Source organism: Manis javanica, chromosome 2 (genome assembly GCF_040802235.1).
Source record: "Manis javanica isolate MJ-LG chromosome 2, MJ_LKY, whole genome shotgun sequence".
Taxonomy (NCBI): domain Eukaryota; kingdom Metazoa; phylum Chordata; class Mammalia; order Pholidota; family Manidae; genus Manis; species Manis javanica.
The window spans coordinates 177,934,313-178,078,491 of NC_133157.1; the positions used below are offsets into that span (position 1 = coordinate 177,934,313).

General features: G+C 34.5%; 1 protein-coding gene and 1 non-coding gene across 3 annotated transcripts; one reads left to right on the forward strand and one right to left on the reverse strand.

Moving 5' to 3' along the window:
- Window positions 1-25,135: 25,135 nt before the first annotated feature.
- On the reverse strand, window positions 25,136-110,884 carry TRIQK (triple QxxK/R motif containing). Of its 2 annotated transcripts, XM_073229813.1 has the most exons (5): window positions 110,753-110,884; window positions 88,657-88,816; window positions 54,324-54,405; window positions 32,788-32,873; window positions 25,136-28,245 (listed from the first exon to the last, which is right to left on the reverse strand). In XM_073229813.1, exons 3-5 carry the CDS (start codon window positions 54,382-54,384, stop codon window positions 28,132-28,134), a joined length of 261 nt encoding a protein of 86 aa, XP_073085914.1. In that variant the 5' UTR covers window positions 54,385-54,405; window positions 88,657-88,816; window positions 110,753-110,884; the 3' UTR covers window positions 25,136-28,131. The 2 variants fall into 2 exon arrangements, with proteins under 2 accessions (XP_073085914.1, XP_036851614.1); XM_036995719.2 differs by lacking the exon at window positions 110,753-110,884 and having other exon boundaries at window positions 54,324-54,402.
- LOC118967898 (U6 spliceosomal RNA) lies at window positions 54,072-54,178 on the forward strand. The gene has a single exon (XR_005055230.2). It is a non-coding gene; the product is annotated as a U6 spliceosomal RNA (small nuclear RNA).
- Window positions 110,885-144,179: the final 33,295 nt, after the last annotated feature.

A 144,179-nucleotide genomic window follows, 5' to 3' on the forward strand; every position in this document is an offset into this window, starting at 1 on the left:
ACTTAATTTTTCCAAAATTCTTATGGAAGTAGGAAGGATATGAACCTTTATTTGTAAAGTAGTATTTGAGACCTAAAGAGTTTTTAGAAAATTAGTCCTGAAAGTCTGTTCTTTACTTAAAATGAATTTCTAGCATTCTGTAAACCTCAATTCCAATTTCAAGCATACTTAATTTATTTCTACAGAGTAAAGCCCTTCTGTTTTAGTTTATTCACATTTTAAACATTCTTCATGAAATAAACATACTTTAACCAGAGTTCTGTGCTTTCTGTCTTCATAAAATATTGCCTGTAAGATTAGAATCATGAAAAAAGCCACATCAAAAATTGGCTACTTTCAGAATATAAACCCAACATGACCACATACACCATGTTTAAATTGAATACCAAAATAGTTGTTTATGTTTTTAAAATTACTGTTAATATAGGTACCTTTTTTCAGATACAACTCATAGTAAATAGTTCAGTGATTTATGTTGCTATCTTAACTAAAACCAATTTTACAGGAAAAATGACTTAATCATGTGTTATATACAAGGATTTTCCAGATTAAATTTCATAATAGACTCCTAACTTCAGACACTGTGTTAGAAGTCAGTCTACAGTTGAAATGAGCATCTGCATAGGATAGCAGAGGTTCTATAAAAAATTCCTACTTAACATTGTGTTGCTAGAGTGGATACTGGAGCAATGAACCATGGTAGGAACTACTTTTCTAAGCATCTGTGGGCAGTAAAAGCATCTGTCCCACTCAGTGCAGTGCATTCACTGCCCTAAACACAGCTGAACATACATAAACCACTTAATAGATATTTACTAAAGAAATGAGTGAATAAAGATTATGCAACAAAAGTTATATTTTTCCACTTCACTCTTTTTTTCCAAGGTCAGATCAACCCAGGAAGGTATGAAACAAACTTTGTAAGATTATTGCTATCAGTTGCTACCTGAAGGGCTTGGCATTATGTTGGCCACCTAGACCTGAGTACACATGTCAGTCACAATGTAGACACCACATTGCTATTGTATCATCTAAGTTTTCTTGATTGACATCCAAAGGGCTCCCAGTATCCCAGCAACCATGCCTGAGTTCTCAGGACTAGCAACCACAGACATTTCATCTGCCTCAGTTAACTGAATCAGCATCTGCTGTATTTGCGTCTTCCTTATCTGCCTGTTAATAGAGTATCTCTGTTCTCCTGGGGAGAACCTGGCTCTCCTCCCTACAGATCCAGTATTCCCTTCCTTAGGGAGCGGCTCCTCCTCTAGCTATAACTATGTGCCCTAGTGGAACTTGCCAATCATGTTATTCATTCATCTTCTCTCTAGACGATTCAATTTCCAGTTGATTGTGAGGTTGCAACAATAAGAATCTGTCTGTAGGACTTTTGAAATGAAAAGGAGAAATAGCCTTTTCTGTGTAAATTTGTGAAATAAGAAGAATGAATTTGTTGACAATCAAATTGTTTTATATTTGTAAATGGAAGTGTTTTGAGAAAACAAAGACAGATGCCAAGAAAAGCAGAAGAAACAGAGAGGATAAGATGAAGGAGAGGAAAAAGAGAGAAAAGAGAAAGAGAAAAGAGAAGAGATGGTGGGATTGGAGTTCAAGTTTCCAATTTTTCCCAGGAGATTTAACTATACCCTGAACCATTCCTCAATTTTCTGAGGAAATAAATGGTTGTTTTTGCCCAATATGAATTTCTTTTTGTCACTTTCAACCAAGAGTCCTAACTAATAGTAACCTAGTAGCCCAAGCTCCACTACCACTGGACAGAGCTGCTATATAATCAATCTCTAGCCAGCCAAGCGGCTCCACCAGCTCTGCTAACCCCGCAGCTGGCTGGTGTCTTCATCCTGACTCCTCACATGCCTTCGGACACTGGGCCTTGTCTTTAACTGTTGGCTTTGGCTATCCTATTCACCCCAGTCCAGCACCTTCACTCAGCTCAGCACTATCAGGCCCCAGGCTCCCACGATCCCTCAACGATGTTCACAGAAGCTGCATAAAGTCTTTTTTGCTTCTTCCTATGCTCCTATAATTTTCTCTTTAGCAAAGTTTTCAAAGCAAGGCAATACAGTTATCACTTCCATGCTTCTAAAAGATTAGCTTGCAACTATGTGAAGAGTAAGTGATGGAGGATGCGCTGGAGCAGGGTGATACCTGTGGGTAAGGAGACAAGAAGAGGATGAGGAACAGAGGAAGAGGCAGTGAGGATATGAGGGAGGGAAATCTACTAAAGAACACTGAAGAGAGTGCAGCACCCAACTTACTGAGTTATCAGTGAAATTCTAGATTTCTTCATTTGGATAATTATTCAAAGGAGTATAAGCAAACAGCACCCTTTAAAAAAATGAGCAAAAAAAAAAATCCAAGATTTAGCAAGCCCAAAATGCTGTTTGAATAAACGGGAAATGGTGATGGATAGACTGCAGAGTGAATAGTTTTGGCTATAGCTACTGTCATAAGGGAAAAATTATCATTGGCAGGGCTGGGGTGAAAGGTCAGGTAGAGAGTGGTGGGAGAGCTGGTGTGGGGTGAGAAGGCTTCCAGTTGGAACCGAGTTGGAAGCAACTTTTCTTACACTGAAAACAAAACAAAACAACAAAAACTACATGGGGAGAATTAAGTATACCATCATCAGCAAAGGTGGGTGCTCCTCTCTGGAAAATTACTGGGTCCTCCACCAAGAGTAGTCGTGATGCTGCTGGAGAGCTCAGCCCATAAAGGGAAGCTGAGAAGCTTGGGCTTCAGAGATGAACGTCAAGTTCTGATCTTGACCTCCCACTCCTTCTGTCTTTGGACTTCCCCTCCACATCTATGATTGATTATGCTTTATGCACTGATACATAATATTCATAATATTTGTGGCCAGTTATATCTATTACTGTCTTGAGGATCTAGTATTTCAGACTCATGCCTGTTCCACATAGCAGACCAAATGAGAGATTTAGAAGAGAAAGAACTACAAGAAGAAAATGCTTTAATTAATGGTCTAGGAGAGCTCAAGCAAAAGATGTGTCTGACATTAATAAAGAGGGACACTTCCTTACAATAATGTCTTTGGCTACAATACAGAATGAAGGAAGAGAAGCAAACAATTCCAGCTGTGTTGTCAAGATAATATAAGACTTTTGAGGAGACTTATATCACATCATTCTTCTGGTACTATCTTCCATTTCTCCATATCAAACAAGGTTTCAAAAAAAGTGTTAATTTTCAATATTTGGTTATCTTTGAATTTCTAGTAACAGTGAGTAGATGTTTTTTTCTCATTGTACAGGCCAGAGATTACTTTGATGTGGATTTGAGATACAGTAAATACATTTGGGGATATGATGGTAACCCAATATCTATTGGTACTCTTACACATCTCTTTTATTCTTTCCTAGAGCAAAGAACAAAAACAGCTGCTTTTAGCACAAATTTGGCAATTTCCCCAGAAGATGTTCATCAGCAAAGGTGATTTTCTCTGCTGGGTTGTTGCTTTCCAAAGAGCAATTTCAGCTGATTCAGGTTATGAGTGGTAGGGACTGTCAGGTCTTACCTAGGAGTTCACTGTATCAGTAAGATTGACTCTCTTTTGGGGTGTCTAAGACAGTGGGTGCAGCACAGATTTCCCACCCTTTCCCATGAGGAAGAACATCACAGTCAACATTCTAGATCTCCCTTGTTTCATATCTCATGGTCCTCAGAGATCTGGGGATTCAAATGTAAGTTTTGTCCTGCACATTGAAAGTAGAAACCCAACACAATGAACACAAGCTGATTCTTTCCTGAAAAAGATACCATACTTTTTTATCAAGACAGTGAAAATAAAGATCTAAGTAATAGAAAAATAAATAAATCTGTGTGTAGGCTATAATCTAGATACAAATTGACATAAATTTATGTGGCCTACAGATTTTTAAGTAAGACTGACCAGGAGGCAGTAAGCATCTGAAACATCCTAAAGAAGTCAAACTGTAACTATGTCCAGAAGATAGACACTAGTTATGTTACTAGAACTTCACCTTCTTTGTTTCAATAATGTAGCCAACTCTGTCATCACCCCTGAACCCTGATGGCTACTTACTGGTCTTTGCCCAGGGGCTTTCTCTGACAAGAGCATGCTGATATCATGGACAGGGGTGGCTTGAGGTGCTGGGGAATGAGGGATAACTTTTGGGGGATTAATACCCCCACTTTCTCAACTCTTGGGTGGCATAACACTGAGCAGTGCTATGCAGTTTTCCAGATGTCCCGAGCAGGACTGAGTCCCAACTGACCACAGTGGTAATGTGTTCATGAATAGTCTATGTGGGCATCATTTCTTGCTGTTTCATTTCTCTAACCCCTACAGGGGTTACCAGTGGTCACCTCCCAAATAAAATACTTGTGCTCAAATCATTTTTCAGAGTTTATGGCTGGGAAAGGCAACCAAGGAGAAATAGGAATATGTTGCTACTGTTTCTGATCATAAAAATAACACTTACCCACTGCAGGTAATTTGGAAAATACAAAGGTACAAAGAAGAAAATAAAAACTACAAGGACATAAATGTAGTAGATATAAATATTATTAAAAATCTTTGACTTAAATTTGGGGTACCATAAAACTTACTATCCGGCTGGGCCATTTTTGTCCAAGATAAAGGCTAAAAACAATGGAATGCCTAGACAACAAGTGAAAACCAGGATCTGTCTAGGCACATCAGTAGGTTATTCAGTCACCTGCATATAATCCAATTTCCATAGTGCAAAGAGCCTATCTTTGGGATGGAAAATCCAAATATTGCACAGAGTCTGTCATTTGCTGCTGGTACCTAAAAATATGATCCCTATATTCCCCAATTGTAGGATAAATAAGGGCTAACACTATGTTTTCTGATTTTGTATTAAATACATTATTTCATATTTAGTGGACTGTATTTGTCAGAAGGAGTTGCTGTCTAGGTTTCTCTTCTATGCATAACAAGTAGTATAATGGATAAGAATAAAGAATAGTTTGTCAGCAGGTTATAATTTAATTTCTGTGTCTGGAGGGTGAGGTGTGATGCAGTGGAGAACCATAAATAAGCATCTAGGAGAGTTAGATTATTTGGATTTTTATGCTGGCACCATCACCAACTGGCTGTGTGATCACAGGGAAATTACTACACTCTACTGTGTTGCACAGTTCCACCAGCTGCAAAATGAGAAAAATGCCACCTGCCCTAAGTCCCTCAGAGACTGGTAATAAGATCAAATGAGATGTCAGAGAAAGTGCTTTGAAAAAGGATGACAAAAGAACACTTATTTTTAGTAAAGGATGGAGCCTCACTTCTTAAACAGAAAGCACCCGTATCTCCTTTTAAGCTACCAAATAGAATTGAAAGAGACAATGTATAATTACAATAAAGCTCAAAAGATCTAGTCTCATGGGCCTCATCTTCCTTGGCCTCCCATTGTTGCTGCAGATGATTAATCATCAGGTTCTTGACTTCCCTCTTTGCTGATGGGCCACCCCAGGGTCATAGCCACTTTTCAAATTCGTCTTTGGGCTTTGCAGCTAAGCAGGGCAAAAAGCCTTCCCTGGTGTTAGGGCATGCCAAAGCTGAACCCAGAACCCCCATTAGCCTAATTGACAGCATGACTTCCCCTGGGGAGAGAGTGATGATCTAGCTATTTATCTTGTCTGTAGGTTTATCACTGCTGAGCTCAGGCAGAGATGTTTAAATATAAAAATGAGGTAAGGAACATTCTTGCCAGACTCTGTGCCATTAAAGCCAGGTTGGGGGTCAGCAGCATGAAAGGTGAGCATCTGGGATTGTGGTCCTCTCTTTGCTGCCTAATGTCTCCAGTGGCCTTGGAGTGAGGGGCCGCTCATAAGGGCACTGAAGGACATCTCTTTGTGACTGGGAGTTGTGTGGCCACTGCTACCCACAGGGCTGCTGCCTGAAAGCGCTGGACTGCTGCTTCTCTGCAAGGCAAGAGAGGCCCATTAGAAACATGAAGGGGTGGTTTAATTCTGCAACAAGATGTGTACAAATGTATGCCTCCTATTGAAACCCATGCAACAGCTTCCAAAGTTAATTAAAAGCTAATTTTCTAATGAGGTGGCAACACTGGCAACAGCATGCTGTCAGTATGAGAGCTGCAGCCAGCAGCCGGTGAGGGAACAGGCAACCTCCCTCTTCCAGGATAGAACATCCTACCTGCATCCATTAATTAGTCTCCAGCTGTATTGCTTTAATACTAGACACCAGTATAGACGGTCATAACAATCATAAATTGCTTTGGCATTGCCAAGATATTGTTGATACTTATTATACAGCAGGACCCTTTCCAGGCATAACATCAAAGGCAATGAAATCCACTCCTGGAAATACTAAATCCCGGGGTCCAGTGCTATGGACACTCTGTTATGTCAAGCAACATGGCATTTTAATCCTTTGGGCAATTGCTAATTGTAAGCCAGACTTGCAATTAACTTTAATAAATAGAGAGAAAGTGCCTTAAATTAACTACACTTATGTTGGTTTTGCTTCTTGTTTTGATTCCAAACACATAGCCAAGCCGGATGACTCATGGTTATTATCCTAATGACATGGGTCTCCTGGCCATAGTCAGAATGTGCCAGACACCTGTGGCCATTCCTTGGCATTCTTCAGAGAGAGCATATAATGATGTCGTGAAAAGAGATGAGAGAATCACCAAATAAAAATAATGACATTGCTATAGAAACGCCAGGATTCTGGATATTTAAAATGTAGCTTTCTTATTAAATTTCATCAATAAAAAACTTGAAGACATACTTAGGGTCTATAAGATAATCTAAGAAATTGAATAAAAGTCTTTACATAGTCTTTTAATGTTAAGAAGTAGGTAGAAAAATTCACTTTGAATGTACTGTTTCTGCAGGAAGCATCCTGCTGTGAGCTCAATAGGAGAGTAATTTTTATTTGTCTATCCTCTTAGAAAATAGTAGAGTTAGATCTTTTCAGTTAACTGATCTTTATGTGCACTCTTCTAATTCTTACTCAGATTCATTTTCTCTCTTTAATAGTCTCTTAGCTTCTGTCTCTCTCATTCTCTCATTCATTTCTTATTCTCTCATCTCCTGTACTTTCTCGTTGTTACTCATAGTTTCTTATATACTTACATTCTGGTGCTCTCGAGAGCTCTCTGAAGCTTGTCATAAGGCGTTATGTTTATGTTGTTACCAGTTTGTGGAAATTTCAAGAAATGCCCCTAACATCTCACTGGCCAACATTGAGTCACATGTCCATACTTAAACCAATCACAAGAAAAGGGAATGAGACCATATGATTGGATTAAATTAATGGGGATTCATTCCCTGGGTTCGAGGCCTACCTGACCTCCCCTGTGTGAATAAGTGCAGATACCTGAACAAAACTTGGACTCTGTTATGAGAGATAAACATGAAACAACTGCTGTGCCAGCAGCCAACAGAGTCTGCTACAAGGCTCCTATGCAATATTAGAGCATGGCAAACAGAGAACATGATCTGAATAATAGCTCTCAGGATTGTTCCCAGAGTAACAGGATGACTAAAGTTGGACCCCCTGGAGAGAAAGCAGAGTTCCATGTTCTCTGAGACTAGGATCTACACGTGTGAGCAGGTGTGAGGAAAGCCTTACCTACTTCTAGGAGGAATAAGAGTTATGCATTAATCATTTCTTCTTTAACAAATATTTGTTGAGTGCTTACATGCTCCTGTCATTTCAGATGACTTGAGGTGATGTCAACTGAAAAAGACAAAGTCCTTACACTGTCATAAAACTTACTTTTTAACAGGAGAAAGAGAGGATGAGCAAGTTAAACATACAAATAAATATTAGACTGTGAAGAGACAGAAACTATGCAAAATAGTAGTGCCTTGCTTAGGAAAGGAGCCTGGAACCTTGGCCCGTGTGTCAGGAAGGCATCTCCCAGGAAGAAGAAATAAACATGTATTGGAAATTTACCATGAGCTGAACTGAACACCTGCTACAAGTGACACACAGCTAAAAGGCGTGTTCCAAAGAATTCTCCACTTGCCTGGTCAATACTTTCATTTCTGAAACACTATTGTAACAATTGTTACTTAAAAATCATACTAAAGATGTACCATCTGCTTAGAATTTTTTGTTCTTTACTGACTCGTTAAACAAATATTCATTAAGCACCTACTATGTGCCAGGCAGTGTTCTAAACAAGGGGTAAGGAACAGCAATGAACAAAACTAATGACATTTCTGCCACCGGGGAGCTGACATTCCCTCCTATCAAAAAAAACCAACAAACAATGAAGTAGATTCTAATCACCTTCAGCAGATGGGAATACCGTAGCTTTAAATATTAAATACCTTGATTGACTTTATATTCCAAAGCCTTAACTTTTGCTATTATACACACTGCCTTAAATGAACCAGTACTGCAAAACAGTTGTGATAGAAAATGCAGGTGGCAACCCAATCTTATGAAGGCAGTCTTCAAAATATTTAGGGTAAAGACAGGTATGAGCCTCTGATATGAGACTCTAATATAAGTATTGTTAAAATTAGATTATTTATATTAAAGTTGTAATTGCCTTAGTGCAATTGTGATAATCTTAATGAAGATGAAAATGAGAATTTTTAATAATGGCGATTTTGATCAGGATTTTCTCCATCAGGGTCCATGGATGAAAGTCATTGGTTTATAAACTCCTTGAACTTAGAATGAAATTCGAATGTGTAAGTGCATTATTCAGAGGAGCAGTGTCCAGAACTTTCATCAGATTCCCAAAGTTTGTTCTTTCAAAATGATCTAGAACTATCACTTTAGAAGTTACATACATGCCCAAAGGGAGTTTTCCAATAGATTTTAATGTAAAAGGGTGTATTAAAGAAGAATATATACTAAAAAAGTAGCAGAGACTTCTAAGGAGTACCATCATGAAATCAGCCCTTAAATAAATCCAAGTGAGTGAAAATCTTTCTGGACAAATACAGAAAATTTTAACTTACTTTAACTTACTTAGATCCCAAATAGGAGCAGAGAGGTTTGCCTGTGGCTCAGGTTGGACTGTATAAAACTGACAGATGACAAGTAGACAACAGACCTGATAAGGTCTGATGATTTTTTTCTGCCTCAATTGTCAAGAGTGATCTTCAGACAGTAAAGTAGGACAAATGCTGGTAAGAGGAAATGGGAGCCTGAAATCCATAAGAAGACTGTAAAAATTTGTACTTGTCTCAAATGGATTTGTCTCTTAGCTTTCAAATATTATTTATTTATAACTTTAAGGAAGCTTAGTATCAATTCATCAGCCTAGCTTGGATATCCTTAAAGAATCATAAAGATTTGAAATATTGGAAGTCTGGAGGTGGGCAAACTTAGCTCTGATGTTCCAAAACAGGTTAGAGAACTTGACTCAAGTTGAGTCAATAATGGATCGTTTAACATGTATTTTGTAAGTACTTAAAATGAAGTCACCCTATCACAGGCTCATTCTCTTTTAAGCTGGTGTTTCTCAAATAAAGATGATGGAAATGCAGTAAGCAAACTGCATACCATGATGTGTTTAATAACTTCCCTATTTGAGAATGTGTGGGTTTTTTCTAGAGCAAAGTACAACATGGTCTTACAGATGTTAAATACGAAAACTGGCAAACTAAATGGTATCTGCTGCTCAAACATATGTCTTACTGAAAGCAAAGAGATTGGGGAGCTAAATAATCATGGGTAAAAGACTCAGTGTGGAATCAAATATTCTCATTTTGGAAGCCTAAGTCCATTACTTCTATATTATCATTTCACCTTTCTAAGCCTCAGTTTCAATGTAAAATGGGGATGACAATATTCTCTCTCTCCCAGGGTTCTGTGAGGATCAAAGAAAATGCTACCCATAAATAGTGCTTACAGTAGACCTAGGCTGGCAAAGCCCTTAATAAATGATACCTTTCGTTGCCATGATTATTCCTAGCTAATTAAATGCAGTGGTTTTGTAGTTGTAAGCCCAAGCAATGCTCAAGGAAAAGGGGCAATATAACGGCATAATAAATTTTAAAACTGTTAAAGAAATTATCATATGAGGAATATTAGTAATAAGTGTAATAAGCCCTAATCATCTCACATGTTAATATAATGCTCCATTAAAATGTTATTAATAATCATTAATGTTAATTTTATTTCAGAGTGAGCTCTGCCAAGGTACTCAGAGAACTGTGAAGTCATACATAATAAATGTCTAAAACATAAAAACTTGTGAAATAACAGTATTGACATACATGTAAATGGTTCATTGAAAGAAGCTGGAGAAAAGATAACCACTATAATTTGCATATTTGTAAACGTGTTTCTATATTTTAGTGTCCAGTTATTCAGAATTTTGAAAAGGCTATCTAGGTCTCAGGGTGTCTGTGCCATACCCATCGCTCACTGAGAGGCTTTGTCAAGCACAGTGTTTTCAACAGGACAGGGATTAGTTTGCTCAGCCCTTAATTTGACAATATGGTAGACAATTCTAGTTGCTAACTAAATGGCATTGGCTGAGTGACTATACTGTCATTGCAATATTAGGACACTCCTGTTTATATATTCTTTCTTCAAGCCATTTATTGAGTTTCAGCTGTCCAAGGCCATTGTAGGAAGGATGAATTAGAAAGGGAGCCAGTCCGCAGTGGGATAATAGGCTACATAAATAATTCTAATGTTTGATGAGCTGAGGTAAATGCCTTATGAAAGGTACAGCTGAAGTGCTCTGGGAGGAAGAGAAAATGCCATTTCAGATATATCTTGAAGCACCAGTGTTATGGGTCTGTGAGCTGGCTAGTGCTAAAAGTAGAAAAGAACTAGGAAGTAGGGACTGTGTAATCAGAGCTGAGAAAGAAAGAATTAGTGAGCAATTGGGAAACGAACAAGTTTAAATTAGATTTAATTAAACTGGAACAAGGCATTCTTATAAAGACTGAGGAGTGCTAAAAGGACATACAGTGAACCCTGAAGAACCCAAAAATTTGGGGTGAGAGAGAGTAAAAGGAAGCCATAGATAAGGCTGCAAAGAACTGGGGAGAGAAGAGGAAAGGTAGGATAACATGGTATGATGGTGCCATGAGAAAAAAGGGTGTTAAACAGCTTTCAACAGTGTCAAATGCCATGGACAGGCAAAGTAAGAAAGGAAAAGCATACACTGAATTGGAGAGTTAGGTGATATTTGACATAAGTCAAAGTAGAATAGGTGAGGAATGCAAGCAGACAAAAGGGAGAATTACTGAATGTACATGAACCTTAAAAGAGACGGCTTTCTGGAAGATGACTGGTTAGCCAGAGACGGGTAAGATTCCTCAAGGGAGGAACAACCTAAGACAGGCACAGTCACAGGGGGGTCATCAGGTGAGAATTTGGGGATCAACAGAGGTGAGGCTCAGAACCTCACCCCCCCTGCTTTGAGAGAAATCTTCTGCATCTGTGGATGTCTTGCTGCCCTTGTCTAGCCTGGATTAATACTTAGTCCATAGGCACACACCTGATCATCTGATCATCTACATTTGCCCTCTTACAGCACTAAACTATGTTTTCTACCTTTATCTTGCATCTACCTACCACTTCAGCATTTTATTAAAAATAAAAATAAAAATAATAATAGGAGAAATGTGGGATCAACATATAAATCAAGTACAAAAATCAAACGAATATTCATATTTGACCTGATGGTTTATAGGTCATAATGCATGATCAAAACCGAAAGTTTCTGTGATGAATGCCCTTGTACTGTTCACCATGTAAGAATTTATTCACTATGTAAGAATTCGTTCACCATGTAAGAACTTGTTCGTTATGCTTCAGAAGATTGGAGACTGATGAGAATTAGGCTTGAGATGGATTAATGATTGTACATTGAGCGTTGACCCCCCTATACTGAATTTTATTGTTGTTAACAACCATTTGATCAATAAATATGAGAGATGCCCTCTCAAAAAAAAAAAACAAAATAAAAATAAAAAAATAAAAAATAAAAGTAATAATAATAATAATAATAATAATAATAATAATAATAAGGGAGAAATGTGGGATTCACATATAAATCAAGTATAAAAATCAAACGAATATTCATATTTGACCTGATTGTCTGTAGTTCATAATGCGTGATCAAAACCGAAAGTTTCTGTAATGACTGCCCTTGTACTGTTCACCATGTAAGAACTTATTCACTATGTAAGAATTTGTTCACCATGTAAGAACTTGTTTGTTATGTTTCAGAAGATTGGAGACTGTTGAGAATTAGGTTTGGAGTGGATTAATGATTGTGCATTGAGTCCCCTATACAGAATTTTATTGTTGTTAACAACCATTTGATCAATAAATATGAGAGATGCCCTCTCAAAAAAAAAAAAAAAAAAAAAAGAGACGGCTTTGATGACACTTGGTTATGAAGAGAAGACAGAAGGGGTAGTATAAGGGCCTGAAAGACGTTGCCCACATTAAGGAAGGAGAGGACAGGAGGTGAGAGAGAACAGAGAGGTCAAGTTGGCTGTGTGTGAAGCCACCACCACTGGTCTCTTGGCTGGAAGAGAGAGAAGTGGACTCCTGTAGGACTGCAAGGCTTCTACAGAGAGATGTGCCATTGGTAAGAGTGGAAAATGTTGGAGCAGGAAGCAAACTGAGAAAGCAGATGATTAATTCTTCTTTGTAAATCTCAATCTGAGGTCTTTTGAGTCTTATTTTGTAGAGTAACAATCTTTGAAGTGGAGTTTGTGTATCTTGAGACATCCAAGATGTTTGCTGTTCATTTACTGTGCCACACTGTTTATGCACATGTATTGCATGTGGCTAATTTTATAAAAATTATAATCTTTATAATACTTTGTAATGTGATTGACTTGACAGTAAAACTCATTTACTACTCAGAAATACTTGCAGTATAGTACTTAAAAGAGTGATAAGATTAAAGAGATGTTTCATATTTATCTTTTACAAAAAGACAAATATTCCAAATCTGCTGACCTTTTGTTCACTGTAACAATGTCTTTGCTGGGATCATAGGAGGCCACTGGTTTTCCTCCTACTTTACTGCCCACTTCTTCTTCTAGTTGATTTCTTAACACTAACATGCATAAGGATTTTCCCCAAGTTCCTGTCCTCTTTTTACTCATTCCCTAGGAATCTCTTCAAATTTTATGACTTAAAATCTCACTCTGTAGGATTCCCAGATTTGCATCTCTAGCCTGGACTTCTCACCTAAAATGCAAGACTTAGATATTCAACAATTCCACTTCAATGATCCCACAAATATTTTTAAAACACCTATTGTGTGCCAGACACGAATTTCAGTACTTAGACCAGGCATAAACCTCTGCCCTTACAGACCTTACATTACAGTGGAGGGAGACTGAAAATAGATAATACGCAGAATAACTGGAAAATATGCAGAAGGTTCACAAACAAAAAGTGTTCTTTAATGAAGAAATAAGACTATGGTAAGCGGCTTCGTAGTGTTGGGGCAGGGCAGGCAGCATTAGGGCAGGTTGCACTTTTAAACAGGTTAGTTAGGGTAGGCCTCATTGAGAAGGGAACATTTGAGCAAAGATTAGAAAGAAATGAAAAAGTCATATGGGAAGAATAGTCAGTACAAAGGCCCTCAGGCTGAAGTATGCCTGGTGAAATCAAGAACCCTCTGAGTTGTGGCAGTGGTAGAGCAAGTGGGGCAAATGAGGACTCATTCTTTGCCTTCCCCACCCTGCCTTCTTTCTCCCTACAGCATTTCTCATCACATGGCAAACGCATGTTTTCATCTGTTTACTTCATACCTCTGCTTACCTATTCCTCCAGAATGTGAGCTCTGTGTGGACCGAGGTTTTCTTAGTTTTAGTTCACTGCTGTATTTCCAATTACTAAGAAGTGCCTTGCATTTAGTAGAAATGTAGTAAATATTCATTGAGTACATGAATAAGTTAAGAAAGAATATGGCAATATGGTAGGCCTATATCTGCCTACATTTATGCATCTTATGATTAAGATGGCAAAAACCTGTATCACTGTAGTCACAGGCTATTGAGAGCAAATAGAGTATATATTTTTTATAGAATATGAATGTACCATAAAATCTAGAAGTTTAAAAGCAAAATAAACAATATATAAATATTATTAGGGGATATTTCTGGATAATATGATTTGGGCTTTTTTTAGTTTTTGTATTTTTTATTTAATGAACATATAATTATATACTGGAGAATGAAACAACATACATACATTTATTTAAAATATATATGTATATCTTATGTATATATGCATATGTATATCCTAAACCTGTGATATTTGCTGATTTGATTTGAACTTTTGAAATAGAGAGTTACTAAAGCCTTGCTTTGGGATCTTACTATAATTTTTGGTGCAGTAGACTATAATTGTGGTATACCTCCACAAGCCACAATTTAATGAACCTGGACCCTCATTTCTAGGACCAAAGAGGAGTGGGAAACCTGGAGCTCAATAATGCTGTTTTGTTTCATTAAATGTTCTCACTGCCTGTGTGGAAATAAATCTGACTTGTCCCTGACAGTTGATAAAAGACAGCAGACATCATTAGTGTCCATCACATGACTCCCGACACCTACTGGAGAGAGGGCCTCTGTTTGCTCATGATCAGAGGTAAAATCTTTCTACAGATTGATTTGAAATTGCTTCTTAACTTCAGTGTTCAGATCCAACCATGAAGCCAAGAGTGGCTTCCTATTCTAACTTTAAAAACCTTTTGAGGTTTTAAATTATTTCAGCTCCGTATTTCAGAATGTTTTAAGGGGTAGCTACGTTCACAAAGGAAGAGGGCTCCATGGAATGCTTTATTAGAATTTCAAAAAAGTGCCATCTCTCGAACTGCTCATTACCAGGAACAACCTGATGCCAAGCAATTTATGATTATTAAAACATATCATTTGCATGTAAATTAAATGAATTAATAAATAGCAGAGATTAAAATAATGTGTTGTATTCCCTTATTGTTTGCTGCTTTAATTTTTACACATGCTAAAATAAAGCACAGAATTTATGGGATTTCATTTGTTTTTTACAGAGAAGGTATTGAGAAAAATATGAATTTCAGGAATTACTTAGTCTCTATTATTTTCCATATTTTCATGAGAATGTGTTCTCAAATGAGTGTTTCCTTTAAAACATGGCTTCTTTTTAAGAAAGTGGACTACATTTTAATTGTTTTGGAAAATATTTCTCAACATTTATCTATGTACAAAATATTTTTTAAAGACATGAATAGGTCAAATATTTTGCTTACAATTCTATATATAAAAGCTTTCTTACAACCATAATTGATAGTCTTAATAACTATATAGTTGATGTTTATTGAGAAACTATTATGCACAATTTATTATACTATGGTGAAAGTTAAAACTACAAGATTCTGTCCCTCAAATTATGGAGTCCAGTTAGGGATATACAACTTAAAGAAACAAAAACATTTAAAAATTCAAAACATAATACAACCTATAGAAGAAAAATCCCAAGTGACTTTATATGTTTAGCTAAAAAAAAGTGCTTAATTTCAAACCTCTATTTCCAAGGAAATTGTGGGACTGGAGATAACGATGTCCTCCTAAAACTGAAATCACTCCTCAAGTCCTCCTTGAAAATGATAATACCAAAAAAAGAGTGCAAATAAGTTCACAAATGACTCAGTCAGTAGCCTTACTAGGCAGTAGAAAATACCATGATCAAGTTACCTATAAATAGAGATTTAAACACCATATTCCACCAGACCTCCTTAGACTACCATAAGCCTGTGGGTGCCAAAAGTAGGAAAGGGGAAGCTTAAGACACACCATTAAAAAATGGATATGTAGACAAACCATGGACCCCAGAAAACGAAAGCACAACACTAAGTGTCAAAATTCAGGGTCTCATATTTGGTAGTTTATAGTACCAGCTACGGGAAAGAGGTTTGAAAGTGAGTGTTACAGAAGAAGTCTGCAATTTCAAAAAGCACTGCTTTCTGGAAAGAATCACAAAAGTTGAGAAAAGATTATGCCCTTGAAGATAGAACAGAAGTGAGAAAGAAGGTAAGAAGAGAAAATTGAGGATCTTTTAGAAGATAAAGAAGCAGGCCAATGCTTTGTCTTTTTCCTGCCGCTGAGCATTCAGTGAAAAGATAGGCTTTACTATGCTGACAGAAGGGAGCACTCCTGATCTAGGGACTTTACCTAAAAAATGACTAGAAATGGAGAAAATAATCAAGCCAACTCAATATAAAGCTAATGGAAGAAGAAAACAGAAAATTCAAATCCAAGCCTCCAGCTGAAGAAATACCTCCTACCAAAAAAGAAAAAAAAACCCCAGAAAAGAGAAGACTAACACGTTTTAATAACAATTAAAGAAATTTAATTAACATAAATGAATAAAATTTAAAAGCCTCAAACAAACATTTGGAGATAAGATGTACATATGCAGATATACATATAGATGTAGATACAGAATCAAAACTAAGAGCATAAGTGGGCAAAAGAAGGAATGTAGTAAGAGTTGACTGGTCTCAGTAAAAAAACAAGTCCAACTCAGAAATAAAGAATGTATTAAAAGGTGTCTAAAGTATAATAGATTATAATGAAATTTAATAAGAGACTTGGAAGAAAATTAGTAAAACAACCAAGAAAATAAAAATGAGATAAAGTAACAAACAAAAGGGTTAAAGAGAAAGTGGTTGAAATGGAAGATATGCAGAGTTCAACATACATATAATTGAAATATATGAAGAAGGAAAACAAAACATACTATAACTGATATGTAAAACTACAAAGAAAACTTTTCAAAACTAAGCAAAAAAAACTATTTACATAATCAAAAGGCTCACTGTGCGCCCAAAACTCAAAAATAATAAATTCTGAGACAAAGCCTACACAAACAATGAGAATTTAAAGACAAAGAAAAACATTCAGAGTATATAGGCAGTAAGATCAAATTACTTACAAAGGGTAAAAAAAAAATAGGCTGGCATCAAACTTCTCCAGGGCAACATATAAAATAAAGTAACAGTGGAGGAACACTGTAAAGAAATTCAAGGAAAGAAATCATACACCAATTATTTTATAACTAGCCAACTGTCCCTCAAGTGTCAAGGCAAAAAACCACTTAAAAGGATCACCAATCCAGGGAATATTTTATACATGAGCATGTCCTTGGTTGGATGAGCTTCATGCAACTAGGAAATAACCTGAAATTTTTGGCAAAAGAACTGATAATGAACATTTCATATATTTAATTTTATAATTAAATTGAGAATTAAATACCTAAAAGAAGGATAGTGACATGAGTGGAAGAACAATGTGTGCATGTTATGTGTTACATACGATATGCTCTGGCAAAGTAGAAAGAAAACAACTAGAAATGGATTATGGGCAAAGTAATGAGGAGAATAAAAGGTTATTTATGAAAAATTATATTATGGGAACTAAAAAGGTATAAATATGAGGGAAAGCTCTAAATAAAAATATCAAAATCATTTTTTTTAAAAAGCAGAGATACACCAAATAAACACAGTATATGGAACAAAATACATATGGCAACTTTAACATAAAATTATATCCAGAATTGATACCAGTATATCATCCACATCAAAAACTGAAAGGGCTTATCTATTATAAGAAAATCATTTCTACTTGGCTCATAAAGCAAATCTCAACTCTCTGGTTCCATGGACACATCTAACACACAGTGATTCAAAAGGTTGAAATTTTAGGTATAGGAAAAGATGTATCAGGAAAACAAAACTGTAAGACTGCAGGAGTTGTGATATTGAGATAAGGTAAGTAGAATTCAGGCCAAAAAGCATCGAGGATATTCCATAATGCTAAGAGCCAAAACTCACGATAAATATGTAAGAGCTATGAATATCAATACACCAAATAACAGAGCAACACAAAAACTACAGAGATGCGAGGAGAAATAAAAACATAATAATAAAGGACCTTAACATACCAATTTCAGTACATGGCAAGTCAAGTGGTTGAAAAATAAGTAAGAATATAGAAGAGCTACACAGCAAAATAAGGTGTATTTTTGTGTACCAATATTGATCATTATACCTGATAATAGTATACCACCCTTTTAAGTGTGCCTGAAACATTCACAAAAACTAGTAATATATTAGGCCAAAGGAGAACATCATCAAGTTCCATAAAACAGAGATATTATAAACAAAATTGATTATGGTGCAGTAAAATTTGAACTTAAAAATTCAAATTTAAATAATAGGCCCTTCTACCAGTAAACATACATGTATTTTAAATTTTTATTAAATAACACTTAGATTAAAAGGAAAATCCAAACAATATGGACTGGAAAAAACAACTTAAATTATGTCTATTTATAGATGACAAGATTAGATACTGATAACCTTTAAAGAATCACTAGTAAAACTAAGTGAATCAAGACAATCAGGAAAACGAAAATTTTAAATGCAAAATCTTTATATACTCTTCAAAATGGTAAAAATTAGACTAGCCAGACAATATCAAATGTCAGTAAGCTGGGCATTAGTTACATGGGTATTCATTTTATACCATTCTTTCAACAACATGCATGTATACATATAATAAAAGCTTTTTAAAATATATATGTAATTTAAGATTGAAAAATACAGAGAGAAAGTGGGGATCTGATACTGCATCCATGAAAATGAATTTACACATTAATGTCTCAGAAAGCTAAGAATTAAGTATATGTTTTTAAGACTGATTACTTTGCTACCTATGTATAAAATTTCTCTGGCTACACTGAATATGTTTCATTAATTAAAAAATATTAAAATTCAGGTGGGCCACACTATTTTAAAAAATCCTTTCTGCTTTAGGAGTTTTGTCTAGAGTTCGTCTAAAATATTTTGAAAAAACGCAAGCTTATTTGATAACATCAACATCTTAAAGTCTTTCTTTTCAGAAAAGAAATAAGTTTGCAGTAACATCAGGAAATTTGAGCAGCAGATGGGTCAAGTTCAAACAATTCTCTTCTTTACCTGTGACCCTCCCCATGCCCAGCCCCCACTCTCTACTAGGCACCAGAGTTAGTATAGAAATTGAGTCAATAATTAGTATAGGATTAGGAGTACTTGGACTTAAAAAAATTAAAAGCCTCTGATAAAAGGCTTGAAGTAACTCCAAGAGTCCCATCCCACTCGTCCTTATGTTCACATTTTACTTACTGGAATTGCGATTTTCGTAGTTCTAGGGCAGTGGCTGGCTCTCTCAATGGTATAGATGGGAGTGGTTCTGACCCGAGGGAATACTTGGCAATGTCTGGAGACATGTTTGGTCCTAATAATGTGTGGAGACTGTTGGTCTGAAACCCCAGGTGTCTAGCTGGTGAAATCGGAAACTGGCCTTGTACATAGAGAGCAAGGAGAGCCCAGAAAACGGGGCCGGCCAGTTCAGACTGGTTGGCGGCAGATCTAATAAGCAAGGGAACTAGGCCCGCAGCGCAGCTAAGCCGCGGCCTGGGAGGGCCTGTCCTCTTTCCACCGCCAGCCGGCGCTCCGAGGCTCCGCGCTCAGTGACCCCGAGGACTTCGGAATGCCCCCGGCCTCCTGCGGGGCAGCCGTCTCCGAGCTGAGGCCCCGTGCGCCGAAAAGCCAGCTCCAAAGGCCCCCCGAGAGGGGTCTCCAAAAGCAAGTACCGTGAGTGACTCTGGAAAGGGTAACACTTGATATCCTACAATAGAGGCAACCTCAGAAAACCAGCCTCTGAACTTCTTCCCCACGGGACCCTCAAAAAATAAAATGAAATAAGCAAGGGAACTTTAACGAGGCTTGCCTTGGGCCGCTGCAGTACGCGTCGATCTCTGCACTGGCACGCCAGAATCTTAAAAGTTTATGTGGAGGCCTTCACGGAGTTCAGACACGCGTGCAGTCCAGCCGATCTCCACACACGTTGCCCTCTCAAGGCTGTGGGAACACCTGCTGCTGCGGGAACTGAGGGAAGACATTCCAAGGACAGGGGACCAGATGAGGGGCTTCCAGTGGCCTCAATCCAGAGCCAGGGTCACCCAGCAGTCATGTCCTCCGGAGGACCTCCTCCAACAGTAACTCGGGCAGTGTGGGGGGAGGAGCTACTGGCCGCACAGATCTAGTTGCCCACTAGTGACTAAGCACGCTGCAATGCATAGGACAGGTCCCCACGGCAAAGAATGACCTGGCCCAAGTTGTCAGTACTGCTTAACACTGAGAAGCCCTGGAACAGGGAATTGAGGTGTAGTGCTTATCCATTCAAAAATATTTACTGGGTATATACCATGGGTCTAGAAAGCATGGGTCACGGCATTTGAGGTAATAGCAATGAATGCAGAATTCCTTCCTTAAAGACCTCAGAGTCCAGTTGGGGAATCAGACACATAAATTGACAACCATGGAATACTTTATATTAAAGAGAAGAATCACCTAATTTAGCCTTGAATGGAGGGTTTGGGGGCTTGACTGGAGAAATCCAAGGAAACTCTGGGAATAGATAAATCTTGAAGAATAGGTATATAGGCATTTTCCAGATTAAATAAAGAGAAAATTGTTTTAGACAGAAGGGAAGAAATTGACAATGAGCACAAAGGGACATTAACAAACAACCTTCCCACCCCACTACACCACACACTGTATTCCCGACACCAGCTGGAATGGGGCCAAGCACTAATATGTCTTTATACTCTCTCTTGGGGTTTTAAGTTGGAATCGTTTTTTCACACTTTTTTCCTGTTTGATGAAACTATCATCATCTCAGGGTCATTTGTCATGAGAGAGATTATTTTCTGTTTGTTTTCAAGTGCCACAGAGCACAAATCACAGTTGGGCATTCAGCAAATGCCCAATAAATATTTTTTTGGATAAATAATGAGTAAACTCAAATATTCCTTTCTGAAGCATTCTTCCATTTTTCTCATTGAAAAAAGAACCACCTTTGTCCATACTACATATATATAGACATTTAATGGTTATTAAATGAATGAAAAATAGAAGAATATAATGGAAAAAACATACATTCATACCACGTGTCTGGACTCATGAGGTAGCTCAGTAAAGAATTTGCCTTCTAGTTCTCTCTGAAGAGTGGAGACTAAAGCATTTACTCAACATAAAGAAATAAAAATCACATATAAGCCAAAACCGAAAGATAAATACTCTTTACTCCTTGCTAAATATTCTTCTAACACACCCTTACAGAAATGCATGTATACGCACACGGACATGTATATTCAAGCAAATAAAATCACATCACATGCATTCTTTTATAACTGCTTTGTCACCTGTCTTCATGTCAGCAAGTATAAAGATATATATTATTTTAATGAATTCCTCACAGTTTATACATGTAACATGATTCATTTAAAAAGGCTCCTATGTTGGACTTCTGCATTTCTTTCAGATTGTTTTGATGTTATGACCAATGCTATGGTTAACATATTTTATGCATTTTTGTACATTATAGGCATTGTTATCTTGAAATAAATTTCTAAAGTATATATGAAATTTAAGACTCAAAGTACTGTGCAGAAGTGACATCCAGAAAGTATGTGAGATTACCATTCCCTAAGCACTTAATGAAAGAGACTTGTTTCTTCACATCTTTAATCAACAGTGGGTATTAGGCTGCTTGTTAGATTTTAATTTAATGTGTTATAATCCAACAGTATTTCCTTTATGATTGCTGGCTCATGAATCAATGCCTAGAAATAATCTCCCTACAAAAAGATTCTAAAAATGTCTACAATTTCTTCTAATATGTTTTATGGTTTTATTTTTTTAATATGGAAATCCTAAGTTCCATCAGACAATAAGCTTGTTTTAAGTCACAGTATAGGCATCTTTTAATTTCCAAATGGTACTCAATTGTTTTAGTACATTTAATAAAGGCATTTTTTGATCTTCATGATTTACATGAACATTAAATTAATACTGATATTTGGATATATTTCTAGACACTATACTTTTTCCATTGTTTTGCCTACTTTTCCTTGACTATTATTTTAATTACTACAACTTTATATTATTTGATTTTTAAAAAGTACTATAACTTTATACTACACTTTAATATCTGATGGATTAAGGTTCTCTTTTCTGTTTCCACATTAGAAAAATATTTATATTTATATAATATTGGGTCATCTTATCCATGGAGAGGGTTGGTCTCTTTTTTATTAAGTTTTATTATGTTACCCTATAGAATTCTTCTTTCCAATGAACATTTCATATTTCTTGTTAATTTTTTTCTTGACAGTTCACAATTTTGATTCTGACTATAAAATATATTTTTGTTAGGATATTTAGCTAATTATTATATAGATAGATAGCTGATAGACAAAGCTATTGATTTTCACCTGATTATTTTTTAATAGAGCATGTTATGTAAATCTTACTTAATATTTTCTTAGTTTCCAGTCAATCATATAACCTGAAAATTTTGGAAGGAATCAGGTTACTAGCAAATGAACCTACGGATGAACTTCAGCATCACCATAAATGAGACAGCCAAGTATTTTGTATCTCATTAAGTACTATGAAATGCTGTTGCCTTAAAAACAAATAATAACAACAAAACTGTCTAGATCTAATTTAGTTTAATATCTAATTCCTAGTTTATAGAAAATAGGAAAAGTAGAGGAATAAAATGAGTAACAAAATGAAAAAGGCCATATCTAGAATGTTAGACATTCAAAAGGACAAATAACTTGAGTTTCTTCAATAAATCAATAGCATCAAAGAAAAAGAGGTTTGTTACAGAATAAAAGAAATTTAAGAGACATAAAACCAAATGCAGTACAGACATTGATTCAAAACCTATTACAAACAGACATCTTTGAGACAGAGACATTTCAATATGAACTTGGTATTAAAAGATATTAAGATAACTATTTAGTTTTATTAGTTATAATAATAACTTCTTGGTAATATAAGACAAAAACAAATGAACAAATAAAAAAACAAAGGTCTGTCAGATATGTATACGGAGATATTTACAGGTAAAATGTCACCATATCTGAGGTTTGCTTTAATATACTCCAAGTTACAAGAAATGGGGAAAATACATAAAAGAGTTGCAAAACATTGTTAATTGTTGAAACTCGCTGATGAGCAGATTGAGTTTCATTATACTATCCTTTTTGTGTAAAGCATGTGGTGAGTGAAAGATAAAAAAGAAGGCAGGTAAAAAGTAAGAATAGTAGGAAATATAGGTGAGGACCAACGATTCTAAAAAGGATTAGAGGGAGTTAGTGTTAATATAGGAAGTACTTAGCAAAATATGTCTTAAAGTACAAGTGAGGTTCATACAAACAGAGAGAGGGAATGTTTGAGATTGTCTAGAATTTAGAATTGAGACAGACAGGGGAGAAGTTGAAGGGTGGTAAAGGGAGCAAGAACACTCAAAGATGATGCCTAGAAGGGCACTTGCTATCTGGATCACAAATGTTTAGGAGCTAGTGAAATAAATAATTTTTATGTCTGAATTATTTCTCTTTGACCTATCAACTTCTCCCATGCATCTGCTTCATGTAAAGTACCCTAATGCTAAGACTATGACCTCCCTCTCAAGGACATTAACGCAAGACTTATATCTGGACACTGATAATTTATAAAATTTTCTTTGAAAAAACTAACTGCTACAATTTAGGAGACTTAAAATGTCTTTAACTTCACTTCAGAAATATGAAAAAAAAAAAACCTCTGAGTTTTTAATGTTATCCTAGGATGTACAGAGAAGGCAATTCATTGAAGACCTGCCTTGTCACATTCAATAGAGCAACTGCAGAAGCAATTTGTTACAAGCAGATGGGTAGTTGAGCACTAAAAAGGATAATAAACTAGAACGAATTTAGATATTGAAATCAATTTCTTTTAGGCTTTCCATGAAACTTCAGATTTACACAAACAATTATATTTGAAGAATTCAGAAAAAAATATGTCATACAAAAATGGGTGCCCATGAAAACAGAACTTTACACATGATATAGCCTTTATAGCCACCATTTACTTGGTTGGTTCAAATATTTATAGTTCATTGTTATGACTGCCAAAACTGGCAACCACAAGGATTGTTGTCTCAATTAGGACAGTAAACAGATTGTCTCTTTTTTTAATGAAAAAATCTAAAATGTAATACTTCACAGTTTAACATGTTTATTCATCTAAACGAGCTAAAAAATAATGGTGCGACATCTGTTAGAGAGGCATTGGTACCTCAAATTTTGGCTGCTTCCCCACCAATTTGGTTGTTGTTTTAAAAAATGAAGAATAGGAGGGAGCACTGTCATCGAAAAATCTTCTGGCATGTAAAGTATCTTATTTTTCTTGAAATAAGGATCTCATGTCTGTTGCTAGGGATAAAAAAAAAATTATTTAACAAGGAGGCACTATGCTGAATAGGGCAGCAGTTCAATTGTTTTGAATGGATTAACTATCCCACTACGGATATTCTCACATGGGTATAGTTATTTAAGTGACTCTCTGAGTTCTTTCTGTACTTACCTGTATACCTAAAACTTGTACGAAATAGCAAGAATGTTTCTATAGATGTGTCTTCATCTGTAACAGTTTTTTACTATGGGTTGCACTGATTCTAGATATAGTGTTCATGGAACAAAATCTAGCAAACATCATTTCATCCAGGCTGCATTGGAGCGATTCTAATAAAAGAAGGCAATGCTGCTAAGAGAGATGGTGTAGGAATCTCCTCAGAGAAGCCTCAGGTAAGTGTAAAGACGCCCAATTGTTGGTAAGGAGAAAATAAAAACTTTTATTGGAGAGTCTCTGGTTCAACAACCTTATGTTATGGATGAAATACATGAAAACTGTGTAAGTTTAATTTCCTGAAGTTTGTTTCTGAAGCTCTTCTAAAGCATAATTCACTCTACTGAATTATCATTGACTATATAATTGGAATTTGGAAAATGTAGTGCTTTAGTATTCACATAAAAATATTGTAGTGAAAATTTGGTGCCATTTACATTGGGAGTAAAGATATATACTAAATTAAATTAAAAACATTTGAGTATAGCTTTTAACATAAGATAAAAATGGCATATTTGATTCCTATAAAAAAGCAATTGTTTCTGTTCTACAGAGAATTTAATTCTAGTTGTCTCAATCTCAAAGAAAACACATGAAACATATATAGTGTCCCAATAAAACAAATGACCATGAAGGCTAAATGCTAACAGATCAATATTGTGATTTTTAAGTTTTATTTATTAAATACAAACAATTTTTGACCATCTATTATATGCAAAAACTGTGCCAGACTCTGAGAGGATTAAAAGAGATTAACTCAAATTTTCACATGCATTTATTAAATATGTGCAGATCATTACTCTATTGGAATTACAAAAAGAATAAGAACATATTCTCAGGATCTTGCAGTCATTGGGGTGGAAGTGTTTCCACCATCTTCGTGAAAAATTGAAAAGATAGAAAATCTTCACATATTTGCCACCTTAAAACAACAAACCCTTACTGCGATAGGCTTTTTATTTGTTTTAAAAGAAATTCTAGATGAGATTATATTTTTACAACATCTCTCAAATAAATTTATATATTCTTTATTTTGCATGCAAAATAAGAACCAGCCACTCCTCAAGCTTCATGTGCAGTATTCCATAGGCTATATATTAAGTCGGCTGCATTAGTTGGTTTATTCTGCAGAGTGTGTTAACAAATAGATTCTAACATTCTGAAAAGTCATTATAATTTTTCTGTTTTTGACTTCTGAATTACTCCAAGCAGTGAATTATTGGAGGGGAAAAACCCACACATAAGATTTGTGTCTGGTGCCAGTCTCAGATTTATGCTAAACACCATTCACTATTCTAAACTGTAGTCCCCTGAACCTGTAGGCCAGTTATCACCTGTCTTCAAAGATTCAAACCAGACTACAATCTGGGATTCCTCTATAGAGGATTGGCCTCTTCTCAGTTAATGTGGGTTCAAAAAATTTGCATTTCATAAAAACAGTGTTATGTAAACACATATTGTCTTACTTGGCCTGATATTTATTAAAACCAGAGTTTAGCCTTTGGGACTTCTGGTTCTCTGTTGCTAGTGAGTCGGTCATACAAATGGACTAGCCACAGACTCAGGGTGTCAATAAAACTAGGTAATAAGACTTGCCTATAATTACACTATGTTTAGACTATTATTTATTATTGCCAGGAACATTTTCCCCCAAAAGAATACTTCAATAATAGAACAGGATAGTAAAGTTTTTTAAAGGTAATGAATTTTCAAACATATCCAGGAGTATAATGACCTATTTTAAATACTGTAAATTCAGTTATATCTCAAATAGGTATCTACAATTATTACACATCTTTTCATTTAAATTACCACTGAAATTAGAAATAATCTTTATTTAATGTGACTGTTTTAACACCATATGGGAGGGGAAATAACTAAATGAAATTGTTCACGTAAATGTGATAGGAGTGGGGGAAAGCAGTATTTCTTGACATGTGGCATGTCACTCAGGAAAGTAAAAGGCCCATCATATCCAAAATGCCAGCTTGGATATTCCCTTGCCACCCACTTCACGAACAGACATACCACATGGCATTAAATGCTGCAACCTTTCCTAAAAATGCCACTTGGATTGGTCTGCTGTGGTGAGTGATAAGAACTCTTGGTCTGTCTCTTGAATTTATGATTTCAAGGGGAAGAATCCAGTAAATAACATTGGCTAAATTTTGCCCTCAGATGTTTGGCATAAATAATCTGTGAGGGTATTGGAACTTTTCGCTGTTTTCACAATGATGAAAGAAATTATGCTACTTGAAAAAATTCTATAGAACATAGTACTACATAGTCATATTCAGCTATTTGCAAAAGTCTCAAAGAATATCTAGGGTATTTATCAAAGCTTTCTTCTTTTGGCAAGTATGTAAACAATCTTAACATTTTATTTAGTTCTCACAAATACAATGTATAAACTGTAAAACACTTTGTGCACATTTCAAACTATTCATTTTTTTATATATCTTTATATAAGGTAGTAGCTAACAACTCTGATATGAACACATATTTTACCATTTTATAAGCCTTATGTATTCATGAGTTCTAAAAATATAAAAAATTTCCCCTACTAGTACAAATATTGAATACATTGGTCATTATACTTCAACAAATGCAAGCTACCTTGAAAAATTCTATAAACAGAAAAACAGCATAAGTGTGTGAAACTTCATATATTTTCTTCTATTATTTATTTTTCATGGAAACTAATTTTTTAACTCTCAGGAGACAAAATGTGATTTTGTACAACAACTTTGTATTGTTCAGATTTAAGACAACCCATGATAATTATTCTGAGTAGGTAGGACTTACTGTTGTGTGGAAAAGACTGCACAATGAAATGGCAGATTTTCACATTATCTCCCTAACAAGAGGAGAAAACTGATACTGCAAGCAGCCAGAAACATAATTAAAATAGAATTCCAAGTTTATATTAATTGAGTAATAAGTTAATTAAAATCAAGATCAACTGAACTTTCTATTTACACCAGTTCAGACAGCCCAAGAGGAAAGGAACTCTATTTTAGAGACATATGTGACTCTCTGAGCTTCTGTCATCCAGGTGCCATTTCTGATGGAGCACATGTGCACTGAACAGTTGGCAAAGAAGGAAAAACATTACTGTAGAGGTATGTGCAGATAGTTTCTCAGCAATATAAAATACGTCTGGAAAGAAAGCAGGCTTCTTTGTAAAATGAAAAATTTCCCATGACTTTTCATTCCTTCTTGGTCCTGAATGTGATTTGAGAATGTTTCTGTAAATGAGGATATATACTTATACTTAATGATGTACATGGAACAAAATTAGATTTAGTAATCTGTAGTGATGGACTTATACACATAAATTGGCTAAGACATCTGAAGAATTTAGGATCTGTTTTCCATTTTATCTAAATGCACCATGAATAGGTTGCCTGACAAAGTAGAAAGATTTATGAAAGTATCCAGTAGCACACGTTATACTATATTGCTATGTAATGTTCTTCTCTTGATATCCTATTCACCTATTTAAAAAGATATTTCTGCAAATTGAAAATACGAGTAAGAAGAACTTAAGATGTTCCAGTTTCAGTTTTTCAGAAAGTAATGGTCCCCAGAGATGCTTTTATAAAATTATTTTTCTTTCATGCATTTAAGAGCTGCTCAGCTAATCTTCATCTGGTTCCAGATCAGGGTCAATGTCTGCAGACAGTCTTAGATAAAAGAGAGCATAGAAAGCCAGTAGGAGGGCCAATATAGCTGCAAGAACAAGGCCAACTTCCTGAGGAAGAAAAAAAAGTAGATATTTCACTGGTAATTTGACATGGATTATATTAGGTTGAAATAATAGCCAAAAAATTTACTACATGTATTATGGCAAAAATGCTATTATCTCTCAAAAAGTCTATGAACTTCACGTATAGATCATCAAGGAATGTTCTCAGTATTAGCATATCATGTGGCAGAATAGAAAAAAGAGAACCTGTGCCAGTTCCATATCCTAAAGGGCCTAATAGTCTCTTCTAATTTGTACTTGTGTATCACACCCTTTCCTGGCATTGTTTCATGAAGAAGCAATTTATTTGCATTTACATTAATATATTTTACATTTCATAAGAATTTTTTAATAAAAATTTCATTAACAATTTCTCAGTAATTCAACATATGCAATCTAATAAACTTTAAACATGTTTAAATTAATTTGGTTTAAAATCAACATGAAATTTTTTACCTGAATTTTGGAGTTATATTTATTTGGACTTCCAAACTATGAAAATAAATATTAATAAAAATCATGGGGTTGAAAGACTCAGTATCATCTCTCTTTGTAAGATTTGATTTTTTAAATCTACTATATCACTACAATGTCAAATAAGAGTGAACTTTTCTTTGTTGTAGTTGAAACACTTTGGCATCTCAAAAAGGCACAGCAGTGTCAGACAGCTTTCATGTATATTCTTATATTCACAGCTGTGCTACCAGACCCAGCTGGTTACACAGCTACTAATTTTAAGAGGATGTAATAAACAAGTGACACACAACTGCAAACTCCATCTGCTCTGTGTAGTGGACAACAAAACTGTTCAACAGCAGTCGCCATTCACGTACACTTAGCCTAAGAATAAACTTTTTACTCTTGCTTGAAGGCCATGTCCTTATCTCATTGATAATCACCTCTAATTGCTGTTTTCAACTCCTTCTTGTCCTTTCAAACAACTCTGTATCATCTTCACTGTATATTTTCAGAATACCCAGAAACATAAAAAAGGGTTTAAGGGTAGGAATCAAAGAACATTCATAAACACAACTCCAGAGAATCTGTTAATTCAATTAAGTCTATTCAATATATGTTGTGTGTTTGGAGGTGGGGGATTGGGGCTAAAAAAAGTACTGAATGGGGAGGTATAGAAAATAACTTTTCTTCAAAATGCTCATATTCTGTTGAGGAGGTAAGCATTTTGGGGACTACATGTATGGAGGAGGAAAACATTGGCAAAATTTGAAAATATGGTTTTCAGTATTCTGGTGACACTAGCCATCACTTAGAGACCTATAGGCATTTATGACTCTCCCCATTGCCTGGTCATTTTTAGTTTTGAGTCAGAAATAACAAAAAAAGAACAAAAATAACATTTCCAGTGGCTCATCCCAAGAGATAGTTAAAAGGCTCTGATTGACACTTGAATATTTTTTTATGGAACAGATAAATTTATGAACCTTATTCTTTTATTATAATTGTCTTTCAAATAAACCTTTTAAATAAACAGTTAACAAATATACATTATCTTTTTTCTTCTAGATACTAGGAAGCATAGGTATTTGCATTCTAAAAAATTTTTAGTGATGTTGCAATTCTTGAAAAATAATTTTCTAATTGAATAGCAACCAAATAGCAAATATTAGTTGTGCAAATATTTCATTACTGAATCATAAAGTATGACACTTTGTTTACATTGGTAAGACCTAAGAAATAAAAATAACTTCTCAAAAGAAATTAATTCTAGATTTTGACATAGTCATATTCACATTTTACTCTGAATCATTACTTTTCCCTCAAAACATTTTCTGTTACTAAACATACATTTACAAAAAAAGAACCCTTTGAGGGTAAAGTCTCTTGCATAATTCTTTACATCTCCAGTCCATGATTTCTCAGTCAGTACTGATAATTTCATATGGTGATGAAATCTGGAAGCGATTTCTTACATAAGTTCCTCCAAGATGACCATGCCTTATTCATCTTCCTTTCCCCCAGTTCTACAACACTGCAATGCTTATTTTCTAAATAAATAATGGGTTGAGTAAGATTTATACAATCTATATACCATGTACAAGGTATACTAAATTTGTAATGCTTTGAAATACCCATTACACCCATAATAATATCTTAAGAGCAAATCTGAAAACATTTTTAATGGATAATGTGGTCACATAAGGCAGACTTTGTTGAAGCAGGGGATCTTTGGGCCAATGAAAAACATCCAAGGGAAGTCTTACTTAGACAAACCAGTAATGGCTAAATCAAAAAAATATTTTCTCAATTACCTCACAATTCATAAATGACTACTATGTACTGGGTTCAAAGTTAAGGATTTCCATTGTGCTATTTAACTCTCCAGACAACACTATCAGGTAAATGGCATAATCTCTATTTTATAAATGTGCCAACTTAGACTCAGCTAGATCATGGTAACAGCAAGAGGCAAGAGGGATGTGCTCCTTGGCCTCTCTATTTTGTGTTCAGTGTTGTCATCACTGATATTTTTCTATTCTATGAAGCTATTAATGTTTTCTGTAGATTTAAATTATTTTAAGAGTGTAACTGTGACTCATTCTAAGAAACAAGTAGTCAGGTGATAAAATATTATAATATTGTGGTGATCCTGAATCAACTAGATAAAGAGTCAAACATGTTTGATGTTCATTAGTCCTTAGTTGCTTCTCTGACATTATCAATATGGATAAAATCACTCACTGGGGAAATAAAATAGCATTAAATGGCAGTTGCTGAAAGAAACTCCGTTATGTAAAATCTTATGCTAAAATGACAATGCAATCAATGTTTGACAGGGCAAACTAATTAGTATGCCATATTTGAAACGTAAAACACCTCCATGGTTCTGATTCTAAAGTTTCATATAATTTTAATGGATTTTTCACATAAATTTTCAAGCAAAGTTTAAACAATGTTTAAAGTTAAGGTTTTTGTTCTCTACAAGTTTACAAATCAAAATGATGTGCTTAGCTTATTAAAAAGGAGCTTTGTTCTGATGTCGGCTAGAACTCTTCTGTACATATTTAAAGTTACAAATGAAATACAAGAAAATTATTTTTCCTTTTTAAAGATAAACATATTCTACATAGTTTTTAAAAAAGATATAAGATAATTGCACTATAAGGTAGACTTATGTCATACTGGGAACACAGTTATTATCTCAAATTAAAACAATAGCAATTATAAAAGGAAATTTTAAAAGAGGAGGTGTATAAGAAGTGGTATATATTAATAAATGAATCAATGCACTATTTCTCAAATTCTGATTTATAACTGCTCATTACTGTGCCACAGTTGGAATTTGCTACCTCAGTATTTTTCTAAAAAACCTTAAAAACCAAACCATTGTGAAAGATAAAAGTAAGTAACATATTGCTTGGATGGAAAAGACAAATAATGCTCTCACTTCAAGAGACATCATCAGGTAACTAATTATAAAATAAGGGACAAAACACTGCTTTGCGAAAGGTCATATCATGGAAATAATTTTAAAGATGAATGAAATTTCATATGAAATTAGAAAATTTTTGAAGAGAATCATTTCTCCTTTATACAAAATGGCAATTTACTTTTTTTTCATTAAAAACTGACACACAGCACTAACTGAGAAGATTGTGTTGTGAAAACATTCCTCATTGCACAGCAATGCTTGATCAAAATCAGCAATCAGGAGTAAAAAGAAGGCAGTGTTTTGTGATCATAATAGCAAATTCTGGAAGACAACCAAATATATCATCTGGCAGTTCAACAGCTGTTACAGCTTGGTAGTAATACCTTGGCATTTGCTATAAGCTATAACTTAGAAAAATTGATTTTTCATCTGCTAGATAAAAACCAAAATCTCCTTGTAACATTTTAATATTTAACTAAAATATATGTACCAGTCACTTTAACACATTTGACAATGGAGCAGTCAAATTAATTTTTCTATTTATAGTTTAATTCAACTCTGGCAAATAATTGACATGGGTAATAATGTAAATGTAATTTTGTTGAACTTCATTGTGCTAGCACATTGGATTCATATCTGATAATATCATTCTCAGTTGCATTTACCCCTCTTAAGCAGTTAAAACACTGATTTTCTAGGAGAACAAGTTTGGGAACATCATTAAAATTTTATCATAGCAAACACTTATGCCAATAATAATATACAGAGTAAAACTATATAGATTAATGACTTAAGTGTATATAACTAAAATGGAAACCTTAGAAGGAAATTTATTGAAAATGAGAGAAGTTTTTGATCCAGGCACATAAGTCACTAAAATATTTGAACAAAATATATACTAGCTAGAGAAAAAATTAATTGCAACTTTAAGTATAACTGGTTCTCCTAAGTGACATTGTGTTTTAAGACCTGGTAAAATCTCAGGATAGGAGGGATGTTTCCCATTAAGTAAATTCTTTATAAAAATCTTTCATTCTGGCATTCGACTTAGACTTCGAAATGTCATAAAACATTTAAAACTCAACATTTATGCAATCCTCTTTTGCAAAGTGAAATGGCATGCATATATCAAATTTATAGTTATCAAATACAGATACCTTTATGCCTATTGCTGTTTTCTTTGCTTCTGCTTTTAATTTGGTTGCTCGTAAAATAGGTTTGGTTTTTTTATAATCCTGTTTACCTAGAAAAAAATATTTCAGACAATGAGCTATGCTTGTACATAATTCAAGTTTAACATCCATCTGAAATGTCAAAGAATGTTTAAATAGACTAAAATTGGGACATAGAGTTGCAAGTGATTCCCAATTATGGAAACCATAACCTGGGCATCCAAGGGTCAACTTTGCCTCTTCTTAACTTTTTCAGGAAGATTTTTGACAGACATTTTTGATTTGCTATGCAGTGGATATCAAAGGAGATAAAACTTCTTTCAAGAATAAGATAAAGAGAATAAAATGAATAAAATGAAGCACTTGGAAATAAATGGGTAAACAAATGATTATACATGAGATCCCATTAATAGGTCAAGTTAACTTTGTCTTCATAATTGAAGAAAAACAGCTCATTATAAATTTATTTTATTAGCAATATAAAGTATTCAAATAATCTGAGAAATATGCTAATTCTACTGAAATAAGAAACTAATGAAATATCTGTAAAGAATTAACTTTCAGTCACTGAATTCATTAGAAAAATCTGTAACTCTTTTTGTATTTGCACTTACTGGAGAATAGAATAAATATGGCTAGATAAAAAATGTAGGATAGCTACATTTAGGTATTAGTTTCAATCTTCTTTACCACATTTCACAGCCAAAAATGAACAAAACCGAGTTAGTGTCACCAAATTTTCCTTTCTTGTGTACCATCTGGTGGCCCCACTAATGAGTAACAAAATAGCTATTACACAGCCTGTGAAGAAAATAGATTCAGTAACAACAAAACCATTGGCTAGAATAATATACTGTTTTGTTAACCAAACTTTTAACTAAGAACTGGGTCAAATGAGTCTCAAATATTACTGTATTATATATCATTCTGAGTGGAAGTTAACACCTCTCTAGTTATTCTATATTCTCCTTATTTTGCTTTGTTGTTTCTATTTACTCCCTTTCCTATCAGTGATCAATCCCTTTCCAGAACTTACCCCTATATTTCCTTTATCTAAATAATATAACTTCTCACTTTAATTTCCATATCTTCCTCACACTTAAATAAGTCTGAAAGCAGTTGATCTAAAGTATATCATGAAAATTTAATGTGCAATATATTTCTTAATGTGTGTTATAATGATTCAAAAGTACCTTTAAAATTCCACATAGATTTTTAGAATTAGAAATGGCAGGGAAAAGTGAGTCAAATGGATGGGAGTAATGAAGAAGTGCTCTATTTGTGTTCATTAGACACATAGAAGTGTTTAGCTGAAGAGCTCCGTATTATTTATAAGAAAGAGTGTATGCTGTTCCTTATAGCAGTCATTCTGGATCTATGAGCATGCAGAAGCTTAATAAATATTATTTGATGATGGGTTAAATGATCCAGAAATGAGCCAATTGTAAAAATGTATGTCAAATGATCTAAATTTAAATTATAGAATGAACAAAATATAGGCAAATATTACTCTGACCCATGTTAAATTAGCAACATTTAATTTTGCTGAAAAAAGCTTGACAAGTGTTCATTTTGATTTCACAACTCAACGAACTATTCATGTCATTATTCCCACTGAGATATAAACAGTTCAAAACAATGAAAATGGTGACACATCAAATGCCTCCACTCAGGGTTACAAAGCACGTGTCTAATGAGAATCTAAAAGAAACTTGAAGATTATAAATTTGAGGCCAAAAATACATTTCTTGTTTAATCTTATATATGTTCTATACTAGGTAATCTCTGGATGCAATGGAGAATAAATAGATATATGAAAAATGATTATCTTAACCCATATGCTATTCATACATACATGCAATATTCTGGATAATGTCTGTCAGATTCAAAAATCCCTCAAAGAGTCAATGGTAAAGTAAGAGTTTATCATTCACTTCACTTTCCAAATAACCACTGGTTAAATAATGTGTTGTATTTCAATTCAACTCCTTATCTCTTAAAGAATACTTCTTCTGGATTTATATTAAAGTGAATATAAACATTTAAAACTGTATTTATAATAAATGGATGGCTTTTAAAATTATTGCACAACTGGTGCTTCTCCAAATAGCACATCTGTCATTAATTTACCATTCTCCTTGCTTACTATGATACCCAAAAGTACACATTGAAAAGGTTGTTTCCATCTACCAAGTGAAAACATTTACAGGGGCATCTGTTAAGTTCTTTGTAACTAAAACCCTATTTTTCCATTATACCCAGAATTTTCAATATTTAAATTTTTGATGGCTTCAAGAAGATACCTATAATTGTAAAAAAATATACAGAAGCCCCTGTCTTTTGAGGAGATATAGAAAAATACATTTATATTATCTGTATTTTATGTGCATATGGTTTCTTGAACACAACTGGGTCTGATTTGGGTTATGTCAATAATGTGGTAACCAAAGTAGCTGTGTGGTAATTGCTCATTACATTTTATATGAGAGAAAACCTGGATGATCAAACCTATGAAACCATTCTGGGTCCTCAATTATCTAGTTTCTTATTTTCGATAACACTTCATCTAATTTCTGTATTTTCATTTCCAATGATGTAGGTTAGGTAACAAAAGCTCTCCCTCCATCTCCACACTTGCTGACTGACTGATTTATGGTTCCTCCCTCCAATATAATCCTATAATACTATTTTATTATGTTTTATTTTTAAATTGTCATACAATGAACTTGACATTTTTACCTTAGGTGTATGGTTCTATGAATTTTAATGCTCATATATAGGTTCATGTAACTACCACCAAAATCAGGATACAGAATAGTTCTTTCATTTCAAAAAATTCCCTTGTGCTATCTTGTTATGCCCACCCTTCCTCTAATCCATAATTTCTGCTAAACACTGTCCATTTCTGAAGCTTTGTCCTTTCAATAAGCATATAGCATAAGGCATTTTATTCAATATAAGGCCTTTAAGTTTCACCTAAGATGTATATATTAGAAGTTCATTTTTATCTATTGCTGATTGGTATTACATTATCTGGAGGTATCAGAGTTTGTTTATCCATTCAATCATTGAAGTGCTTTTGGGTTATGTCCAGTGTTTGACAAGTATGACCAAAACTACTACAAACTCAGGTATACAGTTTACACAAACACAAGTTTTCATTTATCTAGGGTAGAATTCCTGAGTCATATAGCTAAGTGTATATTTAACTTTGTTAAGAAATTGCCAAATCATTTTCCAGAGTGATTATATCACTTTGCATTCTCACCAGAATGAGCTTGCGAGTTCTGGTAGTTTTGCATCATTACTAGCATTGGTATCTATTTGGGTTTTATCCAGGTTATCTAATTCTTTAGCATGCAGTCATTCCTAGTGTTCCTTTATAATCCATCTTACATCTATAAGGTCGATAGTAATGCAGCCTGTTTCATTACTGATATTAGTAATTTGAGTGTTCCTCTTTTGCGTTAGTCTAAATAAAGGTTTTTCATTTTGTTGATCTTTCCAAATAACAAAATTTGGTTTTGTTGATTTTTTTCTACTGTTTTTCTTTTCTCTATTGTGTTTATTTCCACTGTAACCTTTATTACTTCCTTCTTTCAGCTTGCTTTGGGATTAATTTGCCCTTTTCTTTTTAATTTGTTTAGGTGGAAAATTAGGTTGTTGATTGGAAATCTTTCTTCTTTTTTAAGAGTAAACAGGTATAAATTTTCATGTAAGTACTGGTTGAGCATCATCTTATAAATCAGCAAAGAGAAGAAAAATGTTATTCACAAAAATACATGCAAACTTGTATTATAATTACCTATGCAGTTACCTTTACTGGCGTTATTTTTTCTGTTGGTGGATTTGAGTTACTGTCTTGCATTGTGTACTTTCATTTCAGTCACCATGACTTCCTTTAGTGTTTCCTGTAGGGAAGATGTGCTATTGACAAATTATCTGGCTTTGTTTATTCAGGAAGATCTTAATTTCTCTTTTCTGAAGGATAGTTGTTGTATTGGATATAGAATTCTTGGTTGACAGTCTTTTGCTTTCAGCACATCATAGATAATGAGTTACTTTTCTCTTGCTGCTTTCAAGATTCACTTTTTATGTTTGACTTTTAACAGTTTGACTATGATGGGCTCAGGTGTGGATCTCTGTGTTTATTCTTCTTGGAATTTGTTGGGTTTCTTGGATATACATGCTAAAGTTTTTCATTAAATTAGGGAAGCTTTTGGATACCATTTTTTTTTCAAATATTCTTCCTTACCCTTTCTCTGACTCCTCTTGTTCTGAAACTATTATTATACATAGATTTGTATGCTGGATGGCGTTCTATAGGTCTCTTTGTCTCTGTTTAGCTTTTGTGATTCTTCATTCTTTTTACGTCATGTTCCTTAGACTGAAATATCTCAATCAAACTCTCTTTATGTTCCCTGATTCTTCTGCCAGTTCAAATCTGCTGTGGAGTTCCATTAATGAAATTTTTACATAAATTAGTTTTTTTTTCAACTCCAGAATTTGTATTTAGTTTCTTTATACACCTAATTTACATTTCTATAACATTATTCTCTATTTTGGTGAGACAGCATTCTCATATTTAAACTCTTTAGACATGGATTTCTTTAGTTTGGGGGCATATTTAAAATAGTTGACTTAAAGTCTTTGTCCAGTAAATCCAAGGTCTGACCTCTATTAGAGACAGTTTATACTCCTCTTCTGTGAGGGGACCATACTTAGCTGATTCTTTGTTTCATATTTTCTGTAAAAAACTGGACATATTAAGCAATATGGCACCTCTCAAAATCAGATTCCTCTTGATTTGTGGTTGCTATTGTTTGTTATTTTCTTGGTGCTTATTTGTTTGTTTAGTGACTTTTATGGTCTAATTCTATAAAGACTGTATTATTTATCATATGCAGCCCATTAGCTTAATGTTTATCTAATAAACTTGACAGATATTTTCTTAACTGCTTTGAACCATTAAGTATTCTAGCTTTGCTGAAGGGTTCATATATTCCTTGGTAAACATTTCCCGTGCTCTGACATGAGTCTGTAGCTCTGCTTTAGCCTTCACGTCCTGCTAGGTTCCTCAGGGTCATTGAGAGGGGAGAGATCATAGACTTTTCAGGTCTTAATTGGACACAGCATAGCCCTGCACAGGCTTGTGGCTTTCTAGAATCCTAGGAAGCTATGTCAGAGATTTTTTAAGACCCTATAGACATCTCATTGCCCACTTTTTAAAAGTTTTTAGGACAGCCTCATATGAGCCCAACTAGTAATTCTGCCTCAGGTTATGTGACATCAAATATTCGCCATTGATTGAATTTGTCAATTATCATAAGGAGAGGGCTCCTCACACAGAGTCAGCTCCAAGTCAGGTGAAATAAAGATATGTTCTGAGAACAAGGCTTTACACTGAGATGCCAGACAAATAGTGACAATTCTCTGAGGATGTGTTTTGGGGTACCCATTCTGTCTTCTCTGGTGGCTGCAGGTTGTTGTTTTTCACAACTTTAAGTTTCAAGGATGACAGGAAGATGGGATTAAGGCAAGTTAAAAACACAACAAAACCTGATGTTTTTACTGAGATTCCACTTGTTTTTCTCCAATAAACACTCTTTGGACTATTGTAAGACTCATTAATTTCCAGATTCCTGAAAAAGTTGATTTTGCCATTTTTGCCATTATTCTTGTTGCTTTTATAGAGGAGCAGACTTTTGAGGTCCTTTCTTTCCATTCAAGAAGTGCTTCTCCTCCATTCTTTTACTTTCAATATCATTATATTTGAGGTGAATACAGCCTATATTTAGGTCATTTTTATGAAATTTCAACCTGAAAATCCTCTGTGCTTTAATATGTTTAGACCATTCACATTTAATGAAGCTATCTGTGTACTTTTCTGTCATTTTATTATTTTTTTTGTACCTTTTAATTTGTTCCTGTTTTCACTTTTGCTGCTTTTGAATTATTTGAACATTTTTTACTATTCCACATAATTGTATATTGTAATTTTGATATAGATATCTTAATATAATGTCTTAATTGGTACCCTACAGATTACAAAATGTACACTTAACTTTTCAAAGTCTAATTCAAATTAATCTTTTTTCAGTTTCGTATTTTAAACATAGTCTACATTATTTAAAAAAATTAACATTCACAATCTAATACATTTCATATCCAATATAATGGAAACAAGTAGTACATTGCTTTGTAGTACTAGTTTCATTAGTCATTATTTGCTGTGCTTATATTTGAACTCCTTGGATATGTGTTATTGGTTAGGAAAGTTACATCTTTATAGTGAACTTTAAATAAATCATGCCCTTGAATGCCTGCAAACAAAGAATTATACAAGTGAATTTATTATTGTAGCTCAGATGTGTTTTCCTTAAAAATTTCAGGCAAGACATTGGTGTCCTTTTTTGAAGCAAGTTATTATAACTTGATAGTTTTGCAATAAAAAGTGAAGGAAGCACATAGTTAGAAGGATTATTATGCTTTGGTTATTGAAATGTTATATTTGTGATTAGAAATTGCAAGTTGTCCTTACATAGTATCTGATTTAGTTCCAGAATAAGATGTCCTAGTACTCTAATCTCTATTTTTGTGATCAGTTTAATTGAAGAGTACCCTGAAATTGCTAGCTCTGTAATATTAAAAAGTTAATTATGTTTAACTTTACAAATGTTTAACTATTTCTTTGTATTAATAGGATTTTCATGATACTGTGAAATGAAAACAAAATTCAGATATAAATGTAATGTTCAGGTTAATAACTGATGACAAATTTCATTCTTAATACCCAATCTCAATTACCTCCATTAAAACAGCCATAACATTCTATTTGATTTTCTCTAACTTAACTACATACTATAATTTAAACTTATGAGATATATTTATACTAATAAAATGCCACCTTTGCTTATTTGATATAAAGTTGCAAAATTAACATTCTAGTAGAAAATTCCATAATATAGGAAACCTAGTAAGAATGACCTAGTAAGAATACAGATTCTTTAACCCATTGTTTATAGCTCTTAATAATAAAAATATATTTAAGTGACTGCATTATTAAGATTGCCAATCCAAATAGAAAATTTCTCTGAAAATCATATTAAGAGTTAAAATTCCTTCATATTAATGTGAGATTCTTAATAGAGAGTATTTATATTAATGCGAATTACTCATTAGAGAACTTCTCATTTTGCATGTAAAATTCAAGATCATTCTTGGAAAGAAAATGAAAAAGCCTTCCCCAAATATGCTAATGGGATAGCTAAGTAATACACTTGGAACAATAAGGCATTTACTTTTACGTGAATATTTGGATTTACAAGAACTTATATAAGGATGGAAAAAACCACTTAGGATGTGTGTGACTTGTTTGCCAATAAATTTTAGCAATTTTTTAAAAAAATGAACTTAGATTTAATGCTGAAAATTGGGCATTTCAAAATTAAGAAATATTAAAACTTCATTTTTAAACAGAAAATTTATGTCATAAAATTGCTGTTTGAACTAATATCAGCAACTGATTACCAAACTGCTATAATTATATGCACATAGTTATTAAGTAGAATGTGATATCTCTGAGGTAGGATTATTTTGGTTAGCAAGTAACAAAAAATTATTCTCCATCAGAAAATAAATAGGAAAAATATATATGCAATAGTTTACTATCTTCTCCTACATCCAAGCTCTTAATTGCATGAACCATTATTTTTTATGATTAACAGGTAGAATTGCTACAATCTGAGAACAATATTGCAAATAGTATAACATCAGAACATACCACTGATTATCATAACTAAAAACGTTCACTCAGGGTCATAAAAATTTTTATATGTTATTTTCTTAAACAATTCTTTCATTCATTCATTAAAAGCTATTTATTGAACATTTAATATGTAACAGTGTTCATGGTACAGATTATAAAAATAGTGTGAGAAGAATAGACCAAGTGCCTGTTAAACCGAATATTGTAAAAAGACAGATAATAAAAATAAAATTGTTCAATTTGCCAGGTGATAAAAGACACTAAAAAGAAAAAAAGAGTTGGGAAGGGGCAAAAAATGAATGGGAGAGATGTATTGTTTCAGATAGAGTAGTCAGGGAAGGCCTCATTGATAATGTCACTTGACATTCTCACTTGATGTCACTTGACCAGATACTGGAATGAAGTTACGGAGGAACTGATGTGGATATTTGGTGGAAGCAATTCTATATACAGGGAACATCAAAGTGTAAAGACTCAGAAAACACTAATTCCTGGAGGGAAAAATGTCACTGAAGTATTTCAAGTTAGGTAGGTAATGAAGTTTCAGAGTAACATCAAGCATCACGGCAGTATGAGTCATTTCTTTGTTTCTATCCCTTTCAATTTACAACTGATCTGGACATCATAACTGAAAGACAACTACTGTATGATATTACTTACATATGGAATCTAAAAAAATTAAACCTGTAAAAACAGAGAGTAAAATGGTGGTTACAGGGGGTAGGAGATGGGTAACAGTGATGGTAGTTAAGGGTACAAACTTGTAACAAGTAGTAAATAATCTACAGAGATCTAATACAAGGTTTAATGAATATAGACAATGGTATTTTAGTATAGTTATGTAATGTGATAAATATGGCTATATCAGCAATCATATAACAATACATAAATATACCAAAGTAACACATTGTAAACCTTAAACTTATACAATGTTACATGTCTAATTTATTCAATAAAATAAAAGAATAAAAAAATTAAAAAGTTCAATTCCTGAGGGAAGGCTCAGTGGTCCACAATGGACCCTATGTCCACTTGTCAATTTCTGAATGTATGCATTCAAATGATAACCTTGAAAACAGGTAGGATCTTCAGTTTGGTTACCAGATATGTGATATGAAAACTATTTTGAAAGTAAAGGTGAGGCAGATTTACTCCCCTCTCTTATTAATATGATAAAGGGAATACATATTCTTAGAGAAGTTTCTGAGACTGACTGCATGATCAAAAACTAAATAAGCAGTCACATTATTTCCACAGACTTACTTTTTTTCTCACTCCAGCTTGTTCTTGAAGACCAACTCAGTACTATTAAATTCAAACTTATGGTAGAATTCTCTTACTGTACTTAAGGTAGTAGAATATAAAAGTGCCTTAAACAAGGTCAAAACTAGCTATTCATCTAGCTAATGCATTTTTCTAAATTATGATCCTAGATACCAGAAAAGACTATCTGCCTTTACTGGAAGGGGGACAGCAGCGTACTTAGACCCCGCACAAGAACTAGATCTCCATCTCAGTACTACAATCTCATTCCAAGAGACTTTAAATGCCTCAGCTCCCCACAAGAGATTACAATGACAATGATATGATATAAACCTTGGAGAAGACATGGAAACTGCCTGAGTTCCTCACTCAGATATATGCACAAGAGGGAAAAGATTGAACATTCTATTAAGATACAGAGACTTGCCACCTAAATCTGATTCATGGAAATCAATAGATTTAGAGCACTGTCAGGATTGTATCTAAGAAGAAAAGGCCAACTTACCACACTTTGTGATCTATTGACCATTAAGGAAGGGACATAGGTACTTCTTAAAAAATTGGCATTACGTGGTAATGTCACATATCCATACCTATGATTCAACATTCTTCTATTAGTATGTATTATAGAGAAACTTGTACACATGAACCAAAGAACAGACATATCTAAAAATGTTCACAGAATGTTTATAATAGCATTCATAGAAAAAAAAAAAAAACTAAGAATGATCCAAATGTCAAAACCAGGAAAATAGAAAAATATCAGTATGTCTATATATCTATATCTATATCCACATATACAGGAGAATGCTATAAAGCATAAAAATGAATAATTATTAATAAAACTAAAACATGGTCAATAGGAGCAAATTACATAACAATATACAGTATGATTTAATCTATATAAAGCCAAAAAATTAAATAATATTTTGATGCATATCTAGGTGGAAATTCATAAACAGAACTAATACAAAATCAAGATAATGGTTATCTCTCAGGAGCTTGGAAGGTGTTGCAATAGGGGAGAGGAATAAAGAGGCTTCTAAGGTACTAGTATATATCTTATTTTTAACCTGGATGATGGAATACATAGTTGCTCATGTTATTATTATTTTTTAACCTACATACATATTTTATATATGTAGAGAACCTGAAAAGCTGCTAGTGTTGAGTAGTGCATGGAACAATAAAAGACTCTCTGGTAGACTGCTATACAAGCTACTCTACCTCTCAGGCCTTATGACATGGCAGAGTCAGTGGTGCCTGAACCACTTTAAGCTAACTGAGACAAAAATACACCTTTAGCAGGTCTGGATAAAAAGAAGTGGCAGTCTCTAGGGTTTTGGAACAATGCCATACATCCTTCAGTAGGTAACAGCTGCTAAGAAACAGCTCCTGGATTGCTACCAAGCTCTGACGGAGACTGACTACCTGGTCATGAGACCTAGGGACCATCTGGCATGAACTACCAGTCATGAACTGGGGGTTATCTAATTCAACAAACCATAAAATTGGATGTACCACTTTAGCAGTTGAAAAAAAAATGTTTGTAGATGGCTCTTTATAATATGCTGATACCAGCTGGAAGTAGACTGCTATCGATGGAGATGGCCCTAAAACACAATCTATAAAGGAAATCCTCCCAGTGGCCAAAGTTTGAGCAGTACATTTTGCTGTGTACTTTACCTGGAAAGAAAGGTAAGAAAGGACACAATCTATTAGTTTTTCTGAATTGGAAGCCGCATTTGCCACCTGGCCAGTTAGGATTCTTCATGCCTATTAGTAAGCAGGCAACATAGAGAATCACAGTGTTGGCTGGGGTAATTGATGCTGGTTATCAAGGACAAAATGACTTGTTAATATATAGTGAAGGCCAATAGGAATATGAAAAGATATGAGGGAACTACAATCCCATGTACTATTATGCAACAGTAAAATTTAATAAAACTTCTGTATAACTTTATGACTAGAATAATCACCTAAAATCTTCAGGAATGAAGATTATGTTACCCACTAAAGACAAAGGGCTCCGCAAACTAAGACGCTTGCTAGGGACAAGGAGATCTAGCATGAATATTGGAGGAGAGAGGTCACAAATTACAGAGAGCTGAGAATGATAAACTGAACCTTTATTACTTTTTACTCCCAGATTCATTTCCATTCTCTCTACACAGCCAATTTCTCTGTAAAATTGGTATTATCAAAAATTTAAAGATATTTCTTCCTCCTCTTCAAGGCTGTATCACAATAGGAAAAAAAGAAAGAAAAACTAAGTATCACTCAAGTTCCTGGACTTCGAGAACAGCAGTCCCAGGCTTGGTTGGGAAATATCTGGGTAGTTTGAGGATCTTCTTAGATTCCTTCAGGATTATTTTCATGATAAAAGATACAAATGCAACTTAAAATAATATGAAAATATGAATGAGAGACAGAGATCAATTAACTAATTATTTATTGATTCCATTAGATAAGAGAAGAATAAGAGTTTTTTGGGGATTGACATGTACTCAAGTCTTGTCTTTGAAGGACCTTCTCTTTCCAACACCAGTTTCTATTTATTGTTTTACTCTGGAATAATGGCTATTTACAGCTTTGGCTCACATTCTTATAAAAGCAAAGTGAAATGGAGACTTTTCCTTGGGATCATATTAATCATTCTTATGCCCAAAAAGATTATCGTTTCTTCCAATTACAGAAGACTACAATTGACCTGATAATATGCATCCAGTTGCTATACAGAACTACAAAAACATTTTTAATACATAGCATAAATATTTTGGTACCTTAATATTATCATTTGCCATTCCTTATATTACATTAACTTAGAAAAGGATAGAGTAATTTATATATTTTATTGAATTTGGCATAAAAGTCAATATTGACATCATGAATTATTTCATATTTAAAGTAATAGTTTTAAAGATAGTTTTAACTATGTCATGGTTTTACTGAGAATTTCCTTAGTTTAATAAAACAATAGATTACTTAACTGCTTTTGGCTTTTTGCTTTTCAATACCTTAGCTTCACCCAGAAACAAGCCTGCATCTTTGCCCTTTGTTGATATTGCTGCCTAAGCTCATTATCATGCGAATATCTAGTTATGGTTTTATAAATGTTCATTTTTCAGAAGCTCATGGTTCTTTTTTTCTTTCTCAATAGTCAACTTTGCACTAGCCATACTCATTATCATCATGTGGCAGTATTGCTCTTCTGCCTTGGCTGCTTTAAAAATTAATGCACTGTTATTTTCTGAATACTACATAAGCTGCTTATGAGTACATTATGCTATCAAGCAAGCACATGCAGAAAAGCTTCCTAAACTGTTATTCTTTCAATGAAAATACAGCTGGTTCTGCTTCAAAGGCACATCTTTTCACCTGCAAATGGACTTGCTCCTACACTTATTCCTCAGTTCATTGTCTTTTATTTGTGTCTGGGAATCTTTAATTGCCTTTAATTAGAAAAAAGTAAATTCAGTGCTTCTATCTTGCAAATACATTCAATCATAATTCTGTCTGGGATGAATACCAAGTTCTATTCACTGTCTGATCTCTATAACAAAGATATATAATTTATTGTCCATTTATATAGACCATACCAATTAAGATACAATAGAAAAGCAAAGAGATAAGAGTCAAAATATTTGAAAGAAAAAATTTGCAATCTAAATTTAATTACTCAAATGAATTATTGGAAGTTATTTAGAGCATGCCAAAAATACTGACAAATAATAAAATTTGCTAATCAACAGTAAAGACTTCTATATTTCCTTCAACATTTTTAAAATAATTTCTCATCAACTGCTTCAAATCCCTCCTCCCTTCCTCAAAAGGCAAAACACTATTTGGAATCTTACTTTCCTCACATTACCAAGATTACTTATAAAAGAGCAATATAATTTGGCATATAATTTCCCAACTGCCATATGAACACAATTTTTAGTTACTGTATTATAAATTACAAATTACTAGAAAACACATTACAAAAGCAAGGGTTAATAGTTTTTCTTATGGAAGCTTATAGCAAACTTCAGTAGTAATGTCAATTAACAAATGGTTTGCATTTTGACAGTTGCAGGATAAATAAAATCACAAATGGTATAGTCACAACCTGAAAATAATTAAAAATTAGTCAATCAAGTTGATAAAAAGAACTTTATTATAAAACTAGAAACAAGAAATACAGATCAAGTAGATTATTATTCACCTTTATATTTAGCCAGTCATACAAACGATGCCACATATTTCCTTAAAGAAAAGAAGGAAATATTCATTATAAAAGTAAAATTTGCAAAAATGTATTGTTCTCATGATTACTTAAAGATATCTAGGCTAAAGAGAGGAAGCTGATAATTTTTTAAATGAGAATCTCCTGCCAACTTTTTAAATTATGTTACAAATGCAACTCAAACCAATGATAATTTTTCAGTGCTTGGACAGAACAGCTTGACATTAATCATACACCATCACTGAACAGTAAGTGAAGTACTAAGAAAGAACCCCTAGGCTTTGGATTGCTACGAAGAGAAACCAACAGGTTGCTCATGAGATATAAATTAATTTTCCAGAATACCATATTAAAAAATGCTAATTAAGCATCAAGTTACACATGGAGGGAAATGTACTTGAGTAGAAGACATACAGTAAATCAATCTTTAGTTTGCACATGGTAAAAAAAAATTACTAGCATTTTTTAAAGTATTTATTATACACAATGTACCCTTGGGATATAAAGATAAAATAAAACAAATTATCAAATGGAAGATCAATCACAAAATTTACAAAAGCTAAATAGCAGGATAGGTCAATAAGTTTCTAGTTAAAGAAACTGATTGTTATTGTGAAAGAACACAACACCTAAGACTATTATAAAAAGAGTTGTATAAACTAGGATTTATGTATAGATGTATAGATAATTGTACAGAATTATAAATACCTGAAAACTAGAGAGACTGTTCTATTGATTATCATGACAACTATTTATTAAGTACCTTCTATTATTAGGGGTAATCATCAGGGATGCAAAAATAAAATTAGAGCTTCTGCTTGCAAGAATGTTTAAATTCCAATAGGTACTATATATATATATACATATATGTATATATATGTATATATATATATACACACACACACACAAACACACACACACAGAGGCATACCTCATTTTATTGTGCTTCACTTTATTGTTCCTTACAGATGTATTTTTTACAAATTGAAGGTCTGTATAGCAAATCTACTGGCATCATTTTTCAAATTTTCATCATTTTTCTACTGGCATCATTTTTTACAAATTGAAGGGCTGTATAGCAATTCTACTGGCATTTTTCAAACAGCATTTGATCACTCCATGTTTCTGTGTCATATTTGGTAATTTGCACAAGATTTAAACCTTCTCCATTATTAGTACATTTGCTATGGTGATCTGTGATCAGTGATCTTTGATGTTACTATTGTAAATGTTTTGAGGTTCCATGTACTGCACCCATATAAGACAGTTAATTTAATTGCTAAATGTTGTATGTGTTCTGACTCCTTCCACTGACCAGCCATTTGCTCATCTCTCTCTCTCCTTGGGCCTCCCTAGTCCTTGAGAAACAATGGAAATAATTGGCCTATATTCAAATAAGGCCAATTAATAACCCTAGGCTAAAGAGAGGAAGCTTAGTGTCTAAGTGTTCAAGTGAAAGGAGTTTCATGCCTCTCACTTAGATCAAAGCTAGAAATGTGAGGAAGGTAAGTCAAAAGCTGAGATAGGCTGAAAGGAAGTCCTCGTGTGCCGAACAGTTAGTCAAGCTGTGAATGTGAAGGAAAAGTTCTTGGAGGAAATTAAAAGTGCTACTCCAGTGAACATGTGAATGATAAGAAAGCAAAACAACCTTACTGCTGAGATGGAGAAAGTTTTGGTGGTCTGGATAGAAAACCAAATCAGCCACAATGTTCCCTTAGGCCAAAACTTAATTCAGAGCAAGGCCTTTACTATATTCAAGTCTGTGAAGGCCGAGAGAAGTGAGGAGATGCAGAAGAAAAGTCTGAACTAGCAGAGGCTGGTTCATGAGATTTAAGGGAAGAAGCCCTCTGTAACATAAAAGTGCAAGGTGAAATAGCAAGTGCTGATATAGAAGCTGCAACAAGTGACCCAGAAAATCTAGCTAAAATAAATAATGAAAGTGGCTACATTAAACAACAGATTTCCAGTGTAGGTAAATCAGTCTTATATTGGAAGAAGATGTCATCTAGGACATTCATAGCTAGAGAGGAGAAGTCAGTATCTGGCTTCACAGTTTCCAAGGACAGGCTGACTCTTTTTAGGGGCTAATGCAGCTAGTGACTTTAAGTTGAAGCCAATGCTCATTTACTATTCCAAAGAATAATGTTAAATCTACTTGTGCTCTATAAATGGGACAGCAAAGCCTACATGATAGCACATCTGTTTACAACATGGTTAAGTGAATATTTTAAGCCTACTGGTAAGACCTACTGATCAGAAAAAAATGATTCCTTTCAAAACATTACTGTTCATTGATAATACACAACTGTCTATGAATATATTAGAAATTTTTCCATTTAATTATATTTCTGAGTATGTTACCCAAATTGGCTCAAGACAATAGACATCGATTAACTGATTAAAAAAAAAAAAAAGAAACAGCTGCTGAAAATCTACTTATATAAAAAAACATCAGACAGGAGTTTTGTTAGAGAGTTTTATAAACATGTCAGAAAGTTACAGTTCCAAATTTATATAATCTACACTAGAGCATATAAAAAGAATATTTCTCCAGTTCATTACAGAAATTGTGTATGAGTTTGAAACTAAAATGAACAAAGATGATGAGAATAGAAATATTTCATTCATGAACAAGGATGTTAAAAAATCTTGAAATATTAAAACTGAACACAGCTGCATATTTTAAAAAAAATAATAAAGTAAGATTTATATCAATAATGCAAGGACAGTTAAACATTAGAATCTCAATATAATTTGACAAAAAAAAATGTCTTTCTCATAGATACAGAAAAAGCATTAAATAATACTTTATTATTTTAAAAAAGGAAAAAATATATTTTGGCAACTAGTAACAAAGGAAAATTTGTTTTTTCCTTGGCCCAACAAATAGGTACCAAAAACAGAGCTAACAACATACATGATAGCAAAATAATTGAAGCATTTTCTTTAAATTAGGAATAGGATAACAATATGCACTCTTTCCACTTAAAAAACACAACAGAGGGTATGAAAGCTGAAATACAAAGATTAAAAATATTACAAATTATACCTATTAGAAAACCATGTATAGAAAATCAAAGAGAAATTACAAGTTATTGCAACTAATAAGAAAATAGTCGGATTGCCTAATATAAGATTAATAATTAAAATTCAGTAGAATGTTTATATAGCAGTAACAACCAATTATAAAACATAATTTTGTAAGACCTATTTACAATAATAACAAAAAATTGGGGTATGTATAACTTCTGTTTAACTCAGAAATAACTTTATAAAGAAAATAATAAAAATGTACTGAATATACCAACCATATGGTCATTTTAAAAGATAAAAATTAATATGAATTTCATATATAAAACCATAAGTTCTCCCCAAAGTAATCTATAAATCCAGTAGAATTCTAAGTTGATTACCAATTACCTTTTTCATGATTGCATAGTTAACTTTAAATTTATATGAGAGGATAGAACACCATTAACAGTTGAGAGAAGTTTGAAAACAGAGGGGAGATGGTTTGTCCTACCATTTGTAGAGACTTATTATAAAGATATAATAATTAAACAAGGTATTTCCAAACCAATAAACAAGTTGGAAAATGGAATAAAATAACGGAGGATTATTATCAGTATATATAAAGAACTCAAACCAAATAATGAGAAAGACAACTAAATAGACTTCATTCAACTTTATCATAGAATATGTTACCCAAATTGGTTGAAACAAATAAATGTGTTAGCAGATGAAAAAAAAGAAAGAAGTAGTAGTTAAAACTCTACTCACAAAACAGAAAAAAAAAGAAAAATGGGCAGCAATAAATTTTCAAAATATAGCAAAAGAGCAATAAGCATATCAGATGATTAAACTCAGTAAGCAATAAAATGAAAGTAAATAAGGAAACAATCTCATGTGCATTAGACTGGCAAAATTTTAAGTCTAAAGGTAACAAAAAGATACAGAGAAAAAGAATATTTTACATTGCTTATAGTACTATAAAATAGTACAACCACTTTGAAGAGCAATTTAACAACATTTAGTAAAGCTAAAAATGCACACATCCTATTATGCAGCAATAGAATTTCTGTATTTGCCAAAGAAGAGAAAAAGAATGAAACGGGGGTAATATTTTGAAGAAACAATAGCTAAGAATTTTCTAGCACATACTAAAGAAATAAATCTACAACACCAGGAAGCCCAGCAAATCCCAAGTGGGATAAGTGAAGTCAAATCTATACCTAGACTAATCATGGTGAAACCGCAGAAATCCAGAGACACAGTATCTTAAAAGAAGGTACAAAAGAAAACACTGACCATTTTCAAAGAAGCAACATTAATTTGAATGTTGACTTCCAAGCAGCAAAAATAATAGCCAAATGCAATGGAGTGGTATTTTCATGTGCTGAAAGGACATAATGAAATAAAAACAAAACCTGCCAAATGAGAATTCTATAAATCAGAGAAACATATTTTAAAAACAGTGGCATATCAATGTCATAAAAGAAAGACTTTGCCACAAGCAAGCATATATATTAGGAAATTCTAAAAAATGTCCACCAAGAACAAAGAAAATGATTTTAGGTGGGAAGTCCGGGAGGTAAAAGAGAATCAGGAGAAGGGGAGTGGTAAATACGTGTATAATTACACATGAATTTTGACTGCATAAATTATAATACTGGTGTCTTAGGAGTTTTGTTAGTATAGAGAATTAAGAAATAAAATAATCATTTTTGGCCTTTGTATTTCTAAATTAGGAGCAGACGTACCTCAGACTCTCATGACAGCCATAGTGCTATTATACCATCAATTACATGAACTAAGATCTTGTGACAATTGTCTTTGCATCTGCCAGTACCTAATATAGTCTACGGTTCCAAGGAAGCAGTACAATGAAGGGATTCTGTGGTCAGTTTCTGAGAACTTAGTCCTGACTCTATCTCTTAGCAGTAGAAAAAGGAAAATTCTTTAACCCATATGTGCTCAGTTTTCTTAATCTGTTAATAATGGTGATACTAATAGTTCCTATTTCATAGAACTACTGTGGGGATAAAATAAGATACACCTGGCACAAATTGCTTAATAATTGTTAGCTACTTCTATTATATAAGAAAATAGAGATTTATAAGTAAATTAGTTATATTTTTATGATTTACCCAGTACATGTAAATATTTTTTGGCCTGATATATTTAATAACTAAAAACATCTGTTAAAACATTAAAAATTTTTTTTTGTCAATTTTGAAATAATTTGTCTCTATTCACTTGGAAGTGAGAAGGTATTTCATCTCATATTTCAAGATCATGCTACAGTAATTAAGATTCTTCATTTAATGTGAAGATGCTATATCTACAGGGTGTTTCCCAGCAACTGTGTCAGCCCATTTGATTCTTACCTGAGCAAAGAATATTGTAAAGAAGGCTTTTATGAATGTCAGTAATCACTGTCATTTAGTATATAATTGTAGAGGCAAAACTTTTAGCAGAATAAATATTAAAAAGCAATGTTAAAAGTCATCATTCAAAAAGTAGCACTAGTTTTGCCAAATACAGTTTCTGACTGACCCTACAAAAATTACATAAATGAGATTTAGTAATGAGGACACTGCACACATATGCCAATATTCTTTGTGAAAGTTTGTTAAATAGCAATCTAACTTTTATATTTAAAAAACCTACTATGATAATCAGTTTATTTGCTATTTGTACTTCTATTTTTAACACCAATACTGAAATATCTCCCCATGATTATTCTAGCTGCTTTATTCCAACCTCACATTTTGGACCATATCTGGGAAACATCTTCATAGGACTCCACTTAAAAGAAGACAGTGTCAATGATAGATCTATCATCATTAGTATGAGTTCAGGCTTATGGTACTTTCTAACTCTGACACAGACAATCAGAAAACGCTTCCTTGAGAAAACTGCAGAATTAACTAAAGTCTTAAATTTTTATTATTATTAATATTTTCCACTTCATTTCTTTCTCTGCCTTTATAAAAACCTTACATATATATATATATATATATATATATATATATATATATATATATATATATAACATTCTATAATATATGCATAAGAATCTTAAGACTACAGTGCATTATGTATAGGAACAGTAAACAAAAGTATACCCTCATTATTTTACTTTTAATATATTTTGCTTGATTGTGATTGTTTGCAAAAGTACACACAGGATAACTCATATTTATGCAACACTCTAGTTTATAAACTGCTCAAACACTATGGATCTCACAAGAACCTCATGAGACAACTAGATCTTGTGACTGCTTATATTTTCAAGAGGAAGTAAAACAAGAAAGACAACTTTGTGTGGAAACATACTGGATATCACAATACCTACCCTCGGAATAATTTAGTATAGGAAGAGGGCTGAGGCTTCACAGTTACAGAACTTCCTCTGTCTTGTTCTTCTTTGGCTCTAGTACATATGAACATAACTAAATAAAAGGAAATATATGCCATGTTTATAGAACAGAAGGTTTTGGATTTTTAATGCCTATTCTCCAAAATTGATTATTAGATAAAATTCTATTTCAGTAAAAATTTTAGCAGACTTTGTTTTGGTAGAAAAAACTCATCTATGGTGATAAAATCAGAACAGTGGTTGCATATGATGGGTGGGTAAGGTCTAACTGGAAGCAGATATGAGGAACTATCTGAAAAGGTGAAAATGTTCTATATTTTGATTGACATATGTAGTTCCATGAATACACACATTTGTCAAAATTCTGAGAATTGTGTATTTACAGTTGGATTTTGGGTTATTCCACAACATGGTTATTCTTTACTTATGTGGTTAGCACATTCTGTATGATCAGAGACTTTAATCTACTAAGTCAGTCTTGTTTAAACACATAAATAACACAATAACCCACACTAGTCATCAAGCATCTTATAAATAAAGGAAGGATATACAAAAGAAATCAAAGATCACAAACCCTCCCTCAAGAAACTAATCTAGTAAGAAATTATAAATCAGTTTCGTGAGTTAGATCTTTTCATAAGGCTCTTGCAATTTCATTTTTTTATTATAATAGTTGTTTGCTTTGGGGTTTTTTGTTTATTTAGATTTCCTATTTTATGAATCTCCTCTTCATATCTTTTGCCCATTTTATTATTGGGTTTCCAGACATTTTTATATATAGTATAACTTTACTTTTCTACATATAAACTTTTAATAGGTTATATGTCTTCTAAGTTTTTTTTCAGTTTCTATCTCTTTTGCAGAAATATCTTTTCCTTTTTGGAATGCACCTTATGTATCATATTTATGCAATAGCTATATACTCTTGATATCAATTATTTCTAGCTATTTTCTGACCTCTATTGTAACTTCATTTATCCTTCAGTTATTCAGAAAATGTTTTGTTTTATTATTTTTTTTTCCTAATTTCCAAAGGAGTGGGAACAGGTGGGAACAAGAAAGAACATGTAAAAGGAGAAGGTCGGTGGGGAGAGGAAGGGAAAGTTACTTTTTTGCTTCTGTTTTCTAATTTAATACCCTTTGTTCAATGTTGTGGTTGTAGGATATTGATTCTTTAAAACTGGGAGACTTGTTTTGTGACTTAGTATGTGGGTAACTTTTCATAAATAATCTATCCATCCTTGAAAAGAATGGGTAGAAAATCCTGCATCTAAGAGTATCATCTAAACAGATAAGCTTCCTTTTATCTTTCTATGCTAATGAGTGGACTTTTCCCTAATCTACCATTTCATTAAGGTAAAATTTTAGTGGAGAATTGTGAGACTATCAAATTACTAACATTAGCACTAAATGGAATAAACAGTCTTACATGGATAAAAAGAAATGATTTAATAGATGATACTGCTGACTATATAAAACATCTAGCCTTAAGAATGACAATAAAATTAAATTTTTGCTTTTATTAAATTAATAAAAATCATAAGAGCTTTGAAAAATCACAAGTAAACAAAGTGAATTTCCTCACCAATAAGCAGAGCTGCACTTACTGTTTGCTCCTTAAAAACTCTGTGCTCGCTTCGGCAGCACATATACTAAAATTGGAACGATACAGAGAAGATTAGCATGGCCCCTGCGCAAGGATGACTCGCAAATTCGTGAAGCGTTCCATATTTAAAAAAAAAAACTCTATATAGTCCTTTGTTATTCATATTCAGTTTATCATATGTATTAGGGAAAAGTTATTCCCTTAATATTACACATAATTGCTTTTTTCTTTATCTTAACTCACAGCAATGTATCAAAGGGAATTCATTGCTTACCAATTTGCTTTCTGTACTGATCAACAGGAAGTTTTATAGTGGAGGCATCTTTTCTACCCATCTTTGATCTCCAAAATGCCTGCTGCAAAGAAAGAAAATAATTATGATGAATTCCTAAAAAAAGTCAAAAGGACTATCCACAAACTTCAGGAATAATCTATGCATAAAATTTATTTTTAAAGCAATGGGTAAAAATGCCTTTGACTAATTCCCATTAGGTATCAATAAAGAACACAAAATTCTTTCAAATAAATTATCAAGGATACAATTGCTAGTAATTAAGTTTCCCAATCATTTGTTCATGGAACACATCAGGTACTACCAATGCTCAATTAAACCACACTACTAGAGTATTATCTGTAAATGTGAAAATCATGTACTATTTATTCAGATGAGTTAGGACTACAGGCATGTTCTTGCCAATATATTCTTTTCCAATTACTTACTATGTTACACAAAAAGGCTATAGGTAACAAAAAATATATGAATTTGAGTCCTAATTCTGCCTCTATTTCTATAAACAGTATAAATTACTACCATTTACTAATATTTTCATGCTTACTACATATGCAGTTCGATTTAATCTACATATTGTCTTTCAAATCCTGTTATTTTTATTGAATTTAAATACTATGGTAGAGACTACAACCTACTTCCCAAATTCTATATTCTCCCTTACTTTCCAACACAGAGGTTAGACTATACTGCCCAGCTTCAATTCAAACATGTAATTGAGTTCTGTCCAATAGAATATGATGGAAGTGATGTGTGTCACTTCCAGACCTGAACGTTAAAAACTTCATTGAATCGAGTTCTCTCCTCTTCCAATTGGCTAGAATGGAAATGATTTCCAGACAAACCCTAAGGGTACATTTGTAGGAACACAGAACCTTGGTCAGCCTGGGGTGGAAGAGGATACTCTCTCTGTTTATCATTACAGTACTCTACTGAAAAAGGAATAAATTCTATTGTAATTGAGTCATTATACATTGGTGGGGTCTACTTATTATAGACTTAGTGTTCCCCAGAGTGATGCCTGGAAGTTGTTCCTCATTGCTTTTAGTAAGGAGCTACAAGATAAAGGTGAGGTCAGACAAGAACTGTCCATTTCACAGTAAAAATAATAGAGAGCCTACTCATTTGGAGACTAACAAGGTTGGAAAAGCCAACTTCTAAAAGCCAGAGTATGAAGTAAAAGTGGAAAAACAGTGAAGAACAAAGGCCCATTAAGACTTCTCAGTTTAAAAAAATAGAGAGAGATAAAGAGCAGATTAAGGATATTCCTCTCTCACCTAAACCTTCTATTTCAGATCACCTAGAGGCAGCCACTATTGGGTACAAAGTTAGAAGCAAAGGAGTTCTGAAGTATAGAAAGAAAGCAGATATGAGAATATGTCTAGGAAGGAAATTGCAGTGTGATTACTGTCACATGGAACTAACTAGAAATGGTGACAAGGTTACTAAAATCAAAGGGAGATATAAGGAAACTGAAAGGTCATTTAAAAAAGTCAATGAATGAAGACCAGTCTTTGGGCCTCTAAATTTAAACCAGCAGAGTGAAGCCCCAAGGAAGGCAAACTGTAGATTTGTAACATCCACTTCACATGTTACCAAGGAGAAGAACAGTCCAGAAGGCAGAGCCATGGAGAACAACTGATGAGGAAAATTCTCTAACAAGACCACAATTTGGGTCTAAGCAAGAAACTTGTCAGCAAAACGGGTGCTCTCCATTGTCTCTCATGTAGCAGGCTCCATCATCATGATGGAACAATGACTCTTGTGCGTTTCCTGTTCTTCCCAAGCTTACCTTTCTAAATGTGTGATTACTGGAGAAATGAGCAGTTATCCCCTGCTTCACCATTATTTATTAGGGGGTTGGTGATGTTGGGGAAGAGGAGGTAAATTGCATAGTTTCTAAACCTGAAGGAACCACATTTCAACTTGAGAGGGAGAACTATGCATTGGCTTGAGATGCTTGACTTTGTGCAGGATGCAGTAAGTGGGGAACTTCAGAATCTCCTGACTAGGGAGGCAGGGAAAAGGATGTACATGGCTATTTCACGACCAGAAAGGTGGAGTCTGGGAAAAACTGTTGGCTGTTCACTAAAATACATGTTCTACTTTTTTTTTCCTGGGCAAACTTGACTACATTTTCCAACCTCTTTTGAGGTGGGCATGTGATTTAGTTTTGGCCAATGGAGTATAAGTAAATTGTTTGCTACTTCTAGAACTAAGCTACAAAAACTTCCTATATGCATTCATTCATCTGACTGAAATGGATATGATGTGATGTAGATGGATATAATATGACACTGGATATAATGTAGATGGCAGAGCCTATGACATCCTGGACCCTGAATGACTGAATGGAAAACAAGCTATTCAACCAACTTGTTTTCCTCTTTCATACTGCTGTGAGAAGAAACAGACCTGTAACATATGAGCCTCCATACATTTTGCATCTATTTTTCATACTAGATAATATTACCCAATTAAAACAAACATGCCTAAATGTCTCCATATAAACTGATGCAATTATCAAACTTCAATTATCCTAATGACCATCATTAAGTTTTTCAAATGTCAAATACATTTGAAATCTGTTCAGACCTAACTGTATTGTTTATTTACATATATGGTCACACAGATAGAGCAATGTTAACAATGATCCCACCTAATATAGTAAAAGACAACCCCAAATTAATTTCTACTTAACATGTAAGAAAAAAGTAAGTTCAGCTGAAACTCTACTTTTCTATTCATAATAATTTTCAAATTTCATACTATGGCAATATTTTGGAAATTACAAAATGAGACAAAAAGTCAAATAAAGTTTTTACTTCTAAACCATGTTGCTTACATCTAAGACAACGTATCTTTAATACTTAGTAAATGAAACTAGACATCATCTAATCCTGTTCTCACTTGTAATTCAGAACTTTAAATTAATTCTGTTATAGAAGTACCATAAGAAATTTCAAGAGATATAGTATAATTTATTCATATTTCAATCCATTTGCACAGTTTTGCATTTATTAATTGCAAAAAGGAGTCAAATTATTTTCATCTTGATTGTTTGAAGCTAGAAAAGTTATTACTCTATTTTAGGAGAGAATTTAGTTTAAATGAATAAAACACATAAGACATTATTCCCTCTTCAATTTAGTTCTTTTTTTTTTTTTTTGCCTTTATGGAATAGTTTAAATCTTAAAAAAGCAAATTACTAAAGCTATCTACCAAAATGATCACTCACCACATTTCCCCCAGTTCTTTCTCCCCAATTCCCTCCTGCTCATTTAAACCCAATGTCTCAACAGAGATAACATTTTAGAGGTCAGTATTTTATTCATTAATTACCTATAATAAGTAAAAAAGTACAGGATCCACAGTTGATATTTTTTGAACAAAGTAAATTGTATTTTACCTACTTTACATTGTGCTTTAAATTAACAATATTATATCCCCAAAAAACTAAAGAACCTAAATTCTTATATGGGTCTAACTAACTCCATGAACAGACACTATTTATATGTATAATCCTGTGAATATTAAAACAGTAAAAGAATTTCAAGCTAGGAGACACACATTAAAGAGGAACTAGTTTTAAGTTTTTGTTCCTAATTATTTTAATGATTGGTAATTCTTAATTAAAATTTCAAAAATTTATACTTTATTCTTGTCTATTCAATTATTATATTTTAATCTTTAAGCAAAATAACATTTTACCAAATGTTGAAACAAAAGATACTAGAAAACACACATATGCACAAATGACTCACATTTTATTAACTGCAACAAACACAAGAGGGTGGAAAATATTTACTTTCCTACTAAACACATTGAGGCTATTTTAAATGACGTTAAGAGCTACCTATTCATACGTATGGTGCAAACTATCAATGCCTCAGACATCTAGAACCTCTAAAATGTTCTGACTTTTCTTTGTTCTTCAAAGCCTTGCAGTAATCATCATTCATTTCTACTGCTTTGATGGTTAGATAGCAAATTCCCAAGAAATCCAGGGAGACATTAGCACATACAGCCGCAATTTCTAATAAGACAGCTATTTGCATACAAGATCAGCCACAATTTAAAATATGTGTGATAGATGTGGAAAGGGAGTAACAGATTTATATTAGCATGTACAATACCAAGATTGTTTTCACAATTTAATTCCTTGGAGATTACATCTCATCACTTTCTTTTATAAAGAACATTATATTCCCTGAGGAACTAACTTGCTCTGAGACCCAGCTAAACTAAAATATGGATTAATAAGATAATATTTATTATTTATGAATTTTGCTTTAGGAATGATTTAAGATTAAATCATCAGAAGTTTTTAACATTCTTGAAACTTGATATCACATTTTTAAGGAAGAAAAATGCTAATTTTATCTAATACCCAAATTGCATATTTAAATAATTCATAATTAATTTTTATTTAATTAAAACTTTATACACTTTAGGACTTTTAAGATTAAAGAGACTGTTTTGTTTTCAATAGCCTTTCTTAACCTGAATTTTGCATAGCAATTTGCTATACATATATTAAGGCATAATACGTGACCTTTAAAAACAAAGGTAGTGTTATATCCAATCACATTCCAACCATGTTATTTTATTGCTAATTTATATCTTTTTTATAAAATTTAGCTATGAGTAAAAAAATAAAAGACCTGAAACCTTCACATATGTTTCTGCTTCCAGAAAAGGCATTCAATCCAGACTGTGACATTTAAATACAGATCAAAACACAGGTTATTAAAAATGTTCAACCCATGACCACAGAAAAAATAATCATCTAAGTTTTTAAGGCTACAAGATAAACCTTTACCTAAGAAAACTCTTCATTAGATGTGAAGTTATAAATAAGCAGAAAGAATATTTGGTTATAGCTGAATCATAATTGAGAATCAATCATGAAAATACAATCTTATGCTAGATGCTGGGATGAATAAAGTAGTGAACAAAAGAGACACTTGTTCCTGATCTTACTGGGTTTTCATGATTTCCAAGTAATGTAGTAAAAATTCAAGGCTGATCATAAATAACATACTTAAGTCATCCAAAGAATAGTCCTTTTCCTAGAGAAAGCCAAAATCCTTAGTACACAGAACCATTAATGGTCCAAGTTTGTCATTTGTTCCCTAGTCATGTTCCAGTGAACTATCAAATTCAGCTTTTAGTTCCATAATTTTGACAAGCTCATTCACATTTTCATGAATTTACTCATACTCCTAATTTACTTTCAATGTCATTTGCATGCTCCCCCATTTGTGAAGTCTATATTTTAATATTTCAAACAGGGTACATGATTCAGATCTCCAGAAATAATTCTTCACACTTAAGGACATGAAAAGAAAAACAGGTAAACTGAAGGACTATCAAAGCATGATACAGCATCCATATAGAAAATGTTTATCTTGTCATAAATATAATATTAAGATAAGTCATTACAAGAAGAAACAAATTCCTATTGTATAAAACTGAAGAACTATACAATTGTCTTCCTCATGATTTTAGGGAACAAAATGACCACCTTACCTTTACTTTGCCAAATTAATTTCCTTTATAGCTGCAGAAAGAGTATGTAAAAACTTGAATTCATGTTAAAAGGTGATTTCTAAAGTCCTGATCATTTACCAATATTAAAATTCATAAGAAAGGGAACTACAGGAGAGTTATCTGTGTAACACCAAAACAGGAAAGGAATACTGGTCACTGGGTCTCACCCTTCAGCCAAACTAAGGAAATAAAATGAATGCACTATCAACAAATAGTGCTGGATCAACTGTATATCCTTACGGAGGAAGAAAAACAAACAAAAATTGGACCCCTATCTCACACCACACACAAAAATCAACTGAAGATAGATCAGAGACCTAAACAAAGAGCGAAAGCAATAAAGCTACTAGGAAAAAAAAATGACCTTCACAACTTGGAGTGAGCAAATATTTTGTAGAGAGAACAGAGATAGTAAGGACCATAAAAGCAAAGAAAAAGATATATTGGACTTCAGCAAAACTAGTTTTTGCTCATCAAAAGATAAGAGTAGGAAAATTATAGATAGGAGAAACATATTCATAATACCTGCATCTGACAAAAAGAATTGGCATCCAGAATGTATAAAGAACTACTCAAAAATATAAGACATACAACCCAGTAAAATGGGTAAAAGGCTTGAAGAGAAACTTAACAAAGAAAATATACAAAAGACAACCACATGAAAAAGTTTCCAACACCATTAGTAATCAGCAATATACAAATTAAAATTAGAATTGATGTATCACTAAACACCCACTGCAATGGTTAAAATAAAGATTTAGAAAATATTGGGAGGATGTAGAGTAACTCTCATACATCATAACTCTCAGATGTTGCTAGTAGGAGTGGTGTAAAAATCATTTTGGAAAAGTGTTTGGCAATTTATTACAAAGTTTCCTACCAGCAATTCCAATCCTAAGTATTTACCTATGGGAGATAGATGTAATCACTCATAAAAAAGCTTTGGACAAGGATGTTCATAGCATCTCTATAGATAATAGCCAAACACTGAAAATGTCCCCAACATTGATAAGCAGAAAAACTAATAAACTAAGATTTATTCATACAGTGTGATACTACACAGCACCAAAAAACCTACTGATAATATGAAACAGTGGAGATAAAACCTCAAAAATACTATGTTGAGTGAAGGAAGCAATGGCTTCTTTGGACCTAAATTGAATGGGCATTCATCAGTTTTACAGGTCCTTGTGACATCATTTAACAATGCTGATCCCTGCTTATTTCCAGACCCTGAAACATTTATTTCCCATGGGTTAAGGAAGAAGTAAGAGGTAAGAAAGAGATGGAAAGTAGAGACAAATCTACTATTAAAAGGAAGAGAGAGACAGGATGGTAAATAGGAAGGAACTGAGGTTAGGGGAAGTTTTTGTTCTACTTTGTCTGTTTTACTCCTGAGGGCATGTTTTTGAACAGATGAAATGAGTTGGTCTAAGTAATAAGTGAAAGAAGTGGGTAAAAAATGAGAGGGTAATGATACAGGAAAAACCGTGAAAAATGATTGAGTTGCCATGTAGATAGGAAGAGACAGAATTCAGAGCACGCTTGAAGGAATAGTCATAGCAGTCTATCTCTTCCACTTTAATAGAAAAAAAATAGATGGGTAAAAATACATGTAACGTTTAAGGTTTGGTAGCTCATAGTAGAGGGCGTTCTATCTGGTAGCTCTTTCACTATGAAGTAAGAGGCAAATTATCTCCTGAGAGTGAAATGGAAGGTGAAAACTTTGGAGATTTGAGAGTGCAAATGCTGGAATTTATATTATGGAGAAATGCAAGGAGTTGTCTAGGGAAGACAGGACTAATAAGAAACACTAAGAAACACTAATGAACTGGTAACCATGAATTCATGACAGCCAGTACTATTTTTCTATCTGAGTGCTCAACTGTTCACTGCTGGCATAGGGAAGGGGTAGACAGTTGGATTAAGCAAAGTTTAGGTTTTCCCAGACAGGCATGGCAGAAGAGCCATAGAGCAAAGAAGTTTAGGATACTATAAAAAGTGGGTGAAGTGATACACCATGGAGCCTAAAGCTCGAGAAGGAAGTGAAGACAGCAGGGGTTTAGAGTTAAGCAGAAAGCAGATGAATTTCTGGACTTCAAGATTGGATGAGGTCAAATAACCAAAGTATTAGGAGTGAAAGAACTCAAGTTTTAGTTATTTTACTGGAGAACTAAAGGTTATTAATAGTGTGAGTTGACTGATGTTATTACTGAGATGGAGCAGGTTATGGCCAGGATGACGAAAGTGATGGGAAAACATTCTGGCAGATACAGTAAGGAAATGAGGGACCAGGATAATACATACATCATATGTGTGAGTTGTGAAGATGGCCAAGATGGTGGAAGGATTTGGGCTAGGGGGAAAGAAAGACTCAAGTCAGGAAGACTGAAGAGTGACCTGGAAAAAAAAGAGGTCAAGGGAATGACAATGGAATGCAATGAACCACAAAGGATCCTGCTGGGTGTTTTGTTTCATTTGTCTTGCTTGGTTTTATATACATGGAAAAGTAAATGATCAAGAGGCGGAATAAGGAAGTAAGAAGATAACCAGACTCTTGATCTATAGATATGTGGAGAGTTAAAGAAAGAAGTCTCCACTGAAGAAGTCTTCAGAGAAATGGTGTCTATGAGAAGATTTGGTTTTCAATTCATGTCAAGAAGTAAAAGTAACAATCAATGAAAACTGGGGTTGGATGGGGTCAAGAGAGATACAAAGAAAAATACAGGGAGGGAAAAGAATAGCAAGAGATTGGTCAATAAAATAAAAACAAATAAACCTCAGATAATATGGGCTTATGTGTTTAGGTGGGGGATAGATGGCCAAATGGGTCATCTTGGGCAGTGAATAAAGAAAACAGGACTGTGTCATATCCTCGGCCTCATAGGAGTCAGCTGTGGCCTGGGTAAAATGAGAAATCCCAGGCCCTCTGGGCAGGGTCAGCTGGCGGAAACTGAGCATCTCAGAGGGAAGACTCATCTCAAGAGTCTAATCAGGCACACCAATTCACAGGAACGTTCAGAGGCTCTAGGTCAGTATCTGTCAAAATGTGGTGCATCCATCACCAGCTTCAGAGTTGTCTGGAATGCTATTAAGTGCAGATTTCTGGGCCCCATGACTATCCTATTCAATTAGAATCACAAAGGCTAATGCTCATGAATCTCTAGTTTTTTTTGTGTGTTGTTTTTGGCCATTAATGTTTGAGAACATCTACTTTTCTTTTTAACTAGCTCACAGGTAATTCTTCTGTGTGCTAGTATTTGAGAAACCCTGGTGGAGTAGATGTGAGACCTCAGCAGGAAGCATGAGGTCCTTCAGCCTCTTTGGCAGAGGCTGACTGAGGCAGTAGTACTAAATTGTGGGTGCTTTTAATGACTGGTTGGAACTGCAGAATTCTTCTGAATTCAATAGAAACCATAAAAGGGTATTGCACAATGAGGTAACCAAATCAGACACTTTTTAATAGAATTGGGATGTCTGAAGGTAATTAATAAAAAAATCTGATTATGTGTCAAAGGAAATCCACTAAGGGAGCAATACAACTAGAAAGGATGTGATATTTGGTGTTTGATTTTCTAGAATTTGGGAATGGTGGATAGGGGGCACAAGGCAGAGGAAAAGCTGAAGGCAACTCTGCTTTTAAACTTGTGATAATTAAAATACAAAGTCCTAAGCCTCATTCTTCACAGACAGTCAGTAAGGTGAGGTGCGGAGAGCAACGGAGCTGCGTTTCAAGCAAGCACCAGCTCCCTGCCAGGATCTTCAAACTCAGGTACTTCATGGGCTGTATGGGGCAAAATTCTGGGTTAGAGAAATGGTAAGATCATTAAAAGAAATAAGTAATAGTGAAGGAGAAGTAGGTATGGAGTAGGTGGTGAAGGTAGAGGAACATTACAAGTCTACATTGTGATATGTTTATAACCGCTATAAGAAAACAATGTAATTGCTTTTCCTGAAATCTAACAGAATTAGTTGATCCAAACATAATTGTATCACAAATTTCTTGGCTTCCACCAAAAACTACCCACAAATATTTTACTTACTTTTATTTTAATGCCTTTTTAATGCACAGATTGTTGTGGCATCTGGACACATGACATACTTGAAAACAACACATTAAATTTATACTGCCCAGAATAGACAAAAAGCTGCCTTGCACGTACCATCAACAACGCTCCTCACTGGGGGAGGAGAGTGCTGCATTAGCTGGGTCCCAGGGAATTAATTTGTAAAATTCTGAACTTTGCACAAATATCAAAGGAAAAGTCCTTGCAAATATGAGAGGGAGAGAATTTCTTCAAGTAAGTGACCATGTCAGCAGAAAAATGATCTATTATGGTTTACAGGGCTTAAATTCATCAAAATAGGAAATGCAATGTAGTTGATTTCTTGTATTTGCAAAAAGAGGTAGGTTAGAAAAGCTAAGAAGGGCATATGACACAACTTTTAATAGTCAATGAATTATTAATGACAATAATTACACTATATTTCAGATAAAGGTTATTTTTATGTAAAGTAACCTGTGCTTTCAAAAAGTTTCTAAAGGTTAAAATAACATGGTACCATATAAATAAAACTGCTTTTATTATTACTAAGTGCTGTTACAAAAAGAGACACATATCCAACCGTGTAGAAAAAGGGAAGACATCTACAATTCTGTTATAAAGCCAGTAAGGCAGGCAGCTTGTACCACCACACACTAAGAACTTGACCAGTCAAGAGGAATAAGAAGAAGCTAGGGTATGTTTGACTTCAGGGTTTCTGAGGTACAGAAATGGCAGTTTCCTATCTACTCTGACTATTAACCAACTCACCGGCACATTCTTTTTCATGAGACAAAGAGTAATTGAAAATAGGGTTATAGATCTAAAGGTCACAAACCTTGATTTTCAACACTTACAATCCCTTTAAACTAGGTTGCTTTAAGGGAATTATATGAAACCCAAGCTTGTTTGAATTATACAGACAATAAAAAGCTGTATTCTATCCAGATGGTACCAAAAACTGGTGGCTAAAGGATGAGGGAAACAATAAGCTGTTGATGCAAACATCTTAGATGGCATCTATTTTCATCTCTCTAATTCCTAAGTAAACAGATATACCTCTATTTTATCGTAATTCCTCAATATGAACTCCTTTTTCTTGTTTCTAAAGCAATATTAGCAAATTCTTATATTGACATTAAATATTAAATTTGTGATACAATTATGTTTGGATCAACTAATTCTGTTAGATTTCAGGAAAAGCAATTACATTGTTTTCTTATAGCAGAGCTTTCAATAAGTTAGCTGAAACAAAGGTTTACTAACAAAAAAAGCACTTTTTTATGTTTAAACACATATGACTGGAAACTTCCAAATAAATACCTGTGTTCAGCGTAAATGAAGTTTCCTGATATACTCTGTATCTATCAAAATCACTATTTATAACCAAGTTCAGGTTACTGAAATAAAGTTTTTATTTTCTTAATTTACATGTATTCTATATTAAAGCAAATATGAACCACATTCCCAAAACATCATAATTTTAGGGCAATCTATTAATAAGTTTGGGAAGTCTACTGAAAAGGTTTTCTGAGTCTCTATGGGCCTTATCAATCTCTAAGAGGAGACTTTAATATGCCATGTTTCAAGTGTTACTGGTTCAACCTCTAAAATTATATACATTATCATTCCAAGAAACCTCTGTTTCATCTATAAAGTTTGGTGATAGATTACAAGAAAGCTGATTTAGAAGGATCATAAGGGAAGGGAATAAAGCATCTGGTTAATGAATAAAAGATATCAAGAACTGGCTAAGAGACATATCAATCAGCTCCCTAGTTTCAGAGATGAAAGGAATACAATATGGTCAACAGTGACAAAGAATAAGATGGTGTAATTTACTATCCAAACCAGGATACTTTTGCGAATGAAAGAGGACCCATGACACCATGATAACAAGTATAAACCAGGACTTTCCCAGGCCAACTGGATAATTACTCTGCCCCAACTATGAAGCACACAAGGACAACTTACAACACACTGAAGCTGAACTGGTTTAGTCATTCATAAGGTGTTGCAGTACAGGAAAGAAAAGCAAATCTTCTGGAATACTTACATTTCAGATTATTTTAGACAATGCATGCTGCAGATACGAGCATATCACAAGATAAGGGTGTGCTGTGGGACAAACGTTCTTCATGAGATGAGGCATTACTGCATGCTTGGTACTGAAGCTCTAAGCCTTTGGTTCCCAAGCTAGCACTCTCCTTATTCTCCTCCTCCTCCACGCTGGTTTCTTCTCGACTGCCCTCATGAAGCATTCTTCCTCATTCTGCCTGTTACACTTTCGTGTTCCCCATAGTCTATCCATTCCACATGTGATTTTGGGTGCCTCATTCCCTCAAATATATATCAAGGACCTATATCCCTAGCCCTGACTTCTTCAATCACAGATCCAGCATGACCAACCTGAACTTCTCATTTTCCCTGTGACTGGCTTGTTTTTTCCTGCTTTCTATCTCGTTTATTTTCTAACTAAGCTTAGAGGTACATCACAGATGCAATGCTGTTGTCTTCTCATTGCACGTTTTCTTCAACTGGTAGTGCTAACTTTGATCACTTTATTAAGGTGGTATCTGTGTGATTTCTCCACTGTGAATTTAGTCTTTTCCCCTTTGTAATTAATAAGTATTTGGTGTGGAGGTGCTTTGAAACTATGTAAATATCCTGTTCTCATCAAATTTGCAACTACTAGTTTAGTGTTTATTGATGTGTCATGCTGAAGTAATGACACTCAAATGGTTACCAAATGATTTTTAATTTCATCATTCCTTCAACATTTACTAGTATTTTACTGTATGAAAAAGTGTTTCCTTCTCCCCATTTATTCATTTTTTGTGCAGTATAACTCATAAATTACTGTTTTATCCAATGGGTTAGAATCCATATATATCATTTGTTTATTTTGATACTCAAATTGTCCTGGATTTAGCCAGTGGAAGGTCCTTCAAGTGATTTGTGTTCTTTTGACATCTTACCATCATTTTTAAGCACCTGCTTATTTTCTGGCATAATAAAATACTCAAGGCTCATTTTATACTTTCCCTGATCCTGCCCTACACAATCTGACATTTCTTCCAAGAGCTCAGTTCCCTAGAAATCAAGATCTGGGGACAAGGTATGTACATTGCTAATGAAGTGATACTGCTTCCAAGCTTTCTCAATAGACAAATCTGGGAATAGACATATTGGTGTGAACCTAATATTTCTCATTTCCAATCCAATACCACCCCATAAATCATTTTAATTTTGTCATTTCCAATTAATATTTGTAACTTTCTTCTTTAACAGTGAGAAACCTGTTAGACATTATTTTCAATGTATATTTGTCATAACTTTTTAAATCACATTTAAAAATAACATTTAGTATTTAATAAAAAGTTAATACCTAGAATTTTTTAACTTATGGATTTCCTATGAAACAATGGACACAAAAGCCCATTTGAACTGAAGCTATAAATAACCTGTGCTGATGTAGACCAACCTGAGGATAACACTAATATCAAACATTAAATATACCACATATGCCAATCACATTATTTACATCTTACAGACATCTGCATTCTATAGAAAAGAAAATGAGACTGCTCTTAAAGCAGTTAGACCTATCTCTAAAAATGGCCATTGGGTCTGTTTCCCATAACCATTAAGGTTTTTTGAAAATAAGCAGTAACAGGATTATAAACAGACAACTAAAGTATCATTTCAATATGTAGCCACATACTGTGTATATGTAAGTACTCACACATTAAAACCAATAGATTACATATATCAAATTCCTAACATTCAAGATCTATGTTATGAAATTATGTGTGTATATATTGATTGATCACAATCTAAGCCTTAATGATTCTCACATTTTTTATGACTGTAAAATATACAGATAACTCACTGAACTTTCTTCATCTAGCTAATGGCAAACATCACAGATGGTAATTATTAGTTATTTCAATGTGTATTCTCTATTTCAAATAATTTGGATTCCAAATTTAACAAAAACATCCTGTGATAAGTCACGTAAGTTCATCTAGAAAGAGCAAAAAATAACCTAGATTTGTCTTTTTTCTCTTTGATTAACTACTTCAGAAATAGTGAACTGAGAAAAAAAGCTTTAGTTTGGCAACTGGAGACTTGCCAAGTAATAGTCAGTGTTTGTCCTTTGACAAAATACAATCATACAAGGGAAATGAGGGAGACCAGAAGACATAAAAAGCCTCAGTTTTACCACATTCTTTTCAATAAAACACTGGATGACCTTGATAAAGTCATGTTGTTAACCTTCTTATACGATTCCTAAATTTCCTTCAAATTTAAAGACCTAGTATACATGAGCATGTGTATCAGGTTAAAGATAATTATTTTCAAGCCTATTTTCAGGCCCAATAGCACTACTGCATTCTTTCTAAATATATCTTTTAAAACCAATAAAAGATATGTTCACTGAGGTAAGCTTAATATGAGTATATAAGGGGAAACGAACACCTCAAGGCAACTATCAGACGCCCTATATGGTTATTTAGTTTCTCTAAATAAATAGCATTTCCATAATTCTGTAGGACTTATTAAAAAATAACTTTATTAGAAAATAGATGTCAAAAATATAAAAACAACTGTATATTCCAAGTTCATTTAAGTTGCATTAAATGCATTCATTATATTACAGTCCCATGTGATTATATCATTACCACTTTACTAATATAAGAATTTCTCAGATTGGTAGTTTTCAAACAGACTGTGTTATTAAAACTTACATGTATAAACAATGATGCAAATTACACATTTATAAAACCAACAAATTATACTACCAGAGAAATAAAATTAAGAGTATGGGGTTTAAAAAAGTGAGAAAACAATGTGGTAAAAGGCTAATGGGGAAAAGCACTGGGTTATTAACTAATATGTCTACTATGTAGAAATGACAAAAATAGAGAAAAAAGTACAAAAGCACAATGCTAAAAATATATTTATAAATAAATGTTTATATTACAATGTATTGATAGAGAAAAGGATTATGCAGGTATGAACCGAAACATAATTAAGAAAAACATAAATTCTATTTTGTACCAGATTCTATCTGCTAGCTCCTATTCCCTAATTCCTATTCTATCAAGTGCATAGTACCTTTTATAAGGTTTTTCACTTAAAAAGATGTCAAAATAATGATATCTTCTTCAGAGCATTCAGTTTCATGAAAAAATTAAAGAAAAGCTATCAAATTAAAATACAAAAAATATATATTTGAAATAAATACTCAAAAAGCAATGAGACTTCAAATTTCATCAATGTTATGGACTACAGAAATTAAAACATTTCAATTGCAAAATATCTTGTAGTTATCAGGGTTCTGGCTATATGAGTGTGTATTTTGAGAAAATTCACCTTCTACACTTTTGTGGTATGTGCATGTTGATGCATGTATTACACTTCACTGAAAAGTTACAAAAAAAAGATTCACCAAACATAATACTCAGAAGAAACAAACTACAATAGACTAGGTGTTGGTGAAAACAAACTAAAAAGAAAACACTAGAAAAAGGAGTGTGAAGTCCCCAATGTTATAAGGAGTAATAAAATAAATGAAGAGCAACAAGTAATGAAAGAGAAAACAAAAATGAAAAAGAGATGAGATAGATGATCAACAGAGACAAAAGCTGATCCCTTTAAAAATAGCAACATGTAACAAACTCTTCTCATGATAGAACAAGAAAAAAAAGTACAAACAGTATTATATATGTAAAAGGAAACATGGTAAATATTTAGCAGATATTAACATAACAAGAGGTTATGAAGGAAAATTCTTCGTCAATAAATTTGAAAATTAAGGTAAAATAAACAATTCTTAGACTTACTAATATCAGCTCAAGAAGGTAGGGTAAAACTGGATAGAAGAGTCATTTTAAAAAAGTCAAAATCTACACTTAAAAAAATAAAAGATACAAAACAAGCAAGACTAGTTTTAGAGGTAAGTCTATTAAATATTCAAGGATTAAATAATCCTTATAACAAGCTATGTCATATATTTAAAATAATAAGCTATTTTTAAAAATACAAATAGATACACTTGTCAATTTCATGAGGCTAAAGAAACCTTGGAATGAAAACAAGGCAAGGATATTATATGAATGCAAAATCATAAGCTAATATCACTTCTGAAGAGAGAGATATAAATCCTAAATATAATATAAGAAAGCAAATCTAGTATTACAGTCGTAATAACAAAATTTGTTATTGAGAAGCTGGATTGTTAATGGAGCAAATATGGAGGACAGTTTAACATTAGATAATATATTTATAATAATCTCCATGTTAACTCAATAAAGGAGAAAAAAATGGAGGTCCTCAATAGATAACAGAAACAAAGTTACATTCAATACACACTGATTCTTAGAGAAAGAAGAAAAAATGGCAGGCAGTGGGGAGAAAGAGGAAGAAAGGGAAGAAAGGAGAAAGAAAGGAAGGAAGGAAGGCAGGCAATAGGAACAGAAAAGAACTTTCTTACCCTGTTGATAGGTAGGCAAACATAAGAAAGATTAGCCTTAATAGGGAACGTCATAAACAGGACAAAGATGATCACTGTACTAAGAAATCTAGGTAATACCGTGAGACAAGGGGAGAAAGGACATAGGAACTGGAAAGGAAAAAACGTTATTATTCATAAATAATAAGACTGCGGGGCAGAGAAAAGAAACTACAGACAAATCATTAGACTCTCTACAAGCTCCTTTACAAGAGCACAACAAGGTTACTATATATAAAGTCTATATGAAAAAATCATCATTTACTATAGCAATAAAATTTATAAAATACCTATAAATACTATGAATGCTCTAAAATATAAGCAAAACCACTTACAGAACCTTTTTCAGAGAATAGATTATTGCAATATAATAACAGCAGTAATTAATGAGTATTTTGGGGAGTGATGCAAGCAATATATAGTAAAATTTAAGTCTACACCAGAACCATCAATTCCACTCCACCATCAGTTATAAGAATTAGAGAAACAATCCCATATGTACCCAGAAACACCAACAAGAATGTTCATTGCAATATTTATAGCAGAAAAAACTGAAGCCCTGTATGTTTGTCACAATGTATTTATCAATGAAATATAAAGCAGTTAGTTAAAATGTGTGCACAAAGATACATGTGTTAATATCTTTACATAACATTTTAAAACATTTAAATCAACAGCTAGTATCACTTAGGAAAATATGTTACATATATTTTCATGCTTCTTTAACAGTAAGTATAAAAAAAATTCTTTGGTTATCTGGTGGGAATAGGAAGGAAAACGCAATTCAGACAGCTTGCATAGAGGTACTTAATTGCATCTGTTGACAGCACATAGTTGGGTCTTGATTTTTTTACTTAGTCAAAAAATTTCTGATTTAAATGGAGTGTTAGATCATTTCTTTAATGAAATTATGATGTTTTGTGTTTATATCCATTACCATGCAATTTATTTTCTGTATGTCCCTTATGTTTTTTCCTTGTTCTTCTTTACCTGCATCTTTAGATTAATTTAACATTTTTTATTACTCTATCTTCACTTTTATTAGTTACTCCTGTTTTAAATTTTTAGTAGGTCCTCTAGAACTTAATAATATACAGATATAACTTGTCACAGTCCATCTTCAAATAATATTCTACTGCTTTACAAATTATATAAGGCCTTGCAGCAATAAACTTTCATCACCCTCTCCTATCCTTTGAGCTACTGTCTTCATACATTTTATATCTACATATATTACAAGGAATGGCTAATATGTTTGCTTTAAAAATCTACCTATCTTTTTAAAAATGTAAAAAAAAATTTAAGTATATTTTATGTTTACCAATATATTTACTATTTCAACTTCTCTTTCTTCTTGCAGAGATTGATGTTTCATTTTTCTTTTTCCTGAAAAACTTCCTTAAACATTCCTTGTAATGCAAATCTTTGGACAAAAAAATTCTTCAGCTTTTGTTTTTAGTTGCTAAAGTATTTATTTTGTCTTTCATTTATGAAAAATACTTTTGCTGGGTATATAATTCTAGAATCATAACTATTTTCTTTCAGTACTTGAAAGATGCCACTCCTTTGCTTTCTGGCTGGCATAACTTTCATGAACACTTTTAGAATTTATCTTTTTTCTTTCATATTCCTTCCCTGCTCTATTTTAGAAGATTTTTTTATCAATGTTTTCAGCAATTAAATTTTTATGTGCTTTGGTGTCTATCTGTTTGTCTGTTTGTTTATATCCATGAACACTTAAACAAGCCTCATAAGAGAACCTGGGTTCAACCCTACCCTGATCTTGCTAAAAATGAAAACAAAATAAATAACAAAAACAAAATCTATTGCTAAGAAGATCATGTAAATATTAATCTGAATTCTGCTATTATAGTAATTGTGTGAAAATTAGACAATTGGCTTTGTCTCCACCAGTAAAGAATACTGACCTAATACTCATATTTGAAAAGCAACACATTCATAAGATCAGTAACTTTCAGTATAACTCTAGGACTCAACTAACAAAGGATATTCAAAGCAATATCTCTTGTTTGTCATATTAATTATGCTTGACTCATTTCCCACCCACAAAAAAAAGTTTATCTAAATTTTGAATAGATTCCATCTAAGAACTAAGGAGACTATACTATCTAAAAATTAAACTTACAAACATTTAATGGGTTTTAACTGTGGACTGGGTACCATCAGAGACACATTTACATATGATAAAGAAATTTTAAAGAAGTTAGCCAGACACAATCTCCACAAATCATCCTATATTATACCCAATTTATGTACTTCCCCATATTCACTGCTACTGGACTCTCAGTCACTTGCCCAGTGGATGTGCAACAGTCATTACCTTCAACTCACCTTCTAATACAACTGGCTGAGTTGGCTTCCTCTGGGGATGAAGGTGAAGGAAGGCACAGCTTCTGTTACCACCTCCATGGTCACAGCAACACCTGAACCTAGCTAGATCCACTGGAAGCTTGACTCCTCCCACCATTTCCAGATTCCAGTGAAGCCCCATAGCACACAGTGTGAGATCTGAATTTCCCAGTAACAATCTGCAAAGCACAGGGACGGTAACATACCATGAGGTGAGCTTTAACAAATGAGAAAAGAGATAGGAAGATGTTGGCAGATAAATTTTTTTTTCTTCCTCAATCCAACTAATGGATTCTGTACAGCTTGTCTGAAGATGCCTCAATGATTAAACAACTGTTTTTTTATGCAGCTGTGATCAGCTTAGTAACCACCTTGTATTTTTTTTCTCCTTATTTCCTGTTTTCCTTTTCTTCTATTCACTCACTCTTGTCCTCCTAGTAATGCACCCAAGCTTAAGCCATGCCTTGGAGTCTGTTGTCTGGGGAACCCTTGATGAGATAATTCATTGCACTATTTCTGTCTCATCAATTCCTAAATATACTGCATCTTTTTGCAATTAACTGGGATACTCTGTGATTTCTCAAAATAGTTTTGGATGTCCAGCGGAGATCCAGAATAACTCTCCCTGGGAATTCATAAACTGCTTTTTAAAAATAGAAATATCAATGTGTGGGTTCCTTATGTCTACCCTGTTCTAAACCCAGATAAGAAAAAAACTATGATAATAGCAGCAGAGATGTAGAAAGTGGAATGTGGAATGTAAATGCAAAAATGCTGAGTAAAACAAGAAAGACCTTGTATTAGCTACAAAAACAATGAGGTAATCCTGGAACTCAGAGTCAATTAAAAGTTATCCATACATTCATGCTGATAAGTAACAACTGTATCAAATGCGGTTGACAGAACTCTAATATGACCTCCAATACTCTCACCCTTGCATATATCCCCCCTTGAGTGTGGGTGGAATCTGTGAATATGATAAAATATATCTCCTGTGATTATGTTATATTAAGTGGCAAAAGGGAATTCACAGATTTAATTGCTGTTCTATATCAGTTGACTTTAAAATAGGGATATTATCCAAGTGAGGTTGATCTAATTATGAGCACTTTAAATCTTTGTCTAGAGGTCAAAGTCAAGAGAGATTCAAAGTGAAAGCGATTTGGTACATGAGAAACTTTCCATTGCTGGATGGAGTCAAGCAAGAAATCTGGATGATTTGAAGCAAGTCAGTCAGCCAACAAGTAAATGAGGACCTCAGTCCTACAATCATAAGACACTAAATGCAGCTAACAACCTATATGAGCTTAGAAGCTTTTTGTCCCTATAGAGCCTTCATCAGCCTAGTTGGCATATGATTTCAGGCTTCCAAGACTCCTAAGCAGACAGAGTCATGATGGATTTCTGACCGTGAACTAATAAACGCATGTTGTTTTAAGCCACTAAGCTTATGGGAATTTTTGTTATGCAGCAATAGAAAATTAATATACACCTGGAAGTAAGTCAACTAATACATAAGATTATTGAATCAGTTCAACATAACTATGCAAGTTATTAGTAGTTGTTTTTAAAGAGAAAAGAATGCATAAACTTTGTTAGATAATTTCTTAAACTATATTCTTAAGAAGTTAAAATGTCATTATACTCTGTTAATGTATATTTTAATAGTTTCTATTTTAGAATAAATTTTAAGTCTACTATAAAATGGCACTAGTACTCTGCAACTTTTCTCTCTTTCCCAATGATCAATTTCAACACTGTTGATGAAAACGTTCTTTAGATAAGTTAACATTATACATTAATGTTTAAATTTGGGTCCTCTAGAAGGATATATACAAAGAAGGGTGATTATTATTGGCAATTTGCTTTTTATCCCATGAGATAATAAAATAATCATTATTGATATTCATATTGAAAGACTGCAAGCACAGGAAATACATAAATGCTTTCTTAAAAAAATAAAATTATGTTAATATAGCTTATAAGTATATTTTATTCTACATTCTTTCACACAACATGACTTCTATATTTATATGATAAAACATATCATCTCCTTCAGCCATACCTACATAATAAAAGAATGTATTTTATTTTTGTCCTAACTCTTTGTATCTGAACTTCTGTGTCATTCAGATATATAAGGTACTGACTGAAAGGACATATTTTCATCTTTATTATTTTCAAAGAATTTGAGAAACATATACTTTGAATCTCCTGGCTAAAGAAGGAGAAAATTAATATAAACAACCCATGTCACATGGTAATAACAACAATAACAAGCAATAACAACAAAACCAGAAATAGTGAGATGCAAGGTTTTTATTTGCAGTTTCATACCTTTTGCAGAATCACTTGCTTTGTTACCTGGTGGTAGTACAGGGTAAATGGAATGCTAGCAGCTTTCACTAAGTGTTCCATGTCAACTTGTTTCTTAATTTTGAGAATTCCATTTAAATTTTTATTAAGCCCACATTAGGACCACTCATCCAAAGAAAGAATGGCATTTGTGCAATGAACTATTATACTAGCATGAAAAGCAGCCCTTATAATGAGATAGAAGTGATAAACCTACAGAGAGTTCCCATATTCTTCACTGAACACTTTAAGCTGTGAATATCATTATAAAGAACAAAAGAAGATGTGGAATAAACTGAATTGATAAAATCTACTAGTGGTACTCACGTTCTATGTGATTCAAGAGACAGTGTGATTATTTTGTGAATTCAAGATTGAAGTTTAAATGGTTTATTCAGAAACAACCAGAAACTCTCTGAAGATAATTAAACTGTTTGCTACTAGTAATGGTTTGTTTCACAGATTTAAGCAGTATTCTGGTTTTCATGATGTCAAAGTAAATAGTTTAACTATGGGTGCTGACACAGAGGCAATAAAAACTTTTAAATAAAAGTTTTGGTTCCAATTATTAAAAAGGAAGAATATACAAGTCTGACATTATCATAAGTTGCATATTTCATATTCAGGAAGACATTGTCTACATAAATAGTGGGGCTTGCTTTAATTTGACAAGCAAGCTGTTTAAGTTTCCTCTATATAAATCAATTATATTTATTCATAAAAAATCAATATATTAATTACAAAAACATTCTTCTTTATGGAAGTGGTGTAGGTGTGGGTACATATGCAGAACACATATGCACAAAGATTATATGTGTATACAAGCAGAGATATTCAATGCGCCCAGAGATAGTTTTATGTATTAAGTTTAGAGAATAAAATGATTAATTTTCAATTAAATTATAAAAGAAACTTTCTAAAATATGTGCAAAGAACAGCAGCATTTATACTTGAAAGTAAAAACAAAGACTAGAATAGAGAAAGAAAAATATATCTTAAAGTAAATAACATAATTATAAAAGAGAACAGAAAAACTTAATTGCTCAGTGAAAGATTTCTTTCTGGGCAGAAAGAAAATGATTAAAATATCAAAATGGAAAATTAGAAAGTGGTTTGTTTAATAACAGGCTAACTCTTAATGAAAATCTACTACACTTCCTAGAATACTTTGATGATATGAAAATGATGAGTAAATCATTTCTCAAGTGTGATGTATCTAGGAAGTAGATCAGTGAAACAAAAAGAGTAATATCATCACAGCATACAAACAGAAAATTCACATATAGAAGCAAAAATCACAGTTTACATTGCATTCATGTTTAAAATCAAACATCACTTTTTCACATTCTGAAGATTCCCCCCCTAAATATGGAAAGAAAAACAAGCCAGAGCTTTAATATAATATTTTTTTCCAACCTGGAACAGCTGCAAAAAACAAATCTTGCTGGAGATACGCTTGGTTATAAATATCAACATTCCCTTTAAATAAGGGAGTCCAGTTTTCATACCATCTGCCTCTTTCTAAAAGAGAAAAAATATGAAAATCATAAACCAGGACGTCCTCTTTCAAATAAGGCATTTAAACATGAATGTAGTAAAAAGACTCTGAAATGCTCTGAGGCCATGGCTTTAAACTTGTCCTATTTAGGTTCAGATCAGAAAACGGGACCTCATGACAGTAAACAACTCTTAGTCAGTGACTAAACTGCAACTTAATAAAGAAAAGGAAAAAAAAGGTCATTTTCCAATTTTTCACCTTATTAGCCATAATCACAATCTCTGACTGGATTATATTTCTCCTTAATACATCATACCCCTTACTGTTTATTTTTTTAACTACATTTGTCACTCCTGTTACCTCTACTTTTTCCAAAACTTTCTTTAGAGCCTGTTCAAAGACTTTCATGTTACCTCTTTAAATACAAAAATCTAGTCACTAACAGAACTGGACTTTTCTTTTAATACAGATTTTATCCTCTGCAAAAATTTTTCCTATGCCTCTCTCAACCCAGTGGTCTTTTTATACTCAAGTATGAATTTTATCTTAAAACCTTCTTTCTTCTTTTGCCCTTAATTATTTTTCATTCTTTGTTAATGACCTTGTGATTGAACATTTTAATTTTTCACTGTACATTATTACAGCTTCAGTAATGAAGTCCATAAACCATATCCATTATTTAACTCTTTAAAGCATTCACAAGAAAAAATTAATAAAAGATGGTCTACCAAATAGAAGAGTTCAGGATAGCATACTAGAGACACCTATATACAGGAATAGCCTTTATAGTAATACTGAGATGGCTTGAGAGAAAGTAGAAGAAACATAAGACAGAGAAAAATAGCATCCTCTATTTTAACAATACATGTAAGCGTTTAGTCAGTTCCCTGAATTATAGTGGCAGGATACTGAAAAGCTATTGAAACAAAGGCCCCTAGGGAGCCCTGGCATGATTCATTCTCATTCTCATAGTTAGTCTCTCCTTTCCTCTTCTCATACACACATAAAGACACACCTATATATTGCAAACAAAGAACAAAACTGAATCTTTAATCCTGAGCATTTGCAGTTATTTTAAGGTGCTAAGACTGCACTTAAATGTTTCCTTCATAGGAAAAATATGTCCTAAGACTTCTTTTTATTCACTTGCATTCTGCTGTAGCCATGGACCACCTAGGTCTGTAATTAAAGAAAACAAAGTTCTTTTACAAATGTCAAATGACTTTAATTGCTTTCTTGGAATGCTGCACCTTCAGTGTGTGAGGTGGGAGGAGAGGAAGAGATTTCTTCACAGTAATGGTCAATAATATTTAAACTCAAATTAATTATTTAAAATAAATAACGATTATATAGCAATCAATATTTCATCCTTTTCATGGTTTGATGTAGGCATTGCAAGATGATATGAACAATTACATTATCAGCGTTGCAACAGAAAAGTTATTTTACCTTAGACCTATCAGTTACTAGGTTAAAAATATTTAAAGTTTTTTCTCATACCAAATTTAGTTGACTGTTTTCTGACTTCTCTCTACTAGACTGTAGTACCACAAGAGCAGGATTTCTGTTTTGTACACTAAAGAACCCCAAACAATGTGACACAGAGTAGACACTCAATACATATTTTTGAGTAGATATTTTCTAGAACACAGTTATGTTAACACATCCATGTTTTATACTTAATTATTGTAAACAATTAAAAATGTTTTGAGTTTTAAAATATTACTTTAAACTGTCTTTTATAAGAATATGAGCTTCATAAAGGGTAGGTTAACTCTTTTCTCCTTTAACTATTTCCCTTCTGGTTATGTCACTTTTTCATTTACCAAGTTAAGCTCATTTACCACTTTTAAAATGGGTTCAGTAAGAATATCTATCTTACATAGTTCTTGTAAGTGTTAAACAGCTCATTCATGTGAAGTGCTTAACATGGTACTTGTCACATAGTAAGTACTCAATAAATGTCAGTATCATTACATCACACTGGTTTAATCAGTCACTCACTATTGAGGTAACACACAGTCCAAATAACTGTTTTAAATAAAAAACAACCTGAACCCGATGACCTCACATTCATTTAAAAAGCCAATAAGCTCCATTATATTTGGGTTCTTAGAGTACAAGAAAGGTGCCATAATAAACGAAGCCTCTGATAACTTAATTACATGTAAACTATTCACTTTCTACTATTCTTCATTTTCCCAACTTCTACAATTAGCTAAGTGGCCTCAATCTTTGAATAATTTTTAACATGTAAAATTACATATGCTGTCTTATTGTAAGTCTTAGAAACTCTAGATTAATAGAACATTACTTACATGCTTGTATGTACATAATCAATACTCAAAACTACCTTCTAAAATGGGAGCCTTCTGAGCAACAAAAAAAGTTTAAAAGTTTAAACACTAGTCCCCATTTTTAAAACTGGCAACTGAATCTCTAATCTTTGCCAGAAGTCCTAAATTATCCTCCAGTCTAAGAAAAAATCTTTTTAGGTCAACACTTCCACCAATTCTTTGTCATTATTTCCTCAGGATCTGTAAGCTCTTGATGTTATTTCTCTTATACCTGTATGTCACAGCTTCTGTTGTATATCCACCACGTGCATTGAGCAGGTCAGGATGGTCCTTCTACTATAGCAGGAGCCTGATGTTAGATAAAACTAGTTCTGTCATCAAGGTCTCAAACCTTTAATTTGCAACAATAAATTTAGCATCACAAATGTTTTAAAAAACTGTGAGTCTAATACATAATGGCAAACAAGAAACACAATTTTAGAATATCCTTTAAATCACAGTACATTCCAAACAATGTCTTCCGAAAATCTTTAAGAAAAATATCGGAAGTATTCCAGTGACTTCTCTATTTTCTTTGTGAATATTAAAACTCACTGCACAGGACTTTATTTCAAAGTCTAGCATAAAAAAATGATTTTATAAAAGGACTGGATAACTACCTGATTAGTTAAAGAAAAAAGAAATTTCCCCTCTGTTATGAAATGATTGTGTCTTTACTATTACATTAACCAAAATTTGGGCCCTGGGGCTAGATCATATCTCATGAACCCCTCTAATGGAAATAGCACAAATTCTTCTAAAGGGTGTCTTTTCAAATTACTGCTGAACTCTAAACAATTCAAAGAAAAAAATCAACTGAGCGTCTCAAAACAGCTTTTGCAGTAAAATGCATAATCTGAATTTTTACAAGAGCATAATACTGCCCAGCAGCTTCTCTGCTCCAGTTCAGTCTCTTATTTGACTCAGCAGCCATCACAACTTGCAGGGCTCTCCTTAAGTCCTCCAACCACCTTTGTTTTTGTTTGGGCACATGAGTTTGTTTCTTAAGTCAAAGAAAATACGGATAATTAGATAAGAATGACTCACTTCACAAGCTTGCTCTAACTCACTATTCTAAACACACCAAAACCACACACACATCCACACATACATGCTAAGACACAAGCACCATTCATGTCAGTATCTCTACTTGGATGTCAGTATAAGAACTGTCTTGTCTTCTGCCAACGCTTCTTCCTCTGTGCCCTGGAGTCCAGCCCCACATACACTTTTCCTAAATTTTTACCTTTTGTTCCCTTCCTTTCCATCTCTTCTGTCATGGCCTTTGCTGGGGTCTCACCAGCATTACGGCATAATATCATAATTGGTCTTACTATCTTCAGTTTCCTCCACTCAAACCCATCCCCCACACTGCTTCCAGAATAATCCATCACAAACATAACCAAGAAATTCCCCTGAAGTATATTATATAATCCAATGCTTCCCTATGTCATTCAGGATAAAGTTCTAATTCCATAGTTCGGTATCATCTAACCCGTTTTCCCTCCAATCTCTTTACCTGTCTTTATCTCACATGTACACTGTGTTCCAGCAACTTTGAATACAATGAGTTCCCTGAAACTATCATACTACATAGCAGCTTTCTGCCTTTGACCATGCTCTTCCTTTCTCTAAAAATGCTTTCAAATATTCCTTTACTTGGATTTTTTAAGCTTCTTTAAAACAGTAGGAAACTTTGGCAATCATTAATTCTACTCACATATCTTCCAATTCTCCTTTCTCTCTGTGTAGAAGGGCAAAATTGTACTTTACAGTCCCCCATTTGAAATTAAGGAATTTGCTTCGAACAGTGAAACTCTAAATGCCAATACATAATTAGCCACTCTCTCTTCCCAATGCTGCAGTGACCACAGAAGAACATCCAGATGTAGCCTTTGATGTCTTGGGTCATTGAACTTTCCTATCCACCCATTCTGGACACACAGTCTGTGTGAGAAGTAAACATTTGTCATGCTAAGACACTGAAATTTGGGCTTGTTTGCTCCTACAGCATAATCTAGGCTATTCTGACTGCTACAAAGGGTTACCTTTTCCAGGAAGCCTTTCATTAGTCCAATATAGTGTGATCCAAATGCTGCTTCTCCAAGTAGTAACAGCATTTTATTCATACTCTTATCATAACACAATACTGCAGTAAGATGACTGCATAATTATCCATCTCCCTTCAAACTGTACTTCTGAGGGCAGGAACTATATATTTCATTCCTTTATTCAGACCAAGTAACATAAAGCCGAGCTAATGGTAAATGCTTAAAAAATGCTCATTAAATTAACTGCTCATTCATTCATTCATTCATTCATTCACTCAGAAAGGACTAGGGACTACTCTAGTTGCTAGAGATAGAGCAAACCAAAGCAAACAAAAATCCCTGCCCTCATAGGACTTAATATTCTTGTGAAGGGAAATGACAATAGAGAGACAAGTAAGTGTAAAATACATAGTTTATTAGATAGTGATAAATGCCAAGTAGAAAATATAAAACAGGGATGTTTGGGTGGTGACCAGGTAAAATCTTATTTAGAAGATGACCTTTTAATAAAGACCCAGAGGAAAGTAAATAAATTGACCATGCACATATGTAGGGGAAGAGCAATTCAGCAGAGAGAACAATGTAAAAAGTCTGAGATGCAAACATGCCTGGCATGTTCTGAGAACAATAGAGCCAGTATGGCTGAGCAAAAGAGTGGTTAGAGATGAGATTAGACAGGTAACAAGAGGCCAGGACTTACAGAGACAGAGTGGCCAGTTTAAGAGCTTTAGTTCTTATCTTGAGTGAAATGGGGAAACACTGGAGAATTCTGAGGAGAATGAGGGGTGCAAAAGGACAGGAGAAGGTAACGTCAGAGACATAATAGGGGCCCATATTCTTTCACTGTATGATGTATTTCCATTCCCTACAAAACATGTGCAATATGGATGTATAAATTTATCAAGAAAGATTGAAAAACAATGTTCAGTAACTGAAATTTTATCATGACCTTAATCTGTTCATTACTTACTATGCAAGGATACTGATTATAACCAATATACAATTACCAGAATGGAATAACATGCCAAGGTGTAATAGTGTATCAAACATGAAGAGAGATTAGGTATTTAATGTAGCAATAAATCCTAGTAGACAATTCATAATATTAAATGATTTAACAAATAAATCAGATACTGTTTTACAGCTCTATGGATCTTTCCTCATTTACTTCGATTTGTCCAAATTGCACAAAATAAATCCAAGTAAAAACATTCTCCCATTATAGATCACTGAGATTCAAGATGGTGGCATGAAAGGTGAGATGGAGAATTCCTCCCAAAACCACAAATAGAATGAAAATATAGTTAATTGATACACCTAACCCTAAAACAGCAATAAGAAAGAAAGCTGAACCAGACTGCATGCAGACCTCATGAACAGAGCAGAACTCAGGAACACAGGGGTTACCTACGAAAGCCTTTATCAGGTGGGACCCAAGCCCCTCCCCCACCCCAGCTCACCGGCTGGAGGAAGAGAAACAGAGCAGGAGAGGGGGTGGAAGCCTAGAACTGCTGAACACCGAGCCCTGGTGGTCTGTTTTGGGAGCAGAAACCTACACTGTGTGGTGCTCTGGATGTTGGGGAGCTCAGACAGGTGGAGTGCTTGAGACACAGATTGCAGCCATTTGTGGAGGGCAGGATCCACACCCAGCCACTCTGGGACAAAGGAAAGGCAGGTGATCTGTGAGGCTCCCTAGCGACGAGAGGGCTGCTGAAGGGGCAGGGTTTGCACAGAGCTTGCTGTGCTGGGGAGGGGAGAGCTGGACAAGGTTGTCTGGGCACACTCTGCCCAGATGGTTGGGAACTTTGAGGAGCTTCAGATGCCCATCCCCCTGGCTGCCTACACAGCTCTGAGACCCCCCACTGTGACACACACCCTGCCGCGCCTTCCTCCTGGCCTGCCCGCACTGGTTTGCAAACCAGCAATCACTGTGCTGGCATCAGGCCAGCCAGAAGGAGGCTTAGCCTACAACAGCTATACACGCAAAGCACAGAGGCTTACACCTGTGTGCTTTACACCTGTGTGCTTAGCCCACTGGCTCTGACATTTGAGACAGGCACTGCAGACAGGAATCAGGACACAGATCTTCCTGCCCCCAGGCACCAGCTCCACGCCCCTATGACCCCCAGCCTCACTCTAGGGACTGAGAAGCTCCTGGAGCTTCTGGGCACTAGTGGGCATCACACAGAATTATGAAACGTCAAAACAACATGGTTCAGACCAAAATCTCACAAACCCCAGAAAAGGGCCTAATGAAACTGAACTCACCAATCTGCCTGAGAGTTCAAAATAAAAATCATAAACATGCTTATGGCAGTACAGAAAAACATTCAAGACCTCAGGAATGAATTTAAGTCAGAGATTCAATCATTGAGAAATTCCATATCTGAAATGAAACATACAATGGAGGGATTTAAAAGCCAATTAGATGTAGTAGAAGAGACGGTAAATGGAACAGAAATTAGAGAAGAGGAATACAAAGAAGCTGAGGCACAAAGAGAAAAAAGAATCTCTAAGAATGAAACAATATTGAGAGAACCATGTGACCAATCCAAATGGAACAATATTCGTATTATAGGGGTACCAGAAGAAAAACAGAGAAAAGGGGATAGAAAGTGTCATTGAGGAGGTAATTGCTGAAAACTTCCCAAATCTGGAGAAGGAGATAGTCTCTCAAGCCATGGAGGTGCACAGATCTCCCAACACAAGGAACCCAAGGAAGACAACATCAAGATACATAATAATTAAAATGGCAAAGATCAAGGATAAAGACAGACTTTTAAAAGCAGCTAGAGAGAGAAAAAAGATCACATACAAAGGAAAACCCATCAGGCTATCATCAGACTTCTCAACAGAAACTTTACAGGCCAGAAGCGAGTGGCATGATATATTGAATGCAATGAAGGAGAAGGGCCATGAACCAAGCATACTATATATAGCAAGGTTATCATTTACATTTGAAGGAGAGATTAAACAATTTTCAGGTAAGAAAATGTTGAGAGAATTTACCTCCCACAAACCACCTCTACAGTGCATTTTGGACAGACTCCTATAGATGGAAGTATGCCTAAGACTAAATAGATGTCACACAAGGGATAGACAAAGAGCACAGAATATGATTCATAACATACAAAGAATGGAGGAGGAAGAATAAGGAGGAGGAAAAAAAAAGAACCTTTAGGTTGTGTTTGTAATAGCAGATAAAGTGAGTTAAACTAGACTGTTAGATAGTAAGGGAATTACCCTTGAACCTTTGACAACCACGAATCTAAAGCCTGCAATGGCAATAAGTACATACCTGTTGATAACCACCTTAAATGCAAATGGTCTGAATGCACCAATCAAAAGATACAGAGTCACTGAATGGATTAAAAAACAAGACCCATCTATATGCTGCATACAAGAGACTCACTTCAAACCCAAAGACATACACAGACTGAAAGTAAAGGGATGGAAAAAGATATTTCATGCAACTAACAGGGAGAAAAAAGCAGGAGTTGCAGTACTTGTATCAGACAAAACAGACTTCAAAACAAGGAAAGTCACAAGAGACAAAGAAGGACATTAAATAATGATAAAGGGGCCAGTCCAATAAGAGGATATACTATTATAAATATTTATGCACCCAACACAGGATGACCTACATATGTGAAACAAATACTAACAGAATTCAAGGGGGAAATAGAATGCAATGCATTCATTTTAGACACTTCAACACACCACTCACTCCAAAGGACAGATCAACCAGACAGAAAATAAGTAAAGAGACAGAGGCACTGAACAATGTGTTAGAACAGATGGACCTAATGGGCATCTACAGAACACTCCATCCAAAAGCAACAGGATACACATTCTTCTCACGTGCACATGGAACATCTTCAAGAATAGATCATATACTAGGCCACAAAAAGAAGCTCAGTAAATTCAAAAAGAATGAAATTGTACCAACCAGCTTCTCAGATCACAAAGGTATGAAACTAGAAATAAATTACACAAAGAAAATGAAAAATCCCACAAACACATGGAAGCTTAATAACATGCTCCTAAATAATCAATGGATCAATGACCAAATAAAAACAGAGATCAAGCAATATATGGAGACAAAGGACAACAATAATTCAACAACACAAAATCTGTGGGATGCAGCAAAGGCTGTGTAAGAGGGAAATACATTGCAATACAGGTATACCTCAGGAAAAAAGAACAATCCCAAATGAACAGTCTAAATTCACAATTAATGAAACTAGAAAAGGAAGAATAAATGAGCCCCAAACTTAGTAGAAGAAGGGACATAATAAAGATTAAAGCAGAAATAAGTAAAATTGAGAAGAATAAAACAATAGAAAGAATCAATGAAAGCAGGAGCTGGTTCTTTGAGAAAATAAACAAAATAGATAAACCCCTAGCCAGACTAATCAAGAAAACAAGAGAGCCTACACACATACACAGAATCAGAAGTGAGAAAGGAAAAATCACCACGGACACCACAGGAATACAAAGAATTATGAGAGAATACTATGAAAAATTATATGGTAACAAACTGGATAACCTAGAAGAAATGAACAACTTTCTAAAAAATACAAGCTTCCAAAGCTGACCCAGGAAGAAACAGAAAATCTGAATAGACCAATTACCAGCAAAGAAATTGAATTGGTAATCAAAAAACTACCTAAGAACAAAATTCCTGAACCAGATGGTTTCACTGCTGAATTTTATCAAACATTTAGTGAAGACCTAATACCCATCCTCCTTAAAGTTTTCCAAAAAGTAGAAGAGGAGGGAATACTTTCAAACTCATTCTATGAGGCCAACATCACTCTAATACCAAAACCTGGCAAAGACACCACAAAAAAAGAAAACTACAGACCAGTATCTCTGATGAACATAGATGCAAAAATACTCAACAAAATATTAGCAAACTGAATTCAAAAATACATCAAAAAGATAATCCATTATGATCAAGTGGGATTCATCCCAGGGATGAAAGGATGATACAACATTCCAAAATCATTCAACATCATCACTACATCAACAAAAACAAGGACAAAAACCACACGATCATTTCCATAGATGCTGAAAAAGCATATAACAAAATTCAACATCCACTCATGATAAAAACTCTCAACAAAATGGGTACAGAGGGCAAATACCTCACCATAATAAAGGCCATATATGACAAACACACAGCCAACATTATACTTAACAGTGAGAAGCTGAAAGCTTTTCCTTTAAGATCTGGAACAAGACAAGGATGCCCACTCTCCCCACTTTTATTCAACATAGTACTGGAGGTCCTAGCTATGTAATCAGAAAACACAAAGAAATGAAAGCCATCCAGATAGGCAAGGAAGAAGTCAAACTGTCCCTGTTTGCAGATGACATGTTATTGTACATAAAAAACCCTAAAGAATCCACTGCAAAACTACTAGAACTAATATCTGAATTCAGCAAAGTTGCAGGATACAAAATTAATACACAGAAATCTGTTGCATTCCTATGCATTAACAATGAACTAGCAGAAAGAGAAATAAGGAAAACAATTCCATTCACAATTACATCAAACAGAATAAAATTTCTAGGAATAAACCTAACCAAGTAAGTGAAAGACCTATACCCTGAAAACTACAGGACACTCTTTAAAGAAATTAAAGAGAACACTAATAAATGGAAATTCATCCCATGCTCTTGGCTACGAAGAATTAATATTGTCAAAATGGCCATTCTGCCTAAAGCAATCTACAGATTCAATGCAATCCTTATCAAAATACCAACAGCATTCTTCAATGAACTAGAGCAAATAGTTCTAAAATTCATATGGAACCAAAAAAGACCCCGATAGCCAAAGCAATCCTGAGAAGGAAGAATAAAGCAGGGGGAATTATGCTCCCTGACTTCAAGCTCTACTACAAAGCTACAGTAATCAAGACAATTTGGTACTGACACAAGAAGAGATCCATAGACCAGTGAATCAGCCAGAGAGTCCAGATACAAACCCAAGCATATATGGTCAGTTAATATATGATAAAGGAGCCATGGATATACAATGGGGAAATGATAGCCTCTTCAACAGCTGGTGTTGGCAAAACTGGACAGCTACACGTAAGAGAATGAAACTAGATTATTGTCTAACCCCATACACAAAAGTAAACTCAAAATGGATCAAAGACCTGAATGTAAGTCATGAAACCATAAAACTCTTAGAAAAAAATAAAGGCAAAATCTCTTGGACATAAACATGAGCAATTTCTTCATGAACATATCTCACCGGGCAAGGGAAACAAAAGCAAAAATGAACAAGTGGGACTATATCAAACTAAAAAGCTTCTGTACAGCAAAGGATACCATCAGTAGAACAAAAAGACATCCTACAGTATGGGAGAATATATTCATAAATGACAGATCCGATGAAGGATTGACATCCAAAATATATAAAGAGCTCACACACCTCAACAAACAAAAAGCAAATAATCCCATAAAAAAATGGGCACAGGATCTGAACAGATACTTCTCCAAAGAAGAAATTCAGAGAATCAACAGACGCATGAAAAGATGCTCCGCATCGCTATTCATCAGGGAAATGCAAATTAAAACCACAATGAGATATCACCTCACACCAGTTAGGATGGCCAACTTCCAAAAGACAAACAACAAATGTTGGCGAGGATGTGGAGAAAGGGGAGCCCACCTACACTGCTTGTGGGAATGTAAACTAGTTCAACCATTGTGGAAAGCAGTATGGAGGTTCCTCAAAAAACTCAAAATAGAAATACCATTTGACCCAGGAATTCCACTCTTAGGAATTTACCCTAAGAATGCAGCCTCCCAGTTTGAAAAAGACATGCACTCCTATGTTTATTGCAGCACTATTTACAAGAGCCAGGAAATGGAAGCAACCTAAGTGTCCATCAGTAGATGAATGGAATGGATAAAAAAGATGTGGTACATATACACAACAGAATATTACTCAGCCATAAGAAGAAAACAAATCCTACCATTTCCAACAAGAATGGAGCAAGAGAGTGTTATGCTCAGTGAAATAAGCCAGGTGGAGAAAAGACAAGTATCAAATGATTTCACTCATCTGTGGAGTATAAGAACAAAGCAAAAACTGAAGGAACAAAACAGCAGCAGACTCACAGAACCCAAGATTGGAATAACAGTTACAAAGGGGAAAGGAACTTGGAAGGATGGGTGGGAAGGGAGGGAAAAGGGGGAAAATGGGGCATTATGATTAGCACACATAATGTAGGGGGCTGGGGACATGGGGAAGACAGTATATACAGAGAAGACAAGTAATGATTCAATAGCATCTTACTACACTGATGGACAGTGACTGTAATGGGGTATGTGGGGGTGACTTGATAATAGGGGGAGTCTAGTAACCATAATGTTGTTCAAGTAATTGTACCTTAATGATATCAAAAACAAACAGAAAACATTCCCCCATTATAATACTGCTTTCCATAAGAAAGAAGTACATTTTGAATTCAAGTTCATTGCCAGAAGCAAACAAACCAAAACAAGAAAAACAAAGTAAAAGAAAGAAACCGCAAGTCAAAACACCTTTTGCCAAATGTTAAATCAAATAAACATACTTTGCGATGTGTCCTTGATGCTGCCAAGTCTGAACTCTGGAGAGCTGCCAAGGGGTAAGATGTTTCCAAAGGCAAGATCTTTACTGGGGAAGCTGTGCTGGCATTCCTGGCAAATTCAATTCCAGACACCAATAATAACACTCTCGGTTGCTCTTCCTTACTGTAATAAAACATAGAATATATGGAAATATTAAATGGCTGATATCCAGTTGCTTAATGTCCACAAAATAAAATTACTGTGGTAGCATTTTCCAAAAGGTGTTTCTTGGTTTGCTAACTCTGTTACATGTTCAATAAAATTAAATTACTCTGGCCAACTATAATTGGAAATGTTGCATACTATGCCCCTTTTACACATGGCACATTTTCATAAAAAGGCTCTGAGGCTGCCATCCAAAAGACAAACAACAACAAATGTTGGCGAGGCTGTGGAGAAAGGGGAACCCTCCTACACTGCTGGTGGGAATGTAAATTAGTTCAACCATTGTGGAAAGCAGTATGGAGGTGCATCAAAATGCTCAAAACAGACCTACCATTTGACCCAGGAATTCCACTCCTAGGAATTTACCCTAAGAACGCAGCAATCAAGTTTGAGAAAGACAGATGCACTCCTATGTTTATCGCAGCACTATTTACAATAGCCAAGAATTGGAAGCAACCTAAATGTCCATTGGTAGATGAATGGATAAAGAAGATGTGGTACATATACACAATGGAATACTACTCAGCCATAAGAAGTGGAAAAATCCAACCATTTGCAGCAACATGGATGGAGCTGGAGAGTATTATGCTCAGTGAAATAAGCCAAGCGGAGAAAGAGAAATACCAAATGATTTCACTCATCTGAGGAGTATAGGAACAAAGGAAAAACTGAAGGAACAAAACAGCAGTGGAATTACAGAACCCAAAAATGGACTAACAGGTACCAAAGGGAAAGGAACTGGGGAGGATGGGTGGGCAGGGAGGGATAAGGGGGGGGAAGAAGAAGGGAGGTATTAAGATTAGCATGCATGGGGGGGAGGGAGAAAGGGGAGGGTGGGCTGCACAACACAGAGAGGACAAGTAGTGACTCTACCACATTTTGCTAAGCTGATGGACAGTAACCGTAATGTGGTTGTTAGGGGGGACCTGATATAGGGGAGAGCATAGTAAACATAGTATTTTTCATGTAAGTGTAGATTAAAAATTAAAAAAAAAAAAAAAAGAAAGAAAGAAAGAAAAGGGGGATTACTCCTTAACAGGATAAAACTATTGGTAAATCAAAGATCAACGCATGCTTTAAATATCCTTAATGTTGATCACTTAAAGGGTGTCAGATGATCAGCTATGGAGGTACTCTTTTCTGATAATATTCCTTTCTCTTAATTAAAAAAAAAAAAAAAAAGCAGTTACTGTGTGCTGACCTCCAATGAGTTCTGCACAGTGGTATAGAGGGCATGTCAAAGTGTGGGCAAAGGGTCTGTTTGTTTCTATGCAGAAGATCAAGGCCTAGCTTGGATACCCAGAAAATGAACTAAGATACGATATGAGGAGGAGCTTCCGGCATCAGCACTCTCTGGAGGACTTGTGCCGGGGGATGATCATCAAAAAGCCTCCACAGGGATCCGGACGATGCTGCGGTTGTGGCTGCATCCAGCCCACCATCTCCTGGACTTGCCATAGGAATGAGGAGGGAGATGTCTAGGCTGGCATGTGCATACAGTGAGACAACGAATTTGACCGGATCTGTACTGTTGGAACTCAACCAGGAGTTGGGAGGGGTGCAAGTTGTAGCACTCCAAAATCTCATGACTATAGACTATCTATGGTTAAAAGAACATATGGGATGTGAACAGATCCCAGAAATGGGCTGCTTTAATTTGTCTGATGGTTCAAGTACAGTTGGACAATATCCATCATATCATAGATAAATTTTCACAAATGCCTAGGGTGCCTAAATGGTTTTCTTGGCTTCACTGGAGATGGATGGTAATTATAGATTTGCTTTGTTTATGTCACCGTATTCCTATTATGTTAATATGTGTGTGCAAATTAGTTAGTAGTTTAAAACCTATACATACTTAAGGTACTCTACAAGAAGATATGTCAAAGAAATAATCAATCCTCCCATGTTTCCTTCATATGCTACATCTATAGCTTTTCTTCTTCCTTCCTAATTACAACCCTTAAATAGAATTCGTGCCTCATATCGAATTTACCGAGTATCATAATTCCTCCAGCTGGTAAAGATACCTTGAGACAAGTGCTGGGCATAGAAGCTACAGGGCATAAATGTGCAAAGAAGCAAAAAGCTAACCTTTGCAAACAATATGGCTTCTCTCTCACTTACCAACTTTACATTTCCCTGTATGGCCCCGGAAGATGACTGGTTAGCCAGAGACGGGTAAGATTCCTCAAGGGAGGAACAACCTAAGACAGGCACAGTTGCAGGGGGGCCATCAGGTGAGAATTTGGGGATCAACAGAGGTGAGGCTCAGAACCTCACCCCTCCTGCTTTGAGAGAAATCTTCTGCATCCGTGGATGTCTTGCTGCCCTTGTCTAGCCTGGATTAATACTTGGTCCATAGGCACACACCTGATCATCTGATCATCTACATTTGCCTTCTTACAGCACTAAACTATGTTTTCTACCTTTATCTTGCATCTACCTACCACTTCAGCATTTTATTAAAAATAAAAATAATAATAATAATAGGAGAAATGTGGGATCAACATATAAATCAAGTACAAAAATCAAACGAATATTCATATTTGACCTGATTGTTTATAGGTCATAATGCATGATCAAAACCGAAAGTTTCTGTGATGACTGCCCTTGTACTGTTCACCATGGAAGAATTTATTCACTATGTAAGAATTCGTTCACCATGTAAGAACTTGTTTGTTATGCTTCAGAAGATTGGAGACTGACGAGAATTAGGCTTGAGATGGATTAATGATTGTACATTGAGCGTTGTCCCCCCTATACTGAATTTTATTGTTGTTAACAACCATTTGATCAATAAATATGAGAGATGCCCTCTCCAAAAAAAAAAAAAAAAAGGCTCTGAGAAGTTCTGTAAGAGAAAAACCTATTTAAATTTACTTGACCTAATATGTTCCAATTTATTTAAGATCCCCTTTCCACTGTAGTAAATAGTAAAATAGTACCATTATTTTTGCAGATCATACTTTAAGAATGGTTCGTTGTATGGCAATTATCTGAAAAGTAGTGAGATATGCTTCTGCTGTATTTTAAGAGTTGAGTATGAATGTGAAGAGACTCATTTGAATTTACTCTTTGTTATTGCCATTTGTACAGAGTTGACTTACAATTTTCTTTATTCAACCCTAGACTTTTATGTTTGTTACTTTCCAAACTAAATGCCCATTGAACAAAAAAAATGGATTTATTCATTTCTATCCAGTGAATAGTCACTGAATACCTATTATGTGCCAGGCACTAACTTATCTCAAGTTTTAAGCTGCACTTGCTCCTATATAGATGATTATCAAATTTCAGTGGTTCCAAAATGCTATCTAATAATAATAATAATACCAACTCAAAATTTAACCCCAAATATTAGAGAACACATGTTTTACTAATTGTAATCATAGCATTAAGAATAGCTTGCAATTTTGAGGCTATTTTTAAATAGTGATAATAACCCAGGTTAAGCATTATAACATGCAAGAATAGTCTTTGTTAAAAAATGGTGCTGCATACACAATATAGGTAGGTCACAGGGAAGGCAGTAAAGCATAGAGAAGACAAGTAATGACTCTCTGGCATCTTACTATGCTGATGGATAGTGACTGCAATGGGGTGGGCAGGGACTTGATAATATGTGTGAATGTTGAAACCACAATGTTACGTGAAACCTTCATAAGATTGTATATCAATGATTCCTTAATTAAAAATATATATATATTGTAAGGTACTTAAGGACAACAAAACAGATTCAAAACCTATACTGAAAAAGTTTGAAACTTTATTAAAAGATTTTAAAACATCAAAAAAATGGTGCTGCAAAAGAATAAATTTGAATCCTACCTTCTACCATGCCTAAAAATTAATTCAAAATGGATCACAGACCTAGATGCAAAGGCTGAAAATAATATAAAATGCTTAGAAGAAAACAAAGGAGTAAAACTTCATGACCTTGTTTAGCCAATAGTTTCTTAGATACAACACTAAGAGCACAAGCAACAAAATTGTAAAAATAAGTAAATTGGGCTCTATCAAAATAAAATAAAATAAACTTTGTTGCTATGAAGTACATAATCAAGAAAGTAAAAAGAAAACTCACAGAATGGGAGAAAATATTTGCAAATCACATATCTGGTATGGTATATGAAGAAGTCTTACAACTCAACAGTAAAAATACAAATAACCTAAATTTCTTCAAAGAAGAAAAACAAATTGTCAATAAGCACACGATAAGATGTTCAACAACATTAGTCATTAGGGTAATTCAAATAGAAACCAAACTGGAACCTTCACATACTGTTGGACATAAGTGGGGAAGTAAATGGACAGCCATTTTGGAAAAAAACCAAACACAGGAATCATATGACCCAGCAATTCCATTCTGAGGCATATACTGAAGAGAAATGAAAACATATGTCCACATAAAACTTGTATATAAACGTTCATAGCAGCATTATTCTTATAGCCAAAAAAGTAGAAATAAACCATGTTAGATAAGCAAAATATGACATATCCATACAAATGAAATATTATTCCACAATAAAAAATGAATGAAATATTGATACATATTACTGAATGAAACCTGAAAACATTATGTTTAAAGAACCCAGACACAAAAGTCAGATTAATGCATCAATCCTGTTCTTCCCTTTTTATGAAATGTCCACAATGAGAAAATCTATAGACAGAAAATAGATAAATGGCTACTTAAGGCTGTGGGTGAGGGCAGAAGAGATGGGGACTGACTGATAATGGGTAGAGGGTTTCTTTTTGAGGTCATGAAAATATTCTAAAATTAGCTGTTGGTGATAGTTCCACAACTCCATGAATATGCTAAAAACCACTGAATTGTACATTTTAAAATTATAAAATTTTGGGTTGTGAATTATATCTTAATAAAGTTCTTATTAAAATAAAAGAATAATAATAATATAGACCTATTGTCCTTATCTAAAATGACTGGGCCAGATGTATCCCAGAAATTTTTAGGCTATACAAAGATAACATGTCCCATCCACCATAATTCACAACACCCCTGGAGGAGTATGGGAGCAGCACATAAATACTTCATAGAAAATATTACCAGTACTGAGACTGACTAGAAAATTAAAGACTATATAAATAGTCCCATGTCATTTCAAGGCTGGTTTTGCTTCAATTGAGCTTGTACAAAACTCGGGAAAAAAGTAATTGTGCTGAACTTTTAGATTTTGAAAATGTGCCTAAGGGGTGTTGGGCCCTTAGTAATGATGATGAGTAATGCTAGTAGTAATTATAATAATAATATCATCAGTTTCCATTTACATGCATTCTATATAATGCATGTCACATATATTATTAGAAATTCTTACAACATTCCAGTGGGGTAGGTAGAATTAACCCCAACTAGGAAAACTGAGTTTCCTAATGATTAAGTGACTTCCAAGCATGCACAGCTGACAAAGAAAAGGCCAAGATTTGAACTCAGTTCTATCTAATAACAAAGCACACTCACTTTCCTCTACAGGGAAGAGTGTGTTCAGATTGCCCAAGTAATATGTAGACTTTACATCTGTAAATTGGAGAAAATAACCTTTTTATAAATATCAGAGAGATTACTGTAAGAACAAAATGAGATCATTTTATGAAAATATTGTGTCAAATATAAAGGCTATATAAATCTGATAACATTATTTGGAAAACTATTTCATTATATATCTAAATCAAGGCTTAAAACGGAAATGGCCTTAATCAAATTCTATAAAGGTATTCAAAATAAATGTTAATTTTATTAGAAGAAATGCTAAGCATTAATTAACCACTGTTTTTTTAGTATCTAAGAAAAGAAAACCCAAATATGTTCAAGTAGTCCATATCTAAATGTTTATCATCTCAAGATTTCATAAACCATATATAAAAATGGTGCAGTGTGCAAACATATACACTGTGTTTGGTTCTATTACCAAATAATATGTAAAAAGCAGCCCTACGTACCCAGGAAAAGCCAGATCGATTTTTTTACCTCATCGGTAACTTCTTTTAATCTTTTGAATATTTAAACTGATTTTAGTTTATTTAACAGCCTAATCAAAAACTTTACATACCATTTAAGTTTCTAGGATAAAAAGGACATTATATTGTTTATATATTTCTCTTCAAGAAAAAAATTGTTATAAATATGACGTAAGTGGGTATACCCAAAGGCAACTTTTGTTTCATGAAGGTACAGTCATAGCATTAAAGAATTCTAGAGAGTGCTGTATTTGAAAAGTTTAAGAACCATTATTCTAAAATACTAATCTGATCATGTTGCTCTATAATTTAAAATTCTAAAATGGATCCTCATTGTCTACAAGATGAAAATTGCTGTGCATGGCATATAATAACCTTCTCAGCCTGTGCCAGCAGGTCTTTATTACCTCAACTTCAGTCACTTTTCTCCAAATTATGTTTCAGGCACTGAATTTCTTTCATTTCCCAACCACATGAACCTATTGACAGCTTAGTGGCTTTGCAAATCTTGTTCTCTTCACTTCAATGATAACTTAGCCCAAGCCTTATCTACCTTGATTTCACAGGCTTCCTTCAAGGCCATGTTTCAATGCTACTTCCTCTGTATAATTCACTCATACCTGCCAAAAATTCTTTACTGATTAGCAGATTCACACATGACTCATTTATTAAATATTAAATATAGTACATGTCTATCTCTATAAGCATACAGAATTTTGACATACAATAGTACTGATTATTCTTACAATATTGCAGTATTAACTAACTGATTTTCATCTTTGCAAATAAAATTCTAAAATCTTTACATGAGTTTTGTTTCATTTAAGGCACAGTGACTGAAAAGAGAAAATATAGATTATTAAATATAAAGAATAATAGATTGTTAGTTTTAACTTCAATCCATGTAAGAGTAAAGAGATGCTGGGGTAAGTAAACATTTAAAATACCTTAAATTGTGAAGAAAATTTCAGTTTTACATACTAAAGGGGCTTTGCAGGTCAAGAGGCAAAATCAAATTTTAGCTGTGTCATTGAAATTTGTAGTGCTCTGAGAAGCTGTGCAAAGCCATGAAAGCACATTTGCATTTGTGGTGCAATTACTTAACAAGGCAAAAGCAGCCATAGGCAATATGCAAACAACTAAGTGTAGCTGCATTCTAATAAAACTTTATTTATAAACAATAAAATTCATAATTTCACATCACAAAATATTGTTTTGATTTTTTTCAACCATTTAAAAACATTAAAAAGATTCTTTGTTCATGGGTTATACAAAAACCAAACAGTGAGCCAGATTTGTGGGGCCATGGGTCCTAGTTTGCTGATCAATGGTTTAGGTTTATTTTGAAACCTATTCATACACTTGAATTAACAGGTTTCATCTCTGGCATAAATAAGTCAGATAAGATAATTTTACTTAAATCTATAATATTTTTGTTGGATTAATTTTTATATATCTTGTCATTCAAGCAGTTTTTCACATGTACAATTTTTAACTAGATTTAATATATTTAGAGCCATCTCTATATTCCAGGACTCTAGGATATACCATCAATAAATATATACCATACACAAGCACAGACCATGGCTTTTGTGTTTATATTGTATCATCCTCTAACAAATTTTTGTATCTCTTATTTTATTTTCCTCTCAAAAGCAAATAGAGTATAGTTTAGAGTCCCTTATATACTTAACAGTGGTTTTCTGTTGCTGTCACACGAGAAATACAAACTGCACGGGAATCTTTTTTTAATTCTAAAAATGTTGCTCTGTTGTTGTCTGGTATTTAATGCCACAGAAAAGAAGTCTGAGACCAGCCTAATTTTTGTTTCCTGATAGTAATATGCTATTTTTTCTCTTTCTAAATATATGAAGGATTTTTTTATCATTGTAGTTTGAAATTTTTTTCATAGTGTCTCTGAATTGTCATGTTTTACCTAAGAAAAGTCCTTTCTGTATCCTTAGGTCTTTTTTAGCTCAGAAAGTTTTTTTCCTGTTATCTCTTTACTAGTTTTTTTCAAATGCTCTGTTGTCTTCTTTAGGAACAAATATCTATATTCTAGTTTTCTCTTCAGTAACCCCAAATACTCATATAATGGATTTCATTTTTTCCACCATGTATCATCTTCTTTTCATGAATTATTTTAGCTGTTTATTGCCTAAAATATACAGAATAATGCCCCTCTCCCAACCAAGTCCTAATTCCCAGAACCTGTAAATATGTTACCTTACATGAAAGAAAGGGGAAAAGGGACTTTGCAGATGTGATTAAAGGAAGAACCTTGAAATGGAGATATTATCCTGGATTATCCAAGTGGGTCTTTAAAATTGGATAACTTATCTTACCTGTGATGAGAAGGGGACTTGGCTCCAGAAGAATAGTCAGAGAAATGCAATGTTGCTGTCTTTAAAGATGGAGTAAGGGAGCCATAAACCAAGAAATGTGGTAACCTCCAGAAGCTGGAAAAGGCAAGAAACCAGATTCTCTGCCAGAGCCTCTAGAAAGGAATGCAGTCTTGCCAATAAGACTTAGGTCAGACCTCTGAACTACAGAACTGTAAGAAAATGAATCAGTGTTACGTCACTAAATTTGTGATAGAGTGTTATAGCAGAAATATAAAACTAGTCCAGTTTTCATATTTTTAGTTTCTTTGTCATCTTTTTGTTTTACTTTTCTACCTTCCTATTGTCATTTATCATTGTTTGTTCTTTCTGTATGGAGTTCCCTTATCCTTAGGGGCCATGTATTCTTCCATGTGTTAGATGTCAAAGAATTTCCTCAAATGTTCTTCCTTAGCTTAAAATTCTTCTTAGATTGCCACAGGTATGCCTTTAAGTCTTCTGATTTCTTTTTCTTCAGTTTTGTGGGATTTTTTGTTCCACTGTAGTCATTTCAAATGCTATATTTATCCAGCATATTTTGGCACTGAAAGAGATTGTATAACTTCTACATAATCCAGTGTTTTCCAAATATGTGTATGTATGGGGCAGGGAGGATGTTGAGGGAAGAGAGAATGGACTTTTAGGAAATAGACAAAATGGAATAAGAAACTGGTATGTTCTTTTTAAAATTATACCTCCCATCTGAAAAAAATCTGTTATGCCCCTGCCCAGAGAGATTCAGTGCTACACTGAATTGCTGTAAATAACAAGAATGTATTATAATACTCAAGCATATTCTTTAAAAAAATAGTAGAAAACCAAAAACCTTCAACTCTTTTCTATTCACAGATAAAGAACCTGATGCCTGGAAACATTATAAAACCCAACAAATGCTATATTTTCTGATAGAGCCAAGTCTAGAACATTCAGTCCAACAAACCTTCTATTTGGTGTAGGTAATAAACTTAAATCCACAATTAGCATTTTGTTGCAGGTATCTATATAATTTATTCTACATCCTGCAATATTTGAATATTTTTAATATTCAAAGTATGTGAAGAAATGTTTTTTGCATTAAACCATTTTCCTTTTGTCTTTCCTCCAGTTTTAAGTTGTTCAGTGTAATTGGTCTGTTATTTTTGTAACTATGTCACTACATACTACTACTATAGAAGAACTAAGCTACTTTATTTCTACTTATTCTCCATTTCAGTGTCTTGAAAACCATGAAACTGGTAAGATCCTCTCATTTATGAAAATGTCTCCACCTTCTGATTCAACAAAACAGTTCATTAAACCTCTGAGTACAGAGTATTTATCTATTATAGTTGTTCAACATTTCAAAATTAAGAGGTAAACTAAGAAACCATTTTTTCATTTTCATGAAAATATATAACTATCACTATTGTCACAAAGATACTTAACATATCTACTATGTAAGAAAGGATTAAGTGTATGTAATAGTTGTGAAAGATTTAGCTCTAGGACTCTATGAGCCTTATCTGTTCAGTAAGAACTGTCTTGAAGATATCAAATATGATAAAATATGCATTACTATTTTCAATTAATGTATCACTTTACTCATTCCAGGAGAATAGCAAAAATAATTATGTTCTAAGTATTTTTAAGACCTTCACACTTAGAGCCAAATCTATTGATATCAAACACACCAATACTTACCAACAAAGACAAAGGCAAAATCTGGCCCAGTTTCATATTTCTACATATAGGAACATCCACTGAAACAGTGGTTCTCAATGGAGATGTCTTTGGTACTGAAGTTGAGGAAGGAAATTCTCTCTTGAGCTGGTGGACCTTTACACTACACAATACTTAGCATCCCTAGACTTTGGGGTCCCAAAAGTAAGTAACTTTTGTAATAATTTTAGAATAGACATTTGTAATAATTTTAAAGCACCTCCACACATTTTGAGTGGCCCAGCAGTATCACCCAGGATGGAAAACCAGAGCACTAGATTAACAGTCCTGACCTCAAATCTCATTCCTTACTTGTAACTCCCCAACAGGAGAGTTGTCTGATTGGGAGAGAAATCCAGCAGTCCAATGGGTAGAGATGACCTATTATAAACCTGTAAATACTCAAGGTTTGCCTTTTTTTATTTTCCTCTTTGCCCTGAACCATGCAGAGCAGTAATTCTGGGTAAGTATATCTGTTCTGCAAACTGAAATTTTCTCTCAGCTGGACTAAAGGATGGGTCTGAGAAAGGGAGTGGAAACAGAAGGGGCTATTAGTCTGAGTACCCATTTTTGGTCTCCCATGTAAAGCACTATCCCCAACCAGCTCTTTAGTAATGAAGCTGACATTGCAAATTCCACCTGTTAACAAACTCAAGAGGAGGAAAGCGCTATTATTTATTAAGCCCCCAAAACTCTTAACTCTGTTACAGTGTGCTAGTCCATTTGTCTTTATTCTAGTTTCTCCACCAAAAATGAAGTCAGTTAAGAAAGGAATAGTCAAATACTAAACAGTTCAAATAAAATTATAAGTGCTAAAGAAACTACAGGTGCTCTTATATACTCTTGTATTTATTACAAAAGCAATATATTTTCTCTTTTCAATGTTTTCCTTATCTAATGATAATATCCATTACCAATTCCCATTTTAATTGATAAAGCTAGACAAAGTAGCTTTAGAAAAAAAATAACTCTATTTATAGCCTTTTATTTTAAAATAAAAATGAGGAAAAGAGCCACAGTGGGACCAATCACAATGTTTTTTAGCCACAGAGAATTAAAATGCTATAAAAGATCATTCACTTAAGTTGAAAAAAATGTTTACAAGTCAAGTAATGATATTCCTCTGGCATTTACTAAACATAATCAGCTTTTCTTTGTCCAAAATAGACTTAATAAAAGAGAAAGTTTAGGAGCCAGGATGGCGGCGTGAGTAGAGCAGTGGAAATCTCCTCCCAAAAACACATAGAGCTATGAAAATATACCAAAGAAAAATCTTCCTAAAATAGAGACCACAGGACACAGGACAACATCCAGACCACATCCACACCTGCAAGAACCCAGCGCCTTGCGAAGGGGGTAAGATACAAGCCCCCGCCCGGCGGGACCCGAGCGCCCCTCCCCCCGGCTCCCGGCGGGTGGAAAGAAACCGGAGCGCTTTTTTTTTGGCAAGTGCTTTTTGGAAGCCTTAAAGGGACGGGCCCCCGGTGCTAGGGAGACAGGGTGGCGGGACTGGTGAGTGGGTGCCTGGGACCGGCGCCTGAGGACAAAGAATATCCCACGTTTTTCCCTGCGGGACGGGGGGGCGGGTGCCTGAGACCGGCACTTGAGGACAGAGGAAAACGCACGTTTTTCCCCTTTTTTTTTTCTCTTTTTTGCGAGTGCTTTTTGGAAGCCTAAAAGGGACAGGGACCCCGGTGCAAGGGAGGCAGGGTGGCGGGACTGGTGAGCGGGTGCCTGGGACCGGTGCCTGAGGACAAAGAATATCGCGCATTTTTCCCTGTGGGACTGGTGGGCGGGTGCCTGAGACCGGCACCTGAGGACGGAGGAAATCGCGTGTTTTTCCCCTTTTTTTCTCTCTTTTTGGAGAGTGCTTTTTGGAAGCCTTAAAGGGACAGGGACCCCGGTGCTAGGGAGGCAGGGCGGCGGGACTGGTGAGTGGGTGCCTGGGACCAGCGCCTGAGGACAAAGAATATCGAGCATTCCTTCCCTGCGGGACCGGTGGGTGGGTGCTTTTTGGAAGCCTTGAAAGGACAGGGACCCTGGTGCTAGGGAGACAGGGCAGCAGGACCAGTGAGCGGGTGCCTGGGACCGGCACCTGAGGACAAAAAAAAAAAAAAAAAAAAATCGCGTGTTTTTTCCCTTTTTTTTTCCTTTCTGTTCCCTCTCTCATTGCTGCTGTTGTTGTTTTGGTTTGGAGAGTGCTTTTTGGAAGTCTTAAAGGGGCAGGACAGGTCACTTAGACCAGAGGCAGGGAATCTGGGGATCTCTGGGCACTCTAACCCCCTGGGCAGCAGGGAGCACAGAGGCCCCTTACGGAGATAAATAGCCTCCCGGCCGCTCCCCCTCCAATGGGGCTACACCATTTTGGAGGAACAGCCCCAGCCAGGCCAAGCCCACAGCAACAGCGGAGATAAACCCCAAAGCAACTGGGCAGGAAGCAGAAGCCCTGTCTGCGCACAGCTGCCCAGCACAAGCCACTAGAGGTCGCTATTCTCCCAGGAGAAGGCCACAAACCAACAAGAAGGGAAGCTCTTCCAGCGGTCACTTGTACCAGATCTGCAAACTATCTATATCACCATGAAAAGGCAAAACTACAGGCAGACAAAGATCACAGAGACAACACCTGAGAGGGAGACAGACCTAACCAGTCCTCCTGAAAAAGAATTCAAAATAAAAGTCATGAACATGCTGATGGAGATACAGAGAAAAATGCAAGAGCAATGGGATGAGATGCAGAGAAAAATGCAAGAGCAGTGGGATGAGATGCAGAGAAAAATGCAAGAGCAGTGGGATGAAGTCCGGAAGGAGATCACAGATGTCAGGAAGGAGATCACAGAAGTGAAACAATCCCTGGAAGGATTTATAAGCAGAATGGATAAGATGCAAGAGGCCATTGAAGGAATAGAAGCCAGGGAACAGGAACGTATAGAAGCTGACATAGAGAGAGATAAAAGGATCTCCAGGAATGAAACAACACTAAGAGAAATATGTGACCAATACAGAAGGAATAATATTTGTATTATAGGGATACCAGAAGAGGAAGAAAGAGGAAAAGGGATAGAAAGTCTCTTTGAAGAAATAATTGCTGAAAACTTCCCCAAACTGGGGGAGGAAATAATCGAACAGACCATGGAATTACACAGAACTCCCAACAGAAAGGATCCAAGGAGGACAACACCAAGACACATAGTAATTAAAATGGCAAGGATCAAGGACAAGGAAAGAGTTTTAAAGGCAGCTAGAGAGAAAAAGGTCACCTATAAAGGAAAACCCATCAGGCTAACATCAGACTTCTTGACAGAAACCCTACAGGCCAGAAGAGAATGGCATGATATACTTAATGCAATGAAACAGAAGGGCCTTGAACCAAGGATACTGTATCCAGCACGACTATCATTTAAATATGATGGCGGGATTAAACAATTCCCAGACAAGCAAAAGCTGAGGGAATTTGCTTCCCACAAACCACCTCTACAGGGCATCCTACAGGGACTGCTGTAGATGGGAGTACCCCTAAAAAGAGCACAGAACGAAACACACAACATATGAAGAATGGAGGAGGAGGAATAAGAAGGGAGAGAAGAAAAGAATCTCCAGACAGTGTATATAACAGCTCAATAAGCGAGCTAAGTTACGCAGTAAGATAATAAAGAAGCTAACCTTGAACCTTTGGTAACCACGAATCTAAAGCCTGCAATGGCAATAAGTACATATCTCTCAATAGTCACCCTAAATGTAAATGGACTTAATGCACCAATCAAAAGACATAGAGTAATAGAATGGATAAAAAAGCAAGACCCATCTATATGCTGCTTACAAGAAACTCACCTGTAACCCAAAGATAAGCATAGACTAAAAGTCAAGGGATGGAAAAACATATTTCAGGCAAACAACAGTGAGAAGAAAGCAGGGGTTGCAGTACTAATATCAGACAAAATAGACTTCAAAACAAGGAAAGTAACAAGAGATAAAGAAGGACACTACATAATGATAAAGGGCTCAGTACAACAAGAGGATATAACCATTCTAAATATATATGCACCCAATACAGGAGCACCAGCATATATGAAGCAAATACTAACAGAACTAAAGACGGAAATAGACTGCAATGCATTCATTGTAGGAGACTTCAACACACCACTCACCCCAAAGGATAGATCCACCGGGCAGAAAATAAGTAAAGACAAACAGGCACTGAACAACACACTAGAACAGATGGACCTAATAGACATCTATAGAACTCTACATCCAAAAGCAACAGGATATACATTCTTCTCAAGTGCACATGGAACATTCTCCAGAATAGACCACATACTAGCTCACAAAAAGAGCCTCAGTAAATTCCAAAATATTGAAATTCTACCAACCAATTTTTCAGACCACAAAGGTATGAAAGTAGAAATAAATTCTACAAAGAAAACAAAAAGGCTCACAAACACATGGAGGCTTAACAACATGCTACTAAATAATCAATGGATCAATGAACAAATCAAAATAGAGATCAAGGAATATATAGAAACAAATGACAACAACAACACTAAGCCCCAACTTCTGTGGGATGCAGCGAAAGCAGTCCTAAGAGGAAAGTATATAGCAATCCAGGCACACTTGAAGAAGGAAGAACAATCCCAAATTAATAGTCTAACATCACAATTATTAAAACTGGAAAAAGAAGAACAAAGGAGGCCTAAAGTCAGCAGAAGGAGGGACATAATAAAGATCAGAGAAGAAATAAACAAAATTGAGAAGAATAAAACAATAGCAAAAATCAACGAAACCAAGAGCTGGTTCTTTGAGAAAATAAACAAAATAGATAAGCACCTAGCCCAACTTATTAAGAGAAAAAGAGAGTCAACACAAATCAACATAATCAGAAATGAGAATGGAAAAATCATGACAGACTCCACAGAAATACAAAGAATTATTAAAGACTACTATGAAAACCTATATGCCAACAAGCTGGAAAACCTAGAAGAAATGGAAAACTTCCTAGAAAAATACAACCTCCCAAGACTGACCAAGGAAGAAACACAAAAGTTAAACAAACCAATTACAAGCAAAGAAATTGAAACAGTAATCAAAAAACTACCCAAGAACAAAACCCCGGGGCCGGACGGATTCACCTCGGAATTTTATCAGACACACAGAGAAGACATAATACCCATTCTCCTTAAAGTGTTCCACAAAATACAAGAAGAGGGAATACTCCCAAACTCATTCTATGAGGCCAACATCACCCTAATACCAAAACCAGGAAAAGATCCCACCAAAAAAGAAAATTACAGACCAATATCCCTGATGAATGTAGATGCAAAAATACTCAATAAAATATTAACAAACAGAATTCAACAGTATATCAAAAGGATCATACACCATGACCAAGTGGGGTTCATCCCAGGGATGCAAGGATGGTACAACATTCGAAAATCCATCAACATCATCCACCACATCAACAAAAAGAAAGACAAAAACCACATGATCATCTCCATAGATGCTGAAAAAGCATTTGACAAAATTCAACATCCATTCATGATAAAAACTCTCAGCAAAATGGGAATAGAGGGCAAGTACCTCAACATAATAAAGGCCATATATGATAAACCCACAGCCAGCATTATACTGAACAGCGAGAAGCTGAAAGCATTTCCTCTGAGATCGGGAACCAGACAGGGATGCCCACTCTCCCCACTGTTATTTAACATAGTACTGGAGGTCCTAGCCACGGCAATCAGACAAAACAAAGAAATACAAGGAATCCAGATTGGTAAAGAAAAAGTTAAACTGTCACTATTTGCAGATGATATGATACTGTACATAAAAAACCCTAAAGACTCCACTCCAAAACTACTAGAACTGATATCAGAATACAGCAAAGTTGCAGGATACAAAATTAACACACAGAAATCTGTAGCTTTCCTATACACTAACAACGAATCAATAGAAAGAGAAATCAGGAAAACAATTCCATTCACCATTGCATCAAAAAGAATAAAATACCTAGGAATAAACCTAACCAAAGAAGTGAAAGACTTATACTCTGAAAACTACAAGTCACTCTTAAGAGAAATTAAAGGGGACACTAATAAATGGAAACTCATCCCATGCTCATGGCTAGGAAGAATTAATATCGTCAAAATGGCCATCCTGCCCAAAGCAATATACAGATTTGATGCAATCCCTCTCAAATTACCAGCAACATTCCTCAATGAATTGGAACAAATAATTCAAAAATTCATATGGAAACACCAAAGACCCCAAATAGCCAAAGCAATCCTGAAAAAGAAGAATAAAGTAGGGGAGATCTCACTCCCCAACTTCAAGCTCTACTACAAAGCCATAGTAATCAAGACAATTTGGTACTGGCACAAGAACAGAGCCACAGACCAGTGGAACAGATTAGAGACCCCAGAAATTAACCCAAACATATATGATCAATTAATATTTGATAAAGGAGCCATGGACATACAATGGCAAAATGACAGTCTCTTCAACAGATGGTGCTGGCAAAACTGGACAGCTACATGTAGGAGAATGAAACTGGACCATTGTCTAACCCCATATACAAAGGTAAACTCAAAATGGATCAAAGACCTGAATGTAAGTCATGAAAACATTAAACTCTTGGAAAAAAACATAGGCAAAAACATCTTAGACATAAACATGAGTGATCTCTTCTTGAACATATCTCCCCGGGCAAGGAAAACAACAGCAAAAATGAGCAAGTGGGACTACATTAAGCTGAAAAGCTTCTGTACAGCGAAAGACACCATCAATAGAACAAAAAGAAACCCTACAGTATGGGAGAATATATTTGAAAATGACAGATCCGATAAAGGCTTGACGTCCAGAATATATAAAGAGCTCACACACCTCAACAAACAAAAAACAAATAACCCAATTAAAAAATGGGCAGAGGAACTGAACAGACAGTTCTCCAAAAAAGAAATACAGATGGCCAAGAGACACATGAAAAGATGCTCCACATCACTAATTATCAGAGAAATGCAAATTAAAACTACAATGAGGTATCACCTCACACCAGTAAGGATAGCTGCCATCCAAAAGACAAACAACAACAAATGTTGGCGAGGCTGTGGAGAAAGGGGAACCCTCCTACACTGCTGGTGGGAATGTAAATTAGTTCAACCATTGTGGAAAGCAGTATGGAGGTGCGTCAAAATGCTCAAAAAAGACCTACCATTTGACCCAGGAATTCCACTCCTAGGAATTTACCCTAAGAACGCAGCAATCAAGTTTGAGAAAGACAGATGCACTCCTATGTTTATCGCAGCACTGTTTACAATAGCCAAGAATTGGAAGCAACCTAAATGTCCATCGGTAGATGAATGGATAAAGAAGATGTGGTACATATACACAATGGAATACTACTCAGCCATAAGAGGTGGAAAAATCCAACCATTTGCAGCAACATGGATAGAGCTGGAGAGTATTATGCTCAGTGAAATAAGCCAAGCGGAGAAAGAGAAATACCAAATGATTTCACTCATCTGAGGAGTATAGGAACAAAGGAAAAACTGAAGGAACAAAACAGCAGTGGAATTACAGAACCCAAAAATGGACTAACAGGTACCAAAGGGAAAGGAACTGGGGAGGATGGGTGGGCAGGGAGGGATAAGGGGGGGGAAGAAGAAGGGGGGTATTAAGATTAGCATGCATGGGGGGGAGGGAGAAAGGGGAGGGTGGGCTGCACAACACAGAGAGGACAAGTAGTGACTCTACAACATTTTGCTAAGCTGATGGACAGTAACCGTAATGTGGTTGTTAGGGGGGACCTGATATAGGGGAGAGCATAGTAAACATAGTATTTTTCATGTAAGTGTAGATTAAAAATTAAAAAAAAAAAAAAAAGAAAGAAAGAAAGAAAAGGGGGATTACTCCTTAACAGGATAAAACTATTGGTAAATCAAAGATCAACGCATGCTTTAAATATCCTTAATGTTGATCACTTAAAGGGTGTCAGATGATCAGCTATGGAGGTACTCTTTTCTGATAATATTCCTTTCTCTTAATTAAAAAAAAAAAAAAAAAAAGCAGTTACTGTGTGCTGACCTCCAATGAGTTCTGCACAGTGGTATAGAGGGCATGTCAAAGTGTGGGCAAAGGGTCTGTTTGTTTCTATGCAGAAGATCAAGGCCTAGCTTGGATACCCAGAAAATGAACTAAGATACGATATGAGGAGGAGCTTCCGGCATCAGCACTCTCTGGAGGACTTGTGCCGGGGGATGATCATCAAAAAGCCTCCACAGGGATCCGGACGATGCTGCGGTTGTGGCTGCATCCAGCCCACTGTCTCCTGGACTTGCCATAGGAATGAGGAGGGAGATGTCTAGGCTGGCATGTGCATACAGTGAGACAACGAATTTGACCAGATCTGTACTGTTGGAACTCAACCAGGAGTTGGGAGGGGTGCAAGTTGTAGCACTCCAAAATCTCATGACTATAGACTATCTATGGTTAAAAGAACATATGGGATGTGAACAGATCCCAGAAATGGGCTGCTTTAATTTGTCTGATGGTTCAAGTACAGTTGGACAATATCCATCATATCATAGATAAATTTTCACAAATGCCTAGGGTGCCTAAATGGTTTTCTTGGCTTCACTGGAGATGGATGGTAATTATAGATTTGCTTTGTTTATGTCACCGTATTCCTATTATGTTAATATGTGTGTGCAAATTAGTTAGTAGTTTAAAACCTATACATACTTAAGGTACTCTACAAGAAGATATGTCAAAGAAATAATCAATCCTCCCATGTTTCCTTCATATGCTACATCTATAGCTTTTCTTCTTCCTTCCTAATTACAACCCTTAAATAGAATTCGTGCCTCATATCGAATTTACCGAGTATCATAATTCCTCCAGGTGGTAAAGATACCTTGAGACAAGTGCTGGGCATAGAAGCCACAGGGCATAAATGTGCAAAGAAGCAAAAAGCTAACCTTTGCAAACAATATGGCTTCTCTCTCACTTACCAACTTTACATTTCCCTGTATGGCCCCGGAAGATGACTGGTTAGCCAGAGACGGGTAAGATTCCTTAAGGGAGGAACAACCTAAGACAGGCACAGTTGCAGGGGGGCCATCAGGTGAGAATTTGGGGATCAACAGAGGTGAGGCTCAGAACCTCACCCCTCCTGCTTTGAGAGAAATCTTCTGCATCCGTGGATGTCTTGCTGCCCTTGTCTAGCCTGGATTAATACTTGGTCCATAGGCACACACCTGATCATCTGATCATCTACATTTGCCTTCTTACAGCACTAAACTATGTTTTCTACCTTTATCTTGCATCTACCTACCACTTCAGCATTTTATTAAAAATAAAAATAATAATAATAATAGGAGAAATGTGGGATCAACATATAAATCAAGTACAAAAATCAAACGAATATTCATATTTGACCTGATTGTTTATAGGTCATAATGCATGATCAAAACCGAAAGTTTCTGTGATGAATGCCCTTGTACTGTTCACCATGTAAGAATTTATTCACTGTGCAAGAATTCGTTCACCATGTAAGAACTTGTTTGTTATGCTTCAGAAGATTGGAGACTGACGAGAATTAGGCTTGAGATGGATTAATGATTGTACATTGAGCATTGACCTCCCTATACTGAATTTTATTGTTGTTAACAACCATTTGATCAATAAATATGAGAAATGCCCTCTCAAAAAAAAAAAAACAAAAAAAAAAAAAGAAAAAGTTTATGTATTTAGTATTGATCTCAAAAATACAAATTAACATTTTCCCAAAATATTTGACAATAAATTTTCTTTTCACTTGCTTAAATATAATACTATTTAAGAGAATGATCAAAAGGCATCTGGAATAAAATACAGCTTACATGGTTTTGAAAGACAGCAACAGTTTATTGAGCATTAATAGTTGCTCATTCACTGTTAAACGGCGAAAAAAAAAAGACTGAAGAACCTAAACTAAGCTTAGGCTATGGTAAGATGCACTGTGAAAGAAAAGACAGAGACCCAATTCTGTTTCCAGGTATGAAACGCTGTATATGAATTAGTTTCTCTTTGGGGTGAGGCAAGGAGGGAGAATAATTTCTTTATTCCTCAAGAAGTTGATTGAAAACAGGTGTTCTTAATCCATGGTCCACTTATACTTCAAATTGTGTCTTTTTCTAAGGGGAGAGTTAATAGCTTTCCTTGGCTTTTCAGAGTGGTATATGACACCATAAAAGTCATTTATCATTGGATTAGAAAGTAATCTTTCCCAATCCTTTCAGGCTATGTACATACTTGAAAAAAACTTAGTGATATCAAGGGCGGAAAAAAAAGTGTTATGCAAGACATTTTGGGTGCTACCCAACCAGAACTAACACAGAATGCGTATCAGATAGAATATGTTTCTTCCCCATTTCTAAATAATCCACATATAAAAGAAGTAATCACAAATGAAGATAGAAAATAAACAGAATGATCATACTTACATGTGATTACACATTCAGATTATATAAACAGATTTCTGTTTAAAGTGTAATCAGTTTTAAAATGTAATCAATAACACTTTATATCTATGGAGATCATTATTTTAATAATACTTTCACAGTCAATTATTCCTACTTACTTTTTAGGAACAAAGGGCACATACACATCCCCACTTTACAGATGAGAAAACAGTTAAGAGGTGATTGCTCAAGGACAAACATTTCCTAACCTTGCCAGTTTCCTGACTTCTAGGCCAAGGTTCTTCCCAAGGGTAACAAGCAGTACAAGCTTCCTTCTTGGGGATTTATATTAAACCCAGCAGAAGGAAGTAAAAGCAGGCTTTTAGCTCCTTTTGTGTTTTCTTTCTGGAATGTCCCTCCCCCAATAAAGACACCTCCTGCTGCCTGAAGCTCTACTCTGCAAATGTTTGTTTTGTTGGACTGTTTGTTTTGTTGAATCATTTGGGGTCAGATAATATGAGTATAGAAGAGACTTGAAAGGGTTATTTGTGGTTACCATCTCATAGTTAATCATTAAATACGGGCCAATAAAGCAAACAAAAGGGCTTTCGGTGCATAGGCTTAGTATCACCCCTATTGCCTCAACATCCTGAGAAGCTGTGTTCAAACAGGTAGCAGCAAGAAAAAGAATTCCAGGTAGAAGATACCAGATATCCTATCCTCCTTTTTCTATCCGTCCACGTGGACACCAACACCTTACGAGTTCAGGGACTCAGCACCAGAAGATCCCTCTTTTCCCCTCCCCCAATAAAGATATCTCCTGCCGCCTGAAGCTCTACTCTGCAAATGTTTTAGTCTCCAGATACTTGTTCATTAAGAAGATGAGGAGGGCAAAGCGTGGAGACGGGTAACGTGGAAAATGGAAGCCGATGCGAGAACTACAGACGCAGAGAGCTGGACAGTGAAATAAACGCACCCGAATTAACTGACAGCACAAGAGAGCCAATCCCTGGCTTAGTAAAATGCCTCGGAGGTGGGTGGGGAAAACGGTTTCCAGGGCCCTGCAGCGGGCGACAGACGCGCTGGCAGGGCGGGAACCGCGCGTTCCTTAGCAACGGCGGCGGCCACGCCCACCCGCCCCCCAAACAGAGTGCCCGTCGTCCCCACCCCCACCGCGAGCAGCTCGCCGGGAAGGGGTCCCTAAGTTATTACCGTAACCACTGGGGGTCCCGGGCTCTGGGTTCCTCTTTTTTAACAACGCCCCTCCGCCCAGCCCGCCCAAGTGCCGCTCCCAGCGGCGGAACGATCGTCTCTTAAACGCTTAGGGGGGGTCGCTAAGGGGGTGCGCCCGCTCTCAGGTTCCTGGCAGGGCCTCCCAGTCCCCTCGCCCTCGCCGGACATACACACACCTCAGCTCAGCCAAGGCAAGGGCCGACAAACTTCGTGTCCGGCTGCAAATGTTGCTGTCCACGGTCCTGTCACTCAGAGTCAGGGGCGGGACTGGCCAGCCGCACACCCTTACTCCCAAAGGGCGGCACAGGAAAGGGGCGGGGCTCGGCGGAAAGGGACCGACCCGTCCTCAGCCTGCGTTCCGATTGGTCGGTCTCTCTCCCGCCTCTGCGCCGGTCCTGGACGCAAAGGAGAGGGCCCTGCGTCCTTTCCTTCCTTTAGACGCGAGTTCCAGGATCTAATACCTGAAGTGGTTCTAGAAATTAAAAATAAGGACTGACTTGTTTTATAAATATAAAACACAAAAATACGTTCTTTTGGTTATCGAACCCTTCCCACCTAACACACACACTCCCCATCCACACTATGGGGAGCATCCCTAAAGGGAAGTATGAACCAAATTCAAGCTATTAAGAGATTAATCAATTTAAGAAAGGCGATTTCTGAAACATGATCAACAACAACAACAAAGGTTTGGAGGTAGGTCCAGGTACCCAGTTTTCATATCTACAAAATGGGAGTGAATTATTATGTTTTTAAATACTGTTATTAGTTTTTTAGAAATCATTTGACAATTAAATGATTTATACCTTACAGTCATGTAAATCTCGCAACATCCAATGAGAGATGTTATTATCCACAGCCTATGGACAATGACATTGAGGCTCAGAGAGGTTACATTTATTTAGTCATTTAACAAATAAAAAAGTGCCTTCAGTCATTATTTTTATACCGTTGTAAATTGAATTTTAAATGATTTCAAAAAATTATGTGACTTACAGATAATTTTTTCCTGCTCAGGTGTAAGGCACTGTCCTCTAGGCCAGACATAGCTTTACAAAAAGAGAAGAGAAAAGCCCTTGAAAAAGGAAACAGCATACAAAAGAATTGAGACAAGTATAAGAAGACTAACTAAAAAGTTCTCTTGAGATCTCCCAGGATATCAGGGCCAGAAATTGAATCCAAAATGTAGTTTTATTTTAAGTCCTACTAAATCATTTGCTAATGATTTAGACATTTATGTCCTACTAAATCAGATTTGTGTGTGTGTGGCTTTAAAATAGTGAAACCTATTTTCTTTCTGTATGAAACCAATGCCCCAAAGTTTATTTTGTAAGATAAAGTAGTAGTAAGAAAAAAAAAGCAAAAACAAAAAACATTACCTCTGGACAAATGCTTTGATATTCAGTTAAAATGTCCACTATACTGTGATAAAGTTGTTGAAATAAAAGAAACTTTATGATTGTAAATAATTTTATTCTCTTGAATTTCAAATTCTTCTCAAAGCTTGCTAACTATGAATACCTCTGCACAAAAATTTCTTGATCTGTACAACTCAAGATTCTCCATTATGTTTCTTTAACCTTTTAAAAATACTTGGTTTTAGACTAAAAAGAGAGAGTTATGATTGTGTATTAATAAGCACATTATATAAATACTGTAAGATTTAAATAAAAGTGAATTATGTGTTTGAATCCTTTTTCAATTGCTTATTTAAATAAGTACAGCTAGTGCATTTGTTTGAATGTTCTCACATATATAAGATTATATATTTAAATAAATGTATTATATGCATGTAAATGTGTAATCATTGAAATAAACACAGCTGAATATTCCCCATATGTATAGCTCCAGATGTTTGAAGCATACTTTCAGATTTCTGGAACTCTACACCTCAGTATCTAGTTAAATATCCAGTAAAAAATACTGTGCTACATATGCCTAAGGATACATTTTAAAATTATCTGCATGAGAAAATAAATTTAGAACAGTGAATGAGTCTTTGCCACTGAATTTCTTATCTTGAATATATCCTTATGAGATAGCATGTCCCAACAAGTTGTACTGTGAGCAGTTAGCTGATCTATAAAATGGGCACTAGCCAACTTACCCTATATGAACATGGCTATTTTAAAGTGTCTTGCAAGGATCTTTCAAAATAAGCTCCAAAAAATAATGGTTCCAGTTAACTTTTAATACTCTTCACTTTGGTAGTAGGAGAGTTCATGTTATCCATACCTTAATTATTGATTTTTCTACTTAGGCTTCTGCTCAAATACTTGAAAATTTCCTGATAGACATGGATGTATGTACATTAGAAGAAATTATGAAGAACAGTCTAACAAAATATGAAGTGAAATATATATTAGACATTGAGCAAGAAGTAAATGGCTTAATGTAAATTAAAACATCCAGATGTATGCTATGAATACACTTACTTCTTTACCACATGATGACAGACATGTTATTTAATTAAACTTCTGGTAAGTTGGAATATAAACTAGAGTCTAATAATTATATGTGTTAACACCTTTGGTCTGAATGAGTATGCTCATAGCTTGAAATTTGGGGGAACCAATTTGGCTCATTTGCAAAAGTTATTATTCTGCCAAAAATATGTGAACTATTGAATATATTAAATAAGAAATAAAGTATCAAATTACTTTGTTTATTCAGCAGTCCTTTGCTTAAAATTAAAAGTCAGATTATCTTATTAGCTCTCTCAGTAGCTTGAATTTGTTGTTTTATAAGCCAGGTATACATATTACTATTTCTGTGATTCATCCTAGAACGATGTTTCCTAGATGTTTAGGGTTAAAACATTTAAAGAAATTACTTCTATGTGTCAGTTAGCCCTTGAAATTCTTGTGATCCCCAAAGTTTCTGTGCTTGAAAGTCTTGCTTTTAATCTATAGCATATATTGAAGTCACTTAATAAAACATGGAAAATGGGTATACTTTTCTTAAAGAAAAATTTCCTCATCAAAACTCAGAAAATTAATAAACATTAAAAAATTTTAATTGTTTTGCATAATATTTTTAATTATTGTTATATAGCACATACATAGAATAAACTCTGGAAAGAAGTGACTGACATTATTAAATACATATTTCAATGTTGAATAATTGAATGCAAGATTGTCTCTGAAATCTAGAAAGAAGTTAACTCAATATTCTTCATATGATACAAGAACATATATATATACACACACACACATATTATATATGTGTGTGTGTGTATATATATATCAAGATAATTATTTCATGTCTATGGAAGAAAGATGGGTCACACATTACAAATATTTTGAGTATATAATTTCAAATGTATAGCTGCCAACTATTTCTTTAACTGACAAATGACATGTAGGTAAAAGGTATAGCTTGTAGTCAGTTGAAAGTGTTCACATTAACATTTTTTTCAGTTTATTGAAAATTTAATCTAATATGTCAATGACTCTAAAACATTTTTGAAATCAGGATGCAGCTTACAAATACTTCACTGGTGGCATTTTTGTCCATCTTAGGGGTACATTTAATAATGATGCCTTTTTCAATTGAAAACTTCCATATATCCAGGTGCTGACTCAGTGATCCAAGCTGCTTTGACCTTGGACAACTTCCCTCTCAAAACAAGGCCTCCCAATTCCTCACATTAGGGGAAAAGAATAACTGCAGGTTTTCAGAGTTTGCATGGCTTCAGGGCAGAATTGAGGCACATCTGGATGCACATTTGTCAGCCATTACTGATATGATTCATTAACATTATATCCATTTAGTATCATATTGATAAAAGCAATCTTTCTACAATTCTGCTGTACATTCTTTCTCCAGTTTCTCCAACTCATGTATCCCAGAACCACTTACCAATGCTTTACATGCTCTTTTGTTCATAGTCATCCATAACTTTCTAGTGTACTGTATATAATTTATTTGAATATAAGTTTCTTGAGAATAGAGATACTGTCAGTTATTAACTGATGCATCCCAAGCACTGAGATCAGTACCTAGCAGCTAGTGGACACTGAATAAATATCTTTGATTTAATTAATTGTTGTGCATAGCTGTAATTGATTTGTTTTAATTCCTTATAATGCTCTAGTGCATGAATATGCCACCTTCATGTATTTAGTCTCCTGTTGTAGGGCTTTGGGGTTGTTTTCTAAACTTGTTCTATAATAAACAGGGTGCTTGTAAACATTCTTGTATTAGTTTCCTGGTATAGATTTTCAAGTTTCTCTTTGGTTTATAACTAGGAGTAAAATCACAGATTCATAGAGGTTGTGCACATTCTAAATGAAAATATAATACCAAATTGTTTTCCCAAGATGTACTTTTCCTCCCTCCTAGGAAGTATTCATGAGACTCACATACACTGATATTTTCAGAAAACCAAATTTTGGCTTTGTTAATTTTGTCTGTTTGTTTTCTACTTTATTGATTTCTGATCTTGATTATTTCTTTTTCTCTACTAATTTTCTTATTTTTATGTGTCCTTAAGGTGGAAATTAAGATAATTGATTTAAACTTACTCTGTAATAATATAGGCATTTAAAGGTAGAAAATTTCCTCTAAATCTTTGGTGATATTCTATAAATCTTGATATGTTGTTTTAATTAGCACTCATTTGGACATATTTAATATCTTTCTGTGAGTTTTTCTTTTATCATTGGGTTATTCATTTAGAATTATGTTGTTTAGTTTCCAAGTATTTGGGGGAGTTATAAATATTAGATATCCTTATTGTTACTGACTTTAAATTTAATTCCATCATTGTTAGAGAACATGCTCCATAAGATTTCAAATTTTTGAACGTTAGTGAAACTGATTTCATGGCCCAGCATATGATTTATCTCAATTATTGTTCCCAGTGTACTTGAAAAGAGTGTATATTCTACTGTTGTTCAATGTTGTATTCTATAATTCTAGGATTAATAATATGTGTCCTTGAGTTATTGCTAGGATTCATCAGCATATCCATTTAATATTACATTTTTAAGGGTGATGCCCTGATGCTCCTCCTTCACTATCCCATTTTCTCCCTAATTCATCATTCCAGATCGGCAGTTTACAGTTTCACATTTCTCACACAATACTTCACATTTTCCACACTTCAGAAATGTAAGAATCTTCTAACAGTATAATTCCACTTATCTGTCCCACCCTCTTTTTTGTGTTATTGTTGCTATATATGTTCCTTTAAAATACATTATAAAACTTCCACTTAAAATATAATTAGTTTTGACCTAAATGGTCAGCTTTTTTAAAGGAAATTAAGAGAATTATCTTTTATATTTACAATTTATTTTTGTTCTTCCCAATATTCCCAATGACATCAATCCCCTTTGTATTGAAGAAATAGTATTTTTTTCCTGTTCTCTCCAACTTTCCCTCAAGTTTCCTTTCATCATAAAATATGAGATTATAGGTGATTCTGTTTGTCTACATATATGCACATATGTTTTTCAAATAAAAATACAGTGAAATACACATACAGATATACACAAATTTACCTTTGAACATTTTCTTTGTGCTCAACAAAATATGTCCACACGTTTCATTTCTTTCTTGCAATATTTGTCTGAAGTTATGTTTACTATCCCACTATAAGGAAATTGAGATTCAGGGAGATGAAATTTTTAACAATTTCTTTAAAAAGTCATTAGTTTATTGTGCACTTTTTAATGATAAGTGTGTATTTTTCCTAGCCCAATACTGTAAAACTCAGCCCAGGTGAATAGCTGCCAGTACATGGGGCTTTAGTGGGTCACTGGGAACCAGAAACTTTCTGTATCTTTTGGCATCATGACATGACCCCAACCAAGAAAGTGACAACACTCTTATACACCCGAGCCAAGGAGGCAGGGAATTGAACAGGAAGTGAGTAAGGCCAGTCCCACCAAGCAGAAGGCCAACCAATGCTGAGGGGACCCTTAACAAAAACTAAAGCTTCCACCTAATGTTTACTGAGCTCCTGGATATGTCACTCAGGGCCAACTTCATGGCATGAGAAATGTACAGGCACCCAGGACCGCATCCAAAGGGCCCTGTGTTTGGTTAATGCCCTACTGTTGCCATCATGAAACTGTTAATAATTTTATCTTTGAACTTTTCTTTTTGTAAAGGAAGTCTAATTGGATAATGGAGCATGTGCATGAACAGAGGAGATATGCACAATATGCATGTTTGCCACCATTTCATGACATTCCAATTGCCAATGGAGTTCAGGATACTCCATGAGGACAGAATTCTGTTGGATTCATGATGTGTGGCATTTCAGCATGACTCAAAATACAAGGTACGTGTGTTATGGTAGTCACTGGCAATACTGACAGAGTATTGATAGAATGTATACATATAAAGGAGTGAAATAAGAACAATTGAGTTAGTTTTGTGCAGTGTGTCCATTGTTTTAGGAGGAACAAAATACTTATGCATGAGCTATGATATGTGAATTGTGTAAGTTCAGTGATTCTGCATATCATCAAATGCGCTTTTTGAATTTAAAACTAGAATTGTACAATATGAAGGTGAATGGCAATGTTCATGCTAATAATTAGAAAAAAAATTTTTTTTTTGAATTGCGTTAAGTAGCAAATACAAAACACCGTAAGTTGAGGGACAGACAATAGAGGAAAGGAAAAAGTTTTATAGTTTAGCAACTGTAACAGCTCCTTATGTCCTGGTTTTTAAACAATGGGCCACATGTTCTCATTTTGCCCTGAGCCCCACAAATTATGTACCTTACCCCAATGCCATTTCAGTCCTATAAGAACTATAAGATCTGTCCCAATGACCCAGCTTCTGCAAAATCATAGTATGGGTAAAATTGCAGTATTTTCAGAATCTCTTGCCTGGCCTTAGTGCATCTCTATTTTAATAGGTGTTTCCAAGGGGTGAAGAGAGGTTGTCCATCTCCATATCAATAGGTAATTACAAGGGGGAGCGAGGGCACATCTGGACCAGAGAGGCTGGGTGGGGTCCCTTTTTCTTCTGCAGCTGGGTCATTGAGATACACAGGCAAGCAGAAATGGACAACTGTAAGCAATAAATGGGTTTCTCCCACTTTATTTCTCCCTTTAACTGATTTCAGTTTCAAAGGTATTTTGCCCTGGGATTTTCCCCCAGAGTTACACACAGGAAGGATTACATTTTTCGTGCAAGAGGGGAAAGGAGGGGAAAGAGGAACAGATGAAGTGAATGGTACCAAGTCTGTGCTGCACAGCACAACCTTGTTCTCCGATGGTACTCTCTTCTTCATCCAAGAGTTCAGAAGACCACCCACCATGTGTGGGTCTGGGATCCCTTGTCTCAAACTGTACTACTTTTGGCGTGTGTACATCGTGACATTGATCGTTTTGGGTAACTGCGTCCTTCAAATCTGGCTGAAATTATAGCCTGGGCTGCTGGCTGCCAATTGCCCTCTGCAGACAACCATCTCCTGCCTGATGTTCTCATCAACCCCACATGATAACTAAAGATCCAGTTCCAGGTATACCCATGGATTATCAGCAGCAACCCACGTGGTTGCCAGCTTTTCTACAGCTAGATGGAGGCACACAGGAGCAGGAGGCGCTTTTAAGCCAGCAGAGTCTGAAACAGGAGCACTTCCTTATCCTAAGGCTATGCCCCTTGGTAAGCAGCACTTCTACCTAGGCACTTTAAGGCCCTGGACTGTGGGCCCTCCAGCTGCAGAGAAAGGACTTATAGACCATCTAACTGTGCTGATACATGATGTTTTGGAGTGCACTTTATGCCATACCCACAGTTCCTACTTCAAACCAATCCAACAGAAGGTGAAGACCAAGATATTTAACCTCAATTATTTTTACAATGAGTTCATCCTCCTCCTAAAAGGCCAGACCAACACACAATCACTGAGATTCCATTTGATTTTAGAGAGGTATCTTGACTACAGATCCTGGGAGAAGAAGCTCATTAGTGAAAAGGTGGTGTATGAAGTCTCCACCTTGATTGACGTTTCAGTTGACCGAGGGTATCAGATGAGGATCTCAAAGACAGCACTGTAAGATAAAAGTCTTCAGGGAGCTCCAGCACATCAAGGAGGCTGAGCAGTTGTAAGCTGGTGTCCAGTTCTTCTTGGACACCTCCTTTGATGCTGATCATGAGTCTTGACTCATTCAACTACTTGACACATTAATAATGAACCTGAACATAGCAAATACTCATGCATCCCCAGATGTAGAGGTATAGTGGCACCAAATGGCATCTTATCAGTTTAAGCCTTGTGTCTTTTTCAGCGCTGTGTGTCCAGGGTGAGGAATTGGATTTTGACTAAAAGGAGAGGGAAAATGGAAGGCATTCAGCTACTTCCTACAGGAGCTGAAGGGGAAGCTAAAAGGCAGCTTTGTTTTCAGGTTCTAACCTCCTTTGTATCTACCTGTTGTGCTTTTTCTGTCAGGTCTGGTGCTTAAAGATACCCATCCTCCATGCATTTCCCCATCCTCAGTCAGCACCAGTGAATATGGAAGGTACTCCGACAACCAAGGATACCTAGTTGTGTAAGATGTATTACTCCAGGTGGCCTGCTTTTATGGTCTCCTCAATTTCTGCTTATAGGAAGTATGTGGTATTATATCATGATAGCAAAATAACTTTAAAACAATATACTTCTATTTTTCCCACCTTGTGCTATTGTTGTCATGCATTTTATTTCTACATATGTTATGAACAGATGTAGAATTTTTGTTATGTTTCTTTAACAATTCAACTTTCCTTTAGAAATATTTTTAAAATATGAAAAAGGTCTTTTATATTTACTACATATTTATCATTTGTATTGTTCTTTATTCCTGTGTGTAGATGCATGTTTCCTTCTGTTATTATTTTCTTTCTGCTGAATATTTCTTAGAGTATATTCCTACTAGTGATGAATTCTTTACCTTTTGACCGTGATAAGTCTTTATTTTGTTGTCATTTTTGAAAAATAGTGTTGCCGAGTATAGAATTCTAGGTTGGCAGTTTTCATTTCAGTGTTTTAAAGATCTTACCCCACTTTCTTCTGCCTTGCATTATCTCCAACAAGAAATTTGCTGTCTGTCATCACATTATTTTTCTTCTGAAAGCAATGATTCTTTTTTCTCTGACTGCTTTTAAGGTTTTTCCTTTATCAGTCCTTTTAAGCAATCTGATTATATATCATAAGGTAGATTTATTCATATTTCTTGTGTTTGTGGTTTATTGAGTTTCTTGGATCTATGGGATTATAAATTTCATCAAATTTGGAAATTTTTCAATCATCTTTGCTTCAAATATTTTTTCTATACCCAACTCTTTCCTCTCCTTCAAGGGCTCCAACTAATATACATACGACCACTTCATCTGTTCATATTTTTCTATATTTTTTTCTCCATGCATAATGTTGATAGTTCTTATTGCTCCATTGCTTTATATTCAATTTCCTTTATTTTCTACTATTAATCCCATCCAGTGTATTATTCATATCAGAAATTTCTTTCTGTATTTAGAAGTTCGATTTGATACTTTCTCCATTATCATCCACACCTTTCCTTAACATATTCCTCCTTCCCTGTACCTTCTTTAACATTTGGAAGATAATTAAAATAACTGTTTTGTTACCCTTGTCTACTAATTCTGTCATCTGTGTCACTTCTAAGTCTGTTACTGCTGATTGACTTTTTTCATTATGTAAGTTATATATTCCAGTTTCTTCGCATGCCTGCTAATACTTTTAAGTGAATGCCAGACATTTTGAACTCTACCTTGCCAGATGCTGTATATCACTGTGTTCCTAAAATATTCTTGAACTTTGTTATGAAATACAGTTGTTATTTAGAAACAATTCAATCCTTTTCAGGCTTATCTTTAAGCTTCCTTAGACAGAAGCAAAGCAGCCTTTAGTCTATTAATCTTTCCCAATACACTACTGACCCAATACACTTGTGTTTATCATAAACAATGTCCTTTTCATTATGATGTATTTCCACTTTGGTATGGTGGGAACACACATTGTTTCTGACCCTGTATTAGCCTGTAGATTGTTTCCTCTGCTTCTTCCAGGTAGTTCTTTCTCAAACTCAGGTTGCTTCCTCACACACATTAACTCATCAGTACTCAGTTGAAATTTCAAGAGGTGACCTCTGTACCTATGCAGACCTGTCACTCTGCAGTTCTTTCCTGTCTTATATTCCTCCCTGTGAACTGTAGCCACTTTGGCCTTGCCAGATCTCAAACTCAGTAATCTCAACTGAGGGACACCACCAGGATCCATCCGGGTCTCCTCTCTCTGCACTGTTGCCTGGAAACTCTGTCCAGACTGTAAGGTAGGGCATTCATAGACTTCATCTCATTTCCCTCCCTCCCCAGGGATCACTGTCCTATGCTGCCTAATGTCAAATGTTTGAAAACTACCATTTGATAGATATTGTTTAATTTCTTAGTTGTTTCAGGTGAAAGATCTGATCTCTATTACATAATCATAGTTGGGATATAGAAGTTTTGAGCTGCTCAAATTTATTTGAAAATAAATTGCCGACTTTTTGGGTATAGCAAAGAGGTGCATTCTTCCCGAGATGATTTGTATTGTCACTGTAAGCATATGAGGGCAGTGGAAATGCATAAGCATTTAGCACTTAATTGAATCTTAAGAACCTCAAATTTTGACTGCAAATATATGCAAAGTCTAGCTTGTGGATACAGCTTCTCAGGGATTTTTTTTTTACTTTTCTATGCTCTGAGTCAGGGCAAGTACAGTCCTTTGAGGATAGAGGCATGAGTATGTTTATTTTTGCTTCCTCCTTACATTGAGGTTCCCAAATCAATGTTTGGGAGTTCCTTAATGGATTTCCCATCTTGGGTGGGCCCTGACTCCTAAAGCCTATGAAAACCACTCAAGTTTCCAGTTTTGACCCATACTTTCACAGCAAAAGCAGTTTTGGTATTCCTGCTACTTGTTGAAATACAGCTGTTCCAATTAACTGTTACTGCATAGCACACTACCACAAATCTAGTTGTATAAAACAATAATAATTTCATTACTATCAAAAATTCTACAGGGTAGGAATTTCGACAGGACTCAACAGGAAGTGCTTGTCTGTTCTACAGTGTCTGGGGTCTCAGCTGGGAAGCCTGAACTGCTGTAGAATAACTCAAATGGCTGGCATTAGGAATTGTTTGGAAACTTTTTTAAATAGATGTCTGGGAAGTGGGTTAGGATGTTTTGAAAGCTGGGTTACACTTAACTGGCACTATTGACTGGAGGACCTATATGTAACTTAGGGTGGCTTGAATTTCTTGCAGCATTTTAAGGTCACAATGCAGATCTGTGGAATGGAAGAAAATACTGTAGCCATCTTTAGAAAATATGATTTGCCACACCTCCTCTTGGTGGGTGAAAAATGCTTTCATCGTACTAGCTCTTTGAAGATTACACATATGTAAATATACATATTTCATCTAATATATAATTTAATTTAATTTACATATATACATATGTAATGTGCACACACCATTTTTACTTGTTTCAGCATGAAAAATTTTAGAGGTCAGTCTGAATATTTAGGCTCAGTAATATCACTAGATATGTAACTCAACTTTCACATACATTTTAGAAACAATTTTTCAAGTAATGAAAATCTTATTGGCATTTTGGCAGATTATTTCACTGATATTAATTACTGATTTTTAGATGCCTTTGTAACATTGAGTATTCTTATTCTTGAACATACATATTACTAATCTTTTTTAGAACTCATGAACTAAAGTTTCTTAATTTTCTCCATTCAGGTCATGCACATTTCTTTTAGGTTTGTTTTTTGTAAAATTACAGGTTTTGTGGTTTTATGCATGTCATTTACTACATGCTGCTACATTTTCTGGTTGCTTACTACTGACTTGTGGGAAAAGTATTGACCTTTGCATATTGATCTTGTATCTAGCCATTCAACTTGCTTTAATTTCTTAGCTCTTGCAAAAGTTTGATTATCTTGAAATTGGAATCATGTACAAATAATGTTAGACTATCTTGAAATTTGGAATCATATATAAATGATAGAGTTGCTTCTTCCTTTTATTTTCATTATTCCATTAGCTGGGATTGCCAACAGAATGTTTAAGTATAGCAACAATAGAATCTTCCTATTGGTATTAACTGTAATTTGAAATATTTTTAATGTTTCACCATTGTGATATGATATTCACTTAAATCTTTGGCACTCTGTTAAGGATGTTCTATCCAGACCTGTTTTGTGAAATACTTTTATTATGAATTAATATTTATTTCTATTAGATGTTTATTATTACTTATTAAAATAAACAAATAGCATTTTACTATTATTACATTAATAGGTATTCTAATATGAGAATACACTTGATTCTGAAGAAACACTATCTACTCATGCCTATTGTAAAAAGGTGCTTAATTTGTCTTGTTAATGTTTTACATTTTTATCTGTTTAGTAGGTGTTATTGACATATTGTGTGTGTGTGTGTGTGTGTGTGTGTGTGTGTGTTTGCTCATTGCTTAGTCTGGGTAACTGTTGGGTATACTAGCTTAATAAAATGAGTTAGGTAGATTTGCCTTATTTTCTTCATTCTGGGAACTTTTGCAAAAGTTGGGAAGTTATTTTGTGAAGTCTTGCCAGAACTCACTATCTGGTTGAAAATTGGACTTGCTACTGCTTCAATTTCTTCTGGAGTTAAAGATTTAATTCAATTGTTCTACTTCCTCTTAAATACACCTAGAAATTCACATTTTCCTAGACATATATACATTTTATGGAGGTTTTAAATTTATGTCCTGAAATTGTGTATTCGCTTACAATATTTTAACTTTACTTGGTAACTTTGACAATTTGGGTTCCTAATGTGTTTCTCTTTTGTGTGTGTGTGATAATACTTTCCAGTATTTTTATATTTACTTCTCCAAAAATCCTGCTTTTGATTTCTGTTGATCAACTTTAGAAATCATTTTCTGTTTGTTTTTATCATTAATATGTTTTCATTTTTTGAACTTCTTCTGTTTTTCTCAAAGTTTGTTTCTTCTTGTTTTATATTTTTATTTATTTTTAGTCCTTATTATTTTCTAATAATTCATTTGGGTCCACACAGTTTTCTATGAGTTCTGTCATAGACACAGAATATACGTTTTAATGAACAGTGCTTTTTATCCTTCAAAAATAGTTTCTAATTAAGATTTATTTTCCTCTTAACAAAGAATTATTTAGAAGCATTTCCTCTAATTGATAGATCTGTAGATTTAGAGAGTGCCTGAAAAAAACCTTTTTTGTGTATGTTGTTGGTTTCTTATTTTCTTGCATTTTAAGGGAATATGGCCTCTATGATATCAGCTTTGCTTCTTTTTAAATTTGTTTTATGGTTTATTGCATAGTTAATTGTATTTTCTTTTGGTTTAAATCTTCCATTGAACACAAACTTCTGTAAGATTCTATGTATATCTATTAGATCAAGTTTGCTAATTGTGTTATACAAATATTCTTTATGCTTACTTATTATTATATCCTCAGTTTAACAAATCCAAGGTTTCTGTAGGTATGTATTAAAGTTTCTGACTGTGATTGTGGACTTATTAAACTTAATATAGATTTGTCAATTTCCCTTTATATATCATATCACTACATTGATTAGATCACAAAGAACTTTTACTGCCCTATACTGTTAAAATTCCTATATCTTCCCTTCCTTAGTGCTGCTTACCTTAAATTCTGTTTGTTCTAATATTAATATTGCTATTTCTTTCTTTCTGAGAAGTTTCTGATTTATCTGTTCTCATTTCTTTTTTCACTTGAACATTTCTGTGTCATTTTGCTTCAGGTTAGCTTTCTTACTTCCACTCAATGCAGCCAGCTTTGGGTCTTTTTTAATTTCTCATAGTTTCTAGACCAGAAAGGGATGTTCTTCTTGTTTTCCAATTCAACCATGGATATTTTAAAAATATTTTTATTATGAACTCCAAAAAATTGAAACAGAAAGATAGGATGAGGCATTTACCTAGTGTGCCTTTTTTATTTTAGTATATTAATAACATTTTTAAGCCCCATAGCTTATCATGACTTCTTAAGGACATTATTTTCCTTATGAAACCAGTAACTTGCATTTTTATGTTATTGGACATGCAGTAAAGCCATTTTAAAGATGCCCAGAAGTAGTTAAATAAGGTTTTCTATTTTTGTAAGATTTTTAGAGAAGTAAATGGACACAAAATAGAAATATTTAAATTTAATAGTAGACATTGATTTTGGAAATTTGGCCTTGCTTTGATAACATTTTATTTGAGCTTTGCAACGTTTGCAGTATTGCATCATCATTTGCAACATTGCCTTACCTGGATATTTTTCTATGAAAGACGTAATTTTAAGGTTCAATTAGACCTAAAAACATCAAAGTTAGATAGTTGGCCCACTGTTAATTTTAACAATGTATATTCCCTAAATTTCAATGGAAATCAAAATTTTATAAATGTTTGTTACGGAGTATTAAACTATGATGTACTCCATAAACCCAACAAACTGTTTTGTCAGTTAGCCAAATGCATGGATACTGGACAAGAAAAAATTCCTTCAGCAACCTGATACTTAATGAATTAGCCATATGTTGTTCAGTGATGGGAAATGTCTAGGATAAGGGAGAGATCCTGATTGACTGCTTTCCAGACAAATTTACCATGCTAGAACATCCACCAGAAATGATGAAAAATCTGAGAAATAATTTTTCTACTTCCAAATGTTTAATTAGATTAAGGATACATTGGTATTTTTAGTGTTCCTGTAGAATCAGACACTCCCAACTATTCTCTTTTTCATACAGCAAATTGTCTTCTGTTACACTTTCTAAAGAGGATTACATTATAAACCCAAAAGGAGGACAAAGTTATGATGTGATTTCTTTTAATTAAAAAATTGTACTTTCTTCTTTTTGTTGAAGTATAGTTGATGTAATATTTGTTTCAGGTATACAACATAGTGACTCAGCACTTATTTACATTACAAAATGCTCAGCACAAATATAGTTACCATCTGTTACCATGGGAAGTTATTACAATATTACTGACTATATCCCTATGCTGTGTTTTTCATCGTTGTGACATTTATTCTATATATTCTATAACTGGAAGTTTGTACCTCATTACCCTCTTCACCTATTTTGCCTGTTTCCCCACTCCTGTTCCCACTGGCCATCTCCAGTTTGCTGTTTGTATTTATGAGTTTGTTTCTGGGTTGTCTCTTCCTCTTCCTCCTTGGTGGAGGGTGGAAATGCCTAAAAGAAGTATTAAAGAGAAAAGTGCATGCTGCTGCAGTCCATTTCAAAGAGTTTTGGGCCTTTAAGACTTTAATTTAAATTCTAGGTCTATCCAATCTATATGTTACAGATTGGGCAAATTATTTACTGTCTCTCTGCCTTGGAGTTTTTACCCATAAAAGTAAGATGATACCCAGCTCACAGTGCTGCTGAAAAAATTATATGGGATAATACTTGCTGAGTTATAAATACATTGAGGCCCCTGATATGAATGATATGGTTTTTAAATTTATATTTACTCTAAATTACTTTTATTTACTCTGGAGGTACTGGACTAGGACTGGAGCAGGGTTGCTATCCATATGCTGAGACACTACTAGTCTGAAGGGACTCTATTAGAAGTAACGCCACAGCAGACACCCAAGTAGAAGCAGACAGGAGATGAGAGGACTCAGAACTTCAGTTCAAATCAAAACAAAATATTTTGTGACTATTCATATGCATAGAGTAGGTTAACTGCCACAAGAAACAAATGCCAAATGTCAATGGTTTAAAATCATAAGGTTCATTTCTTGCTGACTTCACAACTGATACAGGAAGGCAATAAGGTCTGTGCTCTATGAAGTCATTCAGAAAATCAGGCTTCTTTCATCTACAGGTTCCACTCTTCCTAGAGACTTGAAGATCTCAGGTGAATCTATTGTATCTTGCAAGCAGAAAAAGTTGTAGCTGGCAAGCAGAAAGATTCTGTATAAGAATACAGAATCACATGGATATATTATTAGGGACCATGTGTAGATTCATTTCCAGATTTTCATATTGCATTGGCCAGAATGGAGTCTTGTAGATACAATCTATGTGCCCAGGGTGGAAAGAAAAGAGTTCAGTAAACACTTGTATTGTTTAGGCCACAGATGTCATTTAGTCAGATGACAGAAAAAGGGCAGGGCATCTGCTGAATTTTTAATTTCCTCGTCTAAATTTTTTCATGCTCCTTTCTTATGATCTTCAAAACTGTTACATATAATGCAGCACTTGTTACCTCTAACTGAGCTAAATTCCGTGCAAGGAATAATTAGTTCTTCTGCCAATTATCATGACAAATTTCTCTCAACCTGTCATGTGTCCAAGAGTTAATAGACTCATTGTCTTAATTTTTTTCTAGACTCAAGTCAGATACTACTATGTATTTCATTTTAGTTTTCTTTTTCAAAGTAAATATGCATTTTTGTGTTAACTGAAGTGTAAACACAGAAATAGTTTATGACTTGCTAATCTCAGCAGAGCTTAGTTCATTGTTCGATTCTTATGCTTAGCTCTTTGCAAAGTTCAAATGACTCGAACTCTCCAAATTTCAGTTGCCTGAAAAATATCTGTCTAAATCACAGAAATGGAATGTTAAATTGAGACAATATATGAAAATGTGTTTATAAATGAGGAAGCTAGAGACATTATTTTTACTCATGAAAAGATGGCTGAAAAATTACTATAATAACGACTTGACATTCCACCACCCTGTCTTCATCACTGCCCTGTCTTCTTCAAGTTCATTAGCATCCCTGTGCAAATCATCTTCTTTAATGTTGGATGTATATTTGTATTTTGCAGGTGTTATACAGCTGGAATCTATGTTTAGTTGACACTTTCTTACACTAGCAGGGTTCAAATAGGCTACGATATAAAAAATAATGGAGTCCTCACAGTGGACAAGATTCTTCCATTGCATAATGAGCCAAGAATTTGAGAACAAAGATTCAGATGAAATAAAGGGAGAAAGGAGTTTTGAAAGGGCAAGGGCCTGAAAAGTGAAGAATTTAGTTGGTCATTATATTACATATTAGAATAAAAAATAAACCTAAATATAGAGTCTTAGTGCAGCTAATGCTTTATCAAAGAATTGAAAAGAGTAACTTAATCCTTAGTTCCCTTTTTATTCTGTTATAGACATTGATCTACTTTTCAAAACATTTCTTTTGCAATAGATGATTACTTATTTAACATTCAGAGCTCTGTCCTTAGTCATCTAAATGGAAACTTAAAATCAAGTTGTTTTTTCATGCAAATTAGAAGATGTGAGAATTCTATGAAGGCCTAAGTTATAATTTTTGGGTAGACTGAAAATGATTATTTATTCTCTCTTCTCTCTAGTTTCTATTTTTCCTTTTCCTCTCTTTATCCTACATTTTATTTATTATTTTTCCACAAGTTTTCTTGACCATGTATATATTTTATGTATTTATCCCATAAAGTCTGGAAACAACAAAATGATACTCAACTGTTACATATAATGCAGCACTTGTTACCTCTAACTGAGCTAAATTCCATGCAATGAATAATTAGTTCTTCTGCCAATTATCATGACAAATTTCTCTCAACCTGTCATGTGTCCAAGAGTTAATAGACTCATTGTCTTAATTTTTTTCTAGACTCAAGTCAGATACTACTATGTATTTCATTTTAGTTTTCTTTTTCAAAATTAACTTACATTGTGATTGATTTTGAATGACCATTATTACCTTCAAAATTTGTATGACATCATTTATTAAACACATAACTTTTTTTGCTTAAATGTGAGTTGTGTGTGTGTGTATATGTGTGTGTGTGAAAAAGAGAGAGAATGTCCATCTAATATATGCTCATTGCAAGTTTTGGAGTGACCATAAAATCTCCAAGACTCATGATCACTCCATGGCTTCTAGATTCCATCCCCCATTTTCTCTCCCCTTAAGTGGTAGGTGGAATCAATGTACCTATCTATTCCTGGTACAAAAAAGTGGTGGATAGCTTAATTTAGAGACATTAGAGATTTGACTTCCCTGTATTTTCAGCTGCCATTTGCTGTGGGAAGCCAAAGGGTAATATTCAATGTCATGTATTTACTGTTTGTCAATGCCCAACATATCTTAAAGTCCTTTAAATTTTCCCGTGGCCTAGTTGTCACAGAACGCCAGACAAACTTGACCAAAACATGTTTGTTATCTGAGGAAAATGTTTGCAAAATCCATTTTTTGTTGTTGTTATTATTGTTACACATTCCATGCCCAGACTCTGGCTGATAGGAGACCACAAAGGTGGCCATTAGCGTCAGGCAGGTTCTAACACTCCATATCTACAGGCTAAGAATCCTGATTTGTCAGTTTACCAACATTAATAACAATTCAATATTCTTTACAATGATTAATAATTTACAATGAGTTCCTTCATTATTAAGAATACCAGATGTTTTCTCTATTTGACAAGCCTATTTTCTCCCTATATCTGAATTACATAGGAAGTCAAATTACTGGAAAGGTCCATGTGGCTTTAGTCTGGCAAACTAGTGTTAGTTGAGTGATTTAAATGTACAATAGAATGAGACTGGGAATCAAATACATGTTCATGTTATACTGTATATTGCATAGTATAACTTACAAGGGCAACCTGTTTTGCAAATTCTTGGAAGGCACCACACTATTTTCCAAGTATCAGTTGCAATAATTATCTTGCTTCCTATGGTTTTTTGGCTCTATCGTACATATGCTATGTCTGAAACTTACATTAAAACCTTTTAGTTTAAAGATTTTTCTTGTACAGACAAAATACAACAACTTGGGAAAATAGTTAAACCCTTATTAGTAAAACTAACAACTGTATTTATAGGAGAAAAACAAGAATAGTTTATAGAAATAAATATTTTTCTCAACTAATCCTTAACTATTAATAATCACACCTAATTTAACACAAAAATTTTATTCAAACTTCAATGAGAATACACCTTTTTGACTCATTCTCTGTGAGTCTCACAACCCACTAAGTAATTCTGGAACTATAGAACATGTGAAGACTCGAAGTTTTTTCAGTTACTCTTAGTTGAAATCGTTTCTCAGAGCTTCATCTCCCATTTAGTTCCATGGCAGAAGAAAAGAGTAGGAATGAGATTTGTTTCACTGTATTTTTCCAAACTATTAATGAGTTATTTTTAGGAGATAAATGCAATAGTAACCTACTCTTCTTTCCTTCTTTTCCTTTCTTTCCTAGTAGATGACCATTCCTTCCATACTGAATTACAGTTGACACTATGTCATAAATTAGGTAATGATATTTGTGTGAATATTCATACTACAGAAGCTAGATTTGTTCAAACGTTCTTTGCCAAATGTAGAAATTGGAGGCTTACTGTAGATATGCTGAAACTTACATGTCCATGAAGGGAAATAACTGAATGTTACCTAGGGATTATAGTTCAGTTAGTTGTCCTCTAATAATTTCAAAATAAGAAAAATGAAATTATACCTTGAAGGTCAAATTAAAATAGGACATGGCATATGATAAGCTGCCCAAGTACTAGACCTGTTTCCCCAGATGTATTCCTATCAGGAGAGAATGGAATGGTCACCTAAAAAGTTAGGTTTTAAACTGTAATTTTGAAATGTGCATTGTCTTAGAAATTTCCATTAGTTGTACTTTAAAACAATATGGATCAATCTTCCTGAATCTAATGAAATTTAAGACATTAAAAAGAGAGTTTTTTCATTTGCAAGAGTATGAAATATCACAAATTCAAGAAAACAGTATCATGTAGGCTCCTTGGAGCATTTACAACTGATTTATTTCGATGACATTCTTCTGGAAAGTTCACTCCTGCCCCTACTTGGTAATACAATGACTAATGTTTTCAAGTGATATCTCTATAAATATAAAATTATAAGCAGATGTCTAAGCTTCCTAGATTCTCCAAAAATTTATTCAGTTACTTAAAAACTAGAAAAAATAATCAGTTATTTTCTAGAGAATGGGAACATTATAAAGAATTATTTAATGTATAAGCTTTTATGTCTTTGGGTGTCATTTGGTTTTACATGATAAGTATTTGGGTTTCCCCTACATAATTAGTGCAAACATAGAATGAATGGGTACTATTATTGTCTTAAAATACCAGCAGTCTAAAGAAGCAGCTTAATTTGTTGGTGAGCTATTACTAGAAGTAATTGCTTGGCGTAGTTCATAATAATCAAAATTATAGCAGGTAAATATATGATTAGTCAAAATAAATGAAAATCATAATTTTCTGAAAACAATGATTAGAAAAGTTATCTATACTAATTTTAATGGAACCTTCACAACATGCTCATACTCTAGTGTCCTTATGTACTGACCAAAATCTTGTTTTTGCAAACATTTAAAAATGTGTAAAAATATTTAAAAACAGTTCTCAAGTGAAAAGTCAGGCTAAATAACATAGTATATTTACTCTGATCTCCATATTGGTACAGACACAGACATAGATACAGCTATAGATATGGTATTTATTTATCAATATTATGATACTGAGATAATGACACGCTTGCGGTGATTTTCATTTTTACCTCATTTTACTTGTTTATATTTTCTAAAATTATCATATCCTAAAAGGTGAATCCATATTCTTTTTCTTCTTTATATTCTTTATTGTCACAATAGGAAGGGGACAAAAAAGAAACAAAAGTGTGATATATAAATACCATATATATATATGGTATTTAAATTCCATTCCACCCTTTCTTGTATTTAAATCAAAAAGGGTGCTAGATTGGTTGAGTAAATTCACTGTTTAACGGTTTTTTGTAATTTTTTTTATCTAAGGTATTATTGATATACATTCTTATGAAGGTTTCACAAGAAAAAACAATGTGGTTACTGCAGGCACCCATATTTTCGAGTCCCCCACATACCCCATTGCAGTTACTGTGCATCAGTGTAGTGAGATGCCACAGAGTCACTACTTGTCTTCTCTGTGCTACACTGTCTTCCCCGTAATTTCCCCCACACCATGTGTGCCAATCATAATACACCGGAATCTCTTTCTCCTTCCCTCCCCACTCACCCTCCCGCACCCCTCCCCTTTAGTAACCTCTAGTCCCTTCTTGGAGTCTCTGAGTCTGCTGTTGTTTTGTCCCTTCAGTTTTGCTTTGCTGTTATAATCCACAAATGAGGGAAATCATTTGGTACTTGTCTTTCTCCACCTGGCTTATTTCACTGATCATATTATCTTCCAGCTCCATCCATGTTGTTGCAAATGATAGGATTTGTTTGTTTCTTATAGCTGAATAGTATTCCATTGTGTATATGTACCACATCTTCTTTATCCATTCACCTACTGATGGAAACAGGTTGCTCCCATGTCTTGGCTATTGTAAATAGTGCTGCAATAAGCATAGGGGTGCAAAAGTCTTTCTGAATCTGAGAAATTATATTCTTTGGGTAAATTTCTAAGAGTGGAATTCCCGAGTCAAATGGTATTTCTGTTTTTACTTTTTTGAGGAACCTCCACATTGCTTTCCACAATGGTTGAACTAGTTTACATTCCCACCAGCAGTGTAGGAGTCGTCTCCTTCCTCCACATCCTCACCAGCATTTGCGTTCTTAGTCTTTTCAATGCTGGCCATCCTAACTGGTGTGAGATGATATCTCCCTGTGGTTTTAATTTGCATTTCCCTGATATTTAGTGATGTGGAGCATCTTTTCATGTGCCTGTTGGTCATCTGAATTTCTTCTTTGGTGAATTGTCTGTTCATTCCTGCACCCATTTGGTAATCAGGTTATTTGCTTTTTGGTTGTTGAGACGTGAATTCTTTATATATTTTGGATGTTAACCCTTTGTCGGATATGTCGTTTACAAATATATTTTCCCAGACTGTGTGATGCCTTTTTCTTCTGTTGATAGTGTCCTTTGCTGTACAGAAGCTTTTTAGGTTGATGTAGTCCCATGTGTTCATTTTTGCTTTTGTTTCCCTTAATGAGGAGATGTGTTCAGGAAAAAGTTGGTCATGCTCATATTCAGGAGATTTTTTCCTATGTTTTTTTCTAAGAGTTTTATGGTTTAATGACTTACATTCAGGTCTTTGATCTATTTCGAGTGTACTTTTTGTGTATGGGGTTGGACTATAATCCAGTTTCATTCTCTTACATGTAGCTGTCCAGTTTTTCCAACACCAGTTGTTGAAGAGGCTGTCATTTCCCCATTGTATGTCTCCTTTATCATATATTAATTGACCATACATGCTTAGGTTTATACCTGGGCTCTCTAGTCTGTTCCATTGGTCTATTGTTCTGTTCTTGTGCCAGTACCAAATTGTCTTGATTACTGTTGCTTTGTAGTAGAGCTTGAAGTTGGGGAGCATAAGCCCCCAGCTTTATTCTTCCTTCTCAGGATTGCTTTGGCTATTCAGACTTTTTTGTAGTTCCATATGAATTTTAGAATGATTTGCTCTAGATCTTTGAAGAATGCTGTTGGTATTTTGATAGGGATTGCATTGAATCTGTGGATTGCCTTGTCAGGATGGCCATTTTGACAAGATTAATTCTTCCTGTCCATGAGCATATGATGTATTTCCATTTATTGGTATCTTCTTTAATTTCTCTCATGAGTGTCTTGCAGTTTTCAGAGTATAGGTCTTTCACTTCCTTGGTTAGGTTTATTCCTAGATATTTTCTTCTTTTTGATGCAATTGTGAATGGAATTGTTTTCCTGATTTCTCTTCTAGTTCATCATTAGTGTATAGGAATGCAACAGATTTCTGTGTATTAATTTTGTATCCTGCAACTTTGCTGAATTCAGATATTAGATCTAGTAGTTTTGGAGTGGATTCTTTATGATTTTTTTATGTACGATATCATGTCATCTGCAAACAGGGACAGTTTAACTTCTTCTTTACCAATGTGGATGCCTTTTATTTCTTTGTTTTGTCTGATTGCCATGAGTAGGACCTCCAGAACTATGTTGAATATAAGCGGGGAGAGTGGGCATCCTTGTCTTGTTCCAGATCTTAAAGGTGAGGCTTTCAGCTTCTTGCTGTTAAGTATGATGTTAGCTGTGGGTTTGTAATATATGGTCTTTATTATGGTGAGGTACTTGGCCTCTATTTTGGTGAGAGTTTTTATCAAGGAATGGGTGTTGAATTCTGTCTAATGCTTTTTCAGCATCTATGGAGATGATCATGTGGTTTTTGTCCTTCTTTTTGTTGATGTGGTGGATGATGTTGATGGATTTTCTAATATTGTACCATCTTTACGTCCCTGGAATAAATCCTACTTGAGCATGATGAATGATCTTTTTGATGTATTTTTTAATTCTTTTGCTAATATTTTGTTGAGTATTTTTGCATCTATGTTCATCAGGGATATTGGTCTGTAATTTTCTTCTTTTGTGGTTTCTTTGCCTGGTTTTGGTATTAGTGTGATGCTGGCCTCATAGAATGTGTTTGGAAGTATTCCCTGATCTTCTACATTTTGGAAAACTTTAAGGAAGATGGGTATTAGGTCTTCACTAAATGTTTGATAAAATTCAGTGGTGAAGCCATCTTGTCCAGGATTTTTGTTCTTAGGTAGTTTTTTGATTACCAGTTCAAGTTCATTGCTAGTAATTGGTCTGTTCAGATTTTCTGTTTCTTTCTGGGTAAGCCTTGAAAGGTATTTTTCTAGAAAGTTATCTATTTCTTCTAGGTTATCCAGTTTGTTAGCATATAATTTTTCATGGTGTTCTCTAATAATTCTAGTACTTCTGTGATGTCCGTAGTGATTTTTCCTTTTTTATTTCTGACTCTGTTTATGTGTGTAGACTCTCTTTATTTCTTAATAAGTCTGGCTATGGATTTATCTATTTTGTTTTTCTCGAAGAACCAGCTCTTGCTTTCATTGATTCTTTCTATTGTTTTATGCTTCTTGATTTTATTTATTTCTGTTCTAATCTTTGTTATGTCCCTCCTTCTACTGACTTGGGGCTCATTTGTTCTTCTTTTTCTAGTTTCATTAATTGTGACTTTAGACTGTTTTTATGGGATTGTTCTTTCCTGAGGTAGGCCTGTATTGCAATATACATCCCTCTTAGCCAGGTCTTCACTGCATCCCACAGATTTTGCAGTGTTGAATTATTATTGTCATTTGTCTTGATATATTGCTTGATCTCTGTTTTTATTTGGTCATTGATCCATTGATTGTATAGGAGCATATGTTAAGCCTCCATGTGTTTGTGGGATTTTTCATTTTCTTTGTGTTATTTCTAGTTTCATACCTTTGTGGTCTGAGTAGCTGGTTGGTACAATTTCAATATTTTTTAATTTACCGAGGCTCTTTTTGTGGTCTTGTATATGATATAGTCTTGAAAATCTTCCATGTGCACTTGAGAAGAATGTGTGTCCTGCTGCTTTTCGGTGTAGAGTTCTGTACATCTCTGTTAGGTCCATCTGTTCTAATGTGTTATTCAATACTTCTGTCTCCTTACTTATTTTCTGTCTGGTTGATCTGTCCTTTAGAGTGAGTGGAGTATTGAAGTGTCCTAGAATGACTGCATTGCATTCTATTTCCCCTTTTAATTCTGTTAGTATTTCTTTCACATATGTAGGTGCTCCTGTGATGGGTGCATAGATATTTCTAATGGTTATATCCTCTTGTTGCATTGACCTCTTTATCATTATGTAATGTCCTTCTTTGTCTCTTGTGACTTTCTTTTTTTTGAAGTCTATTTTATCTGATACAAGTGCTGCAACTCCTGCTTTTTTCTCCCTATTGGTTGCATGAAATATCTTTTTTCTATCTCTTCACTTTTAGCCTGTGCATGTCTTTGGGTTTGAACTGAGTCTCTTGTAGGCAGCATATAGATGGGTCTTGTGTTTTTATCCATTCAGTGACTCTGTGTCTTTTGATTGGTACATTCAGACCATTTACATTTAGGGTAATTATCAATAGGTATGTACTTATTGCCATTGCAGACTTTAGATTTGTGGTTACCAAAGGTTCAAGGGTAACTTCCTTACTATCTAAGAATCTAACTAAACTCACTTAATATGCTATTACAAACACAATCTAATGGTTCTTTTTTTTTCTCCTCCTTTTTTTTCCTCCTCCACTCTTTGTATATTTGCTGTCATCTTCTGTACTCTTTGTCTATCCCTTGACTGACTTTGGGTGTAGGTGTTTTAATTTTGCATTTGCTTAGTAATTAATTGTTCTACTTTCTTTACAGTGGTTTTATTACCTCTGGTGACAGCTATTTAGCCTTGGGAACACTTGCATCTATAGCAGTCCCTTCTAAATACACTGTAGGGATGGTTTATGGGAGGTAAATTCTCTCAGATTTTGCTTATCTGGAAATTGTTTAATCCCTCCTTCAAATTTTAATGATAATTTTACCAGATAGAGTATTCTTGGTTTGAGGCCCTTCTGCTTCATTGCATTAAATATATCATCCCACTCCCTTCTGGCCTGTAAGGTTTCTGCTGAGAAGTCTGATGATAGCTTGATGGGTTTTCCTTTGTATGTGATATTTATTTTTTCTCTCTGGCTGCTTTTAATACTCTATCCTTATCCTTGATATTTTCCATTTCAATTATTATATTTCTTCGTGTTTTCTTCCTTGGGTCCCTTGTGTTGGGAGATCTGTGCACCTCCACGGGCTGAGAGCCTAACTCCTTCCCCAGATTGGGGACGTTTTCAACAATAACCTCAAAGACACTTTCTATCCATTTTTCTCTCTTCTTTTTCCTCTGGTACCCCTATAATATGAATATCATTTTGTTTGGATTGGTCACAGAGTTCTCTCAATATTCTCTCATTCCTAGAGATCCTTTTTTCTCTCTGTGCCTCAGCTTCTTTGTATTCCTCTTCTCTAATTTCTATTTCATTTATCGTCTCCCCCACCATTCTAATCTGCTTTTAAAACCTTCCATTGTATTCTGTAATGATAGAATTTCCAAACAAAATTTGTTCCTGAGTTCTTGAATATATTTCTGTACCTCCATGAGCATGTGTATGATTTTTGTTTAGAAATCTCTTTCAGGAAGATTGACAAAGTCAATTTCACTTGATCTTTTTTCAGGTGTTTGAGGGATTTTTGTTTGAACCAGTTTCCTTTGACGTTTCATATTTGTATGTGGCACCCTCTATTGCCCAGAAATTCTACTCTCTGGAGCTGCTCAGCCCCTGGAGCAATGTCAAGGGTTGCAGGGGAGTGGTGCTGCTGCCTAAGGGGAGGAAAGGCTATTTCCTGCTTCCTGGTTCTTATGCCTGTCTCCACTGCCAGAACCAGTGGGCCGAACACATAGGTTTAAGCCTCTATGCTTTGCATTTGTAGTTGCCATAGGTGGGGCTTCCCTCTGGCTGGCCTGACAGCAGGGCAGGGGCTGCTGGTCTGTGAGCCAGGTGCTGGCTTGCTGGGAGGAAGGCACAGCAGGCTGCATATCATGGTGGGGGGCCTTGGAGCTGCACATCCACCCAGGGCGATGGAGTGCCTGTATCTCCCGAATGTTCTCAACCTACTGGGCAGAGTGAGCCTGCACAAATTTTTCTCCCTGTCCTTTCTCTGGAGCAGTAAGCTCTGTGCAATTCTTGCCCCTTCAGCAGCCCTCTCACTATTAGGAAGTCTCTCAGACTGCTGGTCTTTCTTTTGTCCCAGAGCAGCCAAATGTGATCCCTATTTTCCACAAGCAGCTGGAATCTCAGTCTCTCCAGGTATTCCACCTATCTTAGCTTTCCAACCCCACTGATCACCAGAGCACCATGCAATGTAGGTTCATGCTCCCAGAGCAGATCTCCAGGCTTAGGTGTTCAGCAGTCCCAGGCCTCCACTCCCTCCCTGCTCCATTTCTCTTCCTTCCTCTGGTGAGCTGCTGGGGTGGGAGAAGGGCTTGGTTCCCACCTGATCATGGCTTTGGTATGTTACCCTGTTCTGTGAAGTCTGCTCTTTTCTCCAGGTGTATGCAGTCTGGCACAGCCTTCTTTCCTGTTGCTCTTTCAGGATTAGTTGTATTAATTATATTTTTAAATTATATGTGGCTTTAGGAGGAGGCCTCTGTCTCACCTCTCACACAGCCATCTTTAATCCTTCTGGCATTTTTACTTTTATACTAGAATACAAAGTCAATTTTATCTTCAAGTGTCATAATTTATTTAGTGATTTAACTGATCTTAAATTATTCTATTTCAGAATGAGTCTGTTCTACTTAATCCCCAACATTTACTTGGGTAACGTTTACACTTAATAAATCGGTCATCTCAAACACCATCTGTTCTCATAAGCTTTCCAAGATCTCCAGTTTGTCCCATGGATCAGTTCTCTGTGTTCTCATTATACTAAAAGATAGTTCTCTCTGAACACTTAGTAAATATTGTTGATTATAAATTTCTCAAAATCTGGGATTATATCTAATTCAAGTTCTTATACCTTGTAATATTATATGAGGAATACATGTTGAAGTGAATATTATAAAATTATAGACACCCCTACTCTCCAATTTGTAATTTAAGTTCCATTCCAACCAAAATATAGCAGTGATTTTTCACTTTTGGCAGTGAACATGCAAAAACTATTCTAAATTTTATTTGGAAAAAAATTAATGAACAAAAAGAATGAAGAAGATTGGTGCATTATATTACTGAATTACAAATGCAAAAATATTTGGACAAATTAGAGAAAAATAACAGACAATACACAGACAAACTCTTTAGTCATGAGGATTTAAATTAATGTGTGATAAAGATAATATTGTATGCTAAGAATGGAAGGATTAGTCTACAAAATATATTTGTTTTAAAATACTCAATTTGGAGCTGCAAATTCATCTCCAAACTAAAAATATATTCCAGATATATCAGAATTTAAAACTAAAACATAGAAGAAATTATGACTATTTAGAATAAAATATGCAGGGTATCTGGATAATCAGATCCATTTAAGCATAAAAATAAAGTGAAAAAACATCAAGGACAGCATATTTGACTACAAAGAAGTGTATGTATATTTTAAAACCTCTTGTTAAAAACAATCAGAATTGAATGGTGAACAAGAAATAATGGGAAGATTGTTATAAGTATTAATGACTTTAATAAAGAATTTATAACAACTGATATTTAAAAATACTAATACCTCAATAACTAAGGTCATGAAAAGGCAATACATAAAACATAGATTAAAAATAGAATATTGATATAACGATTTATTCAGTACTGGTCAGAATGTGGTAAGATTGAAATGCTTAAATCACCAAATAAACCAGGTATTATGCTATATATATATATTGCATATTAAATATATATATATTGCTTATTAAAACAACAAAATAAAGAAATACATTTCAAAAAGATTTTTTCAGATATTAGGAACTTCTTTTTTATTTGTCAATAAGAAAATTAAATTAACCAGAATATCTTCTCTAAGAATTCCAGTCAATTATGGTACTAATATTGATGCTATTTTTGCTGCGATGTTTCTGTTTTTATTTCCTATTTCTCTTTGTGCTTTCTCTGTATTTTTTTTTTTTTGGTCATATTTGCCAAAGATCTGTATTTATTACTGGTTTTTAAAGTAAAAAAAGACATAAAAATCAAGTTTTACTTATTGTACCAGGTAGGATGTGTTGATATCAAGTTACAGAAATTGCCTTTGATTAACTTACGTCATAAAAAAATTAAATTTATTGCTGTATTATAGAACTGACAAACATGAATTAGAAGTGCTCCAGGGATCTCAGGAGCAAGGGCCTTTAAAAACATTTTTAGATTGCTAAATAGAGTGTCTCAACTCTAGGTGCATATACCATTGTTGGAGATTTAAATTTCCTTTCAGATATAAATTCCTGGAAGAAAAAGAATCCAACTCCTACCAAATAGCTCTTTAGTTATAGTAATTTTTTAATCCTAATCCTTAGGTTTTCCTAATATATGAAATCATCCGAATAAAGAAGTAATTTTGTCTTTTCTAAAACAATTTTTTATTGCATTAGTTATTACCTCAAAAGTAAAATGGCATAAATTTTCTAATTCTTAATTTAATTCTTCTGCTGTCTTAATTACACCAGCACTTTTGAAAGTTCAGAAGATATAGCAGAGAACAAAGTAGACAGAAACTCTGCCCTCATGGACTTTACATTCTGTAGATCAATATGACATAGACAACATTCCAACAAAATATACAGAGTATTGTACAGTTTTAAGTGCTGACAATAAAAATAAAACATGGAGGATCATAGACAGTGTTGCCAGTGGCTGAAATAATGCTAACAGGAAGAATTCCTGTCTTGTTCCTAATTTTAGAACATCAAGTCTCAACATTTAAAGTTAGTGTTGTTACTGTGAAATCATCTTTTTTATATTTAATTATTTTCTTTCAGTTTCTGATTTTAAAAATTAAAAATGACATCTAAATTTAATAAAATTATTTCAAGCATTTACTTATGTATTCATAAGGATTTTCTCCTTGAATTCATTGTAAGAATAATTGTATTTATGAATGTAAGCTTATTCTAGTCTTCCTAGACTAATCCATATTTTGTAATAATATACAATATATAATTGCTAGATTTCAATTTGCTAATATATGCTTAAAATTTTACAGCTTTATTTATAAGTTAAATTGGTCTACAATTTTCTATTTTGTCTTATCATAATCAAATTTAAGAATTATTTCAATGAAGAATTTTCTATCTTTTTTTATGACTTATATCATTTAAATAGCATTGGGGTTATAACTCCTTCAACACAAAAGTAGCTAAGTTATACGAAACTTAATATATTAAAGACTGTTCTAAGCACTTTATGTGTATTGATTTAGTTAATCATCACAGTAACTCTATGAGGTAGACATTATCTGCATCTCACAAATGAGAAAACCTAAGCACAGAGAGGTTGCATAACATCTAAGTTCATTAGAGCATTGATGCCTTTTTTAATAGTTGATATTAAATACACTTTGCAATTTATTCTATGATAATTGATTTACTCATGCCTTTTATCTCTTGGGATAATTTTATCATAAATTTTACTAGACAAACATCCATTTCCTCAAATTTTTCAAATTTGTTGCCAAAAGTTGCATTTTTTTATATTATAAACCTTTTATTGTTTACATATCTCTGATTATGTTTTTAATCTTATTCAAACCATATTTATTTTTCTTCTCATAACTTTGTCTTCAATCAGGCTCATTAGGGGATACAACTATTTGATTGGTCTTTTCAAATAACTCACTTTCTATTAATATTTGGTTAATCTCAGCCTGTATTTTTCAGTTCCACTTTCTACTATCTTTTGTTTTTATTTTTGTAATTTACTAAGATTAATGTTGTGTTCCTTCACTTTTATCTTTTTAATATTTAAGTGTTTAAAGCAATAAAGTTTTCTATCCTTTCACTTTCAACCTGTTTGTGTCTTTGCCTTGCATGTGCTTTTTGACTGTTTTCCTTTTCTCTGTATATATTCCTGATATCTATTTGCTCACTCCTTTTCACCTTTTTAAAAAATATATTTGTTTCAATTGTGTTTCATAAAAAATAATCACAAAGTATGTTTTTCCTTTCAGGTTGAAAACTGCTGTCTTTAAGAGGGGAATACATCCCATTTATGTTTGGAGGAACAGGTTAAGTATTTGTTTTTATTCTTTCCATTTTAATTTATGTTTACTATTTATTTTACTTTGTTGCTTCTTTTATTTCCTTTTATAAATGTTTTCTTAGATCATTCATTATCTTCCTTACCTTTTTTAACTTAAAAGTCCTAATAGTTCTTGTCTTTCTCATTCTTGATACTCAATCAAAATGTTTTCCTATATTACATCAAACAAGATACTATCTATATCTTCATATTGCAGCAGTCTGTTTACTTACCTCCTCATTCCTCCAATCCCTGTCAAAATGAATCTCTTAGCATGCTGTTAATTTGTGTTGTTTGTACTGCTAACCTTCTTAGTTGGATAGACTTAGATTACTGTTGATTTTCTATTATAATAAGTTCTTTCTTTTTAAAAAACCCGTATTTATTGTTTATGTTATTAATTCAGTCACAATATTATTAAGTGTAGTCATTAGACTATTTTTATTGGAAGGTTTATTGCTCACTACAGTTTTTCCTTTCTAATCTCCTCCTCTTCTCTGGGTGTCTGGTTTGCAATTCATTCTTTATTTGGTTATAGTGGAGTTTTATTCAGATGTAGAATAGGGAGCGTGGATATCCATAAATGTCATATTTTACACCCTGATCTGAGATCGATATCTTGGCTAAGTATAAAATTTTTGTTGTCTTAATGTATGTCATTCCAGCATTTCTTTGTTTCTAGTTTTGTGGATAAGGAGTCCAGTGTCAGTATTATCTTTTTCCTTTTGTTTTTAACTCATTTATTCTGATTGGGAGTTCCTACATTTTTCTCTTTCATTAAACTTCAGGAATTTTATCAAGATATAGATTTTTTTTTTCCATTTACCCTGCCTGGTGTTCGGTGAGCCCTTTCAATCTGCAGGATAAAACCATTGTTAAAAACAAGGATTTTTTTGTGTTGTTTCTTTCCATTTTCTCCTTTCACTTAGGTTAGGTCCTCTAGACCTAGCCTATGAGTCTTTCCCCTTTTCCCTTACTATTTACATATTTTAAAAATATTCATTCTGTTTTAAAGTAGCTTTCCCCTTAGTCTTCCAGAATATTCATTCATTTCTCAATAGAGACTGTCTTCCCTCAGTTTATCTAATATTTCTGTAATACAAAAATCATTTACATTTGCCCCAGGAAGTCATTTATATTTTATAATTTATGCTTAAAAGGACTTATTGTTCTTTTGATTGAAGTTGGTGAATATTGTCATGTGTACATATTGCACTTCTAGTTTATAGGAGCCATCTATTCTAAAAGTTCTGAGTGCCTTTGGGAATACCAGTATTTTCCTTCACCTGTTCATACCTTCATCTAACCTTAGTGGCTAGGTCAGGTTTCCCAGATTATTCATGTGATGGTAAATCCAAGAGTAATAGAAGGTGTACAGACTGGCTTCCTGTGAGCAGGTGATTTGTAACCCATCAGCTGTCAGGTCTCTGTTAAGACCAGGAGGATGCTTCTCTGATCTCTGTTCTCTCCACTTAAAAGCCTTAATGCATTGTCAGCTTTGGCTGTATGAATTATCTTGGTCCATTTCTGGCTTCTCTGCAGTTCTTCTGGGTCCTGGAAGATCCTGAATTCCAGCAACACCCCACCACCAGGATAACATCTTCTTTGTTTTTGCATTAAAATATTTTGGCAAAGCCCCTGAACAGGTGCACAATTGTTCAGCTTTCTGAAGCTATTGGCCCGTTTTTTACATTACAGAGGAGATAAAGTTGATAGGAAATTGGGAATGTGGGTTTCCTGGACTTTGCAGAATGTCATTTTCCCCATAAGCTTCCCAAGTGAGTTTATAAGAATGTAAATCAGATCATGTCACTTCCCTGACTAAAAGTCTTCAATGATATTCCATTGTACTTGAAATTAAATCTGAACTCCTTCCATGATCTGCAAGGTTTGCATGATCTAGTGCAGCCTCCTTCCCCAGCCATAGCATGTACTACCCTAGATCTGGTCTTTCTGGTTTTCTATCCTCCCAAAATTCTTTAAAATTTCTGGTCCACTGATTGTACCCTTTATTATTTTCTAATGTTCTCATGTAATTGTTATTTAATTTTTTGTTATTTCAATAAATTTGGGAAGGTAAATTCATGTGTTTAGCTTATTGTCTTGAACCAGAATCCAAGATGTACTTGTAGGCAAAATTGTATGTGGAGTTCTACAGATGCTGTAATAGTAATATATGAGGAATAGTGTTAGACATTAATGAACAAGTAGGTATTTATATATGAGGTAACTGGTTTGATAAGAAAATGGCTTGTAAAGGAGGTGACATGAACTTATAACTATCACTACCTTGACACCAAGAACTATGATTAATTCTTCCCTGAACCATCTCAGTACTGATTATTTATTAATATAAAATAGTAGTTACATATTAAATAGTAATATAAGTGATATCCTGACCCCTTCTAAGTAATAGAAAATTTCTACTTTTTTATTATTGTTACCAAATTTGCAAGAGTTGGATGTCAGATAGACTACTCTTTTTTTTTAGGAAGCTTAATAAGGAGTCTTTGTGAATTTGAACAGGTAAGCTGAGAATTAAGACCAGAGTCAATATTGAGAACTAAATTAATCTTCAGAATAAATTAACAGATATCCTTAACTAGTTAGAAGAAGGGTGTTGGTGGAAGCAATGGAGAAATGGAGAAATCACCCCAGTAGAGATAAGGGGCACATAATCAAGATGGATACAGAATAGGGCCTATGAACATTGGCATCCACTGGGAAATTTCGTATATTGAGGATGACTAGATAATTTTAAGATTAATATTAAGTTACATGTTGTTTCTCTTTCAGTGCTATGGTATAATTCCTTTTATTTCCTAAAACCTCCAGTGAAACATGTTATAAATTGCACATTTTGCTCGTGATGCATTAAAAGATGATTGAACTGAGAGGAAGTCCACAAGAAGTAAGACTGTGGTACCAAATACAATAAACAATCTGGTACTGGGAATTCAGATTGTGCAAAGGAACAAAGGAGTAAGTCCTCTT

What these genes read in the sequence shown, in the direction of transcription:
- TRIQK (XM_073229813.1), bottom strand. Translation starts at nt 54,384, where the DNA reads ATGGGTAGAAAAGATGCCTCCACTATAAAACTTCCTGTTGATCAGTAC. An exon ending in TCAGTACAGAAAGCAAATTG is followed by an intron (nt 32,874 to 54,323) that starts GTAAGCAATGAA and finishes ATTTTTTTCTAG; the next exon opens with GTAAACAGGATTATAAAAAA. An exon ending in AAACAGCAATAGGCATAAAG is followed by an intron (nt 28,246 to 32,787) that starts GTATCTGTATTT and finishes TTTCTTCCTCAG; the next exon opens with GAAGTTGGCCTTGTTCTTGC.